The following is a 144,179-nucleotide window of genomic DNA, read 5'->3' on the forward strand; positions in this document are numbered from 1 at the left end:
AGACTGTCAGTTTTAGTAGCCATGAGATGAAGATGGTTGTGCTTCATGGGGTTGAGACCTTCCCTCCAGCCAAAGGCAGACCACAGCTTAGCTCTTGTCCTTTTCAGCTTGCTCTGTACATCTCTCTCTCCTTCTGCATAACAAGTAACAGGTAACGGGACACAACCTCATTTTCTACCAGCGTTAGTCACTGCTTTATGACATGGAAGAGGTTTGGTTCTTTTGTTGGCATAAGATAAAGTGCTATTGCTTCATAAGCATCTATTTTACTTGCTTATTCTTATTAGTAGTAGTATTCCTCAGTTTTTCCAGAATTACTCTTCTTGCTCTCTGCAAGAAAATGTCATGAGTTCGCCATTCCCCTGGCTTTGCAAGACCTCCCATGAGGGAAGCTCCATACCAGGGCAGGGATGCTCTTCTTTGCATGCACATGTCCTGTTTTCAGAGTGGCGGCAGTGGCAGAGCAAAGTGCAGGAATCCATGGAGTGATATGACCATCTCTCCATGGACACATCCCAGTGATACAGTTGGGATTTCAGTGGGCAAAGCAACTAGCTGAAGAGTACATGGGATCACAAAGACATAGCTCGCCATGAGAAGCTGAGTTTGTACAGATTTTATAGACTTCAGCAGAAAGGGTGGCTAAAGTTTTAAGCACAAGTAGACATGCAGGGTCAACCAGAAGGAGCAGGCTGTGACTGCCATCACAACAGCCAGACACAGAGTATTTCTGTGTACCAGCCCAGCCAGGTCTTGCATGGGTAATTCTGCTACAACATCTCTTTAGGCTGTAAATTAGGAGATTGGCATCAGGTACCAATTGTAATCCATCTTCAGGATCTCTGAATTCACTGCCTTTTTGCCAGTCTCATATCACAGACAATATTTGCAAAAGCTTGGTATTTTCAAAAGTTGAGTTGCAGCACAACTTGAGTATCAGTTTTGATGCCAATATTTATAGTACATAGCTATATGCTTGTCCACAGTTATGAGTATTTAGCCAATTCAGTTCATTGTCAACAGCTTTGATTCCTCCTAGCTGGCAATTACAGCAATGTGATAGAATCCCGGGTGCATGTTAGTGTACTGATTAGCAGTCTTTGGTCTCATCCCCACCAAGCTTATCCTGTTTACAGTGACTAACACACCAAAACTACCTAGTAATTGCAGCTGAGGAGACTGAAGCAGCTTTGTTAGAGCTTGGCGTGCTGTCTGCATCTCATGCAGTGTCACCATAGACCACATTCAAAGTTTGCTGAGGCATCCCCTAAGGAAATCTCCCAGTCAGCCATCTATGGTCAGAAAAACAACTAGAGACACATATGTACATAGAAAATCTGTGTAGAGCTCCTTATCTGCACACACAACCCAGAAACAAATGTGGAAGCATGCAGCACAACTTGCAAATTGGAGAGAAGTCAACTAGATAACATATTTCCATAAAGATATGGAAATAGGGACCCTCACAGAGAATTTTGGTGCTGCACAGAACCAGATGCACATTGACAGAAGGTCTCACTGCTCATTCTCACTAAAGAGGACAAAAATAAAGACTAGAGGAATCATAAGGAAAAAAAAGAAATGTGCTGTAAGTACAAAATTTCCACAGCACGATCCAAAGTAATGTAATACAAAAATGTCTTACAGCTCGTGAAAATAAAAGCCAACATTAGCTGCATGTCCTCATGGTTTCTTATCCTGAAAGGCACAATACATCATGAAAAGCAAAGGGGCTGACTGCAGCAGAGTCAGGCAAAGAATATTCTTTTAAGAGTGCGCCTTGGGGGTGGGAGAGAGAGGGAGCAACATAAAATCATGGCTGTCTCCCTGGACTGCGTAGCATGCGACACCATCTGATAAGTTGAGCTAGGATGCAATATGGCATCAACAAGGATCTGTGAGGATATTTTCAGAGGACGCTGGCCCGCAAAGTGAGCGTCTGGGAATTCCAGAATAGCAGACTCCCACCAGCCTTACTGCTGGCATTTGCTTTAGTTCACACTTTATTTCACAACGACCTACGGACCATCCTCTCCAAACAACTCGTATATGCTGAGCACATCTGCCTGAAACAGGGACCCCAAGCCTCTCTATAGAGAGTCTTACTAGTAACTTGACTATCATGCATCTTTGCTGGAAAAAACAGGACTGAAGCCAAGTATGAGGAACTTGTCAGTATGCTCCCATTCATATCACACACACAACTAGTCTGAGTTTTCCGTCTTTTTGAAAGGCATTGATCAGTCACACCAACCAAACCAATTATACTTCAGAGTCACACTGTTTCCTGTATCAATTTACCAGGCTAATCCAGAAAATGTAGGGGCAATTCTTTAAACTGAACTAGTGAGATTCAAGAAGGGGAAGGGTCTAATAGGTAAACATGAGCTTATTTGAAGCTTGCTTTTTAATTTCTGGGAGACATACTGTTTAATACATTGTAAGCTTGACCACACGCTGAAGTGCATGCTCCTTACCTCAGAGAAGACCAGCAGCTTGCTGACCAGGTGAGCAGCAGACTTCATTATCAGGGGTTTTAACACATCACCATCAAACCAGACAAACACTTACCTGGATTGTTATGACCATCAGCTCATCATCATAGGTAAAACCTCGGACATGCCCCAGAGCAGAGCTGCTGATATCAGGAGAGATGCTGTATGTTGTGTGGATTGACTTATCCTCATACTCTAGACTCCCTACAGCTTTTCTAAAGGTAAACACCACTAAATGAAAAGTCCTTGGCAAGATCAGTTATTCAGTTATTAATTTGCGCTTCTATGATTATCTTACTTATTTGTTATGGATGGTATTTAGTTTTCATCTTTCCCACACCATCTAACCAAGAGCTGCAAAACTCCACCCACTCTCTTAATTCCTCCAGAGGAAAGGTCCTTCCCTCTTCCCTGCCATTATTTCCTGCAGATGCTCCCAGTTTCTCTGGAGCAGGTAATTAAGGAGGTAATTGTGTGGAGCAGAACTCTTGCAGTTAGCAAAAGTTGGTAGGAAAGGCTGCTTTCTTTTCATGAAACAAAAAATCTTATAGCTTAGTTTTGATTGTTTCTGCTTATCTTCGGTCAAACACTGTTACCTGATGAGAAAATAGCTTCTCTTCCCTCTGCCCAGCTTGATTTGGAGTGATGGCAGATTGGGGAAGCAATCAATCCTTCTTTCAGAGTAATTGCCACTAAGCCCCAGCTGGCCCTGCTCCATTTAATTGAAAGGGTCCTAGGAAAAACATAAACTGGGCAGCAGTGACAGAGGCAGGATGTTTCGTATCAGTGTTTGCAAAAATCTGCAGCAGCAGCTTAACACTCATTCAAAGGAAAAGCAGCAGCAAGAAAGAGTTGGAGTAGGGGAAGGAGGGAGCCCAGGGAGCTGAGATTAACACACCCAACAGCAAGCCACTGTTTTCTATTAGAGTGATTATCTTCCCCATCTTCTTCTGATTATTTTTTATAGGTCTACCTGAAAAATGATGCAAGTGGCACAAGATGAAGCATGTTATGTTCCTGCTGTCTCTGGATAGAGCTGTTTACCTGTGCTGTGATCTCCCTATTGCACCTGCAGGACTTCTGGCAGAAGTGGATTTCTGTAGCAGGATTTCCAGGCTTAAAACTGTTTGCATATGTTTGTCCTGAGGACTGAAGACAGGCAGCTCAAGTTGTCATTGCTATCTGACTGACATCACTTTTGGGGTTTGTTTGTTGTTTTGTTTGTTTGGGTTTTTTAACTGTGGTGTAGGATGTCTCCAGGGAAAGACTTCTTTGTATTTAAGAGAGTATAAATAAAATTAACTCATCCAAACTCAGCTTTCTTTTCTAACACTTCTTATTCATTCTTCATTTGCATTTATTTTCTTCATTTAATCTGTGCTACCCATCTCTACACTGCTTTTTCTTGTACTCATGGCTTTACTCAGGTTATTTATCAGCTCTTTCCTGGTTTTAAATGCAATCTTTCTCTTTTTCTCATTCTAGCATTCACACCCACACTTTCTCTTCCACCCTCTAACTGTCGCCAATGTCTATTCATTGCTTTGTTAGCTCTCTGCCTTTCTTACTAGGATTGATTTCTATAACCCTACTGAAAAGAAAAGGGAGGAACTGCTGCCCAGCCCAGCCAGGGGGGCAGGAGTGAGTGGGCAGGAAGGCCTGGTGGCATGCTGACAACCCAGGGTGGGGAGAAGAAGTTATTTTTCTGCTGTTAGCAACCGTGCTTTCCCTTTTCATTCCCTGCTCACTGTTGTTCTCTGCCTTTCATCTTCTCCTAAAGGACGTGCTGCAGAATTAGCACTGTAGCACAGCGAAATCCTTTGCTCCTTAGAGGTGAAATGGTGTAACCAAAGAATGAATGAAAGTCAAGTCTCAGTGCATTCAATGTTATGTTTAATTTCTAAGCTAACTTTGCAGTTGCTGTAGGCTCACAACAGAGAAAATGGAGAGATGAACAATTTCAGAAGGAGAGTAGAGTCTTTTCTGATTCAAGTAGCTATGTAGGGAGATTTGGAAATCCACTTCTTACTAAACAGCACCTATAGATCAGAGAATATCCAATAGAAACTGAAGATCAAACAGCTCTTAAACTCATCTTTCTGCATTAGACTGTGCTGCCTCAGACATGTAGAAACACTGAGGCTTTGTTCTAATACACATGTGCATAGACGTCAGACGTTCCTCTCAGGGCTGGACTCTGTTTGATCCTTTGACTACAGCTCAGTTGAATCTAGGCAAAGCCATTGAGGTGGAGCTTGTGCTCTTAATGACCAAAGAGATACCACCATAGAGACTTTCCTTGCCAAGACTCAGTAATAGACCAGATGCATGATGTAAGAAAAATGTTTCGGTCATGCGCCTGAAATCCTTTCCATCAGTATGCTGGATCTGTGCAACAGACTCATCAGTGGATTATTTCATTTACATTTTTAAGAGACTACATCTGCAGCAGAGAAGGTGATTAGATACACAGCAATAAAGGTACTCGGAAGGGATATTGTTGCATGTATTAATTGCACATACTTTGCTATTGTGTTTTCCATGGCTTCTGAGTGTTCCATTTCCCCAGTAAAGAGCTCCTGTTACAGTCCTGGTGTACTTGTGAATCAGAAAGTCAGAGGCACAGAGACACTGTTTGCTACAAAAGCTGGGTGGACGTCCTGAGATGGATTAAATAGGTATCAAGCCATATTTAACCTGATAAGTTTTAATGCCATCAAAAAATGGCAGAAAAGCTGCTTGCATCCCATTTCTGTGAGCTTAAGGAAGGCCTAGCAGCCCCACCAGAGGAAAGCTTTGAAGCTTACTCTTCAGTATGGCCTTTGGCTAAGCATTCAGCATGTGCATGCTTCTTGACCAAACCACCCATGCAGCTCTGAAACAGGCAGGGTACATGCTGCCACCACTCCTGACACAGCAAAGGTAGGGTCTGCCTCTGGCTCAGCCTGTGGCTGGGGCAGAGGAAAGGAAAGAAAGCCACTGTAGAGAGAAACTGTGCTCCTATAGCAAGAGCAGGAAAGGTAGTAAGGATTTGGGAAGGGGAGGGAGCATTTTGGAAAATGATAGAGGCATAGGCTTCATATCTGTATGAATCTAGGCTTCATTAACTGTATAGCTTGAATGACAGAATGATCTGTTTGTCTGTATCACGGCAGCTCTTAGGGCATGATGGTCCCCAAATAGCTATATGAACAGAGCATAGGAGAGTGAGGCCCTTAATGTGTTTGTGAACATGAAGGCACTATTACAGTACAAATAACCATCAAAGGTGTATGCTCAGAGACAGTTAGGAGCAGCAGCAATAATCATCTTTCAATCCAAGCAAACATGCACGGGCAGCTCTATAATACTGCAGCAGCCAGCCAAGGACTGATACCAGAGCTGCAGCTGGAGACTGTCATGACCAATTTGTCCCATGCGGCAAAGCCTTGCAAGAGGTTTGTTGCTTGTGAAAACTGCCCTGATGGCTCTGGTGAGGATCCTTCCAAGTGCCAATGAGCCTTGAGCTAATGCCGTGTTCTCATCACCTGCATTCTAGATGCTTTTAGGGAACAGGGTGGTTCCCTAAAATCATCATCTGCTGGTGCAAGAATCACAGAATCACAGAATCCCAAGGGTTGGAAGGGACCTCGAAAGATCATCTAGTCCAACCTCCCTATTATAAGGAACAGAGCTGTTTTAGCTGATTCCAGCTATCACCTCTTGCAGGAGTACTTTGTTCATTCAATACTGAAACTCTGCCAACTCAGAAGAGAGAACTACCAGAAAGAAAAAGACTTTGTGGCAAATTTTTAGATGGGAAGGAGGAAAACTTATTTATTTGAAAGCACCAAGGGAATTGTTTGCGTTCTAATTTATCCAAGAAACCAGAGACAGCACAACCTGTTCATGAGGAGAGTGTCTGCTAAGGAATGAGCAAAGGTAGCAGCCAGATTTACAGCAGGGTCTGAACAGAACAGCAATACCCAGTGTGCAAGAACAGCCAGGACACAGGCTGGGCAGTGATATGCAGAGCCATCTACTTGGCTACACTGGCTGCTAGCATGCCAGGCCACAGATCACCACCAGGGCCAGGGCTGGCAGCTGAGAGCCCATCACATCTCCTGACCAAACCTCCATCTGTCAGCTGTCAGGTGAGCCAAGGTCCCACACTTGGAAATGTACACATGTAATCTGAGCAGAATCGTCCCATTAGGTCACTAACATTGCATTTTTGTGGCTGCTTTCCAGTTGTTTGTTACAGACCATTCAATGTCTATTCACAGAAAACTACTGGGAGATGAACCATCCGAGAAAGATTTGGCTCAGCTCACAGACTGCCTGTTCCGTGTATGCCTGAGCAGATGGTATGGGCTGTCCTTGGTGTCCAAGATGTGGAGATTCTTCCTCCAGGGCTGTGGACACACCAGCAGGTCATGGCCCCTCTTCTAGACCAGAAGGGAAGTGAGGAGCGAGATCACAAAAGTCCAAAAACCTAAAATCTGAACCTGTAAAATGCTCAGAGTTGAGCTGGGTGGCCACCATTTATTTTATGGTTCCAGATTTTGGGGGTTTTGGAGTTTTGAGGGTTTTGATGTGGTGGTTTGGGTTTTCTTGTGAAAAGGGTCCTCAGCATCAAGCTAATTGAGTGACATGGGTAAGAACAGAGAACCCTTCCCACTTCTACCCCAGCAAACGTAGAGATAGAGCAATCAATATATCAAGAAGAGGCTCCCAGTAAGACAAATGGCCATGTGGAGAACTTCTTCGTATCAATGGAACTGGGGATGAATTTCTTGAGAGGAAATACTGCCCTCTGCTTCGTGGCTGAAATAATTATTTAAAACCAGATAAAAACAAACAAACAAAACCAACCCAAAATCCCAAAACACAAAAGCTGCAGATCCATACAGTGCTGACTGGAAATTAGGGAATTTTTGAAAGCAGCTATATAGGTTATTTAATTTCAAAGGATCATAGGCTTTTAAGCTGCTTTGGCAGCTGTGCAGATCCCCCAGGCATGGTCTTTAGGGATTAGATTTGTTTTGAAGACCTGGCCCAGCTGATGAAAGCAGGACTCTTCTCACCCATCTACCATTCACCAGGTGCCAAGGCCGACTTGGCCCTCTACAGACAGCGAGAGGACGTGCACCTCCATAGGGCATTCGGTCCCGGCTGCAGGGAGATGGAGACAGATGTCTGCGAAGGCAAACCCTGAGGGATGACCCCTGGACAAGGAACTAGGCTTTTGGACCACTGATGTTAGGGAAGTTGCCATCTCACCATAAAGATAAAGCCATTGAGAGGACTCTCGTTTCCTCCATCAAGTCTAGAACTTCCCCTGGAGTTTTCCAAGTGCTTCTTACTGCTCTTCTTCCAGGAAAATGGGAGAACAAAAACCTTGTACAAACAGTCTCATTGATCAGAAATGATGGCATTTCTGCTTTGCTTTGAACATTCAAGTTGTACATGGCAATATTCAGAGTACTTACAACCCTTCAAAGCTCACAGCTATCAGTTTCCCCCATAGTTCATCCAGACCTCTCTCTTCTCTCCAGCAGCTCCAGGTGAATGCAGATCCCAAACGTGTTTGCTGCCTTACAAGTTTGACCTCTGAACACTGAAGCTGAATGCTGTTAATAAGCAAATGATCTTGCAAGTTAACGCTCTAAAACACTGCAGAACTGGCCTTGTGCTACTTGCTATTATTTAAACAAACCTTTTCCTTGTGCTTAGATAACTGAAAGTCTCCACTGCTTTGCCAGGCACAGGATAAGGCCAACTTACCCTCAGGGACCCATGAAATGCTATTAACCTAGCACCATACATGAATGCATTTGAACCTCTAAGAAGATATTTCTACTGCTCACTTCTCTTAGATGAGCTTCTTTTAAGCATAGGTAAATTGCATTACTCCATTTTCTGTGAATGATTTCTGATTCTTGGCAGATAATGGATTTTTTTCTCGTAATGCTTTTCTTTTTTGAGATGCATCATTGGGAAACATAGACCTTTTGGGCCACACTGCTCTGTACTGAAGCTCTCTGAGGATCCTCCATCCCTCTTCTCTTGCTTGTTAACATCATGGTGTTTGAATGAAGGCCTCTTGGTGCAGCCTTTCTATATCAACAATTGCAGTGACTGGTCAGAAGAAAGTCACCTGTGTTAGAAGGTGATGAGCAGGTGGGCTGTGTGATGAGGTGATGGCAGCTACTACCTACTTAATGAGGAGAACTGTAAGACCTGTGCTTCTGAGAAAGAGAGGCAGGGTAGTGTCATGTAGCTTTGCTTAGGAAAGGATCAGTTGGTTACTGTCATGACCAGTGGAGGTTCACAGAAAGAACATTTTTCTCCAGAGGATTAAAAAAGCAAATCTTATGTCAGCAAATGACCAAAGCTAAAAGGGACATAAAATCACATCAGAGACCTGCATTGCAAGTTGGAATCATCCATGAAGCAGATCAGGAAAATGAATTTGCTTAAACACCCAAGCCCTGTGATACAATCTGCTCACATGGTGTTTTTGGGCACAAAACAAGAACAAAATCATATCAAGGTAAAGACTTTGAGATCTATATTATCTCAGCTGGTGCTGCCTATGAATCACGGCAAGGATCATCTTGTCTTCACAGAACTCTCATGCCAATTCTCCCCACAGGGTGTCAAAAAATGAAACTGGAGCAAACAAGAGGTAAGTCTAATACTGTTTCTGGGTTATTTGACCATTGTTGTGACCCACAGGGAAGTCAATATTACAAGCCATCATTTCATACAGCAGATAATGTCCTCACTAGTCACAGCAAGAAGTCTCAGTGAGCAGAAGAAAGATGGATGAGTTCCAAAGTAATTTCTAGTGCATCAAACAGCTGAAGTAGCTAAATAGCTCAGGACAGAGAGCTCTGATGGGGGGATGAGTGAGGAGAAGGAATAGTGAAAGACCTGTATTGGCATGAAAAGGTAAGAAAACAAGACCAAGGCAGGAATTGGAAGTGTGAAAAATATTTGACTTACAGCAAATGCGTAGAGCTCATGAGGAGCTTGTACACGTGCAATGAGGATTTAGAGGCAGACAGAAAACTGATGGAGAATTGGAGTGTGAGGCATGGAGCAAATACAGTTCTCTCTTAATAAGATCCAAGTCAGATCTTATTTTTGTTGACAGGACACAGCGATTTCAAGCAAGTTTTTCTTATTTACGTTATCAGCAAGATCAAAATCCAGACCCAGAAGAAGCCAGGACACAATATAATCAACTCTTTGAAGTTCAGGGAACAGAACACAGGCTGACTGAAAACAAGAGAAGGAGCACTCTAATCAGTGTACCTTTTCCGATTAAGATATATTTAAAGATTTCCAAAGCAGTGGAGTCATCAGGTGAATAGAAAAGAATACGTTCAGACCTGGAGAAAAATAAAATCCATAGTCTCCTATTCCTTGGTAGAAAAAGCTTTATTTAGCATAAGCAAGAAGGGGAGAGTTAAGTTAGAGACGCAGAATAGGAAGGAATTATTTTTCTTTATCATTTGGAGGATTTCTTTTTAGGTGTTTTTTTTGGGTTTGGGACTTGTTTGGGTTTTTTTCAGAAAAAAAAAAAGCAACAGGCTCTGAGATTTCACTGCTTACGTAAGCATAACAATCTATCATAAAAAACATGAGCAGAACTGAAAACAGCTTAGAGTAAAGAATTTGCTGGTATCTATTTGCCACTATAATTCACCCTTAAAAATCAGCAGATAAGAAAGAAAGGATTTGCAAAGAGCAATTATAACTTACTATGAAAAGCAGAGATTAGTAGGCAGTAACTAGAATAAGCTAAATAGGAGAGAAATATTGACACTAGATTGTAAAAATGGAAATTACATTTTTAATTTATTCTCTACCAAACTATGGAAGCAATCAGAGTAACAATAATCATGTAATCTTAGTTCAGATTCTGACCCAAACGCTATCTTGCACAAAGAAGGGATGATTGCCTAATAGCTTCCCAACAAATAAACTTTAAATCCTCTCCCATGCCTGCTATAGAAGTTCCCTGCAACAGTAATTGGCTCACATTTATGGAGATTGACTGAAAGTCTCTGAATGTTACTTAGTCTGTCTCCACAATGCTGCATAAAGATGAGCATTCAGATGGCAATTAATAGTTACTCTTGGCATCAAGTAGAACAGATACTATCTAAGGCTAACATCAGTATGGAAATTAAATGTTACATTTGGCAAAAGTTTCTTAACAGACCATAAGGGCTCAGGTGCTTTAATGCACGTTTGCTTAAATGCCTGTTCCTTTTTTTCCTTTCCTTTGATGTAGTCCTTTTAGTCTGTAGATTTGGTTCATTCACAATTTCATGGTCACTGTGTTGCTGCCCTAGAGATACATCTCTGGGTAGCTTTCATTGTGCATACCTTCAACAGATGACAATGATTTGCTATGTTTTCTTGCTTGGTAGGCTGCTTGGAAATGGGGGGAGGGAGGTCATTTTTGCTTAAGAAAGAAGGAAAGGGGGAAGACAATTTGGAAGACAATTCTCAGTGTATCTCACTGAGAATCCTAAGGGACTAAGAAACATGCAAATAATGCAAAACATTAGTCATTACAATAGTTCATGCAAAGATGGTATAAAAAAATCCATTGTCTAAAAGCAGTTTGCATTTAGAAACAAAATCTAGGGGTTTCATCATCACAGGAATATGGGAAAAGATAACTTTCCAAATAACCTGCATGAGGGGAAAAAAAGCCCTCCCATGTAGATCCAGCAGCATTTTGTACCTGCATCAACACAAGTTTAAAGGGTTCTATTGCAAAACAAAGGAGGAAGTGTTCTTGTCCTTTTCTCCGTGAAATATTAGAAATATTTAGATCTAGCTCATAAAGATACAAAAAGTGGGTTTATAAAAGATTTTAATAATAGAATCATAAAATGTTTTGGTTTGGAAGGGACCTTAGAGGTCATCTGTTTCCAACCCCCACTGCCATGAGCAGGGACACCTTCTACTAAACCAAGCTCCAAGCCCCATCCAACCTGGCCTTGAACACTGCCAGGGATGGGGCAGTCACAGCTTCTCTGGGCAACCTGTGCCAGTGTCTCACCACAGTCACAGTAAAGAATTTCTTCCTAACATCTAACCTAAATCTACCCTCTTTCAGTTAAAACCATTCACCCTTGTCTTATTCCTGCATGCCATTGTAGAAAGCCCCTCTGTAGCTTTCTTGTAGGCTCCGTTCAGATGCTGGAAGCATCCATGCAGACTCCTTCAGCCTGAACAAGCCCATCTCTCTCAGCCTTTCTCCATAGAAAAGTTACTCCAGCCCTCTGGTCATCTTTGTGGCCTCCTCTGGACTCACTTGAGCAGGTCCACATCCTTCTTATCTTTGGGCCTGTGGTAAGTTGACCTTGACTGGATGCCAGGTGCCCACCAAGGGCACTCTACCACTCCTCATCCTCAGCTGGGCAAGAGAGAGAAGATACAGCAAAAGACTTGTGACTTGATATAAAGGCAGTTCAATGAAGTAAAAGCAAAGGTCATGCATGGAAAGAAAGGAAAACAAATGATTTTATTCTCTACTTCCCATCAGCAGGTAATGTTGAGTCACTTCACAAGAATCAGGGCTTCGGTATGCATAGTGGTTGCTCCAGGAGGCAAACATCATACAGGATCTTTTGTCTGTTTTCTTTAATAAGCAGGACTCTATCAGTTTCATGAACTGCAGCTGTTATTTTGATGGATCAACAAGATTTCTAAGAAAGCTTATTTGACTGAAAGCACCAGATCATCAAACTGTACAAGCCACAGTAGTGCCAGTGAAACCTATGTACATACTTCTGTCTGTACCACCTGAGAACCGTGACCCAAGTATGTCCATGCTCTAGTCAATGCAGTGACGTGTGGGTTAATTTTGAATTAAATCATGTTACCAATGTGTAACTTCCTCGATCCTGTGCAAACAAAATAAATAAATAAATAAATATATAGAACCTTAAACCCAAGAACAATAAAATCACCCTAGTCAAGAAGTGGGCTGGTAGTACTGTAAAGACAAAAATCTTTTCCTGCTTTCAAACTTTGCTACTAAAGCCAAAATAGCTCTATTTCTTACTAATGGGATTTCAAAAATAATACTCCATTACTAAATAAAGTGGTTGTTATACAATTAAGAATAGGTTTAAATAACCAAATTTTCCATTTTCTTCTGTACTGCAATTATTCAGTCTTGATGAACATTTTCCAAGAGACTGTGACCCAAAATTAATCTTTCTGCAGCAATGTTCTATTGATCAGTTCAGTGAATTTTAAATAAAATGCATGCATTATATTTTTAGAGCAGTAAGTCAGACAGAGCTTCACAAAAAGCCCAGAACAGTGTCTACTGTCCATCTTTGCCACAGTCTTGCTGGAAGACTGTGGGCAATTCAATCCTTCTCTCACTACTTGGAGCAACTTTCATGCAAAAGTAGTTACGACACTTCAGGTATGTCTCTTACATAAATATGGTGAAGTTTAATAATTCATGTCTATGATAAATTGCAGGTCCAGGATTAAGAGTAGCAGTGAACCAAACATTAATCGACTATCATATGAAAATACACAAGAGCTATACTGCTTTTAAATAGAGCGCATTTAGGCAGGAATTTTTATGAAAGTTATTAAATGTCAGGCTGGCAGTGTTCAGGAGAGTCTGCTCTAGATTTTTATACTCAAAAGATTTGAAAACTGTGGATTTGACAAAGGATGATAACAATAAGATTACTTTTACGTAAGAATTACAGTGTCTTAAAGTGGAGATAGGCAGTCAAGCTAGTAGAACTGTGCTATTGGGACAAACCAACAACACTCATGGTAAAAAACAGGACAGGGCCAATGTAATCAACCAGTAATAGGGGACAGATATTGGTTGCATTAGATATAAGACTTAGTGAAATAACCACTTGAACCTTACATGAGCCATTTGGCATCGTAGGAGAGACTATGCAGGACATAGAGATCCTTGTTTCTAACTTGGTGCCTTCACCAAAAGGCCATGCTTTTCTTCAGTGAAGTGCTGAACCTTAGAACATCTCACACAGTAGCTATTTCACCCTCACAACACTGAGGAATGAATCTCTTTACAGATTATCTCACATTTTCACTTTGAGGTGGTAAAACAAGGATGGGCAAGTGACTTGCCCAGGCAACGCATGTCAGAGATTTTACTTCTGCAGACCCAACACTGAGATGTCTAATTTATTTGTTTCTTTTTAATCTAGGCACCTGAGGTAGGTGTATGGAGTCTGGCAAGAAAGGCTACACAATAGCTAATTGTTCCAGGGAGCAGCATACGCCCATAATCCATAAAGGAATTAATACAAGTTGACAGGAGACACTTGCTGTACTGCATAGGCAGGACATACTGATCAAAATTGTCCCAGGATACATGCTTAAATATAGACAGCATGAACTGAACACACAATGCTGCTCATGGCTGTGTTTCACTCTTCAGTGCTCCATGAATTTAAAATGCCTGTGAGATGATAATCAGTGGCTTCCTGCTTTCTCTTACTGGTGCCTGGGCCATGTGCAGACATTGCCTGTGGCTAAGCCAAGGGACCTGGGGAAGATCCTGGCAGAGCATAACCAAAGACCACCCAGTCTTGGGGCACCCCAAAGGGAAGAAATGTTCCATCGTCTGCACATCCAGGAAGCACAACAGGATTAAGGGTTTCTGGAATTGCAGCCAAAGCCCTAAATTAAACCTTTCCTGAATTTTTAGTGCTACCAAGAGATCCTCCATCTGCCTCTTTCTCACAGTTAGTCTTTCTTACTAACTGAGCTGCCTGGTAAAGATTTAAAGCAACAACAAAGCTGCTCCAGATCAGGCCTTGCAGAGCATCACATCACTGCAGCTGCAGCAATGAGCAGTGCAGGGTGCAGATGTTGCAGCACAGGAACAGCTCATGGTGCTGCAGCAAGGTCCCAAGGAGGTGAAGACCTTCTCTTTCTCACACCCTCAGCACTTCGTGGGACCTCGCTGTCACCAGCAGTTGCTGAAGCATTTGCACATGGAGAATTTTATCTCGAGGGCTATGTTTTGTCCGAAGCTAACAGCTGTTGTCACTCCCAGGTTGAGGTCAAACATGTTTTAAAAGAGGCTCCCTGCCCATGAACTCTGAAACAGAGGGTCATCCAGAGGTCCCTTTATTTCCAGAGTAAGATGAGCCATTGTAGGGGTGAATAAACCTGACTAGTTGATACGTAGCTCATTATGATGTCCATACCCATTTTTGTTCAGGAAAGTAAACTTGATCTGTTGGAAACAATATCTAGGGCTTTTATACAGTAATTATAGTGAACTAAGATCGGTATTCTAAATGAAAGTGATGACAATGCTTTATGGAATGAGTAGCAACAGAGCTGATTTAGATCCTTTATGCTGCTAATGAAATGTGAATAAGTAGGAGTCTCATTATCTGCACTTTAGTGTGTGCCTTAGATTGCTCATTATCCTTCCACATTGTGAACAGTTACTTGTGCATGTGTGTGATCCTAACAGTTTTTACACAAAAAACTTCAAGCTTTGTTTAAGTAAGTGGTTTTAATGATTACATTTTGGTAATAAGCATAATATCTGGCTATGCACTATCCACATACAGTGACTAATGGTCTGCAGCTTCAAAGAAAAGGAAGATGATTTCAACAAAAGCTAGATTTCTGTGAGGAAAAAAAAATCACATAATTTATACAAACCCTTTTTATTATGCAATAATTAGCATTTTCCAGGCATTCACTGTGTGGTACTTGAAAAATGAGACTTTTAGGCAACCTGAATCACTTACGTTCACATTGCGGAGAAAGGAGAACAAAAACAGTATCCTCTTGACCATATCTGGTTGCAGCAAAAGGGCACAAAAAGGAAAGAAAATCAGCAGAGGATGAAGTCTAAACCATGGGCTATCGCAGAAGGGATCTTCTTGTCCATTATGCCACAGTTTATCATCTTGCTTCTCCTGCCTCCCGTGTTCTTCTCATTGGTTCCTCCTCAAGTCCTACTAGCTGTTATTGGCAACAAAATCTTACCATTCTGAAAAGGAGATGGCACAGATGAGCATGGATTGGAGCGGTCAGCCCCCTTGTTGGCACACCTGAGAAGACCCAGAACTGATTAAAAGAAATAATAATAACATACAATTTTTTCCCAAACCTTCAAGCAGCCCTGACAGAACTTCTTCCAAGTGTGACAAGAAGGGACTTAAATACATTTCCCTCATAGTTATTGTGATGCCTCATGGTTTAATTAGATCTGCTGGATGTCTCTCTGCCATCTGCTCCCTTCCAAAAGCCAGCACCTGTCTGCTTGTCTTCATAAGCTCAAAATCTCTCTTCAGTGACTGGAAGAATATATTTCCTCCTTCCTAAAAGAGGGAAAATTATGGGAGAGAATAAGGACAAATGTTTTAAGGTGCAAAGAAAATGTTAAAAATTAAAAACAAACCAAACCAGCACTCTTAGGATTAAAACAAACCTTGTTTGTATTCGTTTAGGGTTTAATATCTTCAAATGCTTTGGTTACACTCTAGGCATGCTGATGGAAGAGGCAGCATGCACGGTGCTACTTTACCTCCCAGGTGACTCCTTCACTTGAAGGGACTCTCTTTGGCCATTTCCCTCATGATAGGATTTGGATAGCAGTGCTGTTGGAGCATGTATCTGGAATCTGGCACTGACCACAGCAGATCACATGATGCAGGTCTCAGCTGAGTCTTCCCTACCATTAGTGCCTTCAAAGCCTGAGGGCACTTCTCTGTTTCCCATCTACAGGCAAGCACAGTCTGGTCTCCTCACACTGAAGTCCCTAGGCAAGGTGCAGTCACCTGTGTATTCTATTAGACCTCATATGGGTCTGCACTAATTCAGCTTCTGGCAAGCCAGAACTTCCATAAGCATCCAGATGCTGGGTGAGCTCATTGCTTGAAGGACTGTACCAAGGGAGGATATTTTTCTGATACTGAAACCTCACTTAGAACCAGGAGGTAATAAAGGCTTGTTTAAGAGGAAGATGATTTCCAGTTTGCATTTGTTTACTGGAAGGAAATCATTCATCTAAAATGGATGGAGGCCAGAACTTCTTGGGTGAAATCCTGGTCCCATCAAAGTCAGTGGGCATTTTGCCACTGCCTATGCATTCAACACATCATTTCTTGTATAGAGAATGGGAAATTACTTGTGTTTTCACACACAACACATTCAGCAAGGGAAAGCTCTAGAACAAAGGAAAAAGCAAATGAAGATTCTACCTCAACATGTTACATCTGTAGATGAAACTAAGAAAGGCTCATTTAGCATACAGACATTGTGTATGTATTAATTAAATATCACCTTGGAGATTCTCTTTCACAGTCAAAAGAGCTACCAACAGCTACCAATTTCTCAGACACCTGGTACTTAGATCAAGGATGAACAATGTAATGTAGGAACTTGGCCCGTGATTACAGGTACCTCAAGAGACTTTGCTATTCCCTCCTCATATAGCAAATATGAAACCACTTCATCTTTTGTTCTTTTTTAAAAAGAGCATTATTTTTTTCATCAGTTGAGCTTTATGCTTCTTTTTACTCTTTCTTTAATATTTAATTGTTTTTACTAATATTTGTTTATCCCACATTTTTTAATTTTTATAGCAAGAGTATACTGATCAGCCATTTAATCTCTGCTCGTCTGGTAGATCACTGCTATGTGAAGGGGCTGCAATTCAAAAAGTTAAACTTTCTAGCTTTTCTAAAAGTGAAAGGAAAGAAATGAAAAAAAAACTGTGTCTTCTTGGACAAGTAAATAGAACCACACAGCTATATCTTGCTGAATCTATTTGCATTCTCAAGTAACAGCTGAATTCAGGTGTTGCTACTTGTCACTGAATCATAGGATACTTATTCACCCTTAGAGATGTATTAGAACCAAACCAAAACTCTGATCTTTCCAGAATGCCTAAAGCAACAGCCCAATTTTATAGAAATGAATAGGAAATGTGCTTTTGGCTTCGCCAAACGCTGAGATATATCAACAGTAAAGGACAAATTTTGAATATATGTATATTTTCAAAGGTATCTAGCAGATTTTCAAAGGATCTAGGAGGCTAGACACCTCTGAAGTCAATGTTGAAATGGGAACTAGGCATTTCTTAAAAGTCACAGCAGACACCTGAAAGCAGCTAGCTGTCCAAACTCTCAGATGGAGAAACAGAGTTTTGTGGTCTTGGAAACTCTTCTTCTACAGGCTTATGAGTTCCAGATATTGCTCAAGTTCCTGGAGAGAAGAGCTTCAGTGTTCCTCCTCCATCATGTCACAACTAGATCCTTACAGCATAAAATCTTACATTTATGGATGCTGCTATCTTTTGAAATCCAAATTAATGACATATCATTTCAATCAGTTCTCTGATCAGCATATATTGTTTTATTCTTATCAAATACAGTTTGAGCATATGTCCAGACATATTTTTGCTCTATGTTCCATTATTAATTTCAGCTGATGTTGAGTTCATTAGTGTCCCATAGCTAGCAGAACATTGGAAACAGCAAATATTAAGTAGAAAGGAAATAATTACATCTAATTCTGTAAAGTTTACATTTGCAGATCACATACATAAGTACTAAATATACAGAGATGTCATATCTAGTTGGGGTGTGCCCATCTATGAATGTAGTTCCCATTGCAGTTCTGTTTTAATTCATAGTTAAGGTAAGATACTGGTAAATTGTAGGCGGTGAAAGATAAGCAACATCTGAGTTGAGAGATCAGATTCATTATTTGTCAAAAGTCTAATTGCAGCATATTAACAGTAACAAAAAATCATGTCATTGTTATCCAAAAGGTAAAAAAAAATCAAAAGATTAATAATATCAAGGCTCTTGGTTTACCAACATAATAAAATGTTCCCTGCTTTGCAGGCTTTCAGTCCATCAAATTCCCTTGTTACTTTAGTTTCAGTGGCATTTTGAATTTACTTTCTTATCCTACTTTCGTAGGATGAGGTCACTTGTGGTAATTAGCTCATCCTTGTTTGGCAGACTAATTAGGACTGGTTGAAGTAAAAAAAAAAAATCAAAATGAAAAAATAATGATTTCCATTGCAATACAACTGTTTGCAAAACCTACTCCTTTTATGTGTTACATTTGAGTTTTCATTAGAAACATTAGCCCCAGAAATCTGAACTTGAAAATACTGTGTTTATTTTCCTTAATGAAAAATTCAAGTTTTTTTAGATATTCAGACCATTGCCAAATATCCCTAGCAGTATTTGGCAGCTAAATGAGCTACAATATGAACAAACATACCAACATTTAAAATGAATTCCAGAGCATTTTACCAACGTTAACTGGCTAGCTAATTGGGAAGCATGTAGGTAACACTTCAGTCACCGGACCAGAGAAAAAGTTCATTTGAGTTAAACCTACAGAGCTGAAATATCAGTGCTTGATACTTTTCCACCATGTCAGGAACCAGGACTCCTCTGAGCAATGCATGGAGAGAGCTAAAAGCTGAAGAACAAGATTATGGAAGTTGCCAGATGTACGAGGGAACAGCTTAAACCAGCATTAGATGTGAAGGGAGATCCAAGTTCCACTGGCAAGGCATCTCCACCTTTGAAAAAGCATTTTAAGCCCATTTTATGATTTTTTCTACTTAAGTAAAATATTATTTGATGTTTTCAGTTATAGCAATTTCACCACCTGTATCCTCCCAACTTGTTAAATCTTCCCTGACAAAACAAAACAAAACAAAACATCAGATTCCAGGCCATTCAGCTCCAAGCAAAAAGGTCTTCCCCTAAAACACCCTATGGGACTCTTGGCTACTGATCCTCTTGTCTTAGCCAGGAACAGGGGTGCCTCCTTTGGCGGAGCTGCCTGTTCCTGTTCCGCTATTACAGTAGAAGGGAGGGTGCCATAAACCTGCCCCAACCTCCATCCTCTGGAAAGCCCCTGCAAGGGAAAGTCTTTGGGGTTGCTACACTCCAATGGAAATGGTTCTACAGGCATTCACTTTTCTTTCAATGAAAACTTCTGTGGAAAAAACCCACTTATCTTACTGTCTCTGAGTCATGGACCACTTTTCATTAACTGAGAGTTTTGATGGAAGATTTTCAACCAGTATTAATCATACCTACCAGCAGGTCTGTAAGGATCTCCCCGAGAGTTTGTACCAGACTATCATTTTAATACCAGGAAACTGACTGAAATGATAACTAAAAATAGAATAATAAAATGTTCAAGTATGAATGCCATAAGGACTAAGCAAGAAAGGCCTTTGCAAAGAAAATCATGGCTTAGTAATCTATCTAAAATTACATCAGCATATTAATAAAGTCAGGGCTGAAGCAGAACTAGATGATGTCATTTGATTGCAAATCCAAAAACCATTTGATCAAAACCTTAATGATTTCACAACTAGAATAAGGGGTAATTAAAATAGCAACAGAAATTTTAATAGCAGGATTAAGGAGTTGAACACTCTTGTGAAACAGGAGAAAACCAGAAGGTAGAAAATATGTTACAGGCCATGATATGCTCCTGCAAAAATAAATAGTATCCAAGTAGTGCTTCTACAGGCTGCAGGGTTCAATCCCTAGGCCATAAAAGAGATATGGATGCAGATACAGGAATACAGAGGCAGGCTGATGACCTCATAGCCACTGCACCTTGTATTATTCCTCTTCTGGTCCCTCTGTAGCATTTCGCTCGTACCGCACTGCAGCTGTTAAAAGAGAAAGGAAAGGCACAGTGGCCAAGGGCAAGTTTATTCATTAAACAAAAGGATTAAGATGAAAAATGGAAAATTTACCTTCCTCTGAAAACTGGCACAAAAGAACAGGTATTAAAGATTAAAGTTTGTGTTTCTTTAACAGTGTTCCCACAAGATACCAGGCCCTGCTGTGCCAGGGTTACCATGGTTATCACTATTGATTAGTAAATAGTGTTATTAACTCCCATGTAAATAGTTAATGACTGACAATTCTGAAATAGATGTAGACCTTTTAAGTAAATAGGCTGCCTTTTTTTTTTCAATTGAATAGGGTCTGGTTGAACATTTGAACTGCAGCTTACATTTTCTCCCCTGCTTCACTTTTGTTTTGTTGTGTTTTGTTAGGCAAGTATATTCCAACGGCTGCTGTGTGCAAGGAAAGGGGGAATGTCAAATAAAATGTCCAGGCTTATCTGGTCCAGAGACAAAGGGAGAAATAAATAGCTGGTAATCATTAGGAGAAATACTGGATTATTTCAGAAAAGCCTTATAAAGATAGCTGCTCCAGGTCTCTAGGAATAGACTTGCTTCTCTAGCTTAGTCACAACAGCAGCTACATGTCTCACTGATGAACATCATCACATAAAAGCTCTGAAAATGTTTGTTAGACATGAACTGAGCAGCATATTTTTATGAGATGGAAAATTGGACTTCTCATCCTATTAGGGGAAACTGAACATTACATTTGCCTGATGCCACAGCATCTCTGCAGAAGAAATGAGGCCAGAGCCCAGGTACTTTCTCCTTCACAAAAGTGACCTCAGTAGGTTACACATGAAACCAACAATGGGCTCTTGAGGATATCACATGATTGGAGTGACTTGGATATAGCCTGGCATGGTCCATGTCACAGTGCTTCCCTACTTTCTACATGCAAATAAATGTGATGGAGCTTTTGGTTGTAGTGACTGGATGTGAATGCAGGCATCCTGACTGTTATTTCTGCAGTATTTATCTGTTTTTCCGTATAAATTATTGCATGTGGAATAGTGTTAGCATGAAAGTTATGCAGTGGTTATCAACACTCCAACTCAAATATGCACACCTGTACATGCAAAAAATGTTCAGGTATCACAACTTACACTAGGGTTGTCAGTCCTGAATTCACATAGCCACAGACATTCAGTCAGGAGCAGAAACAATGCTGTGTGATTTAAGTGACCATCCACAAGCATCACAAACAAATAAGAAGCAGTGCAGCTCAAAGTCATTCTTGGGAAGAGTTCAGTTCTTAACTAACCAGTTAACAGGCGCAAATGTTTGCTTTTGTGGATTGTGAACTTTCCTAGGTAATTCGCACGTCAGTGAAAGATGGAATGTCTAGTCTAAGCAGGATAAATCTGCATAGCTACAGCAGCAGTGTAACAGCAATTCAGGTCAACTGGGAATCAGATCCAAGCCTGTAAAAAAGGAATCTGAAAACAGAAAAACAAAACTAAATGAAATGGATTAATTATCTACTGCTTATTGTTTGTTCAGCTTTATTAAGAACAAAATGCTAAAGAATAAAAACAAATTACCAGTGGTCAGTTCTGGGTTGCCCAAGGTATATTCTGCTCAGCTTGTTACTTAAAGCATATAAGGCAAATTTAAACAGAGACCAAATTAATCCAAATGAAAAGATTTTAGTAATACCATGCAAGGAGCCTGGCAATGCAAATCCTCAGACAAAGACGTTGTGTTAGCTATCTTCAATATACCAGCTTATCTCTACATACAATCCTAGCAGAAACAAGATCCTGTTGGTTTTACTTTACTGTAAATAGACAAGACTTCAGCTGATGATTTAAAACTGGCCTTCACTAATTGTATGATGATGCCTGTCATCTTTTCTCACTGTGGAGGAAATATGGCAGAAATCTGGGCTTCAGTGGTAGAGAATAAAGCCCCAAAGCAGATCCTTGTTGAAGGCTCTACTTGTACAACATACCATAAAAATTCCTAGCCCCTGCCAGGACCACTGGTGCTATGGTGGCATAAATACAGAGGGCTGCCTGGAATTTTGTATACTATTAGCATATCAGACACACAATTATTTTGGTTGTAAAAAGAAAACAGCAAGATTTTGGCTTCCAAAATCTGCAAATAGAAACATTCTTTACTGCACAGGAAAAGATGAAGGACAAGAAAAAAGCCATGAACATTTTCAAGAGGCCTTTGTGCATTTTCATTAAAGCCTTTTTTTATTTCAAATTGATTTGTCTTTGAAATAATGTCAAGAGACTATTTTATAAACTATCCTATATACAGAATAATCATATATTAAATAACTGACTCTTTGAATAGGGTCTGAGCTGCAGATGCACGGTCTGATCATAGGTATTTTCATGTTTCTTTGGAAGAATCCTGCAAGTGAGAAAACATAGACAAATGTGAACATAGTTCTAAAAGATGGTTTTTACTACCAGGAGGCTCACTGGTGCTGCATTGCTATTGCAGATAGGTCACAGGAGTGTGAAAGCCAAGCAAACGTAGCAGGGCTGCAGAGTAAATGCAAGCTGGGCTCTTAGCCAGAGCCAGCTCACAGCTCCTTGCAAGAGCAGGCAAAGCCAAACTCTGTTGCCCTACGGAAGAGACAGTAAGCAAGAGAATGCACCACTCCCTCTGTAAGAAGGGGAACACAGAGGGGACAGCAGAGGTGGATGTGGAGTAGAAGTGTCCTGGAGAGTTGAGATCTGGCTTGTGCTGCAAACAGGAACAGTACAGCTGGGGATCAATCACAGGGAAGACAACTTTGGCCAATATCTGCTGCTCCCCATGTGTTGTCCCCAACCCTCAGCCTTCTTTTCCATAGTACATGGAAAGCTCATGGTTTTGGATGCCTACCCTTCCTGTAGCAAAAGCTGACACTACTTCTGGGATTTAGAAATATTCGGGAAAAGCATGGCAAAACATTTTAATGTTTTTAATGGTGCAGTAGCATGCAGTATTACTACACACCTTGACAAAATAATAAATGTCACACAGTTTTCCTTAATGTTCAGTTAGTTTATCTTAAAGAAGTCTGCAAAGCTAGAACAATTTTAGGATGCATCAAATACCTTTAACCTGAGATCTCAACAAACACAATACTGAAAGCTTCCCACTTGACTTATTTGCTAGAGAATGCCATCATTGTGTATTTGTTGCAGCTGAATTTCACCACACTGGGTATTTCAGCTTTACCTTGTAGGATAACAAAGTTAAACAGGAGGCTGCTGAAGAAATCATGAGTTTAAGACTTGAAGATGGATTTAACCCAGGTCTCCAGTCTTCTTATCTCATTAGTGCAGCCATGATCTTCAGCAGCCATGGCATGATGCTCAGAGCCACCATGGCTGAGGCTAGCAGATTGAAAGGGTTCAGCTTGTTAGGAATTCTCATTTCTTGTCTGAGCTCCTTCAAGAGTATGTCATTTCACTTTAATGAATTCATTCCACATGATACCACAGTGTTTCTATGAATATGGATTTATCTTCTGATTGCTGTAGCAGCTAGAGAAAAGAAGACAGGGAAGGCAGAGACTTTTAAAGGTGCCATCATGCAGTTCTACAACTTCTGCAAAGGCCAGTTCTTGCTTTCCTCTCAGCTATTTCACAACAGTTTGTTTACTCACAGTTGATGCTCTTTTCAATGCAAGGATTCCCCTGCTCAGATAGTTTTCAAAGTAAGCTTTATTAATGATCACATTACAAAGGAGATATAAGGAAAACAGAGAGATCATTGACTTCTACATGAGACACTAAAAGAAGGAAGGAAAGAAGGTGGGAACAATTATTTGTGGTCCACATTCAGGCCTTCAGCTGTGGATGCCCAGTGTAAGCACCATGATACCTTCTTTCCATTGACCATGTAAGAGCAATGTCTGGCAGCCCTGCATCTAAAACAGTCTGAGTGGCTCATTGGATTCACAGTTTCACTCCACCATCAACTGTGGTGCCTCAGACAGGATCTTGGAGGACTTGAATGAGGCCCTTGATTTTTCTGTGTAGCAAGGGAAAAGATACAAAAGTACACATGATGCTGGCTCTCAAATACAGGAGCAATATCCTCTGCCTTTGTATTTGGACACAAATGATACTAGGAAACTCTCAATGTGGCCAGAAGGCAGTTCTCACTTGGAGTCTCTGTGGGCGTTCGGGGGAGAGCTGGCCACCTACTACTTCCCATTATTCTGTGTGCAACTAAGGAAAAGGCAGAACAGTTCAGCTTCTTAACAAATAAACAACCAACCAGCTGAAGCTTGGTCTATTGAATTAATGGATAGTATTTTACTAAACCATAACCTTTTTTTTTTTCTCAGAGCAGCAGCATTACAGATCCTCCTTATATTTGCACTAAATACTTAAAATATCTCAGCAATTATTTCGTGTTGGCACAATAGAAAAGTAAAAATAGAAAATAGTCATGTTGGCTTGACTAGAAAAGATCTTCTACAAGGATGTTGTTAGGTTATGTAGAGAGAAAGTTAGAAAGGAGAAGGCACAGATGGAACTAAATCTGGCCACTGCCATAAAAGATAGTAAAAAGTACTTTTTCAAATGTATTAGCAATAAAAGGAGTGCTAAGGAGAACCTCTATCCTCTCCTGATACTAGGGGAAACCTAGTGACTGAGGATGAGGAAAAGGCTGAGGTACTTAATGCTGCCTTTGCCTCAGTCTTTAATAGTCACATCAGGGTACTCAGCTCCCCGAGTTGGATGGGGAGCTGATTGAAGTCCCTACAATTCAGGAAGAAATGGCTAGTGACCTCCTGCTCTGCTTAGACATATACAGGTCTATGGGGTTGGATGGATTACACCCAGAAGTGCTGAAGGAGCTGGCACAAGAGCTTGCTAAGCAACTCTCCATCATCTATCACCAGTCCTGGTCTAGTGTGCAGGTCCCAGATGGTTGAAGGTTGGCCAATGTGATGCCTCTCTACAAAAAGGGCAGGAAGAAAGACCCCAGAAACTACAGGCCTGTCAGCCTGAGCTCAGTGTGGAGGAAGGTCATGGAGCAGATGATCCTAAGTGACATCATAAAGCATGTGCAGGAAAACAGGGATCAGGCCCAGTCAGCACAGGTTCATGAAGCGCTGGTCCTGCTTGACCAGCCTGATCACCTTCTACCATAAGGTCACCCACCTGGTTGATGAGGGAATGGCTGTGGACATTGTCTATTTGGACTTCAGTAAAGCATTTTACACTGTCTCCCACAGCGTTCTCCGGGAGAAATTAGATGCTCACCACCTGCATATGTGTATTCTTCACTGGGCTGGAAACTGGCTGGACGGTCAAGCCCAAAATGTGGTGGCAAATGGTATCACATCTAGTTGGTGACTGGTCACTAGTGGTGTCCCTCAGGGCTCGGTGTTAGAGCCAGTGTTACTTAATATCTGGATGAGGGGTTTGAGTGCACCCTCAGTAAATTTGCAGATGACACCAAGTTGGGTGGGGTCATTGATCTGCTGGAGGGTAGGAAGGCCCCACAGAGGGATCTGGACAGGCTGGGTCAATGGGCTGTGGCCAATGGTATGAGGTTCAACAAGGCCAAGTGCCAAGTCCTACGTTTGGGCCACAACAACCCCATGCAAAGATACAGGCTTGGGGAAGAGATGCTGGAAAGGACCTGGGGGTGCTGACTGACAGCTGAACATGAAGCCAGCTTGTGCCCAGGCAGCCAAGAAGGCCAACAGCATCCTGTCATGTTATAGGCAACAGTGTGGCCAGCAGGGCCATCATCCCCCTGTACTCGGCATTGGTGAAGCTGCACCTCAAATCCTGTGTCCAGTTCTGGGCCCCTCATTACAAGAAAAACATTGAGGTACTGGAGTGGGTCCAGAGAAGGGCAACAAAGCTGGTGAAGGGTCTGAAGAATAAGTTGTGTGAGGAACACCTGTGGGAACTGAGGCTGTTTAGTCTGGAGAAGAGAAGGCTCAGGGGGGACCTTATCACTTGCTACAACTAACGGAAGGAGGTTGTAGTAGGGTGGGGGTCAGTCTCTTCTCCCAAGCAACAAGTGATAGGACAAGAGGTAACAGCCTCAAGCTGCACCAGGGGAGGTTTAGATTAGATACTGGGAACAATTTCTTCACAGAGAGGGTGCTCAGGCATTGGAACAGGCTGCCCAGGGCAGGGGTGGAATCACCATCCCTGGAAGTGTTCACAAACTGTGTAGATGAGGTCCTCAGTGACACAGGTTAGTGGTCGTCTTGGCCGTTCAGGGGTAACGGTTGGACTTGATGCTCTTAAAGGTCTTTTCCAATCTATCTGATTCTGTGATTCTCTGATTCTTATATGTGAGAATACAGTGAACAATTGTCTTACTAAGAAAAGCCTAACCCTTAAAAGGGCTCGTGTTCTTCTTCTAATGACTCACTTTAGGAGAGGTAGATAGGCAGGAAGGATGATTCATCATGGGACACCTACTGTACACTATTCTGGAATATATTTTTTGCATCTCTCTCCCACTCTACCTATCAGAAAGGGATAAATAAGACCATAAGGACTTGGGGATTCAGAAAGAACGGGAAATTGTTTGAAAGTCAATCCTGGCAATGGGGTGTTTTTAGAATTGAGTGAAAAAGTGGTGACGGCAGCACAGTAATGTATTGGCCTCAGAGGTCAGATTGGCCTTAGCAGATATAACTAATAAATCTGTAAGACTCGGGATGCAATATTGAGTCAAAAGTTCAGCTACATTCTAAGGCTTTGCCTCTCAAGCTTTTTCAAAGTGCAGCCTCTGTTCCTAGCCCTGTTTCCCCAAACAGCCCAGGAGTGAAATATCAGGGAAAACAAGAACAACAGATAAAAGCAATTCACTCACAGCCTCGATGTGGTAAAAGGAAAATTACACTGTCACAGTGTCATGCTTTTCTGAAACTCACCTTTGAAAAGAGGTCAAGAAAACCAACTCAATAATACACTTTGTTGTCACAGAATATTTGTTGGAGGTTCAGCCAAGCATTAATTTTTCATTCCAGCAAGTTGTGTTCCAGTCCGAAAGGTCTCACAAGAAAATGAATTTTGGGGTGTTGTCCACATGCCCAGGCCACAGGTGCCCAACTCGCTTCCAGCAATCACTAGAAAAGCAAAAAAGGTATTAGTAAAAATGAGTGCTGAAGCTTGTGCAGAGATTATGCAGCTGTAGTTGGCTTGAACATGCACTTAGAAACATTAAATGGTGATATAGCACGACTGATAGCCGTACACAGCAAGTGAGAGCAGTGACTGAGTAACCTCTACACCTGCAATTATGCATGCTGAAGTTGGCAGAATAGGATTCAAAGGCTGGAACTTGAGCAGAAAGCTGTATTAACAGAGGGCATTCATAAAGATGCATGGGATCATTTATAAACACGTTTAGTGACAATTCATCTCTCTAGCTCGTTAGAAATGCACAGTCTGCAGCAAAACATTCCACAGCACAATGCCCATGCTGGGAGATTTGTCTCTTGGGAAAACATTGCTATGTCCTATAACACTCTGGGCTCACTTTTGTCCTCTGAACTCAGGTCCATCACAGATATGTATCCTATGGTCATTAACCTGGAGTGACAGAGGAAGGTTAAACTACACAGAAGTAAAGGTAAAACATATATAAAATAGAAACATAACTGTCTGCTGGAAGTTTGCGTGTTCTCAGTTAGGTGTAGCCATTTAACTCAGCCAGTATGGATCCCTGACTATTGTAGGTGGTTTTAAATCAGCAAGAGTATGTAGGAACACATTTTCTTAGAAATGTGATTGCTATTCCATTGCTTCACCTGGAGGCCTTGCTATCCAGGGAAGTAATAACACTGACAACATAATGGCCCTGTGTCATTTGGGTAATAGAGCCCGTGTGGAATTTAAATCCTCTTTAGATGGGTAACTAATCATCTGGGGTTCTTAAAGAACCAAGGCCTTGAAGTGTGGGGCTGGCTGATAAATAGAAGCATTAGCTGAAAATCTTTCACACAAGTTAGCCGTTACTGAACAACTTCAGAAGACTGAACTCTGTAGCTTGTTTTACTGAACATATTCTTCCAGCTCTGGTGCCACTGAGCATATGGACCGAATCCGCACCCTCAACCCGGAGCACTCCTGAACTAAGGATAATAAGATAAAGCATGTTTTCATATTTATGTATGTACATTACACTGGGGTAATTTTTCAAAGGAGCATTTGTTTAGTGAATACAGAAACTCTGCTTTCATCTGCTCAGTAGTGGCTGCAATGAGGAAATAAATATCTGAAAGAAACATATTGCTAGCTTCTGAACTACAACAGATTTACCAGCATCTCCTAGGACATTTCACAGCCATACACAAGCCTGGCAGTAAATAGGTACATTCAGCACAAGACATATTTCCCTCTGTTACTTGTGTACCTCTCCCAGCACCATTTTCCAGGTTAGGTTCTCACAACTGGGGCACTCATAAAGGGCAATGCTTTAAGAAGGGTTGCCATAATTCAGGTTTTTAAGCCGGATTCACACTCTAAGTTCACACAGACACTTCCATACCAAAAACTCAGACAAAATAGACGAATACTGTAAATCTATATTCTGCACTCTTAAACTGCTAGAAGAGCCCTGACGTGGTTGCATCCTGTGCAAATGCTATAGCACTCAATAAAACCCTTCCCAAGCACAGAGCAGTTGTTAGCACAGAACAGAGGCTACTCCCAGTAGGCACTGTGGATACAGCTTTCCTATTCTGAAGGCTGAGTTTTGACAGTGTGTGTGTGCAACAGTTGATCTCAATGCTTGAACACAGTTTAATACATGTTTAATTTCCTAGTGGAAATCTATAATAGATGCTTCTGAAATTTTCATCCTGCATCTAACTGTCAAGAGTGGAAGTGCAGAGCATCACTGAGCTACTTAGTGCCTGTGAGAGAGCACCAGAACAGTGGGCACTGTGCTCTGATTCAGCCAGATGGGATCCTGAAAACTGGTGTTTAGCACCTGAGCTAGGGATTTCTAACTTCAGCTTTATCAAGAGTCTCAGGTTGCCAAAAGCTTAGAGCCTTGGACTAGTGCTGGACCTGCAGACACCTCTGTCCCAGTGAATGCTTTTGTCTACCTCTGACTGCCTGGGAATGGGAGGTTCCTCTTTTTCACTGGTAACTCCATGCAGGAGCTGGGCTCCTGCTGGTCTGGTAGCACACCTGAGAGCCAAGGCAGGCAACGCTTGGAATGCTGGAGCAGGCACAGCATGCTGCCATGCACCTGCCTGTCACCAGCAAAGGAAACCCAAATACATCAACCTCAGTGACAGCTCTGGCTCTGCAGGACAGAAATCAGACTCACTGCTGATCAATACCCTGCTCAGCAGACTGAGGCTGACAAGCAAAGCAAGGCAGGCTTTCCAGCAACCCTCGCCAAGACACGGGGCACCTCGCCAGGAAAGATATGGCAGAGCATAAAGCATGACTATGTCAAAAGCTATCCTGGGCTCTCATTCAGGTTCTCCAGCCTGGGGACTGGCTTGTGTTAGCAGGATGATTGAGAAGGTTGAATGATCCTGCCCTGCACCAGACCAAGCATTTGTGTCCTCCACAACCTGTCCTGTGTTGTGAAGGAGCTGCTCTGCTTTATCTCCATCTGCCCAGCAGCAGGCTTCCTGCTGCTGGGAGATGATCCCATTGGGAAGCATACACTGTCTGTACTGCCCAAGGGTAGATTCAATGGACGTGGGCCAAAGACACACATGGGTTTTGGGCTCCATAACCATAAAAGACTGCAAATAAAAAGAATGAAGCTGTCTTAAATGGAGAAGGTTGTAAATTCCCCTGAGAAATGATCCCTGCAATTTGCAAACAGTTATGGGAATAGGTTTGATCACAAAATTTTGTATTTGTGACATTCCTGCAAGTGTCACTCTGTGAAGGTATACACTCTGCTACTGAGTCAGGCTCTTTCCTTCTGATACCTGAAGTGTTAATTATTATTCCTTAAAACACAATTACTGGAAATCTGCTCCCAGAGGAGAGAGAGGTTTGGCTTACAGTGGTACCCCCCAACAATACAAACCCTTACACTAAATCTTTTCTTTAAGCACAATCTTGTTTTATGAAAGACACAGCCACAGCTGCATGTGTATGTGTGTATATGTGCATATGATTTGTGGGATTTGATTAACTGTGTATAAGCCTCTCATTGTGTCAGAATGAACAGTCATTTCTGAGGGCTGGCTCCAGGCTATCTTTGTTCTGTATCTGCTGTAGGATAACAGGCTCTTAACAGTGATCAGAGCTACTGGTCTCCTGTCTAAAAAATAACTCATGCAGTGCAAGGTATTTAGTATTGCCTTAAACTCTCAATCTAAATCCTACAGTCTCCTGTTACTACTAGGTCCCCTTTTTTGAAGGAAGAGCCATCTAATTCTGCTCCACAAAGCAGATTGTCTTAATTAGTTCTCACTTAAACTAGCTTTCTCGCTACAGACTGTATTCACACACAACCAAAAGATGCTTGCAATGACACTGGGTAAACTTCTGAAACAAGGCAGCTTTCAAGTGGAATAGAGTATTTTTTAAAGTCTTGTGTTAGAATAGGAAAGCAAAATACGCACAAAAGCTCATGCCTGCAGTGTCCCTTATGCCTTTTAGATCTCCAGCAGAACTGCAGTCATCTCAGTGTCACGTAGCTGAGTTCATATCACTCTGTTTGCCTCGGCTGCCCATCATTAAAAGCTCATATCTGACCACAGGTCTTCCATCATTTCTTCGAGATAACTCTGTTCAGCTGTTGACAGGTCTTGATATTTCATCCATGTCCACTGGCAATAACATCTAGCTCTTATTTTCTGGTCCCAGAAATGAGATTGATCTTCCTGTCCTAAAAGATCACACCACTGAAATCAGTAAGGAAATGTTCATGATTCTCATGAAAATAAACTACCCAAACCCTCCGCAGTTATATTTTAAGTTCGGACTGAACTTGTCTTCCTGAAGTCCCCTCCTCAGGAAGGCGGTGAAGCCCATTTCAGGCTGTCAGCTCAGATTTACCATGGTGATAAAGCTGATGTCCTCAGGTGAGCTGGCAGTCCCACACAAGGCAGTATTTTCACACACTGCCTGTTCTCTGAAGAATGTCAAACCACTTCACAGCAAGAAATAATACAATGAGGATATGACTCTCTTTGGAAAGGAAGGCAGAGCAATGTATAGAAAGGTCCTGGCCAAGATCAAAGTAACTTATTCCAGACGTTAACCTACACATGGCTGCAGATTAAACAGGAAAGGCAGAAGCATTTTCTTCCACCACGCCCTTCCCAAGTCCCACAGCAGGGTCAAAACAGCCCATGAAAATAAACTGATACTAGTGTGGAGTTGATTCAACTTGCCATCAGCTGCAGTCATTCAGGAGCTGCTCATTACCCCATCCAAGTGTTCTTGTGATGACCTCCAGGACACAACCAGTATCCACTTCAGTTGTCCTAGTTTAGTCTGCTGACATATGAGCCAACAGTGCCACTGTGCCTGATGCAACAGCTTGGACATAAAAGGCACACCACTAATTGCAAACAATGACTCTGTACAGAGATGTGGGCACACACCACTGCATGTTCTCATCCAGTATCAGCATAAGGTGATGGAAAGCAGCAGAGACAGGACTGAATGTTAAAGAAAGCAACAGTGAAGGGTGATGATGATAAGAGGTTATGAAAATATGAAGATCTGAGATTTTAGTGAGTTCTTGTCAAAACAAAACCATTTTTGTTTGCAGATGGTAAACTATCATCTAAACTTAAGAAATCTCACTGGGCTGAACCTTGTGGCTGAATTCCTGTTCTTACTGAGGTTTAATACACAGGTGAAACAGCAGTTGTCAATCATCTTAACCCTTGCTATGGAGAGGTGGTACACTCTTAGGAAGTATTTTAAGCAAACCCATCATCTGTTAGTACCCCTGAAGCTACTCATGTGCTTTGATGTATGGCACTGACCTCCAAAGATAGCCAGAACTTAATCTGCTCAATAAACACCCCAACCAGTTTAGCTAATCCCCTGCCCAGCTAGCCTTGCAAATGCTTATCCTTGGGCATCCACCTTGCATGTTCATCTCCATCCATTCTCATTTTCAGAAGAGATTCTGGCCTTTGGAGCCGAGAGCTCTTCAACTCTTGACAACAGGCCAAACAGTCTGGAAACTGCAGTGCTGTGTGGAGGTACTGGCAAGCCCTGACAAACCTGCTGTGGTATTGAAGGCTGCCCAAACCCAGTTATGTAGAGCTGATGCAGGCTGCTGTCTGCTGCTGTCTTGCTCCTTCATGATACCCCACTATTCATCCTCCAGGCCAAGTCCTCGGCTGATACAACTGGCAATACTTCACTGACCCCAGGAGATGTGCTGCCCTTCTCTCACCACAAGCTGTCCCTGAAAGCCACCTTGCCCTTCTCTTGTGGTGTATTTAACCAACTTGTCAATGCTTTCCCAGCTCCACCTGCTCAGAAGAGTCCTGACACTCCACCAGGGGGGCAGCAATGGGTTGTCCCCCACAAAGTGCCAATGATGCAAACCACAGCCAGCACTGGGCTGGTCCCTGGGCATTGCCATGCTCTGAACAGGAGACCTCTGTTAGTCCCTGGAGAGCAGAGACCATGTCCTGATGTGCACTATCCAGAGCTCAGGGCCCACAAAACAGGAGGAGAGGCTTGGTTAGGGTCCACCTTGGTGGCTGATGAAATTGGTGCAGGATGTAATAGGAGAGAATCATAGGATCATAGAATAATTAGGGTTGGAAAGGACCTTAAGATCATCTAGTTCCAACCCCCCTGCCATGAGGCATGAGAAAGGAGAGACTATAGGAGACAGTGAGAGGAACATCCATTTCCACAGGTCAGGTCCCCACAAAGACAGCAGGGGCTTATTCTGAGTGATATAAAAATAAACACAGATGGCCCTTTCTTGGTTAATCCATCAGGCTTGTCTTTGATGTGGTTACATCTCCTTCAAGCAGCACTTTCCCCATTCTAAAGCCAAGGAAAAAGCCACCGAGTATCTGACTTCTGAACAAGCAATACTGAGAGCAATTCAGTCTCATTTCTGTGGACATGTTTGCTCCATTATCTTAGCACAGCTGTGTAATCCCTGAGTAATTAAAATGGCTCCTCAAAGCTGCCACTCTTGTCTGCCTTCTGATCCATGTCAATGTTGATCTGTTCAGCTGTGTAGGAATATTAAGTGTGCCTGATATAGCTAAGTCTCCCCAGCTTTTATCCAAATTGTCTCTTCAATGTCATCATCAGCTGAGCAGAAGGACAAATTCTGCTTTTACTGTAACCTCAGATTAATCTGTTGCTTTAAATTCAGTTTCAGTGTATTTACACCAGTCTGATAAGTATCAATATTACATAGCAACAAAGCATTTCAAGAGGACATGAAGAAGTTTTTAGATACAACAAAGGAGCAGAGTTTTTAGGTACAACAAGGAGAGAGTAGATTTAGAAAACCAGTCGTAACTGGGGTGAATATGAAGTAGCCAGTCACTCATCGCAGCTGAGACCTTTGGAACTTTAAAGAACCCACAATACTTTCAATAAGAAACAAAAAAGTAAAGAAGTGCAGCAAGTGAGGAAATGAAGAACCTTGCGTGAGAGCCACAGAAGATCATCAGTGATATAAGAAGGTTTTGGACCATTTGCATCTTGTGGGGGGTATTCGCTGCTTTGCAGACAGGCTGCACTTATAGCTGTGACAATACTGGGGCCAAGAAGACCTCAGGCAGGGCAGCTTCGGGGAGACACGAGTTAGGACCATGTGGAAGAGAGAAAAGCAAATACAAACACAGATGTTTGATTAGAAGAAAGCACCCAAAGAGCAGTAAGGCAGAAATAAGTTTGAACAAAAGCAATGGGGATGGGTGGGTGTCGTGGTTTAAATCAAGTCTCCCTACTCCCGGAGAGTTAGGAAGGAGAATCCAAAGAATGTAGCCCCCACGGATTGAGATAAGAACGGTTTAATTGCTAAGGCATAACACAAAACCCCTACTGCCATTCACTACTACAAATAATAATGATACAGCAAACAGCAAGTGAAGAGAATACAACACCCCACCAGCCACCGACCCATAACTCACTCCACCCTGCCCGGCCGAGCACCATGTGCTCCCTCCTCCATTTTCCTCCACAGCCCTACCCCTCCAGCCTTCTCTTTCCCAGTTGCATCCTGGGCATCACGTGCTATGGTATGGAATACCTCATTGACTAGCCTGGGTCAGGTGTCCTGTCTCTCCTTCCTCCCGGCCTCCCCCTGGCTGGAAAAAACCTTGAACAAAAACACCCTCAAAACATGCTCAAACCATGACAGTGGGCAATGTGACAGGACTTTGTAGAGTCAAATGGCAGCAATGAAACTTCCTCTGCAACTCCCCTCTGCTTGGCCTAAGCTCTAAGGTCATATTGGTGCCATCCTCTCCCTATACAGCTATGTTAGAGACCCCTCTATACAGAGCACCATGCTTGATGCATCAGCAATGGACTGAGGAACGCCTGCAGAGCAATGAGTATAAAAGCAGGATGATCTGCTGTGCTGAAGGAGGCAGTTGAGAGAAGGACATCTTGCTGGCAGCACACAGATTAAAGCTTGGTGCAGTGCCTGAGTTAGGAGCACAGATGCTTCAGACTGAGCAACTCAGAGATGTCTCAAAAAGGGCAGACAGCCAGCCCTCTCACACCAGAGATACCTCCTATACCTTGCTTTATGTGCCAGTTCTTGATGGAGGCCAGGAGGATCAGGCCAGCAATACATCACTTCAGTACCTCTGGCGTAAGAAGGGGTGATGTGGGACTCCATACTGTGGCTGCACTGTTCTGCAGGACAGGCATCCCAAGAGGTTCCTGGATATATCCTGCATGCAGACCATTGATTCTACCTTCTTGCAGGCAGACCATTGATTCTACCTTCTTGCAGGCATTTCTAGAGAGCCTCATCACTTTTGCAGACATGTCTGGGCTTACAGGTGACACCAGGGCACTCTAAAACAAGTCTGCATGGGATGGAGAGCTGGCTTTCCTTCTTTTTTCCAATCACTACTTCCCAGGATTTGGAACCAGTTCTTATAGAGCTATTTGCGGCCTTCCTCAAGTGGAAAAATGGGGCAGTGGTGTTAGCACACGGACTTGCAGCAGCGATGTCTGGTGACTAACCTCTATTCACAAAGCCATGAGCCTGTCTTGGTAGATTTCTTTCAAATGTTTCAGATCCATCTCTCTCTTGCATTATTAATAGCAGCATCCACAACCACATTAAGCCTCATTTTCAGCTCCTTTCAATAGCTTATTCTCAACCCCTGTCCCTTGGAAATGAGTCCTTAGCCTGTTAACTCTCTCACTGCTAGTGAGATACAGCAGCTACCCGGAGACAGTGGCATTTCTTTCAGGAACACGTGGTTTTTCACCCAAGAAAAGCATGGGATGTGCGCCTGTATGTCCCTGATATCCAGGAGGTGCTCCAGGAAGTAATCACTTCTCTGAGACATCGAGGTCTGAGCTTTTCTGCTGTCTTTCCTCATGCACATCTGCCAATAGGTACTGTGATCATCCGACAGACAGGCGAAGGGATGCAGGATCAGGCCACCTGCATGCTCGGGAGAGCTCTTGTGCACAGCACTGATGCTGGAAAGTAGACATGCCATACTCTGAATGTACTGGGTTACTCCTGCATTACTGCCAGGTGTCCTAGCTAAGAGGATGTCATCGATCCTGGGCTGTTCTTGTTCTTCAGCACCTGAAGGATGCACCATCCTCTGCCTGTACAGCAGGGCTGGGTTGTTTTTTTTTTACATGACAAAGGTCATATATGTGAAAATATACCTCCCTTACAAGAAAAGAACAAAAAACCACACACACACAAAAACCACACACGTAACTATTTACATAAAATTTAAATAAGACCTTTTCGCATCACACAAAACACTGCTCTCCTCACCATGGAAGGGCTGTCCAGTTCACAGGATACACAGCAGAGCAGGTGACATGCCTGCAGATGGAAGGAGAAGGACTCCCAGGCACCCTGTGGGGCCTGTGAATGACTGTTTGTGCCCAGAGATCCTGTAGGAGGGACAACATGGCTTCAAATCCCTGCAGCAGCCCTCCTTGATACCCATGACCACAGCACGATGGCTCTGGGAAGGCGGACATGCACCAAGCACCAGTAAGCCAGTGCTCGGATTGGACTGTGTGTCTAGCCTTGTCTGTACCAGAGGGAATGGAACAGAAACACACGATTAGCACAGGCTCTAAGCACGGATGCTTTCAGCTTCAGCAGCCCCTGATTCAACTGCTGGCATCCACCCAGGCAGCAGCTGTCACCTACCTTCCCCTTCAGTGAGTTAGGAGAGGTTTGTACAAGGAATCAGGAGTAGTGATTTTCCTTGACAGAAAAGGCCTGGAAAACAAAGAGCTTTGTATGGGGTAGAGAGGGGTCTCACTTTAAAGGGCACACCTCTGCATTCAGTTCGCTTTCCAGATCTCAGCCAGGTGTGGTCCCTTAGCTCCTTACACCCCTTTTATTCTTACCCTTGCTCTTCAGAGCTCCTCCTTTTAAAGGAAAGGCCAGGGAAGCTGCACTCATACTCTCTTCTCTCTTGAGATAAATATTTAATAGCTTTCCTATCAAGGAAAACACTTTTGCCTCTCTTGCCTCCTCCTCTATTTTTCCAGCATTTGCATTATCCCTTGCTAAATATATTATGAATCAGTGTTAACTTGAGACCACTGGCTGTCTCTCCCTCCCCCCCTGCCCAGGAACTCCTTACATAAATCACTGGGATTGCCAAACAAAAAAACCCAAAACCAAACAAAAACTCAAACATGTGCAGATTTATTGCTGCTTTTGTTTCCTCAATGCACAGACAAATTAATATTATGGAGATTAGATCCCTTTGCTCAGCTCTCTTGAGCACAGTGCAATATGACAAGAAAATCCTTGTTCTGTGCTAAAAAAAAGGACGGGATAAACCCTGCTATTGTACAATCACAAGATCCTGAAGAAAGAGGATTATTAAAGTAGAACATAATGTGAAATATATTCAATGCCAACCACAATCTAAGATGACACTGATTGCAGACGGATAGCACCAACTCTATATATGATGTGTGGTCGGTAAGCCAGTGAAGATTTGCAGCAAACCTCTTGAGTGAGAACAGTATGGGGGTTTTCCTGGACTCTGAGGTGTTCACAATGTCAGTTTCACAAGGCTGGAGAGAGGAAGCTGAAAAGACTGTAGGGGCCATGTCATTAGCTACCTCTTCTCAAATCAGCTCAAAGCAGAGTTGCCGTCAGGCTGACAGGGGTTTACTGCTGGTTGGAACTGGTGAGAGTTACTGGTGAGAGTTACAAAACTTATTTGTAACCAGCATCCTCCATAAAAAACAAAGTCAATTAAAGCATCTGAACTACTCCACAGACCAGAAATAAGGAGGCCAAAGTACTTTGATGTTTCTCTGACTTGTGTTCAAGGGTAAAGAAGGAGAGGAGGTTAGGAGGTTTAAAATCTGTTTTTCAGGAATCTAGAAATGTCACTGAGTGAGGGGTCTGTACCCTGGATAGATGCATACCTTTAGCCTCCTCCACACTGAGCCATGCGATCTTGTCTGTCAGGGCAAGGCTACCCCTTAGATTTTGCTCCAATAGTCACCAAGGAGCTGAGAGGTTTCACCAAAAGATGTTTTCCAAGAGCTATGTTGATCCTGAACTTCCAGGCTTGTTTCATCACTTTGTTTTGCTTCTGAGAGCATTACAGCAACTTCCCAAGTCATTCATACACTTGATCCTCAAATACTCTGTCAGAGTTAACCCAGCATGACAATTTCCACCTTGAAATTGCTTTAATCCTTTAAACACCTTTAAAGCCACTTAATGGCAACAGGCCTGGGAGATAGATGAGTAGAAATACCAATTTAGTTGCAAAGAAACTGAACCTAAGAAGTTCAAGATCAGGTGCCATGCCTGATACCTCATGCATCAGCCTCCCTATGCACCTCGAGACCCAGCCCATGCACATGGCCAGTTGAGAACGCTCACCTTTGTGTTTGGGTATCCAGACAGGAATTGCCTCCCTTGCTTATCTAAAATACCACTGAAGTGGACACAATGTCTGAAGCTTCTTTCTTGGTTTTGCTAGTGTAAATCCTGCTCCCATTAGGCATTGTCACCAGGACCAGCTAGCTGGTGAGATACCACCCAGGAACCGAGGGAACCAAGTTCAACCTTGGTGCATTCAACTAAATGGCAGGTCTACCCACACACACCAAAGTGGAATTTCGCTGGAGGTAAAAATCAAGCTGTGCCTCCCACCTCCGCCCCCCTCAGTCTCATGCAGTTTAACATGACAGTTCAGCGTATGGAAATTATTATGGGATGCCTATGCATCATGGTCTCTGGTCTGGACCACTGCTATTCTTCTCCTACACATACACAAGACACCCATGCACACGCAGGAAAGCTGCCGAGCGCTTATATAATCTGATGTGTCAACAAATGAAGGTCCCTGCCAACTCTCCCACGTCTGGGCACTTTAAGTGGTTTCAGTTTGTCCCAGACAGAGCATTTCAAACATGTGAAAAGTTTCCTTTCAAGTCTACCCAAACCACACCTATCCAAACCCATACCCATTCTTACTCTGTAAGTGAGAAAACAGCTTCAGTTGTTGTTAAACAAGTGCTTAAGAAAGTACAGGCTGGCAGCACTGCCTCCTGCTAGGCCCTCATCCTCCCATCACTGTGCAGTGCATCTGAGAAGCTATGTCTGTCTAAGTAATCATGTGGCATCCACCTGTTGAGTACCTAAGCACTTTTGAGAGACCAAGGATTACATGAGCCAGCTATAGCAGACAGGCCACCATTGCTAGCATCAATGAGCAACGCCCCTTTGGCACAACATTCTCATGAAAGTCAAGGGCAAGGAGTGTCTTTTTTGATGCAAAAGCTGTGGCCAGGGGATAGCAAAAGAAAAAATTAATCTGTATTTAAGTTCTGTTTTGTTTTCCCAGTTCTATGAGAAGCGAAAGCTTTATGGGAAGGGTGGAGTCCTTTGGGATTTCTGACGTCTTTTACTAGGCATGCCCTTAAGTCTAATGCTGGTGGGTGACACATGCCAGCAATGCCTGATTCAGCTGCAACTGTGAGTGTGGTTGTGAGGCTGCATTTGCCATGAGGTCCTGCCAAAACAGTGAGTATATAGCTGGAGACCTCCTTCCTAGGAGACAAGTGTCTTTGTATGCTCAGTTGTGAAATATCCTGATATCCAATTGTTCAGTGATGCAAAGTTACCTTCGTACTAAAGCTGTTTTTAAAATCCATTTTAAATGCACCGTGCCCAAGTGTATTCTAGCCCACAGATTTAGCAAAGATTAGCTTCAATGGGATCATTTGCTCTGCTGAACTATGAGTTTATGGAATTCTATACTGAAGAGCTTAAAGGCAGTAGGCATCCAGAAAATGAAGGTGCAGTTTCTGAAGAAAATGACCAGCATTCAGGTCTCTTCCACACTGGGACAAGCCCAAGAGTTTTTGCTTTTCTTCTTTCATTAAGTACAGCTCTACAAGGCACAGAGAAGAACAGACAACCTCTGACCCTTCAGTAGCCACTCAGTTCAGGTGATCAGCCTGGAAGACCTAGAATGAAATCAGTAAGGTGAAGAAGTAAAAAAAAATTGGGTTCATGGAGATCCCTAAATATTGGGTTGCACCCTATCTTAAACAGAAATCCTGTTCTAGACTCTGCAAGTTTACATCAAGGTTTGCACAGTTCTGCAAAACAGCTGGTTTTTGACCAGATGGGAAAATTCCCACTGAACCCCTGGACCTCTTTAAAAACAAACACACATAAAAATCTAACCCCAGCCACTCCTCCATGTACCAGTCTTAGGTGTTTGGATAGGTGCAAACTTTTCTGGTAATGGTAAAGCCCTCTCCACCTGGGTTGCACCCTCAGGAGCAGCTCCTTACAGGGTGGCCTCTGTGCTACCTCCAGCTCAGCCAGGGATGGCTCTGGCAGGTATTCTATTAACCCCATCTCACTGGTGGAGGGTTCCTGATCCCCTCTGTCCTGGGTCTGTGCTGCCTTAGGAGCCTGAGGCAGGTGAATGACTCCTGACTTACTTTAACATTGAAAGAAGTCCTTGTGCTAGCAAGATAATGAAGCTGTTAATGAAGTGAAACACCAAGCCGAGGCAGAAACCCCATATGTGGATATGATTCATACATTTGAAAGGTCTAGAGAGTAGAATTTCAGTAGGATAAGCACAGCTTCCGCATTCAGACTAAAGGGACCGGTGTTGCTTCCAAATATGTAAGAAAAATACTTCATGTTTTTGTTGAGTGATTTTGCAGCCCACTGAACACATGCTCCAGAGCTCCTGCATGGAGGCAAAAATACACCCTGTGTATACACTGTGTTTATGAACTCGCCACTCCCTCCCTCCACACCCTGCACTTCAGGGTTTGCTACAGAGCTAATGGCCTCAAAAATCATTCTGCAGAGATGAATCCCAGTGCGTGCAGTCTTACCGCTGGCTTTGTGTGGCCAATTCCCTATCAAGACCGTGCTAAAGTATTTCACAGGAAAGAATGAATGCTCCTCTTTCTTGTTTACATTTCAATATGTGAATATTTATTTTCTCATGTCAATAATTACGCTAATGTTTCAGAACACTCCATTTAAAACTGGCTTTCATTCACAGAGAGACATTTTTGAATGAAAATGAGGCAATCAATGATTTTAAAGGATCCTATTTTTCAAGTGAAAATAAGCACAATTTCACAATTTCTCCTCAAAATACTAATTTTCAAGATGCTTAGAGGGAATATCAATGCCATTGTAGGCATATAATATAATTTTCTAAGCTTTTATTTTACACAGTATTTTCAAGACTAATTAATGATCTGGATATCTCAAAATACTTAATTTGAACCTAACAAGAAGATTCAAATTCAGGCTGTTGCTAGTGTGTTTACCGATGTGGCACCTTTATTCTCCTTTCAGTTTATCTGAGCTGTGCTGGCATTGTAAGATGTGGTAGAGAGGATAAAACTCTTAATCTGTTATGCTTGAAATCTTCAAAAACAACCTTGCTGACCTCAGAAAAGTAGCATTTGCTTCTGTTAGAAATATACCGTAACATGCATAGGCAAACCTTAACAGCCCAGCTCTCTTTTTAAATCTGGTGTGACATGCAGATGGAGTCAGGCAGTCACTAACAGACGAAATGGATACAGATTTGTCCTTCTGTATGACTTACTGACTGATGGAAGCATTCAGAAACTATCAACACGAGGTGCTGGTTGACAATACTGAGCTATCAAGAGCAATGACTTCACCCCTGTAACCCTTGAGTGGTGGATCAACATGAACACAGGTGGAAGGAGCGAATCAGTATGGGCTTTCTGGTTTGTAGTGCCGCAAGACAGACTTCAACACGCTGCACTTCTCTACTCACCCTCATCTGGTGTCATTGCTCCAGATGATAGCTGACAGCAGAGAAACTTCACGAGCTAAATGGCAATAAGCAATCAAAATATGGCTTATGACAGCAGCTCCTGGTAGGCCTGTGGCGTTACTCACACATGCTCCGTCACAGGTTGGGGTGTTGCAGTGCCACAGCAGCCATGAGAGGCAAACATGGAGAAGACAGAAGGGTAAAAACCTAAGTGTTACCTTCAGGAGTAATGCTTTCTGCTTTGTGGTTTCATTTGAAATGCAGTCAAGAGAGTAGAGCAAGAGAATGAGGTGATGTGCTGGTACAGCACTTCCTCCTTGAAAGCAGCAGCAGGCCAGTAAGAGACCTTGAGACAGTGATGTGATTGCAGTTTGGTACTCAGCCAGGAATCTGGTCTTATGCTGAAAGATGCACAGAAGCCATTTGCTATGTGTTTAATGAAAATACAAAGCAAACTCCATAATGAGAGTGGGGTTTTGGCTTAACCACTCCTCACTGGCTGATCCCAAGTGTTTTGACATGCTGCTGTACTTGGACATGAGCACTGAGGTGATCAAATACTTTGTGTTTTCTTGTCTCCTTATTATAAAGCTTACAACAAAGGAGGACTTAGAGTAGTTCTAGTCAATATTTTTGTACTTCCCTCCTACCTATTTGTCAAAATTTAAAGACAGGCTCTCTCACTTGTAAAGGTGCAGTGGAATGTGTTACTTATCACATATAAAAGACAGTTTGTAATACAAGATGATTCCAGAGGTACTGCTGAAGATGCTGGAGTCTCTGTAACAATGTACATCCCTGCAGTAATGTGCACCTCTGCACTCAGCAGGCTTCTGTCAAATAGATTAGCTTTGAATGGCAGTAAAAGTTAAAGCAAAAATAAATGGGTACCACATCTGTGCTCTCCTCTAGTTAGATAGTTTGCATATTTATTTAGGGGTAATGCAATTATTTGTGCACTGGGATTGATAGCAACAACACCTTCTGTGCATTTACAGGTAATCTACAGAAGAGCTGGTAGGATGCTACTGTCTTCTTTTTAAACACTTGCATAAATTCAAGAGGACAATTACTTCAGGACAATTAGTTGAGAATATACCAAGGGGACTAAGTTGGCAACTGTTAGTGGTAGGAAAACAGGAGAAAAGAATGAAAACACTGATAAAAAAGGAGAAAGATAAGAGAAGCCACAGTGTCCTGCTCATGTCAGCTATTGCCATGGGGCCATGATCCCTGCATACCAGTTCTGGACACTGATGGTCCACCCTGCTAATTCAGTTTTTACCCTGATCAGAACTGGACTCAGAAAGACATCTACATCAAATCAGTCAGCATACAGGATGGGGTTCATGTGGACATCAAGATTAAACTCTCACTGGAACCTCCAGTCCGTATTGGGACTGGTACTATTTAATATCTTCATCAACAACATAGACAGTGGGATTGAGTGCACCGTCAGCAAGTTTGCAGATGACATGAAACTGAGTGGTGCAGTTGACGTGCCTGAGGGATGGGAAGCCCTTGGATAGGCAGCACTTGGATAGGGCGCTTGGATAGGTGGGCCTGTGAGAAGCTCATGAGGTTCAGTGGGGCCAAATGCAAGGTCTATAGAATCAACTAAGTTGGAAAAGTTCAATTCATTTAGTTGAAGATGTCCCTGCTCATTGCAGGGGGGTTGGACTAGATGAGCTTTGAAGGTTCCTTCAAACCCAAACTATTCTATGATTCTATGATATTACGATTCTATGATGTCTGACTTCATGCTAGAGTCAAAAGGGCAGAGGATGTCCAATCCAACACATGTTCTCCTTGTATAAACATCAGCTTGTTAGCGTTTTCTTGAACAACTTTAAACCAGCACATCATGTTCACACTGGATCAACATTTTGCATCACAGAGCACAGCTTTTTCAGTGCATTGTGAGGAGCCTTTCAGACAGACAGACTTACCATTGCTTTTCTCCAAGCAATGCTATTAACACTACTGAATGGACAGGCTTAAATCACAATAAAATTGAAGGCGTGGACACAAATTACAGAAGTTGGTGGTAGACAAATAAAGAACATAATCTCGTGATCTGAAAGTTCACCAAGCAAAGGCACAGCCAGTATTAAATGCTCTCGGCTCGAGAAGTTCCCATTTGTACTAGAAGATTTGGGTGAAATTCAGTTTTCCTGAAGTTAGCAGGAACTTTGCCAAGGTTGTCAGTGAAGCCTTAATTTCACAGTCTGGTTTGTAAATCAAATTTTTATTTTATTTTATATAATGGGCAGGGCTGCACTCACTGCTCCCTGATGGAGGTCCTCCCCCAGCAGGTGGCTGAGCTATGGGATGCTGTCAGGAAGCTGCAAGATGTCAGGGAAGCTGACAGGACTGCTTGCTCCAGGCCCAAACAGCACAGGGGCCTCAAGCTTCCCCTCTAACTCATGGAGGAAAGAAGGAGGCTGTTGATCAGGGAAGCTGGGAATTAGTAACAAAAAAAAAATAAAAACAACAAAAGGAGGAAGAGAGGAATATAAAAAGCAAGGGGCTTCCTCCTAAATCTGCTGTACCCACCCAGAACTGCTTTGCTGTTGTTCAGGGGGCTGATGAGGAAATGCACTTGCACCAGAAACAGTCGGCTGGTGCACTGGTACAGAAGATCTCTACTGGTGCCACCAGGAAAAAGCGGCAGGTTGTAGTAGTAGGGGACTCTGCCTTGAAAGGGACAGAAGCACTCATCTGTGGGCCTGACCCGGTCGCAAGGGAGGTGTGTTGCCTACCTGGGGCACGGATCAGGGATGTTGAGGAGAGGCTGCCTGCTCTAGTAAGTCCCATGGACTATTACCCGCCTCTAGTGATACATGTGGGTGCTAAGGATATAGATAGTAGTAGCCTGAGGAGTATAAAGAAGGACTACAGAGCTCTGGGAGAGGTGGTCAGGGGCTCTGGAGCTCAGATAGTCTTTTCGACAATTCTCCAAGACACAGGGGAGGACCTTCCAAAGGCAAGGAGGATTGGACAGGTTAATAAATGGTTAAAAGGGTGGTGTCATAGTCAAGGGTTTGGGTGTCTTGGACATGGGGCCCACATTTGTAGGCCAGGCCTACTGGGGTCTGGTGGAGCTGCTCTGATAAAGAAAGGGAAGAGTGGCTTTGCTGGGAGGCTTGCCAGACTTGTCATGGATGCTTTAAACTAGTTGTGTTGGGGGAGGGGAGCATCATTCCATCCCAACACACCCAGTCAGTCGCCAGCACTTATAATAAATGCTCTGAGCAATGCAGTAATATTCTAGCCGCTCCAGCCATTGATCCGGCTTCATTTGGAGCTCAGATCAGATGCCTCTATACAAATGCCTGTAGCATGGGGAATAAACAAGAGGAATTAGAGATGTGGGCACATCTATGGGGCTATGATATAATAGGCATGACCAAAACATGGTGGGATGGCTCCTTTGACTGGAGTGTTGGAATGGAAGGTTACAGGCTCTTTAGAAAAGACAGGCCCAGTAGGAGGGGAGGGGGAGTTGCCCTTTATGTTAGGGATACCCTGCAGAGTATGGAACTCTGTCTGAGGACACGTGATCAGTTAACAGAAAGTTTGTGGGTCAGGGTTAGGGGGAAATCGGTAATGGGACACATTACTGTGGGGATATGTTACAGACCACCTGATCAAGAGGAACCTGTGGATGAAGAACTCTACAGACAAATAGGAACATCCTCACACTCGCAGGCCCTTGTTCTCATGGGGGCCTTCAACCACCCTGACATCTGTTGGGGCAAGGGTATGGCCCGGCACAAGCAATCCAGGAGGTTTCTCAATTGTGTGGAAGACAACTTCCTTCTGCAAGCAATAAAGGAGCCAACGAGGAGAGGTGCCATGCTTGACCTCGTGCTCACCAACAGGGAAGGGCTCGTTGGAAATGTACACTCCAGGGAAGTCTTGGATGCAGTGATCATGAGATGGTCGAATTCAAGGTCCTCAAAACAGTGAGAAGAGCGTGCAGTAAGCTCACTGCCCTGGACTTCAAGAGAGCAGACTTCGGCCTCTTCAGGAACCTGCTTAGCAAGTTTCCATGGGATATAGCCCTAGAGGGCAAGGGGGTCCAAGACTCGTGGTTAACATTCAAGGATCACCTGCTACAAGCTCAGGAGTGTTGCATCCCGAGCAGAAGGAAGTGCAGCAGGAGGGCCAGGAGACCTCCTTGGATGGATAAGGAGGTGCTGAGAAAAATTCACAAGAAAAAAGAGGCTTATAAAAGGTGGAAACAAGGACAGGTGGCCTGGGATGAATACAGGGACGTTGTCAGGGTAGTTAGGGACCAAGTTAGGAAAGCTAAGGCCCAATTGGAGCTAAACTTGGCAAGGGATGTTAAAGATAATAGGAAGGGATTTTATAGGTATGTAGCAGCTAAAAAACAGACTAAGGACAATGTAGAACCCCTCCGGAAGCTTTCGGGAGAACTGGCTACACAGGACTTGGAGAAGGCTGAGGTTCTGAATGGCTTCTTTGCCTCGGTCTTCACTGGCAAAGGCTCTGACCGCAGCACCCGAGTCTTGGAAGGTGGATGCAGGGACTGTGAAAACTTAGACCTTGGGCCCACTGTACATGAGGATCTGATTCGAGACCATCCTAAGAACCTGAATGTACACAAGTCCATGGGACCTGATGAAATCCATCCGCCGGTCCTGAAGGAGCTGGTGAATGAAGTTGCAAAGCCACTGGCCATCATATTTGAAAAATCATGGCAGTCAGCTGAAGTTCCTGATGACTGGAAAAAGGGAAATATAACCCCCATTTTCAAGAAGGTAAAAATGGATGACCCAGGGAATTACAGACCAGTCAGTCTCACCTCTGTGCCTGGCAAAATCTGGGAGCAGATTCTCTTGGAAGGCATGCTAGGGCACATGAAAAAGAGAAATGTGCTTGGTGACAGCCAGCATGGCTTCACTAGGGGGAAATCCTGCCTGACCAATTTGGTGGCCTTCTATGATGGGGCTACAAAAGTGATGGACAGGGGTGGAGCAGCTGACATCATCTACCTGGACTTGTGCAAAACGTTCGACACTGTCCCACATGACATCCTTGTCTCTAAATTGGAGAGACATCAAATTGATAGGTGGACCACTCAGTGGATAAAGAACTGGCTGGATGGTCGCACGCAAAGAGTTGTGGTCAACGGTTCAATGTCCAGCTGGAGACCAGTAGCGAGTGGTGTCCCTCAGGGATCGGTGTTGGGACCGGTCTTGTTTAATATTTTTGTCGCTGACATGGACAATGGGATTGAGTGTGCCCTTAGCAAGTTTGCCGATGACACCAAGCTGTGTGGTTCTGTTGATACGCTAGAGGGAAGGAATGCCATTCAGAGGGACCTTGATACACTTGTGAGGTGGGTTGATGCCAACCTCATGAAGTTTAACCATGACAAGTGCAAGGTCCTACACCTGGGTGGGAGCAATCCCAGGCACAGCTACAGGTTGGGCAAAAAGGAAATTCATGGCAGTCCTGCACAGAAGGACTTGGGGGTGTTGGTCAATGAGAAAATGAACATGAGCCAGCTTCAGTGTGCACTCACAGCCCAGAAAGCCAACGGTATCCTGGGCTGCATCAAGGGGAGCGTGACCAGCAGGTCAAAGGAGATGATCCTGTCCCTCTACTCTGCTCTCGTGAGACCTCACTTGGAGTATTGTGTGCAGTTCTGGTGTCCTCAACATAAAAAGGACATGGAACTGTTAGAACAAGTCCAGAGGAGGCCACGAGGATGATCAGGGGACTGGAGCACCTCCCGTATGAAGACAGGCTGAGAAAGTTGGGTCTGTTCAGCCTGGAGAAGAGAAGGCTGCGTGGAGACCTCATAGCAGCCTTCCAGTATCTGAAGAGGGCCTACAGGCCTACAGGACTATTCATTAGGGACTGTAGTGGTAGGACAAGGGGTAGGTTGAGACTGGATATAAGGAAGAAATTCTTTACTGTTAGAGTGGTGAGGTACTGGAATGGGTTGCCCGGGGAGGTGGTGAATTCTCCATCCCTGGCAGTGTTCAAGACCAGGTTGGATGAAGCCTTGGGTGATATGGTTTAGTGTGAGGTGTCCCTGCCCATGGCAGGGGGGTTGGAACTAGATGATCTTGAGGTCCTTTCCAATACTAACTATTCTATGATTCTATGAAATCCCTTTGTTACCTCTGGCATTTCAGCTGTGGAAAAGTCACTTTGGCTCTAGGCAGCCAATTTCTATTCTTTGCAGCTGCTGCTTAGCAAATGTGCATCAGCCATTTTCCTGAACATGCAGTTCCATTATAAATGGAGAAAAATTAATGAGCAGGACAAGAAAAGCTGCTGTTCCCAGGAGGTTTCAGCTCCAGTCCAATGACAGCTAGTTCTTCTTCTCCCACCCCAGCACTGCTCATGCTCTATATGAAGAAGACATGACGCTACATGCTACCAGTCTACCCAAAACAGAGCAGCTCTGCTCTTATGCACTTTGCTTTTGTAAGTAGTTTTTTTTATTCACCATTCATTCAACATGACTTAAGAATTTGACAAGGTAAGTAATACCAAGGAGATTGGTGAAACATTACATTTTTTTTCCTCAGAGATCAATCATATTGTATACAAGTACCTAGCATATCATATCTGGATACAACATGCTAAAATACTCAAAAAAGTATCAATGGAATTTGTTTTGGTTTGACTGAATACTCACTGTCAGAAACACAGCTGAACCCCAGATTTCTTGGCTTCATCTCCAAGCTACCCAAACCAAAACAGCTTTCTGTATCCTATTAACTCGTCAGAGCTTTGGTTTCCATATCGATAAACAACATTTGCCCAGGAAGTACAATCTAATTTCATTTGTGCACTTTGAGGTTTAAGCTATGTTCATGCAAATTCCCTAGATCAGCTGGCTCTGCCGAGCTGCTAGCATAGAACCTGTGCTCTGCACAGGAACAGCACTGACAATCTCTGGATGCAGACTTGTTTGCTGGTGATCTTTTGGCACAATCAAAGGCATGGGACAGACTGTGCTTCTAAGAACCAGCCATTAGTTAAGGAGAAACTGTTGTATTTCACAGTGATTTCATTATGTGTGTCTTGCCTTTCATCTTTAAAGACCTGGGCTTTCACTGACAGAATTGGCACTAGGGGACACTGAGGCTGTCTCCATTAGCAAACAGTGCAAACACAGGAGAAGCAGATTCTCGTCTGGGATGTTTCCTTCAGCCCAGCTTTACAGTGGTTCTGTCGACTGCACACCCACCAGTGGCAGGAACACACACTCCTGGTTCCATCCATGTGAAAAGATTGTGGTCTGTGCAATTCAACATAATTCCTTAATGTTTACCAAGTCCCTGGAGATGGGAATGAGCAACAGATTAACTCAGAAGTGTACTTCTGAGCTGAACTAACATGCTGATATTAATGATCCTTAGTTGATCCAAGCTTTAATTCCAGGATTTACATCAGCCTCCTGACCTTCATTAGATCATTGAGTCTTTTTGCCTCAGTTCCCTATCTGCAACAGATGGTTAGAGTGCTTCTTTGAGGATATATTCACTAGTGCTTCCAAGAGACAGGTGAGCACAGGACAGGCATCGTGATGATGAGGGTTCAAAAGAAGAAGAAAGATGTTTCAGGCGTACACTGATGCAAAAGCTAGCACATAAATTTCTTTAGCCTTGCCAGTCTGACTATGAATACAATTAAAGACAGGGCATCTTTTGTACTTTTTTCTAATGTTGTGATTTCTGAATCCCCAAAAATCATGTTGTGCTGGTTGAAGCTGCCAGTCTTCTGAAGCACTTCTCAAAAGCTTGGAAGCATTTTGAAGAGCCCTGAGCAGCTATGCATTTCAGTCCTTGCATCAGGGCCCTTGATATTCTCCTGTTCTACTTACCACTTGTGATCACTGTGTGGTGGAGGTCTTGTACACACAGCTATTTCTCCAGCTTCCTCTGGGACATATAATAAGTACTTAACTACTACTGAGGGTGGCTTTGAAGTTGGAAGTATAGCCATTTTGGGTCAACATTTATCAGTTCCAACAGAAAAAAGACCATGAGGATTTACACATAAGCTGCAGACATTCTAAGGTTTTGAGTAGTTTTTAATAATGTGTTCCATACCTCCTCTTCCTTTTTGTCCTTCCTGCCTGTACACCCACTACTGGAAAATCAGAAAGCTCCTCCTGAAGCTACTCCTGGTGCTTAACAGCAATAGACAGAAAGGTGTGAGACATGTATTGCTTTCAACCACATCTGTGCATCAGCAAAAAGGGTGGGTTGCCACCTTGTTCTCAATTTGTCTTCATCAGCTATGAATCACACCAACTTCACTGTAGGTTTCGGAAGTATTTTGACTGATATCACTTGATCTCACCTGAACTGTCTCATCCATTGTCCAAATTCCTACTTGACTGTGCATCTGTCTTGCTTTTGCCTTGGCTTTCTCTCTCTCCTGCAGGTAAGGTTAGTCAATTCACAAGGAAAACTGTGTGGGAATTGGTACATGCAATTATGTATTGACTTGTTCAGCTACAAATTCTGTCTTCATGTAAAACCCTTTTTATGATGTTTATATTTCAGCTTTTTTTTTTCCTTAAGGGTAAGAGGAAGTAAAGGAAAAAGAAGTAACTACACCCCTCCCCCCCCCAGATCAGTGAAAACCAATGGGAGCCTCTGCCAAGACATAAACAGAGGCAAAAATGGAAAATGAAACTCTTTCACTTGCAGAGCAACTCTCTTACAAACATAGTGAGCATTAGGAGAAAGGTATAGTCCAAACCTTGGCAAAGGCCACTGACAAAATTCATACTGGCTTCCTGACAGACCACACAGCATCTCAGGTGTGGTACTATAGAGAATAAAGCTGCTGCTTGCATCAGTTCAGTCTCTGGACTACACCAATTAGTTTGTTGTGAGACGAGAGCAGAGACATCCACATGTTTGTCCACACTGAGTTTCTGCTTCAAGCCGTATAAACACAGAGTGCCTGGACCTTCATCTCTGAAGACAAAAAGGAGAAAAGCCTGCCCACAAAGTCCAAGCAGTGCTCATGTCTCCTGTTCATGTCATTGCATGAGGCCAGGCAGCCCAGGGGTTTGCTTTCTCAGGATGCAGGTTTGGAAAGTATGCATCTCTAGATCCTCTGCTCCCAATGAAAACGGAGGAAAGGCTGTTTACCAGGGAAACAACTAGAGCTGTTTAAGATATGAAGAGACTGTGTACATTTCACGATGCCCAGGAACAGAGACCTTGCTGTCAGTGTCCCTCGAGGCTATTATCACATACCAAACTGACTGGGGTCCAGCCTTCTCCTCCACACAGTGAAAAAGGCTGCAGGACACAGCTCCAGCACAGATGGGAAGCAGGGGTAACAAATTGCATGTAAGCATGCCGGATATGGGATTCATGGAGATTAAGGACACACAAACAGGGTCCTACAAGCACACTAGGTATTTAAGGTCTTGCCATAACCTGTGGAAAGCCAGCCTCTGCGGACAATATATCCTAAAATGGACACTTTCCAACTGCCCAGCTGGATCCCTTCCCAGGAAATACCATGCACATCAGCTGGACTCCCATGGACCATACCAGGACTTAGATGACCCTGAACACATAGGCCTTTACACTGCTGTCAGTCCCAGGCTGAAACCCAGCCCAGGTGTCAGCATGCCTGTACTCAGCTTGCAAATGCCTTTCCTGGACTGGCCTCATCTGATAATGTAACTGCTGCTGTTGATGGATGAGACTGGCAAAGGCTCCAGGCTCAGGTTCACTTGCTAATGCCTCATCCTTCACTAAAATGAATATGAGGACAAAGACTTGGCACAGACAACTAAAAGGTAATATTCCTTTACGTGAATCTGATTTCTGGACTAAAAGCACCTTTTAGACTTCTGCATTTTATGGTAGCAATTTATTTTTCTCTATGCAACGCACACAAGTGCTGGCTCTTCAAAACTATTATCAGTAAAGTGCCTTTCTCTTAACACATTAAAATCCTTCCATTTCTAAACCTAGCCTCTTCTGTAACCTAATGGTGTCTACATCAGTGCTTGCAAATAGAAGCAGAACAAAAACACAAACCTACAGTCACCACACAGAAACATTTTCGCTAATGTTTCACCTTAGAAAATGTTACAGAAGAAATCACACCCACGATCTAGGCAATGCCCAAAGCAAAACAATCACACAGACACCACTATTAGTTTGGAATCCAGCTGCAGTCATATGCATTGCTGGACCAAGTGCCAAAATACAGCCATTCCCACCCATGTTTCCAGGGAATGGAGTTGTTCACACTCACAAACAGGAGTCAGAGCAAAAGGAAAGTAAAGTTTCTTAAATCACAGCTGGCTGGTATGGGTTTACTGCAAAGACAGTGTTATCTAATGGACTTGGTGATGTCAAATGGGGACAGTAATGTGTACTTATGCACATGTGTTGTCTTCCTGTAGGCAAGCCCTTGGCATCACTGCTCAAATATGGCTATGTGGCCAGAGACTGCCCAGAAGATCCAGAGATGAGGATATGGCCAGTGTAGACTACAGAGCTCGGTGTAACTTTCATTTCAGAATGGAATACACAAATAATATTTTTGTGTTGTTTTTTTATTTTTCCTCAGTTTTACCTCATTGTCTTTCTTTAACCTCAAGACCTTGGTTCCTTGTGAAAAAATCATGCATCCATGACAAAAGCTCTGGTACCTACCTCCACCCCTAAAGCCTATCTAAAAGTACCAGCCTTATTTATTTCCCTTCTTTTCTTCTGCCTTCTGGCTCTTCATTTGTCATGAGCCTGCTGATCATAAGGAGAAAACCCTGCCATAAGCCAAGCTGAACTCCTGAAAGAAAACTAAGATTGTGCTGGGACATGGACATTTCAGACCAGAAACTTGCCACTTCAGGCAACTTGATTGTGAGCAGGCTGCGACTGCAAACCAGGTCATAGGATGTTCCCAGGATCCAAGAACCATCCAGTTTGAAGCCCCTCCAAATACTCTTTGTCCTTGAGAAGATTTCAACACCCATGTGTCACAAACAGTAGAATCTTCCTGATCATTCCTGTGACTATTTGGTAGCTTCCAGGAGAGCAACCCTTAGCATCTCATCACAAAAGCTGAAGCTTTTAAAAGCTGCTGAGCTGCCTTACCCTTGAACTCATACAGGGAAATTTATAATAACCATTGATTACAATTCTCATGTGAGGGCAAATGCAACTGTGGCATCGTAACCTCATTTACTGACTCAGTGCATGAATTATTCAATCCTTTCATGCAAAATTTGTAAGTTTGAATCCTTCTTGAGCTCCCTATATCCAGTATGCTTTCTGAGGCTTGAACTTCAGCTATACTCATCGGCATTTTGTATTTACCACCTTCACTTTAAACTAGGATCATCGAGAACTGAACTGCCTTAAAAAGTTTTCATAGCAGGCAATCTCAAAATAAATCTTTTGAGCAGTAAGAGACATTGCTGCCATTGGTCCCTGAGTACCTCTCTTAGGGGAAATTTGCCTTCCAGTTGGAACAGCAGCATCATCCAGTCTCCCTCTATTTAAAAAAATGAAAAAACAAGTTTCTTTTGTAACTGTTCTCGTAGCCAAAGGCTATCAAGTGAAGCTAAACACAACTGCCCTTCTCACTGGGGATCCAAATCACACCAGCACCAAAGTGCTGCTATTCAAGTCAAAGATCCTATTGCTTTAAGTGAGGGTAGGATTTCACCCCACATTTTCCGAGCAGCTTTTAAACTGTTGAATGCTCTCGCACACACAGCTAGTATTTCTCCCTCTGAATCTACAGATGCACAAGTAAACACATTTTTTATGCTCTCCTACAACACCCTTTTCACTTCTTTTTTTTAGTGTAAGAGGGGAAATCTTAGCAAATGTTGTTATTTAAGTTCTTGTGCTGTAGTACTTCCTACCAAAAGTTCCTATACTTTGAGGAATTAATTACTGTGTTATATATAATGTCAGAAGATGCTTTGTGCTACCAAGAGTTTAAAAATATAGCAGTTACTCTAAATGGTCATTCTGGAGGTACCGTGTTTGTGATATTCCTCTCATCTCACTTTGCACCTATTATTCTTTCAAGTGTAGATGAAAAAAAAGAGAAATTGAATGAGTGGTTTTAAACACTTCCTTTTCCCAGCAGCAATCTCTAGTCTAAATGTCATATGCAACATATGTTTACAACTGAATAGCGCCACTGTTCCCGGTGGAAAACTCCAGATGTTGATGTAAACCCCTTTCAGGTTTCAAAGCACACGTATTGCTGCCCTCTCAGATCTGTTCATTAGCTGACAGCTGTAGGAGGGGAAGGAGAGGGCACTGCCAGCAGTCTTCCCAGAAAATGCACCTTCTGGGTTCTCCAGAGCATGTGTTGCCATTTCTACACAAATGTTAGGAGTGGTCTCAAGCTGTTGAGATGCCCTTAGACTTTACACCTCCCAAGGCATGGTGTAAAGCACACAAAACTGAGCCCACAGGGGCACTGGGAGGCTCCTTAGTCCTTCCAGCTGCTCATAGGAGCATAACAAAAATAAGTCTTATTGACACAATTCACATTTAAGTTTGGACAAAGAATGTCTCAAGATCAGGAAGCTGGTCCTCAGGCTTTGTATTTCAGTGTGCTTGCTCACAGAGCAGAAACCAAATCTTCTGACGTAAAGAAAATCACAGGCAGAACTGAGTAAAGCCCTGTTGTTCCGTAATGCCAGGTACCTACTAGAGATGGATGAGTACTGCAGGTTACTGGCATTGAGCAAAAAAAGGCAAAATTGCTATTGGTGCATATACTTATTCTTCCCCTTTCTTCCCAGAAGCAGCATTACTGAAATTGTCTGGCATGCACCACAAGGCAATCACTTCCAGACATCTACTTAAGAGACCCTGACACTGTATTTCAACAGAAAGCTGTAGCTGACATGGCCAGCACTGCATGGTCTTAGCCACTTCCATTTGCAAGCTCAGCACAGTCATCTCTTAATTTTGATGTGAGCAAGCTGTGTACTCGGTAACATTGTCAGTGGCAAAGTGGAACCTGAACAGGCTGGGAAATAACCTCTGCTTCTCAAAAACTATGCTTTGATGTTAGTTTGGTTTCCTTGAGGATCATAATAATGAGCTGGGAACAAAAAAAGACTGCTAGAAGATTTTTTTTTCAGCCAGTGAGCAATCCCAGAATCGTCAACAAGGCAAGCTTCTGACGCAGGGTCCAATTCCCCAGGCCCCCTTTCACATACTATTGCGTCCAGGCTCATAATCTGATTTTATACGTGTAATCCTGTCCGCTACTCTGATGGCAAAGGCAGTGAGGCAGCCTTTAAATTGCCTTTGCATCAGAGTGTGCATGAGACTAGGCAAAGTGAGAGGATCAGCCCCTGGTCTTTGTGATGCTGCTCCAGCTGAGCCTCCATCAGAGTGGAGCAGGAGGACACGCTTGGTGGCAAAGATCCTCGCTTCACCCTGCCACCATGTGAAACCAGCCCATGGCTTGGTGTCATTTAGAAATGGGCTGGTCAGGTTTGACCACCAGTTGCCCTTTGCGTTGTCCAGCCTGTTTTTCCCACTAAGATATCTAAATGATATTACTGGTTGGTGGGAATGTAAACGCAGACTGCATAAACCACCTCCTTTAAGGCTTCCACTAGCAATTAAATGCTCCAAGAAGGAATACATGAGGAAAAAAAAACCCATGTAGGTTAAAATATAATTAGTAGTTATATTTATCACTAGGCTAATCCTGAGTGGAAGGAAACGAGGTGCCAGACTACAGGCAGACATGGCTGCTTTCTGGGATGCCCAAAGCAGGTCCCAGTCTGCTGCTTCAGACTGAGCATTACAGTGAGATACTGAAAGAACACACAGTGAAGCAACTGGAATCTGAAAGATTTGTTAAAGGGTACACAACTTCGTGACAAGCAATTGCTCCCGAAAAAATAATCAATGGGATTTTTTACTCCCACTCATTTGGGTTCTGTTGAAAATCTCAGCCTACATATGTTAAAACTAAATCCAAAACTAAATTATGTTTGCCCATATTTTTTATCATATATTCACTTACGGATTTATAAATCTGCTTTTAAATCAATGGTTTCAGGTTTAGAAACCAAAAGTTTTTTTCCTCTACAGAAGAAAGCATTTGTGGGGGGGGAGAATGTCCACTGAACTGTATTTTCATCCTCTTTGCTGAAAGCCAAATCTTTACAACAGGAAACAAGTTTAGTTACAAATACATGGGTCACCTTTAGTAAACCTATTGCCTCATAACAGAGTTTAGCCCCTGGGGACCAGGTCCAATAGATCAGGTGTTTGCACAACCACCTGCATCCCTGGGCATGAAAAGGTGGCATCACCAAAAAACAATGTATTTAGAGAGCTAAAAACCAAGTCCCAGGTACTAGATTGACTGCCACTGGCTTTTTTACCATTTTGGGGGTATTTTCAGTATTTCGGGTGGGGGTTATATTGCATGCTTTAGGATTGAGCAACAGGATCTCTAGGGTTAGCCTGCAGAAAGTATCAGCCAGGCAGCAGGAGGGAAGGGAAAACTGGGGATTGGGCCTCACAAAGTTTCCAGGAGTGGAACGAGGGAAACGTTGTGTTTCCCTCATCAGTGTGAAACATTTGATCTGAAAGCCACTGAGTTACAAAGCTGGAAACTTGCAGCTCTCCTCAATCCTGGCTTACTTTTCAGGTGAAACTGTATTTTGCCTGAGTGTCATGAATGCTGCATTGCAAAAAGCTATTAATAAGTAAAATTTTGAGTATGTATACAAGATCATTATTTAATCTTTCAGTAATCTTTTGTCATGCATAATTTATTAAATGTTTTATTTATTGCTCATATTTATTAAAAATTGATTCTATTTCTTCTGCCTAATGTCAATTTACAGATGCAATAAATTATTAATATTTAATAAATTAAAAGATCCAAGGAAAGAAATATTAAAAAAAGAAGTGCTCACTCCATGTCTTTCCTGTTCTGCACAGATATTCCTCTCACTACGCATTAAGCAAAAGCCATTCTTTCTGTGCAGGCCAGGATTGCACTTTGATTTACCATTTGGGGAGCACTGACAGTAAAAATTATGAAGCTCCAGAGTCACACCTCATTGTCCTCTTGCCCCAGGAAGCCTGTGAGATTGGCTTCAAACTGAGGAGAAGCTCTGACACTGAGCACTCAGAGCCATCGGACTCTGCTTTCAAGAAGTTTCTGCAACCCCAGGAGTTAGAAACAAGAAATAAAAGAGAAACTTAGAACAAATAATATGGCTTCGGGAATGAAAGCTTAAAGAAACCATGGAGATATGATGCAACATGTCATAAAACAATGCAAAACGCTCATTCCGGACATTTCTTAGCACTTGCACATAGAAAACCAACAGCCTTAGATTTGATCATAACATCATCGGGAGCTGGGGACACCCAGAAGGTCTCAAGGAACATCCTGTCTTGGGGCAGTCTCCCTTGCATAACCAGTTCAAACTCTTATTTAGCTTTCACCTGTTCACTAAACTGGCAGCACATCAGTCCTTGCTCCGTGCCAGTCAGAGCGGCTGGGCCTGAGGAGAAGTCATTTGGTGCATTCTTTGCCTGGGCTAAACAAGAAGTCCATTTGCAAGACGAGAAACGCCTTCAGCAGCTCCGAGGCCTCTGGGCATGCCTGCAGCACAAAACAAAGCTGCAACATTGACAGATTGGAAGCAATTAAAACAAAAAACCAAACAATAATGACCTGGGTGTCTGGAAGGAGTTGAGGACTGATTAAATCAATTAAATCTGGGTAACATGGATAAGAGATAATTGCAGAGAAGGGATGCACTTCCATAAACTCACAAGGCTTAATCCCTACCTGGGGTTGAGGGCATGTGCAGATATAAAGCCAGAACATAGGAAGATGCAGGGGCATGAGCAAACAGGCTGTAAATCCCAACCAAGGATGGGAAACCCAAACCCTCACAGCAGAGAAAATGAACTAGAGGTGGGACTATCCTGGGCAGGGGAAAATGGATGAGACAGCAGCTTTCTCCTCACCTGTAAAGCAGATGGAACAAAATAGCAGGTCACTTCTCTGAAAAAGCAGTGAGGCAGGGAAGGGGAGCACCATAACCAGCAAGCACTGGTCCTGGTATTAGCACAGAGCTGGTGCTATTCACCACACCACTCTGTTGTTGCTTCAGCCCCAGGAGTTTAAATGATGTTTAAATTGACAGTGGCTCTTCCAGAGTCTGTGGCTTCCCCCCACACTTTCCTGCTTTACATACCCCCCATACAGAGGTAGAAATTAGGTTACAGGCATCGGGAGCTGGGAAATTAAATGTGACTGCTGGATAAAGCTCTGCAAGTGACAAATCCAATGAGTTCATTTTAATCCTCTTGAGCTGCTAAACATATTGACTGCACGGGCTGGTGCACAGCTTTGCCTGACAGAGCCACGGACGTTCCTTCCTTTGGGATGCCTATTCTGACCTTTGATACTCATTTTGTTCTCCTGGTCTGTAAGCTAACCATTCAAGGTTATTAAAAAGCATACAAACCCTTTTATAGTGGTATGGATGCACTCAGATTATGGGCCAAGTAGGTTTTGCACCAGTTTCTGACTGCTTATGGCTGCAGCAGTTGCGAACCTACTGCATGGAGCACTGCCATGATGCTCCTCCATGGTGGCTCTCCTCCTGGTCACACCAGCTTTGTAGCCCAAATGTGTTCCCCTTTTAGCCAAGCCATACACAAGTACCAGCCTGCCCCTAGGTTGGATGTTTTCTACATACCCAGCACAGCCCTTGTTCCTCACCTGTATGGAGAGATGATACCCCATGTCTGAAAGATGCCCAAAGTTTTATTCACCATTTAACACTTTTTCCAAGACTCCAGACTGGAGGTTTTCATCAATCCTACCTCAATATTAGAAAATAACTTCCATGCATGTGCCCACCAACAGTGTAAAAAGCCAATGATGTAAACAAGGATATGCCACATTTGACATTGCACTGAATCTGCTCAGCATCCTGCCCCAGGGATTCAGGATATGAAATAACACATTTCCTAGCTCAGAGACTGTTTCACATCCTGTAATGTCTTTAGGAAAGGGGCATCATAACTAATTAAGATGCTGAAAGAAATAAACACACCCCATTAATCCTGGTTATAAATTCCTTCTAATAGGTGATGGTAAAGGCTTGCGCTCTAATGCAGGGGAGCTGAGCTAATTTAGGAGAACACCATATCCTGCTCCTTGTCCAACAGTGCTGTTCTTCACAGCTTCATTGCAAATCTCACTGTAATTGGTTTGAAAAGCTTCAGTTTCTACAGTCATGAGATTGTGGTTTTGTCATTATTTTCTCTTTTATGCCACCTTAAAACCAAAGTTACACTCTTAGACAAAAAGAAAAACACAAAAAAATCCAAACCCAAAACAACCAAAAGTTTAATATAAAGGGTGAGAAGATAAACCAAACAACCCACATTTTTATTTCCTTTTTTTTACCCAAAAAACCCTAGATGTTTGGCAAACAATCTCAACCAACTACCTTGCCAGCTGACTAGAGTGTACAGAAGATCAGTTTTACTTCATTTTCTAACAATCATCAGACGCATCTCAATTAACTAAATGTCTGCGAACCTTTTCCCATCACTCCCTGACTTTTAAGGCTCCCTGCATGCTCCAGGCAAGAAATTTTCTGTGCAAAATAGTAACTCAGTCTGCAGAAAACAGTAAGTCCAAACCTCACCCTGGCCACCTTGTTTGGAGCCTATCAACTCATCCTTTTTACTGTTCCAGGGCAAAACCAGATACAAAAGTGACTCTGTCACAACCCCACCTTATTGCTGCCTGGTGTCCATCACCCACGAAGAACCTCCAGCTCTTGGGGATGAAGTCTCCGGTATTTCCTAAGACATGGACTCTCAAAGTGGGAGTTTTCCTTTGGAAACCAGTTCCGTTACATAATATTCCTTGATGCAATATGCAGCCTCTTCCAGAGCAACATGTGACATCTGTTCCACCACAGTTAAAATCCTTCCAGATTAAGGCAATAATGCAGAAAGCTGCCAAGTGGGAGATCCATACCCTGTTATAATTTAGAAAATCTCTACCTCACTTATCAGTGTAAGCAAAGCATTTGATTTTTAAGATGGATTTTTTTGAATTATAATACCTATGTCAGGATCCTCAGGGCACTTCAACCTCCTCCTGACAGTTTGGTAGCCTGGGCTCAGGGCCAGCTGAGCTGGTGGCCTTTGTAAAAGAGCTGTTGAAGCTGGGCCAGGGTCACTCCTCTTCTCTGGAGCTGCCCCTAATGGTTCCTGGCCTCAATCTCTGCCTTAGCTATACACATCTTTGCTGTGGCCATGCCCATATGAATCCTGTCCCTTCATCCTGTGGCTGATGCCCTGCCCAGCCTCAGCCCATCCCCATCTCCACGGAGGTGCTTGATGCCCGGGGCTGGGGCTTCCACAAATGATTGAAATCTGTTGGCATTAGTTGAAAACCTTTGACAGAAAAGAAGAATGATTATTTTCGTAGAAAGAAGACACTTTGACTCAATCTTTTAATTTGCATCTCCATTCCTGCATTCCATGAAGAGATGTTTTGACAGAGTATTTTGTTCCAGTTGTCATTACAAGCAATATCTAGATGCATTTACAAGTAGCATTTTGGTTCAAAGCAAGAGCTTACTTTTGAAGCAAAATCTCCTGATGACCTCTATTTAACCAGGCTTTCATTTCCATCACTGAGTGATAGTGGATCATGCAAACTGGTCTCCTTTTGGATGAAGCTAAAGTAGAAGGTGGGCTTCAACAGCTAGTGACTTTCCAATGCATGAGGGGGGACTAAAGTTAGCCTGAAGTGAACCTCCTTGAAATGTCTCCTTGGAAAGTGAACATTGGGCCCTCATCATTGGGTTCATATAAAATCACTCAGTTAATGAAACATTGAAATAACATTTGAAACAATGTATGAACTACACAGACATGTTTTGTATCTCATTTGGATAAGCAAAGACTACTTGTAAAGAACTTGCATTCTCTGAATTCTCACTTGCCTGATACAAAGAGCAAAGATACTCTCTGAAGCTACAGTTATTTTGCAAGTCATTGAATTTTTTTCAGAACATTTTTCAGAACATTTTTTCAGAATTTTTATCTCAGTATGTGAGGTTTCTTGTATCTTGTTAGTTTTGACCCACTGATGACTTCTTGCATCATGTAATTCACATTTGTGGCGTGTATGTGAATAGAACCACAAAAGGAAAATTTCCTGAAATAACAGAAATGCAGATGGCACCATACCAAAAGATCTGTGAAAACTGAGTCATTTACTTTGCACCATAAGAAATAATTTGTGTAAGAAAACTTGATATAAATGGGACTGTAAATAATTAGACAAATTAAGCAATTTAGACTTTCTTAAAAAATGCAACACAAGGGAGTCAATCTGATGATTAATTCTGGCATTAGCATTTTGAAGCTAATAGCTATACATGTGGGTTCCACGACCACCTACAGACCATTTCCCAGATGGTGCATCTGAATCCCATGTAGAGGTACACAGAATGCCTGGGGGAAGGTATGATGTGAAGGGAAGCAAATGTAGTAAAATTTGCACCAAAATTAAGTAATTGAAGAAAATTGTAGCCCAGCACCTCGTACAAAGCATAGAGCATAAGTGCTCTTCCAGCAGGAACGGTAATATAATGGAAGGTCAGCACTGACTTTGTTAACAGCTGATCATGAAGCCTCATCTCACTGCAGCAAACCGGGTGCTTGATGGGCAGTCTCTTCTCCCCTCTCCTGCACTGGTAGCTTCTTGGGAGCTGACCTCATGAGATGCTGAAGGAGCACATGGTTTGAGCTACCATCCAGCACACCTTCAACAAGCTCAGTAATTATAAGGCAAAAGCAATCTGACATGGAATACTCAGTACTATCACCGAATTCGAAGCCACACAAAAGAGGTTATGATAGAAAAAGGAGAGAAAATCAGAAAGCAAGGCATGAAGAGGAGACAAATATTAAAGACAAAAACACAGCATCACTTCCCTCACCTTTCCTGACAGAGAAGCATTTCATCTCGGAAGAGATTTGATTCTGTATCACGTCGGTTTGAGGTCGGTGGTGATTTTTTTTTGACTAGTCCAATTTCAGCCCTGGCAAAATATAATTGGCTAGAGCTCTGTTTCTGTGCTTGAAACTTCAATTCAATAACCTCTCTCCTGTTGTATTCCACAGAGATCCAGAACTAATGTGTGCTCAGGATATGAGAAGAACTATTCTCTGGGAGAGCTGAAGTTCAATTCCTTTCTTTCATTTCAATAAACCAAGGTTGACTTTTAAATTGGCGGGCCTGCCAAGTGAGATTTTTTATCACAATTAGAAGCTGAGCGATGTAGTGGCCTTATAAAAAAAAACAGAATGGATTTTTTTCCACATTTCTGTGCAAATGTTGATTGGAAAAGGCAGAGCAGAGGGAACACAACCAAAAATGTTTTCACAAATACTCATTGCTAGTTAAAAAAATGAATTTGTTCCAGCTGTGTTTGCTTCTCTTAAATAGGCAAATAATCCAGTTCTGGTTGCACAGATTCTCACGGAAAGCAAACTGGAAACTCATGAGGATTCATGGAAAGCAAAGTTTACACAGAGGAGGAAATCAGCCAGACAGGAATCAGACTGCACTGATCGCAACTGGCACTGCAAACATGTACAACTACTCATGGGAATATTGGAGATAATTGTAGTATCACCTTCTGCAAGGCTTCAAACATGTCAGTGCACTGCTTCTCGTAGGAATGCTGCTTCGGACAAGCTCTTGGTCAAATTCAACAAGTGTCAAGAAATGTCACTTTTTGTAATTATTTAAAACTGTGTTTCTCTCACTTGAAGGATCTCAGCCCAAGAGGGTTCTAACTCTTCCCTTTATATCTGGGTTTAATCTTTATATTTATCCAAATCTTATATAGTCTTTATATTTTTCTAAATTAGGAACAATAGCTTTCTGACCTGAGAAAGTTATCTGTCTAGACACTATCTACAGCCAGGAATACTGAGTATTTGATGCAGCCAACACATGGGGAAATAAACAGCCAAGAAAGACAGTGACTACACATGAAAAGAGGACAGCAGTAGTGTTGTGCCCATACGGCACAGCTGTAATTTCAGTCTCTGCTGAGCCTATGAATAGCAACGCAAATCACAGCATCTCAGTCATCCCTGCTGCTTCATCCCAGTGGGACTCCTGAATATGGAATTATAGAATCATAGAATAGGGTTGGAAAGGACCTTAAGATCATGAAGCTCCCTGAAGCTGTCCCTCCAAAGTAGTCACCCTCCTGGGCTTCAGGCCATTCTCCAGACCCAGAGGCACCTGGAGGTACTCCATCACTGCTAAAGCACAGTTGGGTTTTTTTAATCTCTCTATTGATTTATAATTGCTCCAGGCAATAATGATCGTATGTTAGCTGCATGCTCTTGCTTTCATTAGCCAGCCTTCTCTGCATCCTCACAGGTTGTGAGACCTTCTTGTGTCTCTGTGTTTGCCTCAAAACAGGCTTATTATTTGAAAAGTGGGAATTGGTTTACTCTTGTTTTGGCCACAGCACATGGCAAACTGCAGCATGTGGCAAACCATCCCAACTGGGTTGCATCACACATCAAGGTTTCACCAAAGTCCTCTGTGCCACTGCAAGGCAAAGGCTGGCCTGAGTAAAGCAGGAAGTCCAGGCTTGTGGAGGTAAGCCAGGGAGAAAAGGACCATCTCAGGACAGGAACCTCTGCAAATCTTTCTTACACTTTTAAAAGTACATTTCTAAATGTGCTGCCTCGAGGCCAACGAAATTCCCAGAACAAACATTAATTTTTCAGGAGGATGGAATGTGTCTACTGCTGTTCCCTAAGACACAAAGGAGACAAAAAAGGCAATTATCTGACTTCAAAGAAGATATTTTTAGTATAAAATTCCAGCAACATATGCACACAAACACACACAAATATACTACATATAAATACATAAACATGTATACGTGATTCCCACAGCCATAATTTTGATAGAGCCAGCTCCATCATCAATCACCACAGAAGCCTGTCCTGGTAAGCCACTTTCATGTTCCTCTGCTATTAATCATTAACATTAACCACTAGAGCTGGAAGTAAAGCACTTTCTCTCCCAAGGATTGCTAACAAAGGGGAGAGAAAAAAGCCCGGCAACATTTGCTTTGCCTATTAGTAAAAGCCCTGGTAATGCAATGGGCAAGCTCCCTTTTTGTGCTCACTACCTGGAATGGCTGCAGAGTCATTATCAGGCTGTTGGGCAGGGATGGGGAGTGGAAAATTATGTACAGCACCCTCAGGGCTAATTGCATATGCCACCATTCAGGTGAACAGAAAACCCATACACTTGTCCTGCATCTAAAATGACAGCCTTATCCCCCATGTCTCATAAAGATGATTAAGGAAATAAATATAGTGTTTCCTCAGTGACTGAGCATTAAACCTTAACCAACATCCTGCTGAAACAGGAGAAAAGCTTCATTTCCAGCTGTGGATCAGGCCCTAACTGATGATGCAGCCTCCTGCTTTTGTGTCCTTGCAAACCACCTTCCCTCTCTGCACAGACTGCCCAGCCGGCACAGCCCACTCTGGCTGCCAGGGCAATGCACAAAATCCAGCCTCCACAGTCTGTGGGAGGCACAGGAGTGAGGTGATGGAACCAGAGGGTTTTGAAGTAGCTGCAGACTGACAGTCACTCTGCACACTTGTCTATACACCCATGTGCCCACGCAAACATGGAGTATTTCCACTGCTGAATGGGATCCATGCATTTCATCACCCACTCCTAAAGCCTGAAGGCTTAGCAGGCTGTGAGCTTCTAATGGAGGTCAAGACATTCGTGATTTTTTTTTTGCAGTAAAATGGAAAAATATTGAATCCTCAGTTACATGGCTTTCTGGCAAAGAAGTTTGATCTCTGCTTCTTACAGATACTTCCATTTTGTCATGCTGCAAAAAGGGAATCCAGCCATTTGGAAGTGGATATATCCAAATAAAATAAGTGAAGGACTAATCTTATAACTGATACCCATTGCCAACATTTCCCTCTCACCAACAGTTCACACACATCCAGGAAGTGATGCAGTTTCTTAGCTGATTTACCACTAACTAATAAGAATACCACAACCAGAAGAATCAAAGCCACTCAAACCAACTCAATCCCACATTCGGACAGAAATCATTTCAGTAACATAGATAAACATGTTCTCATCCTTTCAGAAAACCAGGTTGGAAATTAATTTAGGGACCCTCCAACCCATCCCAATGCCCTAAACTCTACCACTAGCCAAAGTCAGAACTCCACAGCTGGGGTCAAACTGGGTTTTGTGCACTGACAACATGGTCCAAACAAGTAGGAGTGACCAGCATCCTCTCATCTGACAAGTTTTTCATGATCAGATGTTTTTGGCTGCCAGCAGTGAAATTCTCCTCACTTCAGGCAGGTAAATATTTCTTTGCAACAATGCCATGAAAAACAGGTCCACTGTGAGTCATTTTATCTCAGGCAATTTTTCATAATTGGACTGCATGGAACAGACTTCTCTTATTATTGGCTTGATATCAGATAATAAAATAAATAATTTGCCAGTTTTGTAAGCAGAAGGAAAACAAAACAGATTCATAGCACTGGGATTTGGAAATGCTTGTTGCCTGCTTGTTTCCCATTCTGTGTCTTCTCCAGAGGTTAAACAAAAGCATCACTAAGTATCTGTCTGCAAAGAGGTAAAGAGGAAACAACAGTATGTGTAAAATTGAGTCTTCAGAGGGGAATTTCAATCAGCATATTATCAGGATATTCTGACAAAGTTTAAAATCTCCAGAGATAAAACCAGTTACTAGAACTAGAACTCCTGCAGCTGTTTGATGCTAATTTGTGATTGCTCTTACCAGACAAAAAGCAAGAAAGGGAAAAAATGGATGAACAATTTTAGAAGAAATTAAGGAATATGAAAGAGAGGAAAGAAAGAAGAGGAAGGTGCGGCAAGCAGAGAAAAACATGATAAGCACCAGTGGTGGGAAGCTAAAAGAAAATGCCTTAAAATTAAGGCAGAAAGCACATATATTTCATACTGAGAGTGAGCAAACCTGAGAGCGCATTACTATGAATTTTCAATTTTGTGATGTCCTTTCTAAAATGGTGTGTCATAGTCAAACACAGGTGTGATCTGGGTTCAGAATGGGAGTAATGGATTCAACTTAATATGTGTTCAAAAAGGATATAGAAATGAAAGTAAGTAAATAAGCATAAGCCTGAGCATACAGAGTCCCCTCCACTGCAGAGCTCAACAAGGCAGAGTCCCTAAAGAAAAAGGACAAACTGCTGATGGAGAAGAAAGCAGAGCTGGCTGTAAGGTAGATATAGGGTCAGGCATGGCAGTGCCAAATGCCCACAAAGGGGACTGCCCCACCAAGCAGATGTCAAAGCAGGGTGAACCCCACCTCAGGCTGGGGGATATGAATCTTTTCCCAGTTGTGAGGCTATGAAGAGCACCCCAAGAGTGCACCTAGGAAAAGCTCCCTGCATAAGGTAACGATGGTCATGAAGAGCCCAAAAGCAGAAAAAACCTTCTAAGCAATGGTGTCAGCAAAGGAAGCAGCCTCCATGGCTGCCCAAGCCTTGTACCTGAGGCCACCCATACCTCTGCCTTTTCCCCAAGGACATAGGCATCCGCATCTGAGCCTAAGGTGCTTCAGGGAGCTCCCTGCTCCCTGAAAGTTCTGCTCTCTTTCCTCTCCCTGGCATTTTCTGTGCTGCAAGGAGGGCACATGGCAGGGCAGAAGCTCAGCCTCTTTTTTGTCACCTCCTGGAGGATGTTGTTTCTTTCCATGTGCTAGGATGCCTAAGCAAAATCGTATGCCTTGCCCAGCATCAGTAGTTAGATGGTTAAAGTAAATGGTGCAATACTTCTCAGACTGTCACTTGCCTGCTCTGCTGCTCTCCCAACAGGCCAGTCAAAACACATTAAAGTCACTCAGTGGATTTGCTTTGTACAAATTCAATTTAGAAGTTTCTCATTAGTTCAGAGACATGAAATGATGGACTGAAGGTTTCAAAACTGTTGAGTACTACTGGGAGAAAGATACTTTTCTTATGCCTCACTCCAACTTCAGCTGATCTCCCATGCTGCTTGACACCTGGTTTTGAGTGGTATATACTGCTATGCTATATAATTAAATGTTAAAGTCATATGAAGAGGGAAAATTTCTTATGTGCATTCCTCAAGCACCATGTAAACTGTGGAAAGAACAAAAATACTGGATTGAACAGTGTCCAAACTAAACACACTGAAGAAAAAAAAAAGACATTTTACCCAGGAAAAGCAATTTTAGAAAACCTTCAGTTTTAGAAAGCCTCATAAAATGCACACATTTTATTTTAAATACAAGGTAGAGCTATTACCAAATGAGCAATCACTCAAGCATATCTGCAATGTTATAAACTCCAGGAGGAAACCAGAAAAGAAAAATCAAGGAAAAACATCAGTAACGAATCAATAATGAAATTTTGAAGCACATGGCAGCTTCAGCCTTTTCATTGAGTCTGGATTTAAGAACTTTAAATATGAATTAAGAAAAAATACTGAGATCACAGTCTACTTGGAAGCTACACACAAAACAGAAACGTGTTTGAAAAATTGGCATTTAGAGATATTAAAATTATTCAGCTACTTCCATCACTCACTGAGAAGCATGACATTCAATCACATGAGTCATCTCTGCAAGGAATGGGCACAGAATGTACCATGAAGCATGCTGAGAAGCCACAGATACAGGACTCAAATTAAGAGGGAGAGTTTCCGATGTGTGACAACAGCATGATGTTGGCTACTATCAGCTATGATAGTGCCTTTAGCTTGGTACATGGGACAAGCCACAGCACGAAGGTGGAAGTGGATACCTCCCTGGAAGAGACTGACTCCAGGTGGGAAGGAGCTGCTCTGTGGCATGTTTTAGTACCCCTTGGACTAATGCACCCAATAAAACAAATTGCTGCAACAACTGGGCCCTTACAGCATAGCTCAGCTTATATAAAACAAGGGAATTTCACAGGGCCACTCTGCTCTTCCTAGTGCGCACCAAGCCGTGGCAGAGAGGGACACTCATGTATCTATTTTAGTTCCCCCTCAAAGCTGTAACTGTTTGCAGAAGGTGTTGGGTGAGGGAATACCAAGCCCTCAGCACCAAAGCAAAGGCAGGATGACTGGCTGGATACAATTGCTGCTGTGCACATTAGGACCTGGACAGATGAAAGGCAGCTCACACCAGTATCATGGTTTCTTCATGGAAGTGTTCTCAGTCTAGCTGTCCTGGTGGATGTAAATTCTCCCTCTGCTCAGGTGGGTGTAAATCTGTGTGTTACGTTTTCCACCTGGAAAAACTGGAACTCCCAACCTTCCAGGCATACCATCCGCTGCATATAAGGACCTTCTAGCCTCAGTCACTCATTGCCAAGATGGGAATGTGAAACTTCTGCACCTGAAGCACTTGTTTCTGAACATCCCCAGAAGCAGCACACCCAAAACTGCACATAGTGGCCCTAAATGACAGCTGACGCTCCTTCCCAGGGGCCCATTTTGCCTGATATGTCCCAATTAATGCCTTTAACCCCTCATACCCTAGTGCTGCCAAGCGCAGAACTCTAGAACAGGCCAAAGATTTCCTACAGCACCAAATTCACACAAACTTCCATTGCCAGTGCACCTACACCCACTGCTGTAGTTATGTGGTACAATTCAGTGCAGTTCATGATGCATTCCCATCACTGTGCATTGCATGTCCTTTGTTGCAGGCAGCTGTTAGTTATTCTAACACTGTCTTGATTCTTCCTCAGAAAAATACTCCACAATTTCAAAAGCTGTGATTTTCTTTAACTCTCTCTTTTCTTATTTTTTTTCCCATAATCAGACTGGGAAATTACTGGGGATGTTTTTTCCCCTCCACTTTTAGAAGTCAGGATCGTGTTTTGCTTGCAAACAAAGCAGCTGAATAATCCTGAAGTCAACCTCTTCACTTGAGGGAATATTTTTAACTTGTTCACTTTAAGGGCTTTGCAATGAAAATTCTTGATTAGGTAAAGAACATGTGCTAATTACTTTTTCATTATGAATTTCCTGTGCTGATCTTTTCCATCCAAGCATTAAAAAACTTAGCCTGCCTGTTACCATCTTTTTGGTCATTCAAAAAAATCGTCCCAGTTCTTGATGACACAGGGAAGAGCACATGTGAAACGTGATTGTAAACCTTACCCAGAGACAGCCCAGGCTGTGTGAAAGCAGCATCCATATGAAAAGCATCCAGGCAAAAGAGGTCATAGATGCACCATCCCTGGAGACATTCAAGACCAGGCTGGATGTGTTTTTTGGCAACCTGATGTTCAAGATGTCCCTGCTCATTGCAGGGGGTTGGACTAGATGAGCTTTGAAGGTCCCTTTCAACCCAAACTGTTCTATGATTCCATGAACAAAACCCCCAGACATTATAAGAAACATACTATTTGTGATCATGGTGGCTTTTGATCCCCCAGCATGAAAGGACCATATACATTTATAAAAGAAAATCAAAGAGTAGCCAGTAGTGGGGGGTTGTCTAAAATTTATTGATAGAGATGCTCAAGAGTCCAAAAACACTAACGTAAGAGACCTTTTGCCTTGTCAGAGGAGGGGAGCAGCCAGCTTAGCCACAGAAACTGCTTGAAGAGTCACGGAGAGGTAGACCATATCCAGCTCCCTCATGTCCTTGGAAGGTTCCCTCAAAAGCCAGACATGGCTCAGCAGGGGGGTGTGTTTACACCCCCCTGACTGTAATCTCCCAACAGCTGAGCCCAGGGGAAAGCTATGGATTTCCTGATCACAAAGGATGCATGTCTGGAATCAGATTCCTTGTAGGTGACGATGGTAAGGTCAAGAGCTAAACTCTTTGTTGAGTCATTCATCAGCTCAGATGTGAGTTGTCAGCCATTTGAAGGTTTTTGACAAAAACTACCACATAGAGTTTGTACTCTTTATTTGTTTTCCAACTACAGCAGTAGAGATGTGTCAGATCCACTATTTTCATTTATTAAAACTTTTTGCCTAATTTGACAAAATGGAGGAAAGCTCTAGATATAACTGAACATTAATTAATCTTCTTGCATTCTTCTAAACCTCCAGTTCAAAGTAGTACATATTGTAGAACATAAAAGGAGAATAATTCTCTCTTGTTTAAGATGCCCACTGAGACCCTGATTCTGTCTTCCTCTGAACTGAAGCCCAGGTCACTTCCCTGAAGTGACTGTCCAGAGCATCTTGAAGCTTCTGTCCAGAGCATCAGTTATACATCTTCCAATTTTAAATCAAAACAATTAGCTGGAACATAACCAGGAAATGAAGAAGGCTCTTAAGATAAGTAGCTGGAGGCCAAGCAGGAGATCCCAGAGCACCTTAGCTATCAATACTTTCATGAGTCTGAATACAATCACAGATGTCCAAACGTGGAACTAGGGGTATTAGGTGCTGGTGCCATGGTGTAGTTAAGCACTCCAACCAGCACTGGTCTTCCACATGTCCTCCTGTACTGTCCAGACTCTCCCTGTGGAGCTCTGCTGAGTGCAGTATCCAGAATTGCCAAGCAAGGCTCTGTGAGGCCAGAGTCACTGTAACTGATGCCAGTAATAAAGAGTACAATATTTACAGGCTTGTGAAAATCAAGATGTGTTCTCTACTTCATTCTCCAACTACCTTCTCCTTGTCTCAGACCACGGATTAAAGACTGTAAAACACATGCAGACCTGAAATCACCATGCTGTGGACAGCAAATGGGCTGTTCTGCTTTCCTCATGTTGAGGCTTTGCTGTCATCTTATGCAGTTACACCTAACACTGCTTTGCTAGGAAAGAGACAGAGTGGTTTCAGACCTCAGTGCGAGTGGAACTAACTGCATTTCAAAACGGTTCACAAGACCATGTTAAAAGCTTTGCTGATGACATAAGACCAGGTCTATACTCCAGTACAGAAAAATATAAGTGAAGTGAAAATTGCACATGGTTATTTAGGCCAGTACGAGAGAAAGCTTCATCTTGGCCAACAAAATGGGTCAATCAGCTGAAATCAGTGGGAATTGTGCTCAAGTACCACAGTACAAGGATGAAAAATGATAGGCATGGTAGAAATCTGTAATGTATTTACCGTGAGGAAGTTGAAGGCACAACTCCAGTCCTACTCACAATTCTGTCTTATAAAAGTGCATAAGTATTTTGTTTTCACAAACCTGTTATGGAAAGAGTACAAAAGAGATCTTTGCATCATGTGAGGAGAGTCCAGCTACTCAAGGGTCTTCAACAACTTAGATACTTCTGATAACTTTTAACAGTAATGCATAAAGTGAAAAGAATACCAGGTATTAGTAGGTGTGACTCCACTAATTTCAGTAAATCACAGTGCTAACTTCATGCCTCAATTCAATATGCGATATTTTTTAGTGAACTAGATGCAGAAAATGAACAAGTCTTTATGCAGTTTTTAGGAAGATGAAGTACTCATGTTCCTGCTTTCCAAAGCTAATTACTCGCAGATAAAAGGCAGGGAGTAAAACCAAGACATTTCAGCCTAAGAAAACAGCAGCGAACTGAAAAAGCAGTTCAGAATGAAACATTTGGACAACCTTCTTTTTCCAACAACTTGCGCTCTAGGTATAATATTCTGGCCCTGAAACTAAAGCTGAAGGAGATTTTATTACAAATGCAGCTGCATTTATAATTAGACAGTGAAAAGTAGTAGGAAAAAATAGCATAGGAACAATTTGGTATGGGGACTGCGTGCCCTAATAGCTGCTTTTCAAATCTAATATCAATGATTTTGTGCTCTAGTTTCTTTCAGCATCTGACTGGAAACTGTTTTTCAAGTCATTAGGAAATTAGGAACACACCAATTTTATTTCAGAATCACAGAGAAATGGCTCAGATAAGAAAAAAGATGGAAGTTTTTCTCTTACCTAAACTGACTATGCATTGTTTAAACTTGTCTCATGCAGGGGCCATGCCTGGGTTGCTACTGCTAGACAGAAGAGAGGAATCAGACCTCATACGACATTTCCAGACAGCAAGTTACAGACGAAACTTGTAGAAGTGGCAGTTCTTTGTGTTTCCATAGCAACCCAAGCTGCAGTTGTCAGTAATTAAAATTAACTCCATAGTTTTATCAGAATGCCAGGAGTTGCCTTCTCAGACAATGGAAATGAAGCAGAATCCACAGTGTCTGCAAAAACAATCAGTTTCTACATGCAGCTCAGTCATTCCTACAGCAGCATTCAACGATGTTGCATCCCAGCCCTTGCCACTCACAGTACCGTGTCAGCATCAATTTGACCAGCAGTGGCAATGGGTATGTGCAAGATTTTTGCCCAGCTCCCACAGCAAGACAGATTTTTGCAGATGCATCCTGCTGCTGACACATTGTCCTCCTGCCTGGGCTGTTCCAGATATTCCCACTGCCTTCCACTGCCAGCTACCTGCTGCAGGTGAGACAGGTCAGAGAGCAACAGCCTGTGTCCAGATTAGGGTCACCTTGAGCCCATCAGCCATTGAGGACAAGGCTGGTGAAAAGGTACATCTTGTGAGTCCTAAAGGCTGGACAGAAAAAGCCATTGTGATGGTCTTGCCAGGCTCTGGCATGGCTTTAAGGTTACTCTTTTCTTTCCCAGTGAGTTGGCATCCCTGAGCAGCAATCCCCAAAGCAATGGTCTCTACTCAGATCACATAGCACAGGCAGGAGGTGAAGCAGCAAGTGGGGCTGGAGAGGGGAAGTTACAGCCTTCCAGCCCTCCCCAGCCACCCATTCCCACAAAAAGCTCCCTGACAAAATGCTTGTCATACTGAATATGAACATTCTAAGTAAAGAGGAAAGGGGAGAAAGTACAGCACTAAGCCCCTGACCTGAGGCAGGGACTTTATCCAGAAGCACTGCTTCATTCAGATTGTTTCTGGCTCCATCCTGGACCTTCCCCTCTAGCTGTCTACAAAACAGAGTTTGGACATTGCATGCTGAGATGGTTCATTGCAGGACTTTTCCCCAATGTGACTATAAGACTAATTCAAATAGACATCACAGCGCTTGGTTCCCTCCACCCCACATGTTCTCCAGTGCTATCCCGGGTGGCTTTGCAACCTCAAATGCCCTCCTGATAAATATCAGCAAAACACACCACCAGGATCATGTGAGAAAAGCAGTGCTGTTGTGGGCTGCGGCACTTTACTCATTCTCCTTCAGACAAGCATAACTGGAAAAACACAGTAAAAATAATAATCATGGTTTTATGGCCAATGTCTCCCTCGTGGGGCCCAAGTAGAGGCAAGGCCAAGTGTTGTTTAGTGTAGATACAGCCAGTCTGCTCCAGAGGGAGCAGGATGGACACAAACCAGTCTGTGCTCCTTGGCCTCCCATCCAAAGATTAGTCCTTGGCTCTCTTTTACTTAGTAGTGGGGACATATCCATAGAGAGTACCCAAAACCAGTCCTGCCTCCAAAAACCTCCTTAACTTAACAGAAAAGTAGATGGTTATGCTTCTAGGACATAGATTATATTTTCCAACTGGCTAAGCGTAAATTGAAATTAATCTCTTGGGACCAGAGCCTACCAGCAGCTAATATGTCCAGCAAAACAGATTCTCATTAGTTGCTCTTAAAGTTGCTAGGAAAGCCAAAATAAAGTGCTATATTAATAAAAAAAAAGGTTTTCCTGATGTCTACACTGGAAAGATAGCTGTTAATAGCAAAGGAAGCACATGAATTTCATTGTAATAAAACAAATAAGTCAATAAATTATAAGACAGAATAATTATACCTTTAGAATGAATAGGAACACAAAATACATACATATCATTAGCTCAGTAATAGTATCAAAACTACATGCAGAGAGGTGTTGTTGTTTGGTAGTAAAGGCAATATCTATGCTTAGCATGATGTCTCCTACCAAAAATATCATTGACAAAACTAGGCCTTCTGCAATAAGGTCTTAAAGGGCTTCTATGGAAACCATTAACTTCAACAAAAAAGATTCAGCTGGAAGTGTCTGGGTTTTAAGTCTTTTTAAACACATTGTGAAGCAAAACTTTGTTGCTTTTTAAGTTTGTAAATCAGCTTTCATTTTCTGTTTGCTTATTTCCCCTTATTTCTAATTTCATTCCCCCATTGTTCTGTGTTCCTACGATTCTATGATTTGGACAAGAAATATCTGGGAAGTCTTCCTCTTCCTAACTTTTACCCCAGAAAGCCTCTGAACACCAGTTCAAGAATCACTGCCGGAACAGTCCAGAAGGGCCCCATAGCTGTGATTCAGGAACCCATTCTGCAGACTGAACAACTCATTTGAGCTATGATTATTGTTCCCCACTTCCAGCTCTTGTTTTGTGCTGAAACAAAACCTTGTACGGGCAAAAAATGTCTGTACAAGTGCACAAATGCTGTACAGGCAGCACAGAGCAGAGAGGAGCATTCAGGGCACATGAACAAAAAGGGTCCCAATCCTCTGGAAGCAAAGCTGTGTTTAGAAGTCCCTGTGCTCATTTCTTGCAGCTCTTTATACAATGCTATCAAAAATCAAAATCCTGCTGGAGCCAGGATATATTTCAAAGCGAGGTTGTATTTCTGGGGGGCTGTATTGGGGTTGTATTGCTGTGTTGCTGTGTCTGAATGTTTCCTTTCCCTCCCACTTGAAGCCTGATAAGATCACGATGGGAAATGGAGCATAAGATGGATAAACAATGGTGTTACTTAGTGAGAAATGCACACAGGAATAGAGGAAACTCTACATTTCCTTATGAAGATAACTTTTCAAATAAGACTTTAAGAAAACACACAGGCCCCAGCCTGACATGAGCCCCTAAGTTTGCATGTGTTGTAAAAGGGCATTTAAGCCTCTGTTTAAAAGGTGTTCAGCAAGTGCCAAAGCATAAATCCACATCCAGACCTCAGGTGCAAAGGACTTAATGCTAATGAGCATTAAAGGACAATCATGACATGCTTGTGCAGGCTGCCCAGGAGCCTCAGGGCTGCTTTGCTGCAGCATCATGTTTCTGGCAGGGGGCACACGTTTGGGAAATCTCCCCCAGATTGCTCAACAGAGCCCATATGTGCAGGAGGGACCTCTGCAGCCTCTAGCAGCAGGGTGATACTGCTGCTTGTGTCCCTCAAGCAATGCACAGTGTGTGCACTGCATCAGGGGATTTGTTGCAAGGATGGCACGGGCTGCAGAGCCAGACACCTATACAAACATAATGCCACCTCGGAAGGCACCCCGTCGGCAAGGTTTAAACATGGGGAAAGAGCGTATAGGCAGGAAAGCAGGATGTGTCAGCACCCAACACCATCTGACCAAGGGGTCAAACTGTCTGGAAAGATGGCTGTTGCTCTCTCTATGCAGGATCCAAACTGCTTTTAAGGGACATACTCCAGGGACTTTTCACACGTCCTGCCATTTCTCTGGTTCTTCTCTTGTTATTATTACTCTTATCCATTCCTGGTAAGAGGCATAGCCTCCCGAACTGCTGAAAAACAAAGCCACAACAGGGAATGAAAGGCACGTCTGATGTAAGTTGCTCACAAGGACTTTCTTCATTCCAGAAAGATCCCACAAGCACTGGGGTGTCAGGGGGTATCAGGGATTGTACATGTATGGGATTTAACTGGCCAATGCAAACATTGTCTTCTGCAGTAGGCACCACAAACTCCCTTTATAGTAAATTGAAAGAAACTGATCTCATCCTATGCACACACTAGAGAGTTTTTGAATGAATCTATATGTAAAATCAGGATCAGCACAGGCAGAGAACTCCAGGTCTTCATCCAACTACCTTCGCACAGATGTCTGGTGCAGTCGGACACGAGGCATGTGAACTGAGCATTTTAAGTTAGGTGAGACCAAGCTCATCATCTCATGCAACCTTGGGTTTGATATTACACATTTCAACAAAACAGAGTGGGATTGAGATGCAGACACCTCCATGCAGGTACACCCACATGCCCAACATGCCTTTATTCCACCCTGGAGATAGTTACAAGCTGCAGAGACAGGTATTACCATGCCAGTTTTCTCTGACCAGATACAATTCAGGACAAGAAAAGCCTGCCCAGAGATTGGCAAGCAGCCATCTCTGCACAGCATGACAGAGGTAGGAAGGAGAGGGAACCCCAGCTACCAACACCTCTACACAGAGAGCCCAGTGCTGCAAATACCTTCTCCACTTGTCCAGCACAGCAGGATGCACTCAGCAGCAGAGAGCACAAGCAGTGCTATGGAGGCAGCCACACATGCCCGAACTCTGGCAATGCAACCATGCTGAATGGTAGAAGTGGGAAGAGAGTTAATATCAAGAAAATTAAAAGATGTGGCTTCAAAACCTCATCATCTGCTCTGAAGGTGTTAAACCTGCTCTCTGTGTCTCTCTGACTTGTCAATAGTGACAAAATTGCCTCCTTTCCGCCTGAATTTCCTATACACCGCAACACAATGGGATTCCAACAGACACGGCTTCTCTGGAGCTGCAGCTATTTTGTCATGGTTGGCTGCGTTTTTCAGAGCTCTTCCTTTTACCTTCATTAAACTTGAATAAAAAAAAGGTCTATTAAAAAATGCAAAGGACTCCTTCAAAACCAACCCTAGCCTTCAATTTTTCAAGGTTGAAGCACTATTTCTTTATTTTGGTTTAATCCCAGCTGCAAAAGAAATCCCTGCTGCAGGGTAACTAAAAACTAAATAAATGCCTCAGGACCAAGCAGGAGAGCCTGACAGAGCCACCTGCCCAATTAGCCAAGCTGGGCTTACCATGGTTAGCAGCAGGAGGAAGACATCTCAGCAGAGCTGGTCAGAACAAGAGCCAAACTCCTGTGCTCCAGCACACCTTCTAGCAGGGGCCTTTCTCTCCCTGACTGACATTGGGTGTCTGAGGTTAAATCCTTCAACCAGCTGTACAAATACCCCCTCATATGCACTATTTTATTCCCATCTGTGATCAACTTTTAAAAGAGCATTTGGTGAGATTTTCAGGGATTGGGGCCAGAGCAATCAGATACCTTCCCACCATACAAGATGGAAATTCTGGGTTAGGCTTGGTTTCACAACTAAACACCCATTTTCAAGGTGGCTCACGATCTCTCAGGCTGCTAGGTCACTTAGGCTCATTTTAAAAGGTTACAAAAGAGCAAAGCCCTATGTTTTAAATAGCTCAGTGCACAGAGCTGTTCACAGACTGTTGCAAACTGTCAGGGATTTCACATCAATGGGACAGGCAATGACACCTGGCTTGGGAAGCCATCCAGGAGCAGCACAAAAGCTTGGGATTTCTTGAAGCTTTGAGGCCCTTGTGAAGGTGCCTGAAATGACAGCTTGGGTTTCTGGGGAAGGTATCCAAAGAGCACAGGCAAACAGACAGCTTAGGGGACTCTGCCAGGAAACCACAAGGTCTCTGAAGTTGAAAAGACCATTGTCAGTAACAGCTGGGGGATGAACTTACTGCTTAAAGAAAACACAACAAACCCAAAGGAACCCAGTTTTCCCACCAGACTGATTAATCCCTGTTGCTGCAAACGAAAATAAAGGAGTGAGAGTGTAAGATGTCAAACGAGCCAGCACAATGTTTTTAAAGTCACAGTAACAGCCACCAGCACAGTTGCTTTGTCTAATATCTTCCTTCAAGCAGAGAAGAGCATAGCAGCATTCTTGTCTTGGCATATCATGTTATACAGCAAAAGTCTTCAGCAGTTTTTAAGCACTTTTTTTGCTGTGAAGCATTCAAAGCAAAGGGATCAAAGGGTAGGAAATACATGACACCTGCTCATTCCCTATAGCTGATGGAAACTGGGGGTTAGTTTGTGTTGTCATTGGCTTCTGCTCATTTCCTGCTCCAGCCCAGAAAACAAGATTTTTGTGACTGCTTAGGAGGAGGAATCAGTTCCCATGTTTCAGACCTAAAAGCAGATCTGCAGCTGACCCTTCCTGAATTAAAGTGAATATCCCTCATTACTGGGAACATCAGCCAATGCTTTAAAACCCATCTGTCACATAAACCGCGTTGTCTTTATCTAAGCCCTCTGCATATACTGTAATTCTCACAACAGAATCGTACAGCCAATATCTTTTGTTAAGCTGACTTTTTAAGGCAATGAAAGGAGGCAGGAAAGCAAAACATCTTCCCCAAGCCCAAAGGGATGTCTGGGCACAGACATAACCTACATCAGGGGACTAGTTGCCTTCTCTAAAGAGTGGAAGGAAACCGAGAGCTCCACAGCACAATTCAGCTCTCCCAGGGCACAGACCACTTTGAGAGGTGCTTGTCTCTTTCTATCACCATACAGGTAGCCAGAAGTGTTAGGTGTCTAATCAAAGGCCAAGTGCTTGAAACTGGGATCACTGGAGAATTGTGGCAGATCTGAACACAGCCTGAAGTGGCTTTTAAAATGCCATGTTATGTACTTTGTGTTTTCACTTTGCTTTCTGCGACCATTAGATTGGAATCCAGTATGAAAGTATTCTATTTCAGATGCCAGAAGGTTGCTATTTGGAGGTTTTCATTCACCTCATAGAAACTCTAACTATCCTTCAGACTTTGATGAGCCCAAGCGGGTACACCCAGTGCAAATCATGCCTCCTGCTCCCATCACTGACCTATTCTTTGTGCATACAAAATTGCCCTTCCTAGTGGCAATGAGTGCAGAAGCTTCCCTTCTTCTTGTGGCACCTGGGAATATTTCTCTTGAGCTTCCTTACGAAAGCTGAACTATGTTGGAGTAATTTTTGTACAGCATTCTGTCTAATGAAGTGCACTACCAAACAATCTTTTTAAATCAAAAAGACCAATGGCAGACTTCTCCTGAGCACCAAACTCATCAGTTCATTGGTGAGTAGTACATTCAAAGGGCTCCCACTGTGGCTTGCACACTGGAAATACATTTCCAAAACTAGAAGGGGAAAAGGAAGAAGTTTTCTTATACATGAGTAATGGAAGTTATGAAATTTCTCCCTATCTGAAGGAAAATTAGAGCTTAGATCTTCCAGCTGCCACTAATTCACTTGTAACAAAACATGATCAATTATTGCTATAAACAAAGCACATTCCAAAGCAATTGTAGCTGAGACAATAAAACCACCCGTTAGAACAGACAAATTGGACAGGCTGCAGTCAGTCTCGTTTAGGTGAGTAATTTAGGCAAAGCTCTACTGCAATTTTAGGCATCTGGCCCAGGAGAGGAGGGGGAAAAAAGACAGTTCAAGCAGCCTGGCATACCCCTCCGGAGTCTTCTTTTGGAGCCAGTGGAGAAGGGGGAGTGCTGCTAAAGATGAGGGGGTGCAGGCAGCCGTACATCAGCACCTTTCTCAGCTGCACAGGACAGGGAATGCAGTTCTGCCAGGCCACAGCCCAGCAGGTTGAGGGACTGCCCAGGGCATGCCACCGCTGGGAGGATGGACAGAGCCCAGGGTACCACAGCCAAGAGAGTGGGACCTGCAAGCATTGGGATATATATTTGGCAAAAGCCACTTGGTTTTAGTCAGCACTAGTGGATCTGCCAGCAGGCTGGCCCAGCCCCATCGGAACTTTTACTTACTGTAGAGGGGGATATAGTTCCTGTGGTGCATATAAGGAATATACTGGGGAGGACAGCCTGGGTTATTGCTGCTTTAGGTAAAGGCAAACCCACTCATGGGATTGCTTTTGCTCTAACACTTGGGTGCACTTGGAAAGGTGGGGATGGCCAGCATGTACCTCAAGGGGATTTGATCCTGGGTGAGAACAGCCAATGAGGTTAATTGCTATATAATAGTGTATGTCATCACTACTATGGTTGCTATATGCCATATCAATGGTATTACAGTAAAAATCACCCAGATTAATTAAGAGTGAATTTTGATGAAACTAGGCAAAGTACAACGGTGCTAGAACTAGACAAGCGCAGTGATGATAGAACTAGAACTGGCTTCAGCATGCAACAGTCCAACACCATGAGCCATTTCCCCTGCCCTGAAGGACTCCTATGACAGATGGAGCCCAAAGTCAAAGACTAAATGAACTCAATGGACTTTTTAGAGGGAAGGGTCATAGACTGAGAGAATGATACTCTGTGTATATGTCAAAAGACAGGAAAGGGTGTATTGGAAATTGTGGGATGTGGGCACAATGTAAATGGATGTAAATCCCGTGGATGTGGAATGATGGATTTGACTGTTGTCTTTTTCTTTCTTATTATGTAAACTATAAAGCCCAGTGTACTAAAGAACATCTGAATACAGCTGAGTTGTCAAATGAGTTAGAAATGGGGCTCACACTCGGAGCATAACTTTGTGCATGGGTACATTTTTCCATGGGCATAATTTAGAGGCCTGCTTTGAAATTTTTACTCAAAACCATCAGTATGATGAATAAAACACATATTTGAGATGGACTTTTGAGAAGGATCTTTTATCAGGAATTCCTGAACATAATTTACCCAAAAAGGAGCCATATCATTTTTGGGAAGATTAGCTTGTTTAACACTAGGATTTCCTCTGTAAAAATAAATGCCTTGTTTCATGGACCTCCTTCCTGGACATGTTCCAGCTTCAGCTGCTGACTTCAAAGGCAAAGTAAGTGTTGGATGTTCAGCTGGGTACTCCTGCAGGTCCAGGACATATGGCGCTCACCTCTGCTGTGGGTTCCAGCCCAACCTGAGGTTGAGCTAGTACCTAGTGTCCAAGATAACTGGCAGACCTTGCACAGAGACCTGAGCTCTATGGAGAGGACAGCTGGGGCCACAGAAGCAAAACCCATAATGGCTTTGGTGAACTTTCCCTTTTTTAGTCCAGTGTGGGCACTGTGCACCCCAGCCACGTGCATCCTTCACAAGTGCTCACAGCACTGGGAAGAAAGCAGATGGGATATGGAGCTCATTAAGTTCAAACCAGGCAGTAGACCCCTACTTCATCTACCAGTCTGACCATAGCGAGTGGAAACTCCACATAAATCTTGTTCAACTTAACAGAAAGTCTCTTTTGCACTTGAATAATTAGTGCTTGCAAAACTGGGAACTGAAGCCCAAGCCATCATGCTTGTGGAGACCTGCCACTGCAGGTGAGCTGCATTCACACCAGCAGGGCTCTGTTATCCCCTGCACAGAGGCTGTCCCAGCTCCCTAAACAAGTGAGGTTCAGTTTGCAGGGCTGATGGAGGGAAGGAATCCCTGTCTGTATCAGTAAGCACATATGATCAAAGACCTTCTGAAACCCCTTATGCACTGAGTATCACAGCAGTCTTTTCTGGTGGCCGGCCTCCCATTGGAAACACCGCTTATTTCTCTCATAGTCCAGTGTTGCATAAACAGTGATTTCATTGGCCTAAATTTGCTTGCTCCTTGCTTTTGTTCAGTACCCCCGAGCTAGCTACAGACGTAGGTTTAGATTCACCTTTTGGCTCATACTCTTCAGCTCCACCACTTCCCAAACAGCAACAGTACCGCAGGTCCTGCTACAGCAAGTGAGAGTTTTGGGATGTTTTGGGTTGTTTTTTATTTCCACTCAGGCTATTTCTATAAAATCATACTTGGAAAACAGGAAGTATCTGATTTGTGAAAGTCAAAATAACCTGGGACCTACACCCTGGCTGTCAGTGTCCTTTGGGGGCAAAGGGGGGGGAGGAAAAAAGGCCTAAATCAACAGAACCTCTTAGTCCAGATGCCATTTAACTAAAATGCAACATTCACATTGTCTGTAAATAGCAGCCAGCTGAAACTTGTTGGAAGATTAAGTTTCAATTACAGCTGACATTTCCAAAACACTGTGATAGAAAAGCCATTCATATCCCCAGACCCAGACAGTCATCTCACATCTCCTGTTTCTGGGCATCATCTGTTCAAAGGGCCATGCCTGGCAAAAGCCACCAAAAAGATACAGTTGCTGACATTTCCCTGCTCTGGCAGTCATGGCACTCGACACTGCAATCAAATGGGGAGAGCAATTGCACAGCACTCCCAGCAGCTTGCAGGATGCTCTAGTGTCAGGCACACATTGGCACTATTGTAATTTCAAAGGAGATATTTGTATTTTATGGGCAGGAGAGCTACCTTTACATACACAGGGAGAGAAGAGAAAGCTGTTCACCAACTAATACTAGTGGTTTGGGGAAGAAAAGCCTGCCTGAGTGCTTGAGTGCTGTTTCTCCTCTCTCACAGACTTAAGAGACTCAGGCAAGCTGTTTATGCCAAGTCTTCTATGGAGGCAGGCTGAGGTTGCTGGGCTTGTTCAGCCAGAAGAGAAGGCTCCAAGAAGACCTTAGAGCAGCTTCCAGTTCCGAAAGGGGACCTACAAGAAATCTGGAGAGGGGCTTTTTACCAGGGCATGTAGTGACAGGACAGGGGGAATGGCTTTAAACTGACAGAGGGTAGGTTTAGATTAGACATTAGGAAAATATTCTTCACTGTGAGGGTGATGAGGCCCTGGCACAGGTTGCCAAGAGAAGTTGTGGCTGCCCCATCCCTGGCAATGTTCAAGGCCAGGTTGGACAGGGCTTGGAGCAACCTGGTCCAGTGGAAACCCCACGGCAGGGGGTTTGGAAAAGGATGAGCTTTAAAGTCCATTTAAACTCAAACCATTCTGTGATTCTATGATTTTAAGTTTAACAGAGAACTACAAGAAGGCTTCAGCAGGGATAGATGGCTCTAGTTCTTGTCCTTCTGGGTATCTCAGGCTCTTGTGAGCAGGATGACTGGTGACCTACATGGGTATTAAGAGCATCCTCCAAGGGTAAGCTAAATGAAGAGATAAGGCTTGTAAACTGAGAGGCCAGCAACTCTCCAGCCATGTACTGAGTTTGGACAAGCTGTATGAGCATCACCATCCCTGATTTCCCCTGTGTCTTCCCAGAGAGTCTGGGGAGAAATACCTGGGTGTGCTCCACAGCTCATCCTGCCCTGCCACTACACACAGCTGAGCTGGTTACATGACAGTGTAGTAGGATATGCCTGTACCAGCTGTGGTGTAAGATGGGCCCTTGAATTGGGCATTTGTGGCTGGGGTTGTCTATTTGTTATAGCCAACATAACTATTAGCCTCTCGCATTAGAGGGTCTTGGCCTGTCACTTGGAGCTGCTAAATGCTACCAAAATGTCCATTTGAAATAACCCTGGTTATAAGAACATGGTACCCCTGAAGGTGTATCCTGAATATTTCTTGTACATCTGCAAGCCTTTTGGGAAAAAGACCCTTCCTAGGAACAGAGTCGTTCCTCCATGTAAATGCAGTCATAGAAGTCACAAAAAACATTATCTAAAACCATGTATAGTGGAGCAGATTGGTGCTATCCAGAGCATAGCTAAAAATCAAGGGGAAATCAGTAAAGAAGGCTACATGCTAGAAATTTTCTTGTAATGTGCCCTCAGAATAGACTAAGCAGCTTCTGATTCCACTGATGTAAATGGTTGTGAGGGACAAGCTGAGGGCTGTTCTTAATCTGACTTACTTGAAAATTCACAGCACACATCTGTCTTACAGCTGCACCAGAATGTTTATCTTCATCTTTGTGACAGGAGATTTATAAGATCAATTAGGAAAAAAAAAAGCATGGCTGTGTAATGCTCATCTCCCCTTTGCCTTGAAAATGAGAAGTGTTCTAAAACTCCAAAGCACTATTCATAGGTCTAGCTAAACCATCTCTTGACAAGCAGAAATTTACAAAACTGCCCTGGTACAGGAACAGGAGATGAACTCCCTCATTTTGGGAAGAGGGCTTCTCAGAGACCTGGACTCTCCCACTTAAGGCTATTCTATAGTAATAATGTTATTCAGACCACCGCTAAAATGGTCTGACCCCTGTGTCCAACACAGCTACTTAGGCAGCTCATCTTTCAAACACCTGCAAAGCTTGGCATTTTGAGATGTGTTTCCCAGCTATATGAAGTCCCTTAAATCATCTTAGCATTTATTCATTGCTTTAATCTTTGCACTGGTAAGTATTTCCTACTGTTTTCTCTCTCTTCAATTTCTTCCCTGATAGCATTTAGCACTATACTGATTACTTTGTACATAATTTTTGGGTGCTGAGAATGTACACAGCAGGGCTATTACCACCATCTCCTTTCTCCAAGAGGGAGACTGATCTACAACTACAGCAGAAAGTTCTCCCTCTGACACCACCTTTCTGATCACTGTAAAGTTTTTCACCCCAAAATGCTTTTAAAGTAAGATTCCTGACTCAAAGACCATCAGAGCCATTGAGCAGCTTTGCACACTATGAAGGGCAGGACCCAGGAGCCCCTCTAATCTGGATCCAATGTCAGGATGACATACAGACGGGCTATGAATCACCCTCCCATGAGCAGGCTTCAATGGGAGGAAAATCGGATTGGACGGTTGTCTTTCTGCCAGCCTACTGATATAAATGATCAAGAGATCAGGACCTCAGGGCTTGCCATGGCCTGGGCTGATTTATATTCTGCACATGGTTGTTGCTCTCCACAACCTTTGAAGACAACACTGCATGCAAGGACCAGTACTAATGCACATCCGTGGGGCTTCAGTGCACTTGCTCCAGAGGGAGAAGGAAGGTGGTGGAGTAGATAATGGAGATGAGATGAAAGCTCAAGTGGATACCTAATGCCTATGTTATGACATATAGAAGTCAAAAGACAAAATCACCTCCTGTTTGGATTTTATCCTCATGAATGGTCTTGAAAAGCTAAAGTGGTCCTGCTGGGACTCTGGTCTGGGCTTCAGTGAGCTTTAATCAGATCAAATGCAAGGCTTAAGGCCACTAACTACACTGTTTACTTGTGCTGTTCCTTCTTTGCTTCCTTTTAAAATGTGTTTAAGAACACAATTCTTGAACAAATGCAAATAAAAAATACTTCATTATTGTCAAGGAAGCTGATTTACTGGAATGTCTAAGATTAATGCTGGCTTGGGCCTTTTTCTCTGATAACTGGTGCATGAATACACACAACACTCACTTGTTTTTCTTTATAATAAATCATTACCATTACTTGGAAACAAAAAAGTGCAGCCTTTTCCTACCTTAGGTTGACCCTTTTTCTGATACCAAATGCATAGCCCAATGCTTTCCACTAATACAATAATTCCTTTTATGGTAGAGCTGTATGCAGCTTGTTGTGATACCATTAAGAAAGGAGCTCACTGAAGAACACGATGCAGTTGTTGCCAAGGGACAAGAGGTGTTTGACCTCAAACAAGGTGCTCAGCTTTCCTCCAATTAGGAGCCCAATGGGTACATTTACAATGCATAGCAAAAGAAATGTGTTTCAAATAGAATCAATGACTAAATGAATAATGTTGAAAAAACTACTGCTAGACACTGTATTCATATGATACAAACAGCAGGAATCCATTTCAACAGCTGAATGTCAAGCAGTACATCTATTTTTAAGTACTTTTAAAAAACATTTGCCCCCTTCTCTGCTAACAAAAGGATCATTTTTAGCATGATCCTCATCTTTGTCCTAAAACCATTTACATGTCTTCCTGATCCATGAAATGAACTTTTCAAAATGGAGTCATCATTAGTTTGTAAAGCACTTTAATTTATACATTTCTGCACTCTTCTAAGCAGTATCTCACACCTCTCTTTCCCCACTCTGCCTTAAATCAAGAAAAATAGACAATATATTTCCAGCTGGAGGAATCCAATGCATTACCAGGAAAATAAATCTACATGATTTCACTGGACACTTTCATTAAAGCCTGCAACCCTTTCTGCAGAGATGTCAGCATACATACCGAACAAATTATATCAGATAAAATCCCTTATCATCATGCTCAGATTTACTTCTCCAGCTTCTGAACTGCGGCAAACACAGTAATAGATTAAATGTCAGGAAGAAGTTCATTCTTACTGTTTCCGTCCTCAGATGAGAAAACCGAGCATTGCAGGCTTATAAATTTGTCATTAGCCATAGTTAGAGGCGAGCTGTGTGAGTTCCTCACCCACACCTCCCTGCCTGCCTGAGCAGTAAATGAGCAGATGAGACTCGATGGCATACAGCTTGCAAGCAAGTGGCATTTCTTTGACGAGTCTCTGTCAGACATACACAGTGTCACACAAACACAAGAACTTCAGACACGTCACACTCCTGCTTTCCATATCCAGCGGAAGCTGTGAGGATCTATAATTTATTGTCCGTCTGTCTGGAGCACCAAGAAGCCCTGTTAATATGCCTGCGTTCTCCCCACCCCACAGTCCTCCATGTTGCACTTCAATATTTCTGAGTTAACTTCACTCCTGTTTCTCTGCCTATAGTGCATAAAGCTCCTAGCATCCTACTCCTCTAGAAGATGTAATGCCCCAGGGCTGAAGCTCAGCAAGTGAGCGAGACCACCAGCTCTCAAACACAGCAACACCTCTTAGGAGCAGAAGGCATAGCCTTGTTCTCCACCATAATCTCTCCCTAACTGAAGGTGCCCACCTCAGTAGTTGAAAAGATGTTCAAAAGCCCAGATAGACCCAGGGATGCCCTAAGGCCATATTCTTATTGTATCTGTCTCTAGGCAGCACACAGCAACAAAAGAGGGGCCATGGTGGGTAGGACAAATGACTCCAAATGAAGGATGTGCTGCTCAGGGTTTCTAGCTTTTCAGACTGTTTTTGTTTGATATGGTTTTTAGCTTGTTCTGTGTGGGTTTTTTTTGACTAATTACTGCCTTTTAATGTTGCTCCCTGTTTCTGAATTGAACATCCTCATGCTGGATTAATCTATCCTGCTCTCTCCTGCCACAGTGTTAAAACTATTTGTATTGTGGTTGCTGCTATAATTATGTCTCTCACTAATGACTCACAGGTAAGACCCTATGCACCACTGAAGACCAAATCCAGGCTTTCTTTGTTCAGCCTAAGACTACCTGTTGCAGGAAGCTGTTGTTTTACACTCAGATTTTTTATCTCTGCACCTTGCTCTTGTGAGGCACTGATCTTGACCACATGAATAACTGAATTCTCCTACTTTCACTACCAATCCCAACTTGCAGCCTACACAATCTCCCCTACTACCAACTGATCACTGTCATTATCCTGCCCATGGCTGTCCAATGGCAGGACTGTGTCTTTATTGTTGGAGTATGGGATTTCCAACAACAACAATCCAACTATGTTTCTCTTTTCCAGTAATAATTTTATGCTGCTTCACTTCATGTAGTCCTTCACAGAGCATGTCACTCCCTCAACTGTGCATCTAACACTAACATTTCTATGAATCTTAAGGCTTGGAAAACTCTGTCTTACTGATTATTTCCCTTCCACCATGTTTCTAAGATCCTGCTGTGTCAGGGCTACCAGCTCCTTCACCTTATTTTTTGAGGCTTCTAGCACTGGTGTAGAAACACTTGCAAATTGTGTCCTCACTCTGTCACTTCATCTTGCACATATGTGATAATCTGCCTTCCTTATTGACAACAGTTGTGGTGTTTATATCCCTCCTGTTTTCCTCAGGCATGCATTCAAGGCAAGACAGCTATCCCTACCTTCAAGCTCATGTCAGTCCAGGTTTTTCTGTGCCAATTAGCTCTCCTACAGCTTCTAGAACAAATGCCCCACTTCTGGTTTTCAGTTCCCTGTTTCCTTTCTGAAAGGGAAGTTTCATGGTGTCATTCACACAGTGAGACATCGAACCTCTGCCTATTTCTCATCAAACATTACAGGAGGTCTGGGACTTCAGCCTTCTGCCCACCACTTGAATTTAGTCTCTAGAGCATAGATCCCACACTTCCACATGTGACTGGTACCAATACAGACCACAGCTGCTGACTCTCCACCCGTCTAGCTGTCCTAAAAGATGCCTTGTAACCAGGAGGCAAGTTGCTTCACATCACAAACCCTCAATGCATCCAGTGTGCAAATGATGTGCCTAATAACAAAATCTTCCATTACCAGTACCTGTTTCTTTTAAGATGCTGACTGCTGCAGCAGTGCAAGAGTTCACACTGTGATACCACCTGGAGGGTGGTCAAAGCCAAGTGATTAAATCCTTCCTTCCCTGCATACAACTTCCTTCCCCGAGACTGATGTTCACAACTGCTCTTCAGAGACACTGACCTCTCCACCAGCTCTTCAGCAAGGTGAGGGAAAAGAAAAAGAGATACTAATCCAAATCAAGCTATGCACCAGCTCAGTTGGATGAATGGTTTTCCTAAATTCCTCTCAGTGGTCACTGGGAAAAGATGGGCCTTTACAGAGGGATGCAGGGGTAACAGTTTAGCTTGGGAATCACTCCACATCACCACCCTGAGAGAGAGCCTTAGGTGCCTTTCTGGGGTGATGTGAACCCAGCACACATCGCTGTTGCCTCCTGTAGGTGATCCATGGGCAGAAACAACAGAGTTCATTAACATGAAAAGAAGAAATGAGAAACACGGTTATTGCTCCCTTCTTTGGTTTTACCAGTGCACTACGTCTTCTTTGTTGACTGTTACATTACAGGACTATACATCACAGAGTAATTTCAGTTTATTAAAACAAATAAAAATAGCAGCAAATATTCCCTCCTACATGTCCAAAAACTTAAACACCCTCATCTGAGCATGCACCAGATGTGTTTGCACCAGACTCCTGTGTATTCAGGCAGCTGAATTGAATACATTGTGTACATCCAGGGTTGCCTATTTGATGACAAGTGTCATTGAAAATTTTCTCGTAATGGTTTCCAGTGAAAAATAATTTGTTGACCACATTTAAACTTCTTCTAATGGAAAATCTCGGCCAGAAATTTTGTGACAGGGAAAAAATCCCTTCCCAACCAGCTCTAATGTTTGCTATGTCACAAGGAGAGCCATCATTTAAAATTTCTCCCTGAGGTATTGTAAATAATATCATCATGCACGGCTCCATTTTTTTAGCTCCAAGACTTCAAATGGCAGAAGCAGTGGCCTTTGTGAATGCAAAGATTTGCTTCCCTATAAAACGTAGTTATTGCCAGGAATTCTCAGAAAGGTGCTATCACTGTTTCATGCAATTATGTGCCTTTATAGTGATGGCAGAGTAGTTTACAAGAAGAGCATATGGAAAATACAGCAGCAGATCAATTAACTTGCAGATGGTTTTGATTAAAACACTGAGACTGGCATGACAGCTCCTGAGCCTTTGAGATTACCCATGTTTCATAAATATCACAGCACAAACATTTTCTGACAGATTCTGTTTCAGCTTGGTAATACCCCCATAAATCAGTGCCCAAACTGCAGTGGGCACCAAGATCTTGAAATCTGACAGCAAGGACCGGGGAAACCACAAGAGTTTCGGCAGAGGAGAAGAACTGTCAAATTACAGGAAGATCCCCAAACACTGGTTATGTCCTGCTCCAAACAATACCACATATTTCTGCAGCATCTTCTGCTTTCATGAGCCATACTGATGTTGTGGTAACTTTTTTAGCTCCAACACAGGCTAGGCTGATCTCTGTGGTCTTATATCCCTGCTCTAATAGAAAACATATAAAATACATGGTAGGAAGAAAATACTGCTAAAAAAAAGTAAATAAATGAAAATGCATTATTTTGTTTCAAATAATGTCACTTAATGTCCTAAACAGCTATTTGGCAGAGATAAAGCTGCACTACATAAAGAATAAATGCATTTTTTGCCTCCTGATGTATCTCTAATATTTGGAGGGCAAATTCAAATTCTGGGAGTAAATGACATGTAAGCAAAAGGAAGGTTATGCTTATAGAGACTATAATTAAACAATACAAGAAATTCTAAAATACTTACTAACAACATGGAAAAAGTATTAAATCCTTTCTCTGCTGATTTATAGAGAAAAAAATCACATAGAAATTTCTGTTAGGATTTCAGACTTTTCCATGCCAAAATAAAGCAAAGACAGAAATGCCTATTTTCTTTAATAAAGTTCCAATTTTTCTCTCTACCACTCAGATTCAGCCCAGTGCCAGCTGGAGTAAAGGCAGAGGATGGAAGGAGCCAGAACAATGCTTCACAGGTTTTGGAAAATGCAGGGAGATTTGCCTTTTTATTTTCCTCTTTTCAGCACTTGCAGTAGCTGTGAGGACTTCTGGGCTCACACTCGGTCTGAAGCCCTTGCCTGCAGAACCCTGCTTCTATCTCCATGGCACTGAGAGCTACCTTGGGAGGAGAGTCTGAGCTGCCTCTGGCCAGAGACAGGGGAGACATCCCCTCCTCTGGAGCTGGTGAGGAAGAGGAGAGATTGGAAAAGGAGACCAGTTCAGCTCAGGCTCAGCTGTGGGAGCCTGGCAGGGGTGAAGAGCTGGCCGGCAGCTGCCTTGGGCTCCTGCTGCTCTGGTTCCCATTCCACCACTCCCTGCACAGCACCTCTGATTAGTTAAATCTGAGTGCTTCAAGGTTAGTATTGGCCCCAAACCAAGGAAAACAAACAGAGAAATTTGATCAGATGTTTTAACCTTCAGCTCATGGTTGGTTTATGCCAGAGAAAGAAGTTGCTGTCACTTTAAAGAGGAAACATGAGCAACAAATTAAGCAAGCTTCTGTCTCACTATCTAGCTGTCACCTGGCATTTGTTACTAAAGGACAGGTTTGTTATCTTATGTGACTTTTCCCAGGGACCTGGCCAGCTGGTTGATTGCAGTTCCAGCTGCAGAAGACACATTCACTTGGCAGCCAGATTAGCTCCTTTCCAGCATTCCTGGGCAGCCACACAAGATTTCCTGACTGAGACCTTGCCTTTGTCAATGAAGATATTAACACTAGTCAGTGGCAAGGTCAGAGAGCCCCATCCATGCTTTGGGCAGCTGGCAGGACCAGCAAAGGTACCCATCTGCCAGCTGTGGGACAAAAGGGTGCTTCGTAACCATTCTTTCTCCAGAAGATGCCACCCAAAACAAAGCACCAGTGTGTCCATGCAGCCTGGTGGGAAGAGTCAGCCACCACTGTCATGTGAAACCTCATCATGAAGTGTTGTATCTACAGGGGTTGGCAGTTTGGAGCTGTCAGGCACTCTGAGTGGTTGCTACAGAGCCAGTTTTCCAAATTAACAAATTGCAGAGCTTTCTGGTTCCATTCCATTCCAACATTTATTTTTTATTAAGTGACGAAAGGCCTGAAATGCACAACAGTACGACACAGCTATTTCTGATTCCTTCGGCATCACTATGACGTAAAGTTGAAGGTCTCTATGGAAACGGTGGGATTCATCACAGGAAATTCAGTGGTTGGGTCAGTCCTTTCAGGTGATCTGATGTTAGAAAGATGCCAGGTATTTGTTGTCTACTTTTGTTTGGAGTGCAGGGGCTAGCTGCCCCAGGAAGAGTGACCACCTCACTGTACAACCTGCTGCTCCCTCGTGCCCCACAAGCCCACAAAAGCACATGCAAAAACCATTGGTGTCATCAGTGACTCCAGGTCAGAACCCTCTCCCTGTCTCACATTCGCATCCTGTTCTGCACCACAAGGGCAAAGCAGCAAAGTCTGGCCATGTGGACCAAAGGCTTCTCCTAGAGAGACACTCTCCACAGCATGGAGCAGGCGGACAGACTCAAACCCTACATGGCTGTTTGGATGAAGGCACTATTGGCTTTATCCATCAGACATTTACTGATGCAGCCTGTTTGCTGTGAGGAAGGCAAACAGACCTAATGCCCAAAGCATCACATGGAGGAACTCAACTGCCCAGACAGCAACACCAAGAAGTCAGGGATGAAGGTCTCATCACGTCTCACCAAATAGTTTCTGAAGATAGATACATGAGCAGGGTCCAGCAGAGCCAGGTCAGCTTTTGACACAGGGAACCATGACCAGAGGATCTGCAGAGAAAGTCAGCCCTCAATTCCCACTGACTTTCAACCTGATTCAGACATGTGAATGCTCTTCATGCTGTCTGAAAGTCTCCCTTTTCCACTTAAAAAATAACCCTCATTTAGCTTTGCTGAACTCTTCAGAGTTGATAATGCCACCTTAACAATAACAGAGAAACAAGTGCGTATTTTTATGCATATGCAGTACAAAATATCATCAGACAGATGTAGGTGTATAGATGCTATTTGTGAGATGCACCAGCTGGCTCTGCTGCCCCTCAGATGCAAGGTATATTGCAGTCTTCATAAAGGTTATGTCTGAAACAGTTCATAAGCAGAAATGTGATGTTTAAAGGTGAAATCAGGCATGAAATAGTGGGATGGATTTTGAAGCAACATCTTAAATATAGTTTATTTTTTTAAAAGGAGCCACATATTGAGAGAGTTCTCATGCTATGATGAGCCTGGACAAATTTTCAAAACCAGAGATGTCTGAGTTTCACCTTCAGAACATCTTTATCAGTAAAATTAGGAAAATTCACTAGCACTGGAGCAGTAAGTACAACAGTACTGAATACATTTTCCTTTAAATGCATTCACATGTACACTGACTTGACTGACTTGCACACTTTGCAGGTAAACATAGGGGACCTCTCCTTTAACCACCAAAGCATGTGTTTTCAACAACACAGCCCATTCCTTCAGAGCCTAATGATGATCTAAACATCTGAGGCTGAGTGATAAAGAAAGTTGAATGCTGAACTGTTTCATCTTCCAAGCAGGACTTGGGCACTTCCAAATATCCTGCTCTTAATCTCCATTGTCTTGTGTTGTTTCTGCTGCTCCACTCTGGGCAGTACAAGGCTTTTGTAGATGCATGAGTCAGTCCCACAGAACTGAAAATGTGAGACTTCTCTTCTGTAAGCTAGTAAACACAAGGGTTGTCATGCCTACACATCACATCCTAGATTTCAATGGAAACAACAGGAGGGTGCCAATGTTCCTTCCATAATTTCTCTAGGAAGAGCAGGGCTTAAGAATTAGTGCCTTGGTTGTCACTATCATTGGTGCATAATCCTTTTACCTTTTGCATGGCTATGTAAATAGCTGCAGGGGAAAAAAGAACCCAAGCAAACAAAGAACAACTGCTTCAGTACTTCCTTGCCTGGGTGATGGAACAACTGATGCTGAGGAATAAAAGATGTGACAGATGATGATCTAAGGCATATTATAAGCATAGACTGCAATAAGGGGGAGGGGTGGAACGAAAAGACCACCTCTGGTATAGGTGGAAATTGTAAATCAATCTGTAAATTCACAACAGTGTTTATACAGCTGTACATCTCTCTCCGGCAAGCTAGAGTGAGAGAAAATGTGGCATCTGACAGAGCTTAATGCTGCAGTACACGGAGGAGCCATCCAGGAGGGACTTGAGCACGCATGCCACAGATGAACAAGAGAACTTCAGTAAGGGCAGGTCAGATCTGTGAAGCAAGGGTTGACAATAATAAGTTCCCAGGAACTTCGAGTACTTTATCTCAGCTCAATGACAGGTTTATTAATTTGGAATGTGTTAGAAACAAGGTGGTACTTGATAAATAATCAGAAAAAGTCCGTTGTCTCTTAAACTTTGCATATACATATCTGCCTTGTGCTGCCTTCAGAAAATAACCAAGATGGACATTTTGTCTGGGGAATAACACTATTTCTGCCATGTGGAGGTATGTCAGGCTCCCATTTATCATAGTGTAAACAAACACAGAAAACCCATTTGAAAGTCCCTGCTTTCAGAAGAAGATCTTTGCCCTCTGCCAGGTAACAATTTAAAAAACATTAAAAACTGGCAGGTCTCATCACTGGTGAATATTGGACCAATACACTGGGCTACTTTAAGGATTTCTTCCTTCTCTGTATTTCAAGTTTTGCACTTCAAATAATCATTTCCCTGGAAGCATTTTTTATTTATCAGATGCAAGCAAATGTTCACAACTGAAATATTACAGAACCACTGAACAGCGAAGGTTGGCAGGCACCCCTTGAGATCATCTAGTCAAACTCCCCAGCTCACACAGGGGCAGCTGGAGCAGGTTTCCCAGTACTGTGTCCAGTTGGGGTTTGGATATCTCCATGGATGGAGATCTCCGGGCAGCCTTGCGCCAATATTTGACCATGTTCACAGAAAAGAAGTGTCTTCATATGTTCAGATTAAATTTTCCTTTGTTTTAATTTGTGCCCAGTGCCTCTTGTCTTGTCAGTGGGAACTACTAAGAGTCTGGCTCTTCCTTCTTCACTCCTTCCCATCAGGTATTTATGCCTCCCTCAAGCTTTCTCCAGGCTGAACTGTTGCCTCTGCATTTCCTCATAAAAGAGGTGCTCGGTCTCTTCATCACCTTTATGGCCCATGGTCCATGTTGCTTTTGTACTGGAAAAGCCAGAACTGGACCAGAACTCCTGATGTGTCCTTACCAGTGCTGAGCATAGAGGAAGGGTCCCCTCTCTGAGTCTGCTGGCGACACTTATCCCAGTGCAGCCCAGGAGGCTGTTGGCTTTTTCCACAGTGGTACCCTGGTGGGTCACAGTCAGCTTCTTGTCAACCAGGATGTGCTGGTACTCTGCAGAACTGTTTTTCAGTTGGTCAGCCTCCAGCATGCACTGATGCATGGGGTTGTTCCTCCTCACCTGCAAGACTTGGCATTTCCCCTTGTTGAAGTTCACAAGGTTCCTCTCAACACAGTTCTTCAGCCTGTTAAAGTCCCTCTGGGTGGCACCACAACAACCTGGTGTAACCCCCTAGTTTTGTATCATCTGCAAAGCTGCGAATGGACTCCATCCTGTCTGCCAGGTCATTAATAAAGATGTTAAGTAGTACTTGCACCAGTATTTAGCCCTGGGTCCACCACTAGTAACTGGCCTCCAGCTAAATGTCCACTACTCTCTGGGCACAGCCTTTCAGCCAGATTTCTGTCATGTGCCTCACTGCCTGCTTATCTAATCTGCACTTTATCATCTTGTGTATGAGGATGTTATGGGAGATACTGTCAAAAGCCTTACTAAGGTCAAGTTAAACAGTATCTACTGCTTTCTCCCCATCCACCAGGCTAGTCATCACAGAAGGCTGCCAGGTTGCTCATGCATGATTTCATCTTTGTAAGCTCATGCTGACTACTCGTTATAACCGTCTTGCCTTTCATGTGTTCAGAAATGGTTTCCAGGAGCATTTTCTCCTTCACCTTTGCAAGGACTGAGGTGAGGCTGACTCTAGTTCCCTGAACCTTTCTTCTTGCCCTCTTGAATGTGTGAGTGACACTTGCTCTCCTCCAGTCTTCAGGAACCTCTCCTAATCACCGTGGTGGCACTGTTGTGCCATGTGGAAGTTGAAATATGGTCCTGTTGCAATCCTGATGCCCTGCACATTTCCCCAGAAAAGAAAGAGTAAGGGCTGCCTTTTCAGATAATGCTGTCTATCCCATTCCTTACACAAGGACTGAAGTTTAACACCCTGGCTTGTTAGTTGTGGAAATGTACCATTTTGATTTGAAATCTTTCAGGGTTTGCTATTTCTCCCCAAAGTTGGGATTTTCTGTAGCAACAAAATCTTTTTTCAAACCAACTGTATCATAAAATCTAATCTGTTAACAGAGAGATTCTACACTGCAGGGATGCTCTGAAGCCAGCAGAAAAATACACCAGTGTGACAACCAGCAATGACTAAAGTGTATTCATTGTTTTATTACTGACTTCATCAACACCAACAACTTCCTGGTACAGCAGGGCCTAGTGGAAGACTAGTCTGTTGGCTCCTTAACATTTCTTCTTCTGTGCTGTATACAGTCAAAATACTGAAATTCCATTCATTCCCTCTGTCACTCCCCCCTGTTCCACACAAAGGTTAAGTGACCCTTTGAGACCGGTAGCAGCCAAGTTCCAAGAAGCATCCATCAGGCTCTGGGGGAGGGAGAGCCATGGAAACCATGGGCAATTCTTTGCCATAGAACTTTTCTACTTTATGGAAAAAGAATGCAGACCTTAGAAAATACACTTTTAATATATGCATTATTAATAGAAAGCTAGCACACAGTAATAGCACTTTCTGCTACCACTTTCTGTCTGGATGGATGAAAGAAGGCCACCAGAGAAGCACTAGCTGTAGAGGAGAAGCATGAGTGATTATTATAAACTCATGAATAATTCTAGCTTTCATTTGGAAATTGCACTTGTACACACTCCTTTCCCAACACAGGCATTTTCAAAATGCACAGGCTCACTAAGAATGCATATTCAGATGCTCTTCCTATTGCTTTTCTGTAAAATACACATAGACATGGCACTTACAGCCATGGTTTATTGGCAGTGTTAGGTTTACAGGTGACCTTAAGGGTCTTTTCCTGATTCTATGTTTCTAAAACCAAAGTGGACATGGTAGCCTTTTTATATAGCAGCCCACCTAAACCTTCTGCCTCTACAAACCTGCACAACAGTATCACAAGAAAGTTTCTCTCCTGAATTTTAGTGCTTTCGGATGAGCCCAAGAAGAGCAGGTCAGAGATGAACTGAAACAGTAAAAGGGTTTCTTTTTTATTATTTCTACTTGTTATTTCAGCACAGTTTAGTCCACAGGGACTTGAAGAACAGTTTTTATACTAAACCAGCAAACTCCCAGATCCCAATATGAGTGCTCAAGTAAAATAGCAGTTTTAGTTAAGTAAGTAGTGTGCTTGACAGAGGAGAAACTGAACAATGCAGGTATTACAGCAGTAAGTGAAGAGCTACATGAGCTGATCAGCCATCTCAACAAGCACTGCCCATGCGGGGGAGCTGAGCTGCAGAAGGGTTGACACCTGCTCTATACAAAGCTGGGAATAACTCCTGCTTCAGGTTCACACACTGACATACCAGTTAATGCCACTTCTTCCAGGCCAGGCTTTTTCAGTACAGACTCACCTGGCATTACAGCTTTCAGCCCTTTTCTTTGCTCTGCATCTCATGTTGTTTCTGTCTGTAGATAGGGAAGCACAAAGGCTACTGTAATGTGCAGTCATGTTACTGGGTTTGGGTGTGATTCACCAGAAACCAGTATGTTCCCTCTCCCTCCTGCACCACCTGATTCTTGTTTCTACCATCTAATCACAGCAGTTACATGGTGGAAACAAGCTGCAGGGTGCTGCAGGATGAAAGCTGCATTTAAGCTGTGATTGACACTTCTTGGGAGTATCCACAGAGAAATTCTGGCTGAATCAGGCTGTAGGAGAGCTAAGATTTTTTCCTCACCAAGATCAGGGCTGTCCAAGGGAGCTCATGCCTTGAGTCACTTAGCTCAGTCATTTGACTATTTTGCAGTTTGGTCATTAACTACAATAGCTGAAAATCCCCTTGTTCCCAAACCAACAGCTGTGCACCAGCCTTTCAGTCAAAGTGAACAGGCAAAAAACTAGTCTGATTTGAATTTTTAGGTCAGGCTGCACCAGGACTTCGTAAACCGCTCACAGGTGCTGAATTTTTTATAGTGATATTTCAAGAGAATTGTCATTATCTTGCCTAGTGTTTGTCCTGGCAGACACTACTGTTCCCATGGCATGCAAGGGAGGCAAAGCTCATTGGAAACTTTTTTAAGTATAAGGGAGATAAGGACATTATAATAACAATCCCCCACCTGCTCATCACATGGCCCCTTTCTCCCCTTCAAAGCATTACCTGCTGTATTGGCAAGGTTTGATGTCTGGGAGGCATTTTCTTTGCAGAGGAATATTTATTTATTTATGGGACCATTCAAAGCTTTAGGCATGTACACAGCTTAATTTCATACCATCTTGCCCAATGCAAACAGAGGAAAAAGTTCCAGGAGTTCATTATAATGATGCTAAACTCTGCCCTCATACGGTGCACTCTGCCACTCATGACAGCAACTGGAAGTGCTCTCGTTCATCTAATGGCAAAACAAGTCTCTCCCAGGCTTTTCTGCCCTGTCAAAAGGAAAAGCAGCTGGCAACTTGCATGCCTTTCTGAGGAGAGAAAGAGCAAACATCCCTCCTTGAGCTGTCTCCAGAAGAGGCAAGTACTGCAACAATGTGCTGCATTTTGTTTGTTTGTTTTCTAGTTTTCATTTGTGCATTGAGTCCCAATTTGTATAACAACTGTTCAGGCTCAGATCTGTTTTGCAAATCGTTGTAAAGTGAGCAGCAGTGGCAGATTTGTCTCCGCTGTTTCTGTTGAGCATAGCTGAATGCAACACAGAGGGCTTTTGGAAAGAAAAGACAAAACTGGAGGGATGTTTCAAGCTGTGAAGTCCCTTTGCAGGGCTGCCGAATCCTGTGCAGAGAGTAACTCTCACAGATGTGCCCGGTTATGGGAAGCCATCTGTCATGGTGGTCATTACAGATCAAACCCACTGATGGTCCAGTATCAGTATCCAGAGCAGGAACAAAAAGCCAGGGCTCCTGTGGACCTGAGTATCACTCAGGACCAAGTAACACCATGCAGCCTGCATGGCACACAGCCATCCCCTCATCCCTCCCAGACAAAAATATCACGAAGTGCATGGAGCACAGCAAGAAAATGTTTTCCTGCTTCCCCTTTTTTCCTTACTGCCTTTTTTGGTGCATCCTGCTTGTAAAATCATGACTGATTCCTCTGCCCTCCCCTAGAAATAACAGTGATTCTTTCATGATACTACAGCTGCAGAATACAGAGACCAGCAGACACAGTACCTCTGAAGCAATGATCAGAGGACAAATAATGCAGACTTGTTCTCCAGAGTCTTCTGGCTGGAGCTAGGGTTTCTTTGGGTTAAATTCTCAGAACAGTGAGAATCTCTCTCCCAAAATACAGCCAACAGAAATAGCAGATAGCTATTCAAAGGCTCCCATGATAATATGGGCACTGAACTGTGGTGCCTGAATGCACCCTTACTCCTCTGAGGTTAGCAGATGAGGGCTGCTACAGAAAAATCAGGAAATAAAGGGCCTTTCCAAGGACGGCAGGCATACAATGCCATTACAGCCCTCGCAATGATGGAGGTCTTGCATTTCATTCACTGCTTGCAAGCAACAGTAAATGCCATCAAAACAAAATTATGAGAACAGCCTCCTACCCTCCCAGTTCTGTGAGGTGTGTACCCTCTTTGAAGCTTCTATGGTCACTGCTTGACTTGCATTACTGAGCAACCTCACAAATGACTGCCAGCCAATGCACAGCCCTGCTGCAGTATCAGGCTGTTTCATCTGCACGGAACATATGCATATTTACATAATAAATGAGACATACCAAAGCATAACATATTTATGCTATATCTCAAGCCACCTGCTCATTATCATTCCAGTAACCTCTCCAGCAGGAAATGAATTCCACATCTCCACAGAGCGGAAATATAAAAATTAATTGATAAGCCATAAATGGATCACTGGGAGCCCAAATGTGTGGGGAATTGTTCAGCCAGAATTAAACCTCGTATCTCTGGAGAAAAGAGATTTATCAGTTTAGGATCTTTCAGACAGGTTTAGGGGTTTGTTACTGATTGCTTCTTGATCAAGTAGCTGAAAGAATGATGTATTCCTCTGTGTGTGAATGTAGAATTGCAAGACAAACGAGATACTCTCCTGACCAATAGCGGTATATATACTTATTTATATATATGTGTGTGATGTGTGTGTGTGTGTGTATAGATATATAGAGCGAAGGCTAGAAATCACCCAGAGTGATAAAAAGATTAAGTCAGAACTACCGTTATGGAAATGCTGAACTCACAGAAGAGAGATATTCTGTCTTCATCTCCTGTTCTCTTTGAAATGGCAGGGCTGGCCTACCTTGACCTCTGTATATTATGCATTCACTTCTTTGAATGTCAAGAACACAAGAGAAATAAATGCTGCATTAATATTAATATTAATATCCTGCTTCTCGAGCCAGCCCATGCAGCAAAGGCACATGGTGCTAGTGCGGGGAGCATACCAGCCCACCAGCTTGTTAATATGGGAGCTCAGGTTCAAAACTAAAGGCTACACTGCTCTGTGCATTGCTTTCTGGCTAATCCCTCCAGAGATGATCCTATTCCAGCAATGCCCCAAGCCCAACCCTGGGGAGGGAGGCACACATCCAATAGCTGCATATGACCTAGACAAGCCCATCTGTGTCCAGGTTGGCAGCTGCACAGCATCGCAGCAGTGTGACCAGCACCTCTCCAACTCTGCCATATGATCCTGCCACCTCACTCAGCTGGAAGGTTGTCAAAAAGCCAGGGAGTGGGAGGGTTCACCATGGTTTTGATCAGTTTTTAAATCTCCTGTCAATGGAGTCCATCCCCCACCAAACAAACAGCTCTTGAAAGAATAAAAAATAGACCTTCACCCTCAGTTCAGAAAACTTATTCCTGTTATTACTTCTGAATTTGAGATTAAAACATAGTGACAGCATAACAGCCAAGCAAGCTGCAAGACACTGCATTCTCTCTTTCTGATCAGGTTTTCCCTTATTTTTTAAATTATCAGATTTGCTCAGCTAATCCTATTTATAGCCAAAATGTTTTTCCCTTATTATCACCAACATCTGGGCTTTCAAGAAGATTGATAAACAGTGGTTATATACAGTTCAAGTCAATTAAATCCAATTATTTCCCCAATGCCTGTTACTAATAAGTGTTCTACCCTTCTGCAGCACTGTAAACCCCTCAGGAAGAAGAAAGGTGTACTGGACTCAACAAGAGCAAGGACTGCAGCCACCCAGCACCTATGCTTTCCACTTGTCTCCTGGTTTCAGGTGGGACAGAGTTAACTTTCTTCCTAGTAGCTGGTACAGTGCTGGTCTTTTTAATTTAGTCTGATAATGCTGGTAAGACACTGATGGTTCAGTTGCTGCTCAGTAGCACCTATTCTGATCAAGGACTTTTCAGTCTCTCATGCTTTGCCAGTGAGGAGGGGCACAGGAAAGCAGGAGGGAACACAGCAAGGACACCTGGGCACAGGAAGCCAGAAGGGAGCAGAGCCAGGACACCTCACCCAAAGTAGCCAAAAGCGTATTCCATACTGCAGCATGTCATGCCCAGTATATAAACTGGGGGCAATTACCCAGAAGGGATCGATCACTGCTTGGATCAGACTGGGTATCTGTCGGTGGATGATGAGCAAATGTATTGTGCATCACTTGTCTGTCTTGGAGTTTATTTCTATCTTCTTCCTTTAATAATAATAATAATAATAATAATAATGATAATAATAATAATAGACTTTACTTAAATTATTGAACTGTTCTTATCTCAACCCACAGGTTTTACCTTCCTTTCCAATTCTCCCCATCCACTGGGGAGAGGGAGTGGTGAGCAAATGGCTGTGTGGTGCTTGGTGGACAGCTGGGCTTGAACCACAATACCCCTCCCAAAGCATGTGGGCTTAGGGCATGCAGAGCCTGCATGAGACACAAATACTTGATAGATATCACATTATGAGTGAGCACAGGATTATTTCTGCTCCTTCCCTCCAAAAAAAACCACATCAGAAATCCCAGGTGCTCTACTATCCCATTAAGATCCCTACCTCAATCACATTTAAGTGTTCAGCTAACTAGAATGATTTAATCAAGTCTACAAAAGCCCCTCTTTGTCCTTGTCTTGTCTATGGAGTGAAGCTTTAATTCCCCTCCTCAGCCTCCATACCCAGGCTGCTTTTGGGTGGCCACCACTTCTGCCGTGGCCTTTACCTCAGTTGATATCCATGCCCAGTCTACAAGCTCTGTACTGCACAGCCACAAGAAGCTCTTGGTGCTTAAAGAAAGCTAATTAATGGGATGTGTAGAATGCCAAAGTGATTAAAATGAGGTATTTTCCCTCACTGAAGAATGATTAATATCTTGGACAGATGTGAATGTTGTGCTTTGTTAGCAGTACTAGCAGTATGTTGCATGGCAGATAAGCACACACAAAACCATCACCCCATCGGAATACTAATTATTCCTTTTGAAAGCAATTCATTATAAAGACAGCGTTCCAAATTCCACACAGCAAATGTTACAATTAAAACATTTGCAGAAGTCTCACTGTAAATTCCACAGCCCAGTGCTCATCTGTGCCTACACACTCAAAGAAAACAGCTGGCGATAAATCCACTTAAGGTCTCTCAGATATTTAGATTAGAAGAACCAAAGAAGGAGAACAAATGAAGGACCCACCTCCAAAGCCAGGAACCCCCTGGGAGTGTTTTGTCAGTGGGTGTCTGTGCCAATTGCATTAACTCTGTTTTCACATATTTCACATTTGGCTCCCAAAGATGTAGGGTGGGAGCTAGTTGGATTTTCCAATATCACATTGAGGTTATCTCCCTTTATCACCCAAGTCAGGCACTGAAGCACATACTAGAATGCCAACAGGTCCTGTTTGCTCCCAGTATAACCCTAAATTCTAGTTCTCAGTAGAAAACTGGTCACCTTCCCCACTATAACTGTGTTGGCTGACAAAACTACCACAAGAAGATGCCTTTTCCCTTGCTAGACCTGCTGCTCAAGTGACTGTCTTATTTTGGTGGCCGTAGGCGGTGGGACAACCCCACAAGCTGCTCTGACAGCCTATCTAAAACTGCAAACATCTCCAGAAGAAGAGATGTAATGCCTCCAGACTGCCCAACCACAGTCCAAAGAGAACAAAGATATAGCTACCACTTCTGTGAGAGAGAGGGACCCAAAACAGCTCCCCCTCAAAGCAGCCATGTGGCAGAAAGCAACAACCCCAGCTCACATGGCTCTCCTGTTTCAAATACATATTACCCAGCCATATTTAACCAGGTTCACAGGTGGGTTAACACAGAGTCCTGAGCTCTATTTAGGCTGTGAACACCCGGGGTTGAAAAATCCCCCTTTGGTTTAAAGCTGGATCTTCCTGCCTGGCTCAGCTGTACCATGTCCTGGTGGGGCCTTCCGAGCAGAGCCCCAGCACACCTCCAGTGGCCAATGATGCCAAGGGCAGCTGTGGACCTTGGTCTCAGGATGAACCAACATCATGAGGCAGGAGGAGAGACAAGGATGAGAGAAGTGCTGGCATGGATGATCAGCCAGGGAAGATGTGACGTATTTTATCTGACAATAATAAACTGCATGGAGGATGGCACTGTATAAAGGTGTGCTGCTTCCCAGGAAGAGCTCCCATTTGATATTTTCCATGGAAAAAGTTTCTGAATAATTTAAAATCAAAATTCATTGTCTTGTTTCATATCCAGCTGTTCTTTTCTCTTCGCATTGCAGTGACAATAGAACAGAGCAGGACAGGACAGGGTGGAATATATTTCTCACCTTTCTTAGATGAAATTGCCTGACACAGCTTGACACGACTGAAATGCTACATTGCAAGAAATCTGTCTGATTTTTCCCACCAGAAATATTTCAGCTTTTCTGTTCCACAAAACATTCAAAATTTCAACTTTTCACCCCAATTAAGGACAGAGACAAATTTCACGATGCTGGAATGTCACACAATACTTGCCATTTCAGTGGGCTGCAGTTAAGCTGATGGGGGTGTGTAACACTATGCTCAACCTCTAACTCCATCATTCTTATAACTGGAGAATTTCAATACGGGTTTGAATACAAAAGTCAAAACTGGCTGCTGGTAAATCTGAGCAGGGCTTTCTCTGGGCTCGTGAATTTCATGTGATGCTTATAGAAATAAGAAACATTGTATGTAAAACTTATAAAACAAAAAAAAAAAAACCACAAACCAACAAAACATGGGCTATGCATTCTATATTCACCTTGCTCTAGTCATCACCGGCTACTTCCAAACACATCAGACACATACCTCTCTCTACCCCTTTTCAAGACATACTACTTTGTCAGTGCTAGATTTACATAAATAGATATTAATGGCTTTATCTCTCATTTTCAAACTGACCCAAGAACTTCAATATCTTGACAGGTTACTTGAGATAGCTGTTAAAGTCAGTTCACATTTGTCACACATTTAAGTCACAGGTATCAGACTTGTCAGCAAATTTTTCTATTTGGTGTCAGAGAAAACCAAGTTGCTATTGACACACCACAGGAAACGCCCTGCTCCCAGGATACATAATGCCAAAGGTCACCACGTGGTTCACCTGGAGACCTGCGGGATAAAAAAGGGAAAAACTGGTTGTCATGAAGTTTGCAGGCAGTCCTGACAGAAAGAAAACTGTTGGCTGCTGCTTTTTGGTATTCGCACCAAGTGTTTCTTTGGCTGAAGCTTTATTAGTCAAGCACGGTAGGGCTGAAGGTTTTCTTTGGCCCACCACATATTCTATTACTCTTATCAGACTTCATTCTGGGCCTCAAGTCTCTGCTTTTTAGACGTACTTAGTTTTGCATCTGTTTGGCCTATTTGTTGGAGATGTAAGATGGCTGACAGCAGTCAACTATAGTCAAAGTCTTAAAACCATAGAATAAATATTTAACCATTATTCTAACAAGTAAATCACACATTATAGTTACATGATACATTTAAAAACCAGCAGACCCTCCAGCAGGAAAAAGCTGTAAAAAGGGAGCTGAGCTTTATGTACAGCTTTTTTAATAAAATTATTGGCTGTAAGTCTTGTATATGTTCTTGTTTTCCTCTGCACATCCATTTATTGAGCTGCCTCTTTGATGGACACATGGCCACACAGAAGATGCGCAAAACAATGTCAAAGTCTGTGTAATAATTCTTCAATCGCATGGTGTCACAGTGAATCATCTCTAATAACAAAGGTTCCTTGCAGGATGATGACAGTCCTGAAGAGGATATTGTAATACTGAGTCTGTCATGAGTGATGCAGTTTCAGGTTTTTTCCTATTCTTTTGTCCTGCCAGTCACTTGACTGAAAGCACCAAACAATGAAGAGTGGCAGCAGCGTCCTTGGGAGAGCAGGATGATGACATAAGTTCAGTAACCAGGGACTGTCTCCCAGAGATCAAATGAAAGCCTGAAAGAGTTTCACACACGCCACTTGTCAGGTCAAGATTAGTCATTAGGCTTTCTTGTTGTCTTGGACTTTGAAGATCATATTCTTCCTGCTCTCCCAGCACAGTCAGCCAGAAGAAAATAGCTTCCACACTGTGGCAGACTTTTAGGTTACTCCAGGTGTGTTACCCCTCTATGTGATCTTCACCGAGACCCTTATGGAGCTCTGTTCCATCCCCATCAGTGGGGAGCAGGACTAGTAACTCCACACAAACCAATCAGTTAACTCTGGAATACAGTATCTGAGTCATATGTGTACATTTCTTTATTGATTTTGACCGCAGAAAACCTAAGGATGAGTAATAAATTCCAGGATCCCCTAGCAGCGATGGCTCGAGCAGCTGCCAGTCCCTGCTCTCCATGAGGCCATCTCCATGCTGAACCAACACTGAATTGTTCCTGCTCAGCCTGAGCACCTCCAGACTGATTAGAAGCTTTACCACTACCTACACAGCTTTCTCCTGGTCTCTCCTGCTGTCTGAGAGTGGAGACAGGGAAAAACAGCTTGGGGGTAACCTCAGCAGCTTCCCAGGTTTTAGAGGCGACTTGGGCATGAGGGCTATTTGTTATTGTTAAAAGGCAGTGAAGGGTAAGTACTTCAGTCACCACCAAATCACAGCCCTCCCTCCTCCACTTCTGAGCTAAAGTCTCAGCAGCATAACATTGCAAATACTTCTCCAGAAGATTTAGTTTCATGGTACCCTAATGCATAGCAGTATGGTGGGATGCCATAGAGGGAGCCCATAGATATGTGGCTGGATTGAATTCCCTTAAGGAGAGATCACGGCTGGCATCTTTGATGAGGAGATTTATTCATGCACGGAATGCAGCCAGTCTCCTCAGCTTCTATCTATTTTCTTGCAATTACAGGGACATATGGTTGTGTTTCATAATTAATTTCCACAAATTAGGGGCATTCAGAGATGGCTGCTTAGAATAAAACAATCATGGTCTTATATGAGTTTGCATTTGCATTCATTTATTTACAAATATCCATAAGTTGGTTGCTCCAATGGCCACAAGAAGGCTTTACCCCTTCAAAACCCATTGTCTCTGGCACCCCAGGGCCCCCAGTGAATCTAAACAAAATTAGTTTCCTAACATTGTTTCACGCTCAGAATATAATTTTTCAACAGCTGGGGACTGAGACACAAAAGCATTTTGATTCAGCCTTGTAATAGGAACTGCAGCAGAGAAGATTTAAGTCTAAATGTTTTTTGTCAAAAGAGGAGAAGAATCTACAAGAATGATAAAAATAAGTCAATACTTCAATTCATGTTTTCAAAATTCCCCTTTATAAAGACACTTTTCAAGCTAATACTACCTAAATATAATAGCATTTTACCACAAAGAAGTACTGTATGCACAGATGTAACTACTTGGATTTATGGTGGATCAGTGATTAGGTCTTCCTGAACAACAGAAATCCTGGAAAAGCTTACAGAAGAAGGCTTACCGAAAAAGGCCATGAAGATTTGCATTTGTTTTTGCTTTTCTTGAAGTACAAGCAATTTAGGGATACTAATGATTTAGTTTGCGACACATAGAAATAAATCTGAAAATAACAGGAAGGAATTAAGAGGTCCTGAAATTTCCCTAAATACCCAAAAGAATTCCTGGAGAATGAAGCAGTGGAATAATTCCCCAGGTAAGCAGTTTCCCATTACATTCCAAATTTAATTACTGCCTTGCATGTAGCCCTGGAAAAACAAAGAGTAGTGAAACAACCCTACCCTCACAATAAATTGCTTCTATTTCTAACCTGCAGGATTATTAGGTAAGTTTTTCTTTTTGATATAGAGACTGAGTAAAAGAGTTCTACACATTGTTACTTTTCAGTGGCTCTCCACAAATATCTTCAATTTCAAACAGAATATTCTGCTTTCATGGATCACCATTCAAATATATTCCCAATTGACATTAAATGTAATAACACTGCAGAAAAAAAAGAAAGAAAAAAGATCTGTTTCAGGAAACTAACAAACCCTTACTCTGATTACTGTGGAATCCAAAGAAGATTCCAGATCATTTAAAGATGTGGGGTTTTCCCCTCTCCATGGAGCAAACATTCAGTACAGTTGGCAGCCAAAGGAATTATTCAGGAGAAACAAAGAAACAAAACAAAACAACAGTACTCCAGGAAAGTGTTTAAATAAATATGTAAAGAAGATTGCTTTGTTATATTCACTTATTTAGAGGAAAAATCCAGTGGAATTTTTTGGCATTTCCTGATGATTGTTCATGTTAATACAAATATTAAAGGGATAATTGCACTGAATAGTCTTTGTCTGCAGAATCATGGAAAAATTCAATCTGGAAGGGACTCCAAGAGGTTCTTAGTCCAACTTTCCCCTCAAAACAGGATCAGCTTCAAAGTTCTTCATATTTAAGGTTTTATTGCCTTATATATCAGCTCTGGACAGTAACAGATAACTGGTGTTTAGCCTACAGTGTTTTGAGCAGAGCCAGAGTGGCCACTTTGGGTTAGTCTCCTCCATTACAATCTGAAGGTAGATTGAATAAACCCATCTTAACCATTAATTTTGCTCTTCCCTGGACCCCTCTCCTTCTCCAGTAGGACACCCAGGCTATGTTCTTAGTGGATAAAGTCTGAGCCTGCTCACAAGCCCTGAAGACCCACCTTGACACTGTTGGATGGCCATGGGGCTCATGAAGGCCAAATAAGGCCCATAACAGCCCAAGCCACCACCAGCTCAAGCCACTGCCAATTAGCTGTCATAACAGCCAAGACAGGCAGCAGTGAGGCAGGGGACCCAGCATATATGTGCCTGTTCCCAGACCTGATCTTTATCCCTGTATGGCACAACAGCCGTGGAATATGGGCCAGTGCTCCTCCAGGAATACCTTCTCCCTCCCTCACTTCCTGAATTACATCCAGGTATATTAAATCTAACTTATTGTTCTTAACGTTGTGGTGGATTGAAACAATGCAGGCAGTACTACAGAGGTGAGACTAACAGTGTTAGATCTCCCAGTCTCCAGACAGATTTATTACAGCCATTTACTCTAGTCTCTTTAAGCCCAGCTTTAATTCTCTCCTTTCTGCAGCTAAACAAACTGCACACACCAGCACGCACAGAAATACATTTACACAAGCAATGAGTACCACGTAAGCCAAGTAATTCCAGCACGAGCAGCAGAAAGGAATTATGTAGCAATACAGAAAACAGCATAATAGAAAATTAATCTTGCAGGCTTAAAGCTTTGCAAAGATCATTTGTCCATGGAGAAAAATAACATCAGAGTAGAAGCATGAGTGACTGAGTGCAATAGCTTAGGCACATCCCTCCCTTTTGCTCTAACAGATGTGACTTGGAAATTTCATGCAGCTCTCCCCATGCAGCGGCTACCTCCTGACTGCCAATAACACTGTGCAGGTAAGCAAACACAGAGGAAATAATGACAAGATGGAAAAGTAAATGAAGGAGAAAGGATCCTGAGTTATGTAACACTGCATTTAGAGGATTAATTGGGATGGGCTGATAAGGATGAATTGAATGTGTGAGAGCTACAGTTGTTTTAACTGAGCAGCTTTTCTCCAGGGAAGAGAGCTAAGTTTAAACCATCTGTCCAATCTCAGTATCATTTGCCAAGGAAATGATTAAGTATTTTAAGATTAAATCAAAACTTTGGGAATCAAGAAACCTAGAAATAAATGGTTTGGGGGGTTGTTTTACATGCAGTAATATGAAGTTGAAGGCTGGTGAATCTTAAATGTCATTTCTCCCTCTTGTGTGCACATCCACACATACATGCTTGTCCCCAGCAATCAAGTGAAAAGAAACACCAGGCACTTTGCAGCATGTGAGTGAGTCAAAGACCGGTGTACAGCAAGGGACCAGGAAAAAACCCCAGTGAGAAAGGCTGGGACAGCAGGGAGAACCCAAAAAAGGCACCAGGGGTGAGGGGTCCGCTCACTGGTGCTTTAATGACAGCCTCAGCAGGAGAACAAACATGGCAACACTGACCCCACAAAGTCATTGTCTAGGGGGCTAAGAGTATTTCTGAAGTCTAATAAAGCATCTAATAGAGCTACAGCCAATTTGTGGGAAAAAACAAGATTTGTTGCCTCAAGGTGACTGAGGAAATAAGGGATTTTGGATGATGGTTCCTACAAAAAGGAACTTCTTTGTGCCCCACATATATCTGCTCCAAAGTATTGATTCACCCCTTGTGTCAAGGTGTGAGGTGTTGGCCAAGGCAAGGGGGAGGTGAAGGAATAGCAGAACAGAGTTACTGCACCTGCAAGTCCCCTAACATCTGCTGGAGTAAGCAAGGTGGCCAGAGTTCATGCTTCTCTGCCTGTTCAGAGCATAGTAGAAAGATTTCCTTACATCTGAAAAGCACCCAGCAACTGGGACTGGAAGTAGGCTGGTTGAAAAGATTGCCTGCTCCAAGTGGAGAAAGATTTGTCTGTAAAGTCACTTAGCTAGCCTGACAAATACAGCACATTTCATTTTTCATTTAAACACAGCAGACACACCCTCCCCATCACTGAATGATGCTGGTGAGAGTTCAGTTATGATTCAATTTCAGATTAAGAAGCCTAAATTTTAGATGTCACCATTTATGCTGAGTGTATAAACTCCCATCACAGTCAGTGGAATTTTAGAGATCATTTTGGTTCTCTAGTCACAGTTGCTGAGTGTCATCTGAGGGACCTCGGCAAGCCTGCAGAGGACTGGCGGGTATGCCACAAAGTCTGCAAAGACCTGTGTTCTTCTAGAGACTGCCTGGGACCAACTAGTACCTCTGAAGTGGTGAAAGATGCCTGTTGTTAAGGACACTGCCTCCCACCCCTAGCCAACCTAGTCTACATGGCCTAAGGAACGATTCAGCTGAGCAGCCAGCTCACCCCACTTCAGGGGGAGAAACATCATTCTATAGGCTCCATTGACGTGATCACTCAGCTTCCTAACAATGGCCACGACGAAAGCATCTTGTCTCTCTCTATATACCTGTCTTTGATGTTTTATCAAGTTGTAGCGAAGGAAAAGGAACAGGCCCTTCTTCATGAGTGCACAGACTTCCCTGCTGCACCTCTGAGTACTGGAGCACGGCTCAGCTAGCACTGTTGCTCAGCTCAGCAGGTGATGCAGGCAGTGCCCCAGTGCCCTAAATGCCAACACTGGCAGCAAGACACCAGCCCACAGTGTCACCCTTTTCCATAGAAGACTTCATCCTACTCCTGAGCTGCTCCATCTTCGATATCTCAAGCACTGGGCTCTCCCTTGCCATACCAGGGTAGACTTTATTGCTAATAGAGGCAAACTATCTGTACCTTGGTCACCTTTAGGACACATTCACTGTGGATGAATAGAGAGGTGTTATGGTTGCATTGCCAACTAATCAGGGGCCATGTGATGGCAGAGATTTTTGTATAAAGCCTTAAGTTTCAGCTCCAAGTATGGAATGGAGAAACATTGTTTTTATTTCTTGTTATCATAAAGAATGTTTGTATCCTTTTTGCCTATGGAAGAAACCTGGACCATGTGAAAGCAAAAGTAACCAACGAACCCAAGATGAGCATCATTATTATTTTCCCCTAAAATCTGACAGCTTTTAACCCAAACTCATAGTGGGCCAAGAACTCTTGCTCCTGGCAGTGCCATAGGGGGAGAATTAATCTCAGCTTTATCTGTCATTTGTCTGGCTTGTCACTGGGAGCTCCTTTCACTGGCAGTGAAGAGAAGCAGGCACCTTCATAGGGAGACTTAGACAGGTCTGGATACAAAACATCATGGATATAAAACTTGACTAACTCTGGGCTAAGAACAAATCAGATCTTTGCTGATCACTGCTGCAAACTGATAATACATATCTTTGGATGTGTCAGGTTTTAAGAAATAAATGCTATTTGGGTAGGGCAGCCAACTCCTTAACCTCCTTAGTTACAGGGGTTTTTTAATTGCTGGTTTTGTCTTCCCTCAACAACTGTCTGCATTTCCTGATGTCCAGCTAATTAATTCCATCAGCTTCCCTTTCACCCTTATTAAATACTGATCTGTTCACAGAAGTTTTCACATCACCTCTTAGTCAGAACTACTGTGTTACCATGAACAAAATACTGGTTTTCTTTAACCATCCAAACAATTCTTTTACATTGTTTTTTTTTCACTGGTACTTATCGAGTACCCAGATGATACAACCACATCTTGGACTTTCCTTCCACTTGCACAAAATACGTCTAACTGGGGCATGATCACTTGCACCCAGGAAAAAAATCAGTATATGTTCAGTGTTGATTTTCTCTACCCTTAACCCAACTCTGCTAATGACCTTCTCTACAGAGCAAAGAAAAGGCTGCTCTTCCTCTACAGAAGGAGTATTTTTAAGTTATAAAACTAAAATTTGATGACATATTGTGATTTTCAGGACTGCCAAGGCTATTTTATTGCTGGCAGCATGAGTTCTTGAGTATCTTGACTGGAATGGTGAGGCATGAGAAAGTACAGCTGAGATAAACAAATTCTTAGCATAGCCAATTTGGTGAAGAAAATACATTTGCAAAAATACATTTGCAAATATAGGAACATTTAATGTGGGAGTATCTAATGTTTTCTTTTCTTATTAAAATACAAAAGGTAGGTATTATTATGTATGCTGGAAAACATTCTTCCTGACAGAAAAGTCCTTTAACAGCTGAATTTTTCTTCACTTCTGACAATATTATTTATTTCTAGCCCAGACTTTCAATTTCATGAAGGAAACAAAGGCTGTATTTCTTCCTGGCAAATCTAAAATAAATGAGAAATGTTCTGATGGAGACAATCTTCATAGAATTATAGATTGTATTTTCTTCTTCCATTGCAAAATGTGTTGAAAAATACAGTCTAAAATAAGCCAGGCACAACCACTCTGTGTGTCTATTTTAAAACTGGATTATTGGATATTTTTTCCTCTCTGTTGGGTAATACTTTCTACTCAAAACAGTAGCTTGCACAAGCTAAGGTTGAAGTTTTGCTAGAGCTATTTCAGGGGAAAACTATAAAAAAAGGAAGAAAGATACAACCAATGAGATTTTGCACTTTTTTGGTTTTTCCAGTAATTTCTATCTTATTTTTAGAGAACTTTGCTGTTGGAAGATAACAAAACAAAAGAAACTTCATAGCTGTAGGTAGACCCCTCCAAACTGCTGGTCACTGGGTGCACCAAAGTGAAAACACAAGCCCTAATGCAACAAGGATTGAGAATACATCTGCGAGTTTTCCGTCAGAGCAAGGGACTCCTGGTGGTGCTGTCTAGGGGAAACCAGCACTTCTTCTAGCACTTCCCGATTAGCCCCAGCCTCTATTTTTGTACCAGTTCTGCTTAAATAATTGCAGTCTGTTCCAAGCTGGTTTGGTATTGATGTGGTGGGACTGTGGTAAGAGGATATGGGAAGGCTCCAGCAAGAGGAAAGAGGGTGCTGGGAGACCAGGACTCACATCACAAAATGACCTTGACAGCCACTAAAAAGCTCTGGTTTACAAAGTTGGCTTGATTGATTGTTTTAATTCATTTTTCTAGCTCCAACTGCAAATAACTTCAGGGCATAGTTGGTGGAAAACTTTTCAACCCTGCCAGACCTCCCTGAGACATTGTGCTGGGCAGCCACACAAAGAAAATGGAGCTGTAGCTGGACTTTGACAATACACCACCCATTGGCTGCTACATGAGGTGCTGCCAAGAAAAACCCAAGGCACTTCCATCTCTCCATCATAGAGCTGGTCAGCAGAAACCCGTCTGGGAAGCACAGGCTCAGGGCCCCAGCATGACAACAGCCCTGCGCTGTAAGCTGAGTTCACTAATCCTGCAGCACAGGGATTTTATTGAAACAGTGTTTTTGGATGACTAACAACACTAAGAAGGGGAAGGAGTAACGTATCTCCCAGCAGCTCAATCAGAGAGAAGCTTCCCTGGCTCCTGCTGCAGGAGACTGTGTGGCCAGCAGGACCTCCTGTATGGCCACGGGCTGTGGACCTCAGGCCATGGATCCCAGACTAGGCTTCACCAGCATCTCCAAGAAGAGTGTAGCCATTAGTATGGCTTTTTGCTAAGCTCCATCTCCTTGGACTATCCCTCTGTCAACCAAAGCATATCCAACCTTTGCTTGTCAGATGAATTTGCCCTGGCATGGGAGGATCACAGACAGCACAAGCCAAAATAAATAAAGCTAAATAAAGCTGATACGCTGCCTGCTTTCACTTGCTAAAGTAAGTTAAGCATCTCTTCTCCCAAGGCAAGAGAGGATTCATGACTATAAAATCTGTGGTGTTGCTGGTGTTACTGTACCTTGTCATATGCATGCGTGTGAAATAGGCAAAACTCCTCAGATCTTCTGTAGTGCAGAGGTGTGGGTTTGTAATTTATCCTCATCAGTGTAAAACTGCAGGATAAACAACCGGAGAAAACTCAAACTGAAGATCTCTGTGCCGCAGGAACATGTGTGCCTGATGAGGAACCCCACTGCACTCTCCAAGCTCACAGCTCTGCTGGCACAGCCATGTAGGGATCACACCGCAGCTCACCAAAATACCTACCCACCTCCCCCCTGCTGGTGTGTGCCTCTGCATTGCTGAACCAAAAATCACTGTTAACCCAGGAACGCCGTGCTCTCCATTTCTGTTGTACCCCACACCATTTGCTTCAGCAGCTTTCAGTCAAGACATGTATTCTTCCAGCTTTTCAAGTCCCAACTGAATATCGTTAAAAGCTTTGCTAACCTGAGACACAGCAGGGAAAGGGATATGGAGAATGGAAATGAGTTCTAGTGTAGAGAAGTTCTGAATGACTTCAAGACCAGGGAAATAAATGAGACTGGAAAAGAGACACAACCAATGCAACAGTCTTGAAAGAAAAGCAGAAATGGAGACAAAACTTAGCATGGCTTGGGGAAGTTGTAAGTCTGGGAATTAGCAGCTGTGATTGAATCTCAACACTGAGAGACGCTGGAGAAACTGAGGCAGGAATAAGTACTGTAACTTAATTTCAGTGCCCCAGAAAGCCAGCCCCAGAATCAGGGCTAACACTCCCTAGTCGCAGTCCACTGCCTTTTAGAGTGAGCCCGCTACGTTTGAGAGGTGAACCCTACCTCCTCACACTCCTGCCCAAAGCAGAGAGGGTTCAAATTGCCTTAATTGAAATCAGGGAATAATCACTAAGTTCAGTAGGAACCTATCTCCAGCCCTAAAACCTGCCTTGATGATAATATATCCCTACATGATCATACCAAATTATTATGCTTAACTTGAACGTGTTGTCAGAGGAGGGGTTTCAAAATCTATGCAGTGCGAGAGCTGGTGTCTGCTGCCTCCCTCAAGTAGATAACACATCTGCTATGGGGGATGCTTCACAGGAAGGTCTTTCCTCTCCACAAAAGAAGTGGTATGAGTAAAGTGCCTTGCTAAAGGTACAAAATGCACCCAAGGCTGTACCACAATGACAGTCTCATCTATCTTTTCTAAACACCTGCAAATTAAATGAATTTTGAAGTGATCTGAAAATTATCCTCTCTTCCCCCAGTATTAGGGAGGAACATTGCTGCTGAGAACAACTTTTGTTGATATGACTTTAAATAAAGAGATAGAGCAAATGAAAATTGTAATAAAAAAATAATCAGCATACAATGCTCCCTTTTACATACTTTCTTTTATTATTGAGTGAAGTTTAATGTGATGGATTTGAAACTAAATCTAGAGTGTGTCTCTCATGCATCAGATGAGCTAACTATAAGATACTAAGACACTTGAAAGTCAGAAATGTAGGTGATGTTGGTAACATCTTTGTACAGTGCAATAATAGCGTTCAGTCACTCAAGGTCTTTCATTTTTGGAGCTGCCCCACATGAGTATGACATTCATTAGTTCAAATCTATATCGTGCTACAGCAGTTTGAAAGAGAAAAGTCACTAGGAAGAGTATTAAAAATTGCATGAAGGAGTCTTTCCCTCGGGCACTTCTTTCAAGGTCAAAAAGCATCACTCTTGTTTTTCCTGCTGACATGAAAACATTCAGAGGGATGATGAGACACGGAGACCCACACCTAATCCGGCTCTTTAATTTTGAAAACCCTTCATCTCCACACAGTGTTTCAAATGTGGCTTTGTTTGATCTCTGTGAAATTAAAAAAACCCATGTGCTGTGCTCCCTGACAGAACATACACAGAGGAGACTGCACAGGGACTGGCAGAGCCTCATGAGTAAAAACTGCTCCAAACCTGCCTTCACCCAAAGCAGAAGAAAACATTTATGACAGTTGAAAGGCATGACGAGGGTTGCATCTCTCAGCTTTTCTCTTACTGTCCTCTTTGCTTTCAGCAAAGCAAAGTTCACTCTGTCTGTTATGAAGGACCCTGTCCCCTCCATAGGCTCCCACACAGGACTGCATCCTGGGGAATACTTGCTGCCTGGAGCAGGCTCTCCGCTCTTCAACCCATATCTCGAGTCTCTGCTTCCTCCCTCACCCAGTCCTTGGATGCCCCTCCAAACTAGCATCCATCCCCTGGGGTCATTGGCAACATCAAGAGGAGAAACGTGCCAATATGGGTTCCTCTGCCAGATGAAGCACAACTATTTCCAGTGTGCCATAACACTTTGAAAAGTCAAAACATACAAAATTCTGTGAAAATATGATTTATAGAGCTGTGTAGAGGAAACTTCATCAGCATTAAAAATAAAGCTTGTCAATATTTTATGACTTTGCCTTTCTCTCACCTCCAGCCTTTTTCCGCAGAAAAAAGGGCCTTTCTTACAGTGAAGACACATTTTTTCATTAGAAGTTCAGTTTTCTGATGAGGGAGTTTATCTAAATCACACAGCAGCAAGGAAAAAGATTTTGAAAGTATCAGTGTGATTTAGGTACTTAAAACCTCTTCTGTAATAATAATGAAGACCCTGCTCCACCAATTCAGTAAATCTGGGTTTAGGGCTTCTATGCAAAGACAGAAGTCTCAGGAGCAAAATAACCTTTGAATGTGGCATAAATTCACCCCATAAGTTTTAAGGTCCTCAAAAATTTAAGACCTTTATACCTGCAGTTGGTAGGCTGGAGTTGAGTACCACCACTTAAATCACCCTAAGCTCAGACCAAGGGTGGTCTTTCCTGAAGCCAGCACAAAAGTATGAAGCTGGTGTAGCCTCTGTGTTGTGTGCTCTGGTTAGTTAAGAGTGTGATTCATTCCTGGAGTGCACTGCTGGGTGACCTCAATGCCCAGTGCCCTCTCCCCTCTGCCATCCCCATCTTCTCATATTTGCAGTTTGACAGATGGTGAAGATCCAAGTCTTCACAGGGCTATGATGGATTCAGGATTATTGAAATGAATAGGACTTTGTAAAAGAGAAAATCTAAGGTTCTCGAATAAGAACACAGGATATTTATTTTGGCTCATTAATTGATATCATAGCCCTACAAATGACAAGAGCAGCAAGGAGATAGAATCAAGTGACAGCAGTCTCTTGGGAAGGGGATATACATGGCAATCCAACCTGAGCTTACTGAAATCAGGAGGACCTAGTCTCCCCTCTAAGACATCTGGCACCCCATTGGGTGCACACCCTTTGTTACCCCTGTTGCTGTGAGTGCCCAGAGCTCCAGCCCCACCACCTCTCCAAGTCAGGACCAGCTCCTACCTGCAGGCTTCCCCCAGCACAGGCAGCCTGAACTCAGCCAGCATTCAGCACACACTGCCACTGGCATTCTGATTTATATCACATAAGGAAGAGAGAAAAAAGAAACTAAAGCAACACCACCAAACCAGTGGAGTTTTGTCTCTGTGCTATGGCAAGATTCCCTCATGGCTTTAAACAAGTTCAAACTGAAGCTTTCTGCAAGGCTGGAAAATTCATAGCCACACTATGAATGGAATCATGATCATCTTACAGGGCTGAGCTCTCAATGCAGCCTTACCCTCATGGGTGCATATCAGAGTGATTGTCCCATACCTACCCCTGGCAGAACATTACATCTTTGAGACTATTGCCCCTCTAAAATTTTGCTGGAGCTTCTGTGTGCATGCGGTGCTTCTCTCAGAGTAGGAAGACAGGTGACCCCACACAGACTGCAACGGTAAGCTTTTTATCCATAGGAATCCAGCTTAAAATATTCTGTACAACTGTACAACCATGCCCAAGAAGGAGGTACACAGCTACAGTCAGTGCAGTGGATGGCTGGGCAGCCAGAATCAGCCCAAAGAGCTGCTGCTCTTCTTCCCATAAAGTTCACCCAGGAAAGTCTGGATGCTTCAGAACCCTTGGCCAAATCACAGCTGCATCCAGGCTCAGCAGTCCCCAAGAATCATGAGCAAAACCCAAAAGAGCAGTTGCCACAGCTGAGTCAGTCAATGAACATGAACAACCATGAGGATGCTGTGCAGCTCAGAGTCCATGAGGACTCAGGAAAGTCCCCATCATGCTGCAGATGAGGAGGAAGGACACACGGGGGTGGCAGATGCAGAACAGCCTGACAGCACACAATGCTATGTCCCAGGATAGCTTGGCATTGCTCAGACAGAAGTCTCAGCTTTACTGGGCATAGTCCTGCAAATCCATTTACTCCAATGTTAATGCTCATTTTTTCACCCTCTAATTTTACAATAACTTTCTAACAGAGATAGCTTCTGTACTGTGTGTACTGAAAGCTTCAGTGTTGACCTTTAAAGCTAATGGCTCTGTCTGCATTTGAGATGTTTGCACTTGTACACTTAAAGCCAGATCTGGGGCTGATAAACACTTGTTGGCACTCCTGTCAGGCCAACCAGAGCTCCAACCAGAGCACTCATACAAGTGCAGCAGGTCTGTCATGGGGAGAAATCTAAGAGAGCTATCCTGCCCTGGGATCACGATGCTTCTCGCATTTCAGTAGAGGAAGATGCTGCAGTGGCAATGTCTGGAAGGCAAAAGAGCTTAAGAATCGTCATTGGCTCAGTGCTCACAGCCAGTTTCATTTCCTTCCCCCTAACACCCAGACAAAACACTGAAGTGAACAGCTAAGCTGCCCACTTGATGCTTTCTCGTCAGGAATAGATTTCAGTGACACAAAGCGTTCTTGGGATAAGGGACCATAACACTGAGGTTACTGTCATTACCACTATCAGGCTAATCTCATTCATCATGCACTCTTACCCATTGGGTTTTTGTCTCCCATTAGAGTCTAGAAGCACTGTGAGAACTGAAAAGCTCAAGAAACTGGTGTTCCAGGGAACTTTCAGCCTAGGAAAAACACATAAGAGAGAAAAATAGCATTAAAATCCTGACCTGTCCACCCTCAGCCTGGCATTCTGAGCACGGTGCTCAGCATCTAAAGTCATGACGAGGAGTTATTTTCTGCTCATGCACCTTGCAGAATAACATAGTCTTACAAAAGCCAATGTATTAGATGTCTTCACACTTTAATGATCTTGCTAGTAAGATATATGAGTGCTAATACCCTCTGCTAGCCCAACACAACCTAGGGCATTAGGTGACTGCATAGCTGAAGGTAAATAGGAACTTTCATTACCTGATAGAAAGGAGACTAATGATCCTGAGGCAAAAATGTTTATTTTAAAGTCCTGAAATGAGGAAAGCAGAATGCTGGCTTTACAATTATGTATTTTTCAGCAGGCCTTCATGCAGATGCAATTCTTCATATAACATAAACCTACATTAGAGACTAGTATAGAACAGAAAGTGCTTTAAATCTGCACAGGAAGACTTAAAAACAATAAATACCTGTTCAAAGGGGGAGGGGAAGAAAAAAAAGGTCTTTTCCCCAACTTGTGTAGACAGCAATTAGGAGCTGTTATTTTAGCACCAACGTGTGCCAACAACTATAACCACAAAGTAGCACACAGGCAGCAGCAGTCATACTGTGGTGTGGTACAAAAGCATAGACACAGCAGAAGCCCCAGGGATCAGCTAGTCTGCATCTCTCTCCCTCCTCAAGGCAGGCTCAGGTCTGCTCTAGTGGCTCCCGATCCATCTCTATGCTGTGCAAAAGCAATGCTGTTGGTAGAGATCTGAGGCCATGTCTTCAAGTATCTCTTCCTCTGCTAGACAAGGATATCCTCCAAGAGTAAAATCAGCACTGGCAGGCTGGGAAGATGCAAAACCACAGTGAGATGTACATGACTTCTTTGAAGAGACAGTGATTTTGTGCCTCAAACCCCACTGCAGGCTTAGTGCTACAAGGACTTCATGCACCCAGCAGGGTGCAAGTGCCCAACAGCATCAGCCATGGTCAAGCCTCTGCAAATACCTAAGGGAGGTCTCTATAAGCACTGAATCATAATAACACAGCTTTGGTTCCTCCAAAACCTTGCCAAACATCCACCCAACTTCAGCTTCACAGCTCCTTGTCAAACATGGGCAGGCCCTTAACCGGGTGTCCAGAGCAAGCGTCCCCTGTGCAAATGAAGGCTGAGCCTGGCACTGTGACATTGTAACTCTTCACTTAGCTGGCAGGCAATTATTCTCCTTGTTTAATTGCATCTGATGAGTGACACACACAGGCCCCACGCTGTTCAAAATTTGACATATCATTTTATTTATCATAGCAGCTTCTACAGTTCTACAAATGGATGACACACAATCCATTATCACTTTGGGAGCATTATTATTCATGTAAACATGTCCCAGAACCTTGGACATTTTTTTTAATTCCTCTTTTTTTTCCCCTCACATTCCTTTTAAATTCAGATTGCAAATTCCCTATCTTGCCAATGAGATTTCCTCCTCCTCACCAACCCAAAATAAATTAGAGAACAAGCTGCTATCTCTAAAAGCTTTATAAATAAAACATACAGCGCTTACACACACAAAGGCTACAATTTTAAAGTACTTTTGTATCCCGGATGGATTTAGAGATGTCATTGCAAATGCACAGATGCTGCCGGGGAGCTTAACAAGCACTATGTGCTTGACATCCCATCAGATAGTGGCCCTCTGTGGCAATTGAGGCTTCCCAGAGCAGAAAGTAACGTGCCAATTGCCTCTGTCAAAGAGAGAAAATAGTGGTAGCCACACCAGCAGATTCATCAAGGGGCAGAACTAAGGTTACTCCTTGGCTCAACTAAGTAAAAATCCAGACAGTTCAAAAGAACACTAAAAGTTTTCTGGAACTGGCTAAATCACACCATTCACAGTGGTTGGTGCAAACATTTTCTTTTTACTTCAAAAGGAAATCTTTTTCCTTTAAAAAAAAAAAAAAAGTTTTATTTTCTTCTCTTTTCCAACAGAAAATTAAAAAATATGAAGAGAGAACAAGAAAAAAAGAAAGTAGTTCCAGAGCTAAGAAATGCTGTTTGTTTGGGGCTTCTTTCCACAAACTTGTGCTGATTATCAACCCAGTTAACAGAAAGCTGCTGTTTTGGCATCGCCCATCTGTTGGAGATGCCCACTGGGGACAGATGCTGGAAGTGGCCCAGCAGAGGGACAGGCTGCAGCAAGGTTTTCTTCCCATGGCATCTAACACAGCCTGAACACTGGCTTCGACCTTTTCACGGCTTCCAGTCTTCTGCACGTTCAGAGAGTGAAAAGGCAGAAAGGATAAAGGAAAACAAGAAAGAAAATTGGGGCAGGAGAAAAAGACTCTGCTCCAAACTGACCAGCCTGAAGTTTCTTACGTTAACCCATGTTCTTGAAAAATAAGATTTCATCCATCAAAAGCAGTCATGTATCCTCCTATGCCACTAGTAGCTACCACATGTGAGAAGGTGGCCGGCTCACTCCATGCCTGCCCAGGAATCACAGGGACTATCTAAAATAAGTGTTCAAATAATCACCTTGCTTTTTTAAGGGCTTAAAAGGACCCTGAGGGATCAAAGAGTTGCCTTCACTATGAGCTGGTGAGGCACTGGCACAGGGTGCCCAAAGAAGCTTGTGGATGTTCCACCCCTGGAAGTGCTCAAGGTTAAGCCAGACAGGACTTTGAGCAGCGTGGTTGGTTGGGTTGAGAGGCTGTATGGAAAGCCCTGATGCTGACTAACCCTCTGCAGAGGGAAGCATCTGGCCTCACTGGCATTTCCTATGAAATAGGATACACACAAACTTGTGTCATCTTTGTCTGCCACAAAATAGGGGCACATCACCCATATGGGTGCCTGTTTTTTTGGACAATACTAACCTCTTGGCCTAAGTGAAGGCCCACAGTAAACAGAGCTAACAAACACCTCCTTCTACTCCTGTTAGATTCATTAACTTCCAATTTCACTGTATTTCCCCTGTTCTTGTGTTTGGAGGAGGAGTAAAAGACATCTTGCAGACCTTTGGTACCACCATGCAGTATCTCTACACTATTCTCCCAGCCTGTTTTGCTCAGCTCCTTTGCAAACCAGACAGTCCCAGCCTCTCTTCACAAAAACCCTCCTGTGCTTTCAGCCACAGAGTCTTATCCCACCCAATGTCTGTCATGTGTTTTAGTAACAGGGTCCTGGCATATGCCCCAGCTGATTCCAGGCACCTGCCTCAATACCTACATTAAGAACCTGACCTTGACTAGATGGGCAGCCTCATGCTTGTAATCCCACCCCACAGAGACAGCCTTTGCACCTCCAACTCTGGTCTATGAGCTGAGCCCATAGAATCACAGGTTAGGGTTGGAAAGGACCTCAAGATCATCCAGTTCCAACCCCCCTGCCATGGGAAGGACACCTCACACTAAACCATGTCACCCAAGGCTCTGTCCAACCTGGTCTTGAACACTGCCAGGGATGGAGCATTCATAACTTCCTTGGGCAACCCATTCCAGTGCCTCACCACCCTAACAGTAAAGAATTTCCACAGCACACAGTGTGGCACTGCCTAAGTATGCCTGAGCATCCATCCAGGGCAGCAAGAGGAGATGGGAGGCTCTAACCAAGGGAACAGGAACAAGATGAGGTCCCCATATGAGACAAAGCACTGATGCTCTTGCTACCAGGTTGTTTAAGGAGCTGCCTTCCTGCCTCTCCAAAGCCACTTTTTTCTACCTGTTGTTCACTGCTGCTCAGCAGAGTCTTACTGGGACACAGCTGGGGCCCACATCAAGGCTGTCACCCACATGCAGACAGCTACAGTGCTACAGCTTAAACCCCAAGTCCAAGGAAAGGTGGCAACAGGCAAGGGACAAAGAAGACAATCAAGCTGCCATCTTAAATGTGATTGTAGTGATTCAAAGAAGCTATTTTAGTCAATCCACTGGTTGATGACTTAACAGCACTGGCACAAGGTCAAATCACAGATGGGTGAGAGCATTTCTTCAATATAGTCATTTATTTCTCCATTTCCAGCCTCCATTTCAACTTGAAAAGCAGCACTAAAAAGGAGAGAAATCATCTTTCCGTCTAAAAAAGACTTGTAAGAAACCACAAGTGCCAAGCATGCCTCCCCTCCACCCTTGACTCTGCTCATACCAACCCAGCTCTCTAACCTGCTGCAGCTGCCACTTCTTTGGTGGTGAGAAATATTTGCCATAGACATTGCAGAATGTTACAGAAACACTGAAGAGCAACTGGAGATCAATTAAACAGCCTTATCCCTAAGCAGCAACACATTGAAATGCAGAAAAGACAAGTGATAACCAGCAACGGGTCAATGCAATGCACCAGCTTCATTAAAATTGATCTACCTATAAAAATAAATCCTGAAGTACAGTTAGGGTTTCATCTTGTTTGCATCTGATCTTCAGCATCAACTGGTGATAACAAGATGACTAGATGAAGGCAACAGAAAACATGATATTAATTATGTAAACTTTTCACTTCTAGGTACTGAAGTACATCAAAATCTTCACACCTTCAGAGTTCAGGAGAATTCAAAGCAAGCTTTTTGGCTCACGTCCCTCCATCTCAGAGAACAGCAACTGAAGCAGTACTCTGTGATCAGTCCCTCTGATCCTCTGACCATGCTGCCCTAGAGGGTCAGCTTTCACTCCAAAATCATCTTTAGCCTTCAGACAGAATTGATCAAAAAGTTTATTAAATGACATAACAGAGGGAGACTGAAATGGCTGTAAAACAGGAAGAGTGTGGAGGAGCCCAAGATGTTATTCTTGGCTTTGACAGGTCTGTGGGGACATGTCTAGGTGGGACTCTGAAGTAGACAAAGCAGCAGATGGTGGTGGCAGCAGATAAAAGACTTTCTCTCATCACTGCTGTCTCCATGTTTGGAGGAGGCATTTCATAAGCATCTATCCCAGCCATCCTGGATGCTATTTCTACATGTCCTCCCAGCTGTTTCTATCTGAATCCCACAAGTATTTTATATATGTCATGGTTTAACCGCAGTCAGCAACTAAGCCCCACACAGGAGCTCACTTACTCCCCTGCCCCCCAGTGGGATAGGGGAGAGAATCAGAAGGGTAAAAATGAGAAAACTGATGGGCTGAGATAAAGACACTTTAATAGGTAAAAGCCACATGAAAAAGCAAAGTAAATCAAGGAATTTATCCACCATTTCCCACTGGCACGCAGGTGTTCAGCCATCTCCAGGGCTTCATCATGTGTAGCAGTAACTTGGAAAGACAAAACACCGTCACTCCAAACATCCCCCCTGCTTCCTCCTTCTTCCTGCAGCTCTATATGCCGAACATGATGCCATATGGTGTGGGATATCCCTTGGGTCAGTTGGGATCAGCTGTCCTACTGCATCCCCTTCCAATTCTTTGTGCACCCCCAGCCCACTCACTTGTGGGGTGGTGTGAGGAGTAGAAAAGTGTTTGTGCAAGCCCTCCTCAGCAACAGCTGAATCATCCCTGTGTTATCAACAGTTTCCAGCACTAATAGAAAACATAGCCCCATACTAGCTACTGTGAAGAAGGTAACTCCATCCCCACTAAAACCAGCACAGTATACTTGCTGAAACTGGGGCAGCTGCTTTCAAAAGCTAACAGGACTGTGTCTGTATCCTTTAACTAAATCATCTCACTGATGCTGTTACAGGCATCCTAATTTACTGATCTTCACTTTACTAGAGGTTCCCTAGGAAGGGCTGGGACCAGAAATGTGATCACATCTCTAATGAGGTGAAACACTACACCTGAGGGGATTTTGACCCTGGAGGTAGTTTCAATCCAGGAAAGAATTTCATAGATTTACTTTCCCACACAACCTTTTCCAGTCTCCAAGAGAAACAGTTCTCTTCCCCACTGCCTTTTATTATGTTTTTTTGGTGAGATGAAACTGAACAAGCCTGATTGATTGGGACATATGACATGACAAGCAAATAAAGACCATTTCAAGTGAACATTTTTCATTTATACTCCTCTGTCCTATTACACTAAGACTATTGACCTTAAGAATATCAGTTTAGCATCCCACTTCAGAAAGATCTACATATGCACTAGTGTTAAACTGCTTGAAAGACATATTAAATCAAATAAAGATTGACAGCTTCCTACCACGCAGTGAAGCACTGTTTACTTCAGCATCTACATGAAATACAGAAGATTGACGAGGGTGTATCTCATGGCCAAAGCACACCTATCTTTACATAGATAACTTGTTACAAGGCCTTTTTATCGTTTTGTTACACAGGATTTAGCACAATGATGCTCTAGCTTATGACAGAACTCCAAGGCCCCACCATGAAGAGAAAACAACACTCTAATGGCCATACTTGAGCTCAGTCCTTCCTACTTCATAGAGGTTACAAAACTCAAATATCAGACCCACCACTTGGCCTAGAAATCAAGGATGAAGGAGGAGCCAGGACCTGAGAGGAAGCAGCTCCAGACTAAGTAGCTCCCAAGGACAATCTGGATTTATTTTCCATAGGGTGCCCAGTCACAGCCCACTTAGAGGTATGTAAATGCCCCAGAAATCCCTCCCTATGGCCCTGGTCTACAAATTCAAGGCAATGAAAAGAGCCTAAAGACACTGTATTCTTTCAGGTCTCTGATCCCCCTTCCAGAAACAATGGCTCAGAGAAAGCTTTAGCAAGACAGACACTCATTTTACTGCATCAGTAGTCAAAAGATTGCCTAAACCTCAGCTCAAGACTTCTTCCTTAACCTCGCAATGCCCTGTGGGTAGGGACAGTCACAATTTCTGGTTCTCCTTCTCAACATCCTAAGAAGCAGATATGAGCTCAGGGCAACAAAAAGGGTTGCCTTTTTTTTTGTCTTCCTGGATCTCTCATGACTAATGATTTAGTTTCCTGATTACAGGAGGAAAGAAGATATTCATTACAACTTACTGTTAATGGCTGAATTAGCCACTGAAAAGATCCTCTAGAAAGTCATCCAAGTGATCCCACTAAGACAGAGAAATAAAGGATGTTAGCGTGTCCCTGGCACACATTCATGTAGCTTGTTCCTTAAAACACTGGTGATGATTGTTTACAGCCTTCCCAGGTAATCTGTCAGTGCCTGCCTTCCTTTCTAGTTACAGTGCTTTTCCTTCACCCACTGTGAAATATACCACCACCCACACTGAGATGCTCACAGACAGCACCTGAAGCAACTCCTAAGGGAAGCAACAATTTCACCATGACCTGGAGACTACTACTGCTGACTTCAGCAATATGATCTTGCCCCCATTCTCTCCAGAAATTTTCTGAACACCTTACTGTGGCAGCTTCATCTCCATCTGGCATCTACATGATGGATCCTTTCTTCCAACATGGTATACCAAAAGCACAAATTGTCTGATTTCCTTTCCTAAGCTCTTCCTTGCCTGTTCTGCTTCTCCCATACTGCCTCTCAGACATTAACAGTTCCCAGTGAAAGTTTAAAGATCCTACCTTTCCCTCTCCTCCAAAGTTTCCCAGACAGAGGCATTGGCCTGGCAGGGATCTGGCACCTGGTGTTCACTAAACAGCATCACTCTCGCCTTGCACCCTTCTTTCATTGCACCAACCTACCATATCTGATCTAGCAGGCATTAGGGACATGATCCAATTGCTGGGCTTAACAAGCCTCCTCCAGGCCCTAGCAGTGGTGTGTGTGTGCACTCTAAGCCTCTGGGACATGTGGGGCAATTAGACTTCATACATACCCTGAACTGTGCTGAGTTAGTCCATGTTTGCCATGGCTCTAAGCAAATACATGGACAGGCGTGAGGGGATAAGGAGCAGCAACTTGTTATGTAGGAGTCACTTGAGTCTGAGCCCTTGATCATGGACAAGGGGTCACAAGTTCTTCCTCCCATGTTTATGTAGCACCTCACAAATGAGATCCAGCTCCCTCAAGGCAAATGCAATTAAACAGTACTCTCAGGAGGAGCAGATTTCCTCTGACAAAGAATTTCTGTGTTCCTCTATATTACCTTCTTATCCATGAATAAATGCAGCAGGCTTATCTCTGTTACTCTGTGTTTGCCTTAATAACTAGCATGAAGCCTGTATTTATTACCCAAATCCTGGTTTTAAATCTCACTCCTAGAAAAAGCAGTAATGAGATGGCTGCTTTGCTCAGATAACCCTGCAGCTCTTCCTCCTTTCATGAGGAAAGTATACCTCCACCATGCCCTGGCAGACCTGTTGCCGTTCTGCCATTTAACATTATTGCCAGAAACATCCTGGGTTGTCCCAAGTCTCCATCCTTCCTGGGAAATCAGCACAAAGATCACAGCTACTTTCCAAAGCAGATGCACATAAGGCATGTCTATATTTATTCAAAGTGGAAAAGACTGCAGTTTACCCGCCAAAAATGGAAAAGCAACATCTGGATTCTTGCTGAGACACTCAAAAGTAACAGAAAGCAGTCTCACAGTAGGTATGGGAGGGTCTTATTAAGAAAGGCACTCAGGTTTGCACATGCTCTGAATATCTTAACCAGAATAAAGACTCTGGTAATCACAGCAGAATAAGCTCAAGACCTTCATTCACCAGGGAAAATACTTGACTCATGGGGTGATGCTCTCCCAGCATGTTCCTGCACTTCCTTTCGAACCCCAGAACAGAGTTGCCATCTATAAGCAAACAGGCATTTTGCTCAAGGAAAGACACAGGAAAGTTGTTGAGGTGAGGAAAGAAAGCTTAGAAAGTAAAATTACATAAAATGGGAGAGGGCACATCCACCCATAGCCACGGACTGCTGCAGTAGCAACAGTGGGTACACACCTCACAGGGAGGTGGCTCATAGATCCACCACATCATGGCTGACCCAGGGATTGCATCTCACCAGGTCCTCAGTGCTGCTCTCAGCTTCTCAGTCCAACCACAACCACCTCCAGTGAACATCACCCTCCACTCAACCCTGTCCTTACCCCCTCTGAAGATTACTGCTCACTCCAATCCACCAGCATAAAAGCTCATGTAATCAGACCCTAAACCTGGTGCAGTCAAGTGATCTGGATTACCTTAAAAAATTATGTTCTGACTTGGTTTAGTGGTCTGGATTTTTTTTCCCTTGACCTTATTCTTTTTAACACTCAACATTGCTGGACAGTCATATATATAATAAGATGGGCAGGTCTGGAACAGCTGGGAAATTCTAGGAGGAGACCAGGAATGCAGAAGAAGCCAAATGACAGCTGGAAGCATGTCAGCCCCCCCAGAACAAGTCTCAGGGCCACAGGGGTCTTGGAATCAGCGCACCAAAGCAGTTGTGTTAGAAGCTGTTCATTAAACACAGTTTAATTTGGCTTCTGCTGATTTATCCTAGAACATATTGAAAGATAGAGTGGATTAAAGCAGACACTTTGCAAGAGCTGTGCCATCCATGTCCCTGTGCTTAATCACAAGCAACACCAAAGAAGCTCTTTTCCCCTATCTGCTTTCTCATCAGTGCTACTTTGAGTGAGAATCTTTAACAAAAAACAACTGTATTATAAGAGCTTTTGTGGGGACTTTCAGACCAAATATTTGGGTGCTTCTAGAAGCCCAGCTTGGTACCAATTATAAAACCCCAGCACTGTGACCTAGAGACTGCAAGGAAATGCCATTACCTACTGTGAGCTCCTGGGCAGTAGCTCCATGTGCTAAAATTAGAGGAGCAGGAGTCTTTTGTTTTTAAATATGCCAGATTATCAGCTTGTAAGTAAATGCTCAGATGTTTCAACCTAGCTAGATCATCCTACATTAGGAAAACCTAACAGTCCTCATGTAGGTGGTTCTGACAGAACCTGGCACGTGCTGAGTTTTCCACATACAGTATTTTGGGAGTGAAAACAATTTTTAAGAAGTCAAACCCTGGAACCTGCAAGTTGAAAACTTCATTGAAATCAGGTCACTCTATGGACAGAAACTCACAGTCTGCATTCTTATACTAGCCATTATTCATTTTGTGCCAAGAGCACAAAAGGCACCACCTGAGACAAGAAGAGGACAATCTCTCCCTTAAGGAAACCTAAAACCTAACTGATAACGTATTCTGAAGGCCTTTCAGGTGTTCAGCTTTGTGCATTAGCAGAGTCACTACAGCTCACATGAAATAAACTAAAGGGAAAGGAAGTCAAAACTTTGATCTCTTGGATAATTTTGCATCTTTTGCATTTTAATTGAGATAAAATTCTTCTTTAGGATGATCTAGAAACCATATACTGTCCTGGCTTGAGCAGTAGCAGTCATTTTTCTCCTTCTTGGTAGCTGGTGCAGTGCTGTGTTTTGACTTTCCGGCTAAGAACGGTTGCTGATAGCAAGTATGTTTTGAATTACTGCTCAAATGTTTGGTTTGTCCAAGGCCTTTTCTGAGCTCATGCTCTGCCAGGGAGGAGGTGAGGCCGGGAGGAAGGAGAGACAGGACACCTGACCCAGGCTAGCCAAAGAAGTGTTCCATACCATAGCACGTGATACCCAGGATGTAACCAGGAGAGACCCGGAAGGGCTGGAGCTCTGGGGGTATGGAGGAGGTATCGGTAGGTGCTCAGTTGGGCAGGATGGGGTGAGTTATGGGTTAGTGGCTGGTGAGATGTTGTATTCTCTTCACTTGTTATTGGCTTTATCATTATTATTTGAAGTAGTAGTAGCAGTAATGATTTGTGTTATACCTTAGCTATTAAACCATTCTTATCTCAATCCGTGGGGGCTACATTCTTTGGATTCTCCTTCCTAATTCTCCAGGAGTTGGGGGAGCAAGGGGGGGAGTGAATGAACGAGCTGTGTGCGGACTTGATTTAAACCACGACACATACATAGGACAAAATTGCTGCAGAATTTAACTAAAGCCATTTCATTTCATCATTGCTTTCATCCCTATTGAATACAGCCAGACTTTTTCATGAAGGATATAAAACCCTGGAGTTCATTTATTCAGCCAACGTTCCTTTACCTGCAAGACTTTCACTCATACTGCAAAGTCATTTGCAAAGGGCATCACTCCGTAGCACATGCTTTCATACCCGTGTGACAGTCCGTGGACAGTTACATAAAAAGACGCAGGGACAATTTATAGGTCTAATCCTGCCAGATGACTGGTTGTTGTGTTGTAAGCAAAATTCAATTAGGAGAGCTTGCAAGATCAGCCCCTGTGCTTGTTAGCATCCAGCACAGCAGCTATGTTTTGGCTGCCTATTGACTGAGCAATCGAAAGACAATTGCTGCATCCATCCAGGGAAATGTCCAAAGAGCTGTACAGTTTAGGAATGAGGGAGGTTTCCAAATGAAATCAGCCTGAAGGGGCTTGATTCACAAGATGATTACAAGGTTCCAAATCTGCCAGCAGAACTTCAGATTACCCCTATGAGAAATCTTTCATACATGGCATTTTGTTTGCCTGCATCTAACAATAAACAAACATGAATTTTGGCAGCTCTCGCAGCTATAGGCTCTGCAAATAAGGATCTGACTTCTATGATTGCATCTACGAGCTCATGATACAAACCATCTACACTAAAACATCCAGGGGAGGCCTCAGAATACAACATCCTCAGTGCTGGCCACTTTGGAGTCCTGCATTTTAGCCAGCAAATAGAAAGTTTCCTTGGCCCTTTCAAGGGACAATCATAGCAAGGGAACTAATCAGACCTAACAGGCACTGTGCAGCCACTGCAACTGGTACATTACAGCTGCACTTTGGACTGATGCTGCACACCTAGTTTCCTTAGAAAATTAAAGGATTTACATGTTTACCGAGTCTTGAAGCTTCTGAACAGTTAAGCAGTCATCACTGTTTGCATATGCTGCAAGGGGAACTGAGGAATGATTCCGTGTCTCAGAGGGGCTGGACAAGCAATGACACACAGACAAGTCCCAACTGCCCATCCACAAGAGAAAGTTTACCCTCCCCTGGTTTCCAGCTTGCCTCACAAACCCAAGTAAACATCATCTGCTCACAACTGTCTGCAGATAATGGAGTTATTCACTGACTAAAATGCTCCATGAACAATATTTGAGCATTTGTTTCTCTCCATCTGCTTCACTGTTTTACCCGGTACAGTGAACAGGTGAGGCTGCTTCCTCAATTTTCTGTTCATTTCCTTCTTATAATTAAACACACCAGCTTTTTCCAGGAGCATAAGAAACACCTCATTCCCCATTGAAATTGTCGGTAGATTAAACAACAAAAAAATCACCATATCATGCTGGAATTACACCCTCCCTTGAGAGACAATCTGGATAAAACATATTTCTCTAATATCCTATGTTACAACTTAACTTTCTGGGATAGGAGATGAAAGATGAAAATATACAGCACCTTTTTCACCTTCTGCACAAAAACAGGAACAGAAAGAACACAATCAGCAAACACAGAGTACTTCTCTGCAGGTCGATAGCTGGTAAAACAATCTGCAGAGAGTCCCTGACCTCAGCTGAACAACCTCTGAAATGATGCATGATCCTTGGATCTGCCATTTGACCAGGCACACAGTCCTGAGCATGCCCACCCCCAAAAAGCAGCTCTCACCAGCAACCGCAATCAGAATTGCATTTGAACTCAGAGACCAGGAACTAGACTTTATTGATCTTCTTATCTGGAATTCAATGACTCAGTGGGGAGGCCAGAAACCTGGAATTACGGGCTGACTACAAAATTCTCCTTTCCTGTTATTTCCAGGCAGTGTCAACCTTGGCAAAAAAGCCAACCTACTGCTTCTAATTTGGTGTCCGGGTCTGCAGCTTTCTTTAGACAGCTTCACATAAATGATTAACTGGTAAATTTACAGCTAATTGTGAATCGTTATTGTTCCAATTATTGAGTATTAGAATTTCATTCTTTGTTCACTCTCATTAATGCTATCTAAATGTCAAGCAAAAAGCATCTTTGTGTGTATATTCATCTTGCTGTCCAAATTTATTCACTGAGCAAAGGTCAAGAATTTTCTGAATTACAAATGCAATTGTTTGGAGCAACTTATTACAACTATGTGAAAGCTGCACTCAATTTGCTCAGCCCAGCATCCTGGAAGTTCCCACGGAAAAACATTGTGCCAGACATATTAAACACAAATTGCATTATAAATTCATTTATAATTAAAACTGCCGTTTCTGTGCCTTCTGCCAGATCCTACATTCTGCTGAACAGACACATCACTCTAACCCTTGCTGTTTCTGTGTTGGTTTTAATCTTCATAACAGCTGAGTCTTTCCAGACCCCTGGGAAATGCAAGTGCTTGAGAAACTGAGGCAAGGATTTGGTCCCCTCCACTAAACACTTAGAGACAAAGAAGAAGCCATGAAGGATACCCAGCTTCTTGCACTGCTCTGTGCCCACCTCTGCTCTGCCCATCATGTGCTTCTGCTGCTGTCCTCTCTGGCAAACAACATCCTTACCTGCCTTAGTACCCTTCCTGGAACAATGAGGCCCCAGTTTGGTTTAATCTCCAAAATCTCCAGAGGATCTTGCTCACTACACCCCACCTTGCCAGCAACAGTACCACAGCCCCTAGGCAAGCCCAAACACTGCACAAGGTGGACACTGATGTATGGGCAGTGCAGCCCACGGGGCTGCCCCCACATGTTTATGTGCCAAAGAGCTCATTATGGGCTGTGGTAGCCCAAATCATCGCATCAACACATGTAAATCATTCAAAGAAAACTGAAGAGTATTTACCAAGGGAGAAAAGCAGGAAAGCGTGGTATGTGCTCCAAACCACTGCATCACTGGGAAGACACCTCTGGCACTGAGCTCATCTCCATAGTGAAACAGGTATTTATTACCAGAGAAATTTGAGCACAGACCCAGGAATCCTCAGAGCCAACACTTCTCCCTCTGATGTGATACACAGCCCAAGGTTGATCCACCTACACTGAGCATCCCTTTACTTATCTCCCCCATAAATACAGAGCAGTATTTATGGCCCACAGCCCATGGGACAGCAATGGTCCCAGTATCACTAGTCACAGTATCACATCTCCTGGGATCCTGTTGGGCCAGGGCACAGGTATAAGCGTTCCTTGTGAATTTTCAGTTTAAAGCAAGGTTATGATACCCTTGGTTAAGAGGGCAATAGAAGTACAACTTAATTACCCATTATTGTAACACAGCTATTCTGAGAGGCTGCAGAAGGAAACTGGCACTGTTCTGATGGAATATTCCACGTGGTTAACAACAATTTCATGCAGCCTCAGAGAAGACAGGCAGTTATCTAGATCTGTTAAAAGGCAAGAGTGACATGCAAAGTGTCATTCTTTCCTTACATCAAGTATAACCATGTATTTTCAGGCTATATAGCTTATATTTTTAGATTAAAAGAAAGCAAAGCAAGAAAAAAAAACCAAATGTCAAGCTGAAAACAAATTGGATGCAATTCGAAAGGACAGTGGGAAAATACAGGATAAGACAGAGATGGTAAAGCAACACATTAACAGAAAATGGTCAGGGCATCCCACAAGTCAGTGCCCCGCAAACATTGTGTGAACCCACACCGTGCAGAAAGAACAAACACCCTACAGCACAGGGGAGGGCTGGAGGTGGTGCCACCCAGGAATCAAAAACTCTGAGATCTCATCAGGAAAACCAAGTGTAGCCTTGGGCTTGTATTTCAGATGTGTACCAACCACAGAGATGTCCAGGAGACCAACAGGCATGATTAGTGACCATGAAAATATGACCTTAGAGGAAAGGTGGATTAACTGGTGGTTAGGTAGGTGAGGGGGGAGAAATCTGAGGAGAGACTTGATAATTCCTTTTAAGATGTAAAAAGTAGCCACCAAACAGAAAAGACTAGTTGTCCTCTCTGGCAGTGAAACCCAAAGGTTTAAACCAGGAGACTTATGCTAGACAAGAGGAAGGGGTTTTTAACAGTAAGGGTAGTGAACATGCAGGGGTAAGGTTTGTTTGGTGAATGTACATAAAGGTAAGCTAAAGCAAGTGAAGTCCCTGTCTGAGAACAAGGGATGGTCTGCAGGTCCCTTTGAAGGCCCAGCCTATACGGCTGCACCCAGGTGTGGAATAGGGCCCTGACACCCAAATCTGGAGAAAAACAAACCCATGCCTACTTTAAATCACTTGCTTCATTAGGATACCCAAAGACTCAGCAGCTCTCATCATGCTCTGAAATGCAACCAGGATTACATGAGGATGAGCTTTGCCCCAATAACTGGGACTGAGGCATACTTGGGAAGGACATACAAGGAACATGGAAGAGATGCTACTTTTGCCTATTGGGCTGCAGGTTGGTAAGAAGAGCCACTGGCCAGTTTCTCAACACCAGCAGTGACCGAACAAACCTGACCTTGCTGGAACACTCACACATTGGGAAGAAACTAAACAATCTGAAAAAGGAGTATGAGCAGAAAGAAGCCAACAGCACTGGAAAGGAAGCTCAACTTGTCCAAGTGCCATCACGGCAGCATGTGAAGCTCTGAGCTACTGAGATCCCAGAAGATGGTCAGCAGGCAGTCTCCACAGGTGGCCCCAGCTACTTGTACTATATTTGGTCCACAAACCCTTTTACCTTGTTGGACACCACCCCCAGAAAACCTCAAATACCTAACAGCTCCTATCAACATTAATTCTCCCCCACGTGTCTTGCTATTCACAGCAATATAACTAAAGCAACATTCATTAACTAGTGAAGACCAAAAATACAATCAGAGCTTGCAAATCCATTACTTTTTTTATTTGAAATGCCTACCTTAGGCCTAAACCAAAAATGCCTAACCTGTGCCCATGAAATCTGTAATCACTGTTCTGCATATGCTGTCTACACAAGACCATTTTTCCCTGCCGAGGAGAGATGCACCAGAGCAGAAAATAGACTTCTGAAATTTTTCAGGGCAGATACATCCAGAAAGGCATTTTATAACTGGTGCTATGAAAACCAAGGCTATTCTAAAGCAAATGATACAGATGCAATTTCTCCAAAAAGACCAAGAACCAGAAAGACCACCAGTTTGTTCAGCACTCCACGATAGCTTATGCCTGGACTTCTATACAGAATTATACCTTAATACAGGAAATAAGCTTTCCTGGGCTTTTTCTTTACAATGAGTCATTTGGCATCCCCTTGACAGTAATAAGAATTGGCCGTGTGCTTAACCTCTTTCCTTGATGAGTCTAGCTCCTATAAAAGGAAAGCAGGAGGAAGACGTGGCGGGTTCCACCCCAGCAATGTGAAACCCTGGGAGTGCGCCTGTCTGTGCAAGGTTTGCCACAGCAGCGGCAGACCCAATTATGCTCGTCATTTTTTAATTAGGAAATGGCGTGTGATTTACCAGCCTCACTGCAGTGTGGTATTTGAACAGCAAGAAGTGACATTTCAGAACGGCATTAGAGAAACTTATTCACCTGCCTCCCTCAGTCATTCAAGTCATTCAGACAAAGAGCAGAAGTCCTTTGTCTGAGTTTTAATCCAAACTACTGGAGTCGTGTATGAGTTCTTTTCACTCTTTTTTCATCTTTTTTCCCTTCTTTTTATTGGATAAGGATACAGTGTCTTCCCTGCAGCTAGCACTGACAAGTGTGAGTGTAGCTGTCTGAATTCCAGCATACATAATCAGGATCTGAGTTTCTTTTGAAAGAAAAGAAAGCTTACAAAGCCAGGAAGATAAGAATTATGCACCCTCTAGTCCAGCCATGTCAGAGACCTTGTCTGCATGAAAAGCTGTGACTGGCATGGACCCAACACCCCTCAGCAGCAGCATGAGTCTGCAGCCTGCTCCGTGACTACATCCACCACTCAATGCTGGTCAGAGCCATGTCCAGCATGTGAGGTCCCAGAATGATGGGGAAAAGAGGATGACACTGATGCACAGTATATGAGCAGCAAAAAACTCTCAGAGAAACTATGTGGAAGATGCTCTCTCTCTCAGCAGGTGGAGCTTGATGAGTCTGAAGAAGAAGTTTTGCTCATATCTCCTGCTGCTGCAGAAACCACAGCACTGGAGTTAGACAGCTTACAGGTAAATACCCAGCCACCTGGTATGTCCCTGGGCTGAGCTGCAGCAGGGAGAGGCACCTGGTCTCCCCATGTCTGGTAGGACTTTTAAATTTAGTTGTCATCTACCATGGAAAGAACAGGGAAAAGGTCAGGACATCTTCAGAAATCTGCTCTCCAAATACCCAGCCACCAGGCTATGGGGATCACAGCCCTCTGGTGCACACATCCCAGTGACTCAGAGAACTGTGCAGTGCACACTCAGCACTGGTGGTATTGAAAGCAGACTAGAGCATGCACAACTAAAGCTACGAGACAAGAGCTGGCTGTTTGGGATGTAGCTGTGACCTCCCACTTCATATAGAGCTGTTACTACAAAAGTAAATCCCCCGCTTGCAGACGAATCTTAAGCATCACACAGACCTCCAGAAGAAACACATCTGCTCACTAGTACACATGGGCAACAGGGTTTTAAGGGTAACTGTGAAAAGGAGTAATAGAAGCCATTGAAAACACAGGTAGAAATTTCGCTAGCAAGAGCAGCATAGCCTGAAAAACAAGAGGACTGAAAGATTAATACTACCCTTGCCTGGTAGGAGGAATACGGGAGGAGAAAGACTGGCATACAATGTTCCAGACTCCAAGGCGTGAGTCAAAGCATTGCTCTAGATGGGTAGTGGATGTTTCGCCATCAAAGTCATGAGTGGATATATCCATGCTAAGAATCAGAAGACATTCTAGCTGCATCACAGCATTACACATGGAAACTCGTGGCTGAATAGGCTAACAAGAGTTTGACCACCAGTTTCAGCTGGAAGGCTGTCGTTTCCTCTGGCATGTCTCCTCCATGTGAAGAGATGAGTAAAATGGTACAAGCAATGTGTGGACCTGAACCATTCTAGCTGTGATCCTTGATCAAGTGCAATCTGCAGGATGCCCTGGATCATCACAAAGCCTCAATGAATTTTACAAGCCCTGGAGCATTACACATGGAAGCAAGTGGGCATCCAAAGGGAAAGTGCCCAAAATTCTTCCTACTGGAATAAGAAGGAATCATTAAGAGGCAACTGATAAAGTTGAAAATGCATTTCTAGAAACCATACTTCAACATAATCATCGTATCCATGTACTTAAACAAAAAACATTTCTTACCATTAAGTCTTTATCAGACCATTTGCACTTATATAACTGCTAAGCCTTACACATTGCAAAACAGATTATTTTTATCTACATCTTTCCATAATGACCAAAATATTAAGATTTCCCCACCTTGGGATTTGACCTTATCTTGATGAAAATGACTTGGTTAATCTAAATTAAATTAGTCCTGCAAGACAATTAAAAACCACTGCCTGTGGACTGCAAGTACTTAAATATCATTAAATGATGATACAGCATTAAATTAAACCATCGTTGAACCTGCAGCTCCCAGGTTCAGATTCAGAATCCAAGTCCATGTAATTTAAATCATGTCTCTCCTTAAACTGAATAAAACATGATCTGTGTCTGTTTATATTCTGCATATTTCACTCACTGTAGCTCTCTTCCATGCAAGTCTCAAAGGCAAACGCACTAAAATATTGAGGAAGACTGGGAGATATTTGTCTTCCAGGCTGACTCACCTTTCCCCTCTTTTAATTAATTTCACAATGAATCTCATTACTAAAGCATTCCCAAACAATGCAATGTTTTCATTTCTTCAATTTTGTCTGACTTTATCAATTACCCCACCCAATTCCAACTGTTTCTGTTCAACAACAGAATTGGCACAGTCCTATAATTCAGCTTTTGTTTCCTCTCCCTCTGCAGTATCAGATGGGCTTTGCAAGGGAGTCACCTGCTGGGGTGAGGAGGAGGCAGGACGAGAGGTGAGACAGCTACAAGAGAGCTGGAAAGAGATGCTGTAATGTAAAGTATGTTGCATGTCCTTCCTGGGCATGATTTCCCATGATTTTACCCCACTAATGGCATAATGAAGCACTGACTGAACATACTTCAGACAGGCACTGTGTTAGAGGACGCATATCTTGAATATTCCCACCTTTCCCAGCCAAAGGTAAGGGAAGAAGAGTCTCTTCCTCCCTCCCTTCAGCTGCCTCAGGGACTTAAGCTGGCATCTTCCCTGCCCTACCCATTTCCCAGGTGGGAATGGATGACCCCTACCAGACTCTTAGGAGCAGCTGGCTTCACTCACCCTAAGAAACTTCTGCTTCTAGATAGCCAAGCCACAAAATACACATTGCATGTCTTAAAAAGCCAAAGAGCAGGTAGCTCCAGCATCAGCATCCCCTACTCTCCCCACACACACTCAAATCACTCAAGCTGCAAGCCAGTCACTCTCACATTAAAGCATGGGTGCATATTCAGAGGTTCTTCCCTGGCCCAGCAAACACCTGGCTATTGAACCTAAGAGGGAATATGTTTGACAGCAGAGGACAAAACTCCTGGAGAGCACATCACTTTCACCTCATGGTGAAAGCTGGCAGGGGAAGCAAGATGGGGGCACCTTGTGTGGGGACCAGCAGAGCCAGGTACCAGCTGCTCACTACTGCTGTAGTCAGCCCTGCAAGCCTAGAGGAAATCTGGCTAGTATAACAGATAGATACCCTTGGATTTTAGGCTCAGGTGGAGGGCCAGCTTCACAGAGGGTTAGCCTCTGGGTGCTCTGTAGTATGTCGATAAAACATGGGTGGTGGGGAGACATTTCTACTGCCTTTTGCTGCTTTTTCACCAGACTGAACTAAGCAAGAAGGGTTTCCCCTTATACCAGGGCACTCTGGTGCTGCCAAGAAGCTATAGCAGAGCACAGCCAGGCCAGCTTGCTCCTTTAATCTACAAAGAAAGCATGTTAATTTTGCAAGACAGAAGAGATATATTTGGTTTTCTACCTCCCTCCCTAAGGTGCATCACCATTCTATTTCTTCACAGATCTAATAATCTTCTACACTCTTCACCCTGCAAAAATTGTTGCAAGGAACAGCTGGGTAATAAATTTGCTGCATCTTGCATTTTAGACCCTCAACATTGCTAGCAGACTGCGGCTCTTTCCACACATCAGGCTGCCCAGAACAACATTTCCCACTCCTTGGAAGATGCTGTCCCACAGCCCCAGGCAAGCCTGGGCACCTCTGCAAAGACAGAGGCTGCTGAGGAATGTCCTCTCATGGGGTCTAACCTCAGGGTCTAACTCTGGAGTGAAGTGCAGCAGAAAAGAGGCCAAGTCCTAGAAAAGGGTACATCTCTGAGCAGCAGATGTCATCAGAGGGGCAGTTGTTGTCCTTGTCACTGGTCCTATGGGTGGAACGAGAAAAGTCTCAGAGATTCTTTCCTCCAAGGATCTGTCAAATACATTAGCAGCCAAGAAACAGAGGGAATTCTCTGAGATGGCATAGAAATAAGTGAAGAATTTAAAAAAATAATAAAAAAAAGAGGATTATGGACAGTATGATGTTACCTCAGGAAAGCACAGAAAGAACATTTTTCTGTAAGCAGCAGGCCATAGACTATAGGAACATTTATATAAAGGTTATACTCAGAGTTTTCATGTAAAGGGTTAATAATGATAACAAAACAGAAATGTTCACTTATGTTAGCAAATACATCAGCTAACATGTAAACAAACTGTTTATGTCCCTTCATACATCCATGACACACCTGCAAAGATCCATTCAAGAAGTTAATCTTTGATACAGATTAAGCATGACCTAAATTTTGGTTGGCCTCTCATATGCAAGACACGTTTTGTTCAGACAGCTATAGTTCCTATAGGTGGTCTCTGTGCACACAGGGCTGCTGCACAGCTCAGGCACATATGCAGACACAGCTTGAGGATCTGCACTGTACAAGCTCAGGGCTGCCTGCATCCACCTGCACAGAGATGCTCCAACACCCCTCTCCTCTTTCAGCCACATTTTGCAGACACAAGCATCAAATCAAGAAGAAAAAAAATCTCCATGAACACCACACTCTTTATTTCAGCTGCCTTGACACCAAGTCAGTCAGAACATCAGGGCAAGGTGAGAGGGAACACGGCAGAGACAGAAGGAAAACAGGTCACACAAAGAGGAAATAAAAACAGAAAACAAAAAGCATAAAGACGAGATCAGCAACAAGAAAGGCAGATCCAGGAGACAGGCACTCATGAACTTGACAGGTGAAGTGATGCGAGGAGCCTGTGTATGACGGAGTTTCAGTAGATATTATGATGCTCTCATTCCTATCCAAATGGCTGTCACATGAGTGCCCTCTCTATGCCTCTCTATTACCTTCACTGAAACCACGCTGCAGCAGCTCCCAGCCCAGTTCAAAAGGCAACCTTTCAGAACACACGGACAGCCTGCAAACCCATGGAGAGCAGCTCTTACAGATGGGCAGGGCTGGGTTTGGGTGTACAGAATTGCACCGTTCCTGTCTGCTGCTTACAGTCAAGTGTATCAGTGTAAGACACCCTCCTTGGGTTCACCGCTCTTTAGCAATCACATCATCTTAGACATGAAGCAGCAAACAGAAGGCCCTCTCAGGAAAGGTCTGGAAAAAGTTGTGAGGCACAAGAGGGAAGTGGAGGAGGACAGGCTGGACCCCAGCATGATACAAGGGACCTGCAGCCAGGCAGCACTGAGAATCCCATTTACAAAGCTTCAGATGCATCAGGGAGATGATGTGATTCCATCTCTGTAAAGCTGTAAATGCCAAAAGAGGAGCTAATAACCAAGAGCGCCTGTGCCATCCACGGAAAGAAATGAGCCCTTCTCAGGCACCTTCCGGAAGCTGGTACGTGACACTGGTCAGACAAACTGCCCCTTCATCAGCTATAATGGGAGCCAGCAGTTACCAGCCCAGATACAAATTTATCTGCCATAGTCATGAAAACTTAGATGAAACTAATCCCAGGACAACTCACACGTGGCACATGCTTGTCATGTTACCACATGCCTGCTGCTCTTTCCCAACTGAGCAAATACTCCTTTGACAGTCTGATATTTGAAAATACACATTTTCTGCACCATGTCAATGAAGACTGAGGGCAGTGGCTTTCTGTGGTAATTAACAACTGTTTGGGGAAATTATGAGTTTTAAGGGCAAAGTTATTTATCATATACTTGTCCTAATGAAGATCAATGCCAAGAAAATGTGGTTGCCTTGTGGGAATTCACTCTTCTTGCAGACAGTACAGGAAGCCTCTTGAAAAGTGAAGACTTAGCAATAAGCAGGCTTCCAAGAAAGAACAACTTTCCAATCTTTCAGGAATCTGAACCCAAAGCATCTTGCAGAGAGGCTGTACCCCAGCTGAAACCCCAGCTCACGACACATATCATCACGCTTCAGTGCTGACCCGCTGCTTCCGTACCTCAAGTCCTGTTCCACGGCACCAGCACCACAAGCAGTGCTAATGACAAAACCAAGCATTAGCAACCTGCAGATCTGTGGAGGCAGCTACCACCCTGTAATGTGAGACAAGGCTAATAATATCTTTTGGACACATGGGTCTGGGTAACACAAATGACATGATGGTGATTCAGTTTAATTATAAACTTCCTGTTAGAAATATCAAGTTTCCTATGATAGCACTGGCAATTGATCTTCTGAGTCATCCAGCTGTTGCTTTAACTAGGCAAAACAAAATCTTCTCTGATCCTTAAGGTATAAATAATTAAAGAAACCATTATTTTGAAAGGGTACCTGGCATTTCATATTTACTGAAACACCATAGTGACATGCAGAGAGAAATATGGCATTCTGCTTTAGGATGGTGCCTTTTAGTACATTCTCCACACCCTGGAAAGACTGTGATAAAACATCTATCCATCCCTCATGTAAAAGAAGCAGATTAACTCCCTACCCGTACATACTTCCAGCAAGGTTATCCCACGTGGTTGGGTAGATCATCTTAGTCAGGTATGAATCAGAAGTCCATGCTCTCCAGGCCACTCTTACAGGGTCAGTGTTTCAGAAAGTCTTGCTCTTTTGAAGCACAGGCTCGAATTTTCCTGCAAGTTAATCCTACCTCAAAGCACAAAAAAGGCCTCAGGTGCAAAGACCTCCCAGAACCAGTGCTAAGGTTGAAAAACGTTCCACAAAACAAGCTGTTTACCATCTTGCACAGTGAATCCCATGTCCCAGACTACTGCTGACCCTGTTCCCCAGCTGTGCCAGAAGAGCATCCTGCAGATGGGAGGGATGATCTCCAGCCCCACACAGGTGACCCGCATGTGCAAAGCAGCCCATGCAGCAGGACACACCTCTGAAAATGGAGCAGCTATACACACCTTCAGCCCATGGGACATGTTGCTGCACACTCCTGCATCTCCCAAACCTGCATCCCATGCCTGTCCAAGCAGATGCCCTCAAGCCTTAATTATTCAAAGTTCACCCACCGCCCATGGGCTCTGAGGATCTGCAATGTTCACCCCCAATAGAAAAATTTAAGGGATGCTACACCCATTTCCAGTTCAAAGCCTGACTCTTCCAAGTAAAAACAGGGCCCCTGTCCCTAGGCCCAGAGGGAAAACATATTCATAGCACACAGACGGACAGGACAGATGGGCCCATGCCAGTCCATAGCAAAACTGCTGAGCCTGTCCTCTGCCTCAGCAGAGCATCCAGCACAAAGCAAAACCAGCCTCACCATCACAAGGCTCTCAGGGCTCCTAAAGCAAAAAAAGATGAGAGCTTTTGGGGCTGTTTTTTGAAAAGTCATGTTTTTAACTCACCTCTCAGGAGGTCTCAGACAGGATTTCCAAAGCCTCAGGACCAAGTGGGCTCCCACAGCTCACAACAGACCACCACCCCCAGCTCCTGAGGAACATTAGGGCAGCAGCTAGTTAATTAGGGTAGGGTTTTCGACAGCCTTACAGCCTGCTCTCACCCTCATTATAGACAATACCAAATCATGCCATTCACTTCAGCAAGGTCAGGATTAAGTCATTTGTGGTTCACAGCAGTGCACTTGTTCCCCTTGATGAGTCTCTTGTCTCTCTTTGGCACAACTTGAAAAGCCCATGAACCTAGTTCCAGAGTCCTACATAAAGGTGAGACATACTTTCCAGTCTCCCTTCAGTGAGCTCTAAGATGAGGCATGGGGCATAACAACCCCCATAATAGTACCCTTGCTAGTATGACTTGAAGAACTGTGTTTTCAATCACTTCATCTTCTCTTGAAGAACTTGATTTTGGGAAGCACAAAAGGCCTGATTTGTGAAGATGCTGTGATTGAATCGAGTGCGGGGCGTGGAAAACAGATGTAAGGCTCTTCTGAAAAAAAACACATCTCACACTGTGAAACCAAAGACCGACAAATTACCAGTGAGAGCTCTATTTTTAGCTATCCTGTGTCATAATATTCACTATTCCTGAGCAAACTTCCTGACAAATATTTAGACCAAGACTCACAACCCCATGCTTTGTCAACTAGACACAGCTATTACCTGGGTGCAGCACTGCAGACTGTATTACTTCAGCCTGTTACCATGGCACTTACAGTTGTATTTTGTATGTGTAGGACACAAGATATACCTTTTATGGTTTTAATATGCGATGAGCAGGGCACACTGACTCCAAATAATATGGTTTAAAGGGCTCCCTTAAACCGGGGAAGCTGAGTTTTCACAGCCAGACATTTGGGGCAGCTCTAAACCACACTTGTTGGCTACTAGAGGGCTTTTCCTGAATGGGTATAAGTACAAGCTGCATTCAGAGGCTTAGTGGTGGTCTTGGCAGTCCTGGGGTAATGGTTGGACTAGATTATCTTAAAAATCTTTTTCAACATAGTTGATTCTATGATTCTGCTTGGACTGGTTGTATTATCTGCTGAAGCCTGGAAGGAGAGACATTACCCTGATTCCTGAGGAAGAAATCAAGATTAGGATCTTTATTAGAAGATTAGAAGTCAAGACATTAGGATCTCTCCCTGCTGAGAAAGTCTGCTATGAAACCTTGCTCAGAGCAGGATTTACTCGTATAATCTCTTTCCGTGCACTCAGTAAGCAAACCAATATGGATCATCCTTACATTCACTTAGGGAGGGAAAGCCCCACAGCCCAGCATTGCCCCAGATGTGATAGTCACCTGACACTTCACACACAGCCGGTGCTCAGCATGGTTACCTGAACTGCTGGAGCAGCTTTTGCTTTCTTTACCAAGGAGCACCCCTGCTGACAGCCAGATGTAGTGCTTGCAATAGGTAACAAGCCATCTGGCACAAATTACTCCAAATTAAACTTTTAGCTTAACTGCTGTGGCAGGGGCCTAACTCAAAGAGAAAGTGTTTGAGCTCATAGAGAACCAGTATGTGTACAGGCAAGAGGAAGGGATGGTCATTCATGGGAGCACCCATCTGCCTGGAGAACTTCTTCAGAACCAGATGTGCTACCCCAAGAGGCACAGAAGCCTCTGCTCACCTCAACATGACCCAGCACCCCTTCTGTGACATTTTTGGAAAGCCCATTCCTAAATGGCTCCTTCAAGCAAAATTACTCCGTGGTGATGAACAACTTTCCCTCAAGTAGGCAAAATTCACTTTCCCCTGTGGAGTGTAAAGAGCTATGCCCAAGTATATAAGCATATTTAAATGTGTCTCAGTCTGGTTTTGTGTGTTATTTGAGGGTATAAGTGGTAAAATCACAGCTGCTTCTTGAATATCTACACAGCAATATTTAACATTTTATTTGAAGCATCTTTGCTTTAATTAATTTAAATGCAAGCCAGCCATCCTACTATTTCATAGATAATCCCAGGGATTTAGTAGTGGAAAATGCAGTATCACAGCTGAACAATAGGAAGGCAGCAAGATTAAAAACTTACTAAATTAACCTACTTAGCATAGCAAATAGCTTTTCATTTTGACAAGGTTTAACCATTCTATGGAAATGTGTATTAAAACTTAATCCTGCTAGGTTGCCCGATGTTTGCCATCTTAGTTCACACCCAGCAATAAACCCAGATCAGAGTAACTTCCCAAAGCCTGTATATCTGTACATATTTGCATTGTTAACAAGAGCAACTGTAATAGTTACATCACTAGGATGAGGCACAATTTTCAGAAGCAGTAATTGAAACAGCAGTTATTGCTAAGCCTTCAATAAACCTGCAGTGCATGCTGCTTAAAGTCATTACAGATTCCAATACACATTTAATATTTCTATTCCTTTTAGGAGTGAATTACATTTTAGTCTTCCTTATAGCTGAGATTGCATTTAAGTGGCATCACAGAAATTTACAGCCAGAACAGACACCAAGCACTTGGCCCAGCTAACATTTCTGTTATTAAATGCTCATTTCAAACATACTCCCTGTCTCAAAACCCAGTGTCTTGTGTTCAACTCATAATTGCTTATTGCTCTACAGCATCCCTGCCAAGTCACTGCTGTCTGCTGAATGTTAACTTTCAAAGCAGGGAAATGTAGGGAGCTTGGTTTTCCTTCTTTTTGGGGGGTCATGTTAGCATTACACTGAAAATAAATTCAGAGAGATACATCATTCAAGTACCAAGGAAAGGAAGAGGTGTATGGAAATCCAGCTGTCAGCAAATTCTCTGCTACTTACAGAACTGAGATTAAACTAAAACAGGTAGCAACTCTAGACAGCTATTTGTGTCCTGCACTGGAAAACGCATTTCAACGTCTCCCACAGCAGAGATCCAGGGCTAGGAGGATGGAGATCCATTCTGAATCACTGACACAAACACTTACTGA

Source organism: Melopsittacus undulatus, chromosome 3 (genome assembly GCF_012275295.1).
Source record: "Melopsittacus undulatus isolate bMelUnd1 chromosome 3, bMelUnd1.mat.Z, whole genome shotgun sequence".
NCBI lineage: Eukaryota > Metazoa > Chordata > Aves > Psittaciformes > Psittaculidae > Melopsittacus > Melopsittacus undulatus.